The 108,412-nt window shown below is 38.4% G+C and overlaps 2 protein-coding genes and 1 long non-coding RNA gene across 3 annotated transcripts in view; 1 reads left to right on the forward strand and 2 right to left on the reverse strand.

Moving 5' to 3' along the window:
• The window catches only part of UBXN2A (UBX domain protein 2A), an 18,672-nt gene extending 2,359 nt beyond the window's left edge, over positions 1-16,313 (reverse strand). The window contains exons 1-6 of the mRNA XM_030037812.2: positions 16,190-16,313; positions 12,787-12,840; positions 11,191-11,326; positions 9,263-9,372; positions 7,495-7,635; positions 2,337-2,501 (exon numbers count right to left, since the gene is read on the reverse strand). Of these exons, the coding sequence (XP_029893672.1) occupies positions 2,337-2,501; positions 7,495-7,635; positions 9,263-9,372; positions 11,191-11,326; positions 12,787-12,827 (593 nt within the window). The 5' untranslated portion in view covers positions 12,828-12,840; positions 16,190-16,313. The remainder of the gene's footprint in view (positions 1-2,336; positions 2,502-7,494; positions 7,636-9,262; positions 9,373-11,190; positions 11,327-12,786; positions 12,841-16,189) is intronic.
• A 5,868-nt stretch (positions 16,314-22,181) lies between these two features.
• On the reverse strand, positions 22,182-24,493 carry LOC115351241. Its single transcript, XR_003926744.1, has 2 exons — positions 23,838-24,493; positions 22,182-23,654 (listed from the first exon to the last, which is right to left on the reverse strand). It is a non-coding gene; the product is annotated as an uncharacterized LOC115351241 (long non-coding RNA).
• A 167-nt stretch (positions 24,494-24,660) lies between these two features.
• On the forward strand, positions 24,661-105,605 carry ATAD2B (ATPase family AAA domain containing 2B). The gene is given in 29 exon segments (XM_030037514.2): positions 24,661-25,144; positions 39,992-40,146; positions 41,596-41,642; positions 42,689-42,717; positions 42,719-42,843; positions 45,081-45,183; positions 45,719-45,827; positions 47,137-47,253; positions 48,532-48,607; positions 50,439-50,537; positions 51,717-51,828; positions 52,579-52,694; positions 53,478-53,652; positions 54,467-54,555; positions 55,571-55,730; positions 56,688-56,778; positions 62,439-62,750; positions 66,526-66,658; positions 68,539-68,725; positions 69,401-69,586; positions 70,238-70,373; positions 70,684-70,880; positions 73,424-73,583; positions 77,289-77,411; positions 82,104-82,241; positions 95,581-96,276; positions 97,926-98,053; positions 99,215-99,343; positions 100,758-105,605. Coding segments are annotated over 29 exon segments (4,326 nt in total). The 5' UTR covers positions 24,661-24,988; the 3' UTR covers positions 100,800-105,605.
• Positions 105,606-108,412: the final 2,807 nt, after the last annotated feature.

Genomic DNA, 108,412 nt, shown 5'->3' on the forward strand with positions numbered 1-108,412 from the left:
GATTCAAGCTGCCTGTTAAGGTGTGAAGAACCTTGCAATAAGTGAGCAAAACAGAGGTTTTGCTGTGGAAGAATCAGGATTGACCAATTTAATTAGAAAATTAAGATGACGGGATACATCCATACCAGTAAAATAAGCATAATGTCAATGTCCATTCTCTGATCCTGACGCCAACTGCCTCTGGCTACTGGCAAATTATTAAACTCATCCCTCCTCTCCCATAGGGCAGGGTAGCCCAGGTTTACTGCCTCCTGAGAATGGTCCCGTGACCTGAGCCAACATCTGAACCAAGCCTAGATATTGTTTGAGAAAGTGCTAGTTGGCTTGGGGGAAAGCCATCCTAACAGTTTAGCAGCACAGATGACCAAATTTTCATGCCTTACCTATACTTACTAGGACAGATATAGACAGCATCTAATTCCTGTGCATGCAGGCCTCAATGAAGAGGCAATGTTTGGTCTTATAAGCCTAGAGACTGAAAAACCTCAAGCAGGAGTAAACTTTAGGCTGGACATTTACAGTTGTATACATGCATTATATCAAAGTTCATTGGGTCCCAGGAGCGACTCAGGCAATTAGCCACCAGCTACCTGCTTTAAGATGAACAAGTTCCTTTCCAGACTCCATAGCCGACGCGCTCCAGGGTCACACTAACTTAGCAACTGCTCAAGAAGGGACACAACTCGATTCAAGACATAGCCACGTGTGCTATTCCTACAGCACTGCTCTGCTAGTTGCTTCACTCTCATGTCTCCTCGGTTCCCCATACTGCAGCTCCAATGCTGTAACTTCAATCTTTCATCAGTAATCAAATCACATCTAAAGTAGTAGTTACTATGGCACACACACATTCTATCTGCAAAGGGTAAAAGTAATCAGTTTACCCAGACACTGCAATATACGCACTACAGGTTATTTACCTATAGTTTAATTAGCAAATAGTTGACTGTTTTCTGCTTCTCTACTGAAAGGAGTGCTATATATGCAATCATAATGCTTAAGGATATGTGTTCTAAAAGGATTTCCCCCTAGTTCTTATTAGATCATACACAAATACAAACATGCTGGTCTTGTGGCAAGAGAATATGTTATGACAGAATATTTATTGCAAACTATTTCAAAAAGAGCACCACACCAGTAAGGCTGTTGTTCTGCTTATCCTGGACTTCTTTTTTTCCTCCAAAAGCACTCAGCAGCTGTTCAGACTATTTCCCATGAAGACAAAAAGCTTCTAAATATACTTAAATATGTGAAACCTGGAATAATTAAAATATTAAGCCGTCCAGTGAAGTATTTATAATTAAAATAGCAATTGACCCTTCAGCAGTACATTGCAACAGTGTTCCAGTTCATACCTCAGGCCACTACCATAAGAAATTAGTACAAGTTAGAGAAAAAGTTACAGCCCTTAACCTTCAACTGCTGAGCTTTTCTTCTGACCAGCCACAAAAACATACGCAGTTTACCTTGACAGCAGCCTGGGTTTTATTAAACCCATGATCACTTTAAATTGCTTCACAGAGAAGCACAGGCAATATATCCTTTCCATATGATGTGACTGTGTAGTACTGAAGTAATTTCTCATATTACGAATTTGAGAAAGGTCTCTAAAGACAGTAGTTCTACAATTTAGTGTTCAACAGTTAATCCTACTTTTTCAAAGCTCCTGCATACATATGCTGCGCTGACACCTTCTGATGTTATCCCCATTTACAATATCCCCATTTATATATTTCCCATCCCAGTTCTTTGGGAACCGGAAATTTTACTAATTTAAGAATTAAACACATTGGATGCATTCTATTCTGTCCATGTTGACATGCAGGTGATGAACCTCCCTGCCTAGTGCATGGACTCTGGCCCTCCCTAGAGGTTTCTCTGGCTCAAGTCTAAGTCACATCCTCCAGCTCCCAGCTGTGATGCTGTCTATGCCCAATGACGAGCAGGCTTTTTACTAAGCAATTTGCTCCAGATGTAGTCACTTTGTGAGAGATCTGTCATCTTAAAAGCTGTTTCCTCCAGTAATGGGCAATACATACACCTTGACTTTCGCTGACCTACAAAGAACTCCTACAGTTTCCTCAGCTTTTCATTTATGCTCAGTTATGTGCTGACTATTAACATCAGCTCACATTCCTCTTATGCTCCTCTCTTGTCAGCTAAAAGATTTCTCAGAATTTGAAAGGAGGTTTTCTAGATACAGCTGAACAGCAGTCCAATGTTAAGTGAACTAAGCAGGTAGATTATTCACAGAAATTAGAGACTTACCAAGCGTACAGGCATAGGACAAATAGTTCAGATGCAAATACATATGACAGTGCTAAAATAAATCTTACCTGTGAGAAACATTGAATTTCTGAATTATCCTTTCCCCATCAGCTAACCAGATCTGGATGTTAGTGATAGGCTCCAAATCATTTAAGGGTACTAAAGGCAGGTGTCTTTTGTCATTAGGTCCTTGATGATCATCTCTTACTTTAGAGATTATCCTTGGAGTAGCACTGAAAAGAAAACGCATATGAGGTTATGCCTTCTGTGTACACATGTAAGCTTGACCCTCCCTCCAGATCTCTGCTTCTGGAGCTTTCTGCCCTACATCAGGGTACATTGATGACTTCTTTTTTTAACAAGTATAGGAATACTGACAGAAATGTCAGGTTTGTTGGTTTTTTTTAACTGGATGCCAATACTTTCTCCTGAAGACTTCAACATGCTAAAGAATTTCAGTTTGCTTATGTTAAACATTTTTACAAGATGGAAGGGCACTTAAATATCAAAGGATTAAATATGAATACACAAGGGATGAAAAAGTCTGAAGATTCTTTGTGCATTTTTTTGTACTCTAATCACACAAGTGAAACTTTAAGGGGTTTGAGTATTGAATTTGCATACTCAATGTTAATTTTCACCATAATGTGATTACAGTAATTCAATTTAACTGAATGTTGTTAGCCTTGATTTAGACCTCAGCATCATCTATTTCAGCTTAGAAGCATTACTCATCTATCAGAGAAATTGACTTAATGTGAAAATCCAGGCTGATGCACATAGCACTTGGATTTCGTTTTTTTCCTAAGACACTTTTGACAGCTGACCCTACCATAAGGTCAAAGATCCATAAAATGACTTGACAGAATACAGGGACCTCAGTCCAAGTGCGTGGTCTTAAAAAAAAAAAAAAAAAAATTACTGGCAAAAATTTTTATTCTGAAGAAATGTCTAGAGCTTAGTGCTTCTTTCAGGACTAAGTTGTTCAGCATGTACTGTTTAAGTCATCATAAGGTCTGATCCAATGGGCACATCCTCTGCTCATGTGAGTATAACCAGATGTTTGCTTGCAAAACAATAGCAGTGATTTAAGGAGTTACCATTTCTTCTCTGAGCTCAGCTGTGGTCACTGACTACATGAACACTTCATGGTGGTTTGCGGAAAAGCTTTCTCTTTGCACAGAAAATTGACAAGTTACTGTTTCTTGAGAGAGAAGTCAGTAACCAATGGCCATAGAATAACAATCTTAACAATACTACATCTGCTTCACAGACAAACCCCATCCTTATGTTCTTGTACCTGTCTTAGTTTAATCATAAAACAGAAAAGTCACAGCCAATTTATTATTAAAACAAAGATGGCTAATGACTTAATATATTCAGGCTAATAAAATTAGAGACTTGGGCTCAAGTGCTTCTCAGTCTGAGGTATTTCAAAAAATCTTATCACTCACTGCCTAGTTAAGCACCCTAACTTCTAGGCTATCAGCCAGTAGAGGCACTTTTCATTTCTTCCATTGAAACTCTGCAAAAAGAATGAGATCAAGGAATCTCACTCCCAAGTGAGTGATAAGAGATATTCACTGCAACTGGACACAGATGAGAGGCACAGAACTGACTGTTTTGCATTACACAGAAATCAGCTGGGGCACAAGAACTTGGCACCAACAAATTCCAAGAGGCACATCTGTAAAACATTCTGGTACTCCAAGTACAGGTGACTTACTATCACCCACCTGCCTCTACTGATTTACTTATCTCACACCCAGCTTCTGCTCATGCTTGACCTCAATACAAAATAAACCCTAATTGCCCTTCAGATCTGGGAAAAAAGCTTGAGCACCAGCAAGATAATGTTAAACAGTCTTGGAGCAGAGCAAAAAAAAACCCAAGTTGAAGTCATATTTCAGTCCAGCAATGATCAGCTTTTGCTGTCTACTTGATCAGTGGCATTCAATTCCAGGTTCAGACACTGAAGTATAAGCATTCATGTGTGAGCTAGCTGTCTCCAGTACAGTGGAGGCTGGAGAGGTAATCAACCATGCAGCTGCCAGGCATCTGGTTTAGCCTGGGCTGAACTACATTTTAGCCCATCAGTCACAGTTGTAGTTCAGACAACTGTCTCAAATGGATACAGATTTTTTGGTGTCATTCTCAAACCAACTTCCCTCATGGTCACATCTCAGAATTTGTGGTAGGCACTGGAGACAATTCTTTCAATAGCAAGTATGTGTGAAAACCAAAGCCAACACATTAAGCAAAGCTGCAAGAGAAAGTTAGAAGATCTATATTCACCAAAGTTTAAAGCATTTCTATACTTAATAACTTTGCTCCTGTAGAACTGACAGATAAAGCCATCTAGTGGTGGAAGCTTTCACTAAAGCCAGAAACCAAGAATCTAAGTCTCTTATTAGCCTGAGATCAAATCATTATCACCCCTTTTAAAGGCTTATTCCTTTTATAAGATTATCAAAAGAAGATGTAAACTAAAGATCGAAGAGACGTAAGAGCCTCGTGTCAATTTTCTGAAAAGAAAAAGCCCAAGAGTTAGGTATCATGACTTACCCTGACTAATGGTTAAGAAGCTTGACACACAATGTTTTACCCTAATGAGGTTATAGAGCAAGCCCACTTTGCTACAAGGGATTTCAGTCAATAGTTTAATTAACATGCTTCTAAGGCAGTCTTTAAAATGCATTGATAAGCTTAATAGAAAAGTGCAGCTGCAAATCTTATTATAATCCCAAACTATTAAATGCAGCTGAACGATGGTAGATAAAACAGAATATATCCATTAGTTATATAGAGTCATAGGGTATTTTGGAAGTCTCATTTGTTTCTCCTGTACAACAAAAAGGGAGAGAGGATCAAGCTCATCTGAGTTATATCAACAAACATATCACTTCTAGTTCCTCCATTTTTCCTCCAACAAAAGTTTTAACGAGCCAGTCAACAGAACGATTCATAATGGTTCATCTACCACATAATCCATCCATCTAGGAACACTGGCAGAAAATCTATAGAGTGTTAAAAAAACCCGTTTGTTTGATAAGCAGAAGTTTAGCTACCTCATAAGCTGAAGTAAACCATTCAGTCATTTGCCCCTCTCTTCTCTGATGAAGCACACAAATGCAACTGTGGAAACAGAGTTCCATAGCTTAAAACTTGTTACAGGTCTCAGACAGCACTACTATTTCCCCACAAAGCTCTTCTGCTGAAAGAGTAGCATATGCATACAATGGACATTTATTAACATCAGGAAGTAAGCACTAGTTTATGGAGTAAGAGCACTTATGGCTCACATTTCCAACATCAGCAAAAATATTTACTTCTCTTTAAAGAAAAGGCTCTGATAGCACAGCACTGAATAGACTAGCAAGAGTAGAAAAACAACAACAACAAAAAAGCATTTTATCCAGTCCATAAAGAAAAAAATGCTGAGCAAGTTGTAGGATGTCTCAGCATACAAGACCAGTCAACCGAAATTCACAGAATAGCATGTTTCCAGAACCTAACTTGCCTATTGGGAAGCAAGATCATTACTTGCTGTAGGCATGACAGAGCACAACAAGGAACTGAACAACCTACTGTTTAGCACTGGTTAGTAACAGAAACTCAGCATGCTGAAGATCTTTTTGCTTTGGCTATATACGGGTCTACTTGTAGATAAAATAAGGTTAAGTTCTTGACCCTCATTTGCTCAGGATTTCAGTGCTACCAAAAGCAAATCTTGCAGCATCTCATCCATCTCTCAAGGGAAGATTTTCCCTATTGACCACATCTACTCAAGCATGTAGCAACTGAATGGACTGTGCTACAGAAACAGATGAAACTGGTAAAACAGATACTTGCTTCTCTGAGGCAGGCTGGAACCACCCATCCTTTACCATTATCTGTCTCTTACTCTGCACATTATCTTCTTCCCCTGCCTCATCCTTTCCTACCCAGGTCACACTTTCCCTCAGCACAAGCACTGGGCCTTAGCAGGCAAGCCCTTTCCACGTAATTGAAACAAGCTGTTCACCTAAGGTTTCAATATGGTCTACTAACCCCCAGCCACAGGTCACTAAGCAGTCCCACCTGTGAAGGCTTCCTGTAGGCTCCCAGTCACCGAATGTGAACTATTCCCTAGGCTGAAGTCTGCTTTTATAGGTATGCAAGTCTTACACAACAGGGATATGTGAAGCAGATAATTTGGCTGGAGTAAGCAAAAGTCACAGGGATCAAATATCTGAACTCCTGACTTGCCCCTCTACTATAGCCTTCAGCCTATACAGTACTGTTTCGTTATAAATCAAGTCCAGTTTTGGCATTGGCATTAGTGGCTGACATTCTACAACCACAAGAGAGTCATGGAGTAAAGGAAAGAATATCACTGTAACACGCTAAAATGTCTTACTGCAATAAATGCATGGTTAAATACTGAGGAAATTTAAGAGAACGGGAAATAATCTCTTACTTCTTCAGTTCCCTTTATGGGATTGTCATACTTCCCTCTTCTCAAAGTATTGCACATACAGCTTTAAGAGAGTTACTCTTCTCTTAAATCACAGAGCAGAAGAGTCACAGCCTTTCAGCTGGAAACAGTTCTGCTGATATTGAGACCTTGAACAAAGAAAGCCAACAGCATCCTGGCTATATTAACAGGAACACAGCCAGTAGATTGTGGGAGCTGATTATCCCCCATGCAGCACTCATTAGACATGCCTAAACACTGCATTCAGATTTTGTACCCAAAATAAAAGAAAGATGTCAATAAACTGGAGCAAGTTCCACAGAGGGCCACCAAGATGGCCGCAAGCTGGAGTATTCACCCTGTGAGGAGAGGCTGGAGGAGAGGGACTTGTTCAGCCTGTGGAAGAGATGGTGTTGTGGGGAACACCTAACAGCAGCCTGCCAGGGTCTACAGGAGGAGGGAGCCAGGCTCTTCATGGTGCACATAAATTCAAGCAAGAGACATTCAGACTGGATATAAGGAAAAATTTCTTTCCCATGAGGACAGTCCAGCACTGAAGCAGACTGTGCAACGTCCACTCTTGCAGGATTTCAAGGCCCAACTGGATAAAAGCCAGAGCAACCTCATCTGTCCCCACAGCTGACCCTGCTTTGAGCAGGAGCTTGGATTAGAAAACTCCAGAGGTCACTTCCAACCTGAATTCTAAGATCCTTTATCACAGGTATAGTTCCCTTCAGCTACTCAATCATAGATCACATCAGAGTACTCACCTTCCTAATCTGTAACCATGTCCAGAAAAGGGATGAAACATCGGCTTTTTCGATGACAAATACACCTTATCTTTTTTATCTTCCACTTTCACATCTACCTCCTCCTTATCAAAAAGTTTTCTTAGCTCAAAAGGCAGTTCCCTTAAAAAAAAAAACCAAACCAAAAAAAAACCATGTCAGAAAAAGAACTACTATACTGTTTTCAGTATACAAAATGGATTAATGATTAATACTTGTTCTATATGTTTTTCCTTTGAAGGATGATGCTTAATAAAAACCAACCCAACCAAAAACTTCGTAAGTATTTACTATAAGTTACATTAAGTGCATGACATATGACATACAAACAACTTCAAGTTCCTGAACAGAAAATTAACTAGCAAGTGAACAGTAAAAAAAGACATCATCATGCAAGTTGTTGAATGATGTTCAAATTTACTCAGCTGTTACCACTCCAAAGCACATGATGTGTAGGAAGTTCAGTATTGCCATACATTGCCACAAAAGGTTCAATTACTTTATCCCCATAGTAAAACAAGAAGAAAAAAAAGACAATTGGCTTTTAAAGAGAAAGAACTGAGTTAAGACACAATGTGTTTAATTACAAATAAACACGAATTTCAGCTTTTAAAAATGAGATCATCACTAACAGCTACACTCTTTAGTGCAGTAACATCACCTTGGTAATGCTTTATTTGCTTTGCTTTTAAGCAGAACACAACAATGCCTTTGTCTATGAGCTCTGATGCAGATACTACATTTTCAGGTGGTGGGGCTCAGCTGGCACAGGGGCTGTATTAAGTGCTTCTCTACCATCAACAATTATGCAGGAACCATCCTGTAATTAGCATCTTCACAAGCAAAGGGTGAAAGAAAGATGGCAAACTTATGATGCATGCACACAAAGAAAAGCAAAGTGCTTTAAACAGTGCAGTTAATTGCTATTACAACTAACACAGGTGACAGCCATAGAGGAGAAATATAGTGTAAAATTAGTATTTTTCATGGGCTAGCAAAGTATGGAAAAGACCAAAAAATACAATACCTTAGTAATTTCACATACTTGAAAAGGGAGTTATTAAATTACATTCTCCATAAAATTATATTCTCTCCTCCATTTGTATGGCATGAGGAAACAGACTACAAATTAAAGGCTGAAAATTACATTGGTTTGCATGGTCAGCCTGCAACACTGCAAACACTAGCAGAAATCAGGATAGCAGGCTAATTTTTAACGGGGATAAAAATGAGATTGCTATATACACACAAATGACTGAAATAGCAAGTTTGTACTAGGAAAAATGTCTGAAAATTAATACTGATCAGAGTTTCTTGATGCTACACAGAGCAACTGTGCCCATTTAAGGCTTTTCATCAATAAAAACAAAACAAAGACCATAAAACCAGAAATGCTCAACCACTTGTGCATTGAGTTTGTTAGTCAAAGTACCATTTGATCAGTAGCTCTTACTGGGCACTCTGATTTATTCTTTATTTCATTCTGCACCTGCTGTGCCCCCTACCAACACCTGCTTTTATCTATTTCATCAGCAACTGTACAACTACTGCAATTGAAAGCTATGTTAAACCTGTTGATGTTAAAACAGCCATTAGCGCTGCAGGAACTGAGACAGGCAGTGGCCTACACTCCTACAGGGATACTGCAGTGCAGCAAAGCCAAGCAGCTATGTAAAAAATTTAGAGCATAAGCTGAGTGCTATCCAAAGCACATTAACTCAGGCTGATTAAGAACACAAAACTCACTTACCCTTTTTTAATGGAGTCCAAGAACTGCTGGTTTGCAACATCAGCGTAGCTCCTAAGTTCACCATCATTTACTGTAAACCCATTTTTCCAAAGTTTAATGATTACATCAACCTATAAAATAAGAACAATTCCCATTATAATACTGATGTAAAACCAGCTTGGTATACGCACAGTACCCTATTATTCTAAATCATCCACTGCATGGACTAAGAATACTGAGAGAAGGCTCACTGTACTCTGTTTCGGCCCTGTGCCAACAGGCAGAGCAACTGCAAGGGGTAAGTGACACTTCTAAGTATCTTGTGTCAATCAGGGTTAGAAATAAACCTTCCCCCAATCATTTTGCTTTCCTAGGTCAAGAACATTCCAATTCAGCAGGAAGAAAAAAAAAAAAAAAAAAAAAGAGCTGGAAGATCCCAGCCAGCTGCAACTCTTCGAGAGCTAATTTGAGAGCACACATGCCTGGGGTTGGAACACCAACTACCAGAATAGCCCAGCTGGGGATTTATTAGGGTAAAGCCTTGTTCTGATCTTTCAAGAGGATTTTCTGAAAGTAAGGCATTGACATAATGCATGCAGAAGCCTTTCACTCAGGAAATGCAGCAAGTATAGGAAAATTTACTTTCAGTCATGCATTTATGTTACCCTGGAATTCCTGGGTATAATCAAAACCTTGGTGTAGGGGAATGAAAAAATAAATTCTCAGTAATTCATTAATTTGCCAGAGAACATCCACTTCTTCAACTTGTAGCCTTCACACTGTTCACTGAAGTCTCTCCAACTTTAACATAGATATATTTGGGATTGCATTTTCCTGTTTATGCATCATGCCATTTAAGGAAGCATTTGATCATCAAGGTCTGATCCCTGAAATAACACTGTCTTGACAGATACCTGGCCACATGTGAGGTCTATGAAGCATGTACAAATGCAGAATCCACCTCAGCTGGAAGTTAGTTTGAACTAGGCTTGATAGTACTTGACAATCTTTTTTTTTTTTTTTTTTTCTCCTCCTTTTTTGCAGTTTGACTTGTTAGAAGATGATTGCTACATAAATACACAGCATGTGCAAACTGCTGAATAAAATTCCTTCTCTTTTGGTTGGGTAATCTATCAAAAAGGTATATTGCACTCAGCAAGATTAGATACCTTTAAAAAGTATTGTCTCTCACGGCACCAATGCATATGGAAGGAGTTCTGATCATGGGAAGGTTCCTCTACAGTGAGCCAGTATGCAAATTTAACATGGACTAATTATTTCACACCAACTTCCCATTTAGAAATTGACACAAGTACTGCCATGGAACACTATTTCAGAACCACAGTTTAAGGTATTGCTCCCAACACTCCTTTTCTCCCAGGCTCAGTTGGGGGTCCATGAATGTAATTTCCAGCAATGCCCACTCCAAATTTCTCCTTGACATCCTTGTTCTACATGGCCTTTTCTCCAGCCCCTTACCAGTCTTTGGGGAGTAACAGAAAAATACAGAAAGGGCAGAATCATTGAGATACAAACCCATACTAAACGTCCCACTACTACCACAACTATACAAATGAGAGCAAATGAAAAAAAAATTGGGCTATACCTTTGCATAAAAAGGCTGCAACTCTTTAAACAACTTCTTATGTTATAGTAGTTGTCATTCCTTGCACCTCATGATCAACTCACTCTCCTTACTAATAAAGCAGAAGCGCATTAGCCAATGCCAGCATAAGTCCTAGAACACTAAACCCACTATAAAATAGCAAGAGCCAGAAGCATAGGCCTTGTTGACTGAGATGGGAGACTGTTCCTACTGCTGTCTGAATTCTGTGTGCATTTATTTACAGATGTACTGGATAAGACTGGTGGACTTCTCACATTTGTTTTCCAGAGTACTCCTGGAGTGCTATTATGTTAAACATGAGTATTTTTTCTTCACCGCCTACCTGGTTCTTGACTGTAGTCGGGGGCATACATATAGCACCAACCTTCTGAGCTTCTTCAAAAAGGTTATCTACAAAGTAGTCACAGCTTTGTTCTGTACCATTCAAAACCTGATCATCGGTTCCCGATGTACACATCCTGCAGAACAAAGACATAAGTAAAAACGATGCCTTGGAAAACACATTAGAAGACAAGTAGTTACCCTAGAAGTTCAGTACCAAGAGGTGTAAAAGGCATGCTCCCCTGCACCCAGCTTACTTGGTTGTTAGAAAACATCAGGTCAAGTTTGCATTGTGCCTTTTCTAGAAAATTCTTGCGAATCTCTAGCTGCTACTATTTGCACTTCAGAAGCACAAGTTAAAGAATGACAATAGAAAAGGTGAATTCATCTCTGCAGAAGCTTCTAAACTTGGTATCAGAGCAAGGAATGCAAGTTAGACAATTCATACTTCTAATTCAGACCATCAAACATTCAACTGCACACCAATGAAAGGCCTCCTTTAAAGATTTCCATGATATAGGCGTGGGTGACTTCCTTTGCCATAAGTTTTAAAAACCACATACAAGAAATTTGCCCTAGGATTTACTCCCCCACCCCCACTTGAACCTCCCCATTCCTAGCACCATCACAGAACCACCACTACTATCTTTGAAAGTACTTTAGAGAAACTCAAGAACAAGTGACTCAACACCACTTGAGCACACTGAAAAAATACAATAAAAGACTTCAATACTGTGGACACTGCCAGACTATTAAAAAAGATGCATCAACCACATCTTTTTATAGAACACTGTATACATGACAGCTGTTTCTGTTAGATTTTCACCAATCAAAATGCAGGAATATGCAACCTGAATGAATGATTATCTTTCAGTTTAGGTTCTTTGCATAGTAAGAGGATTATGCAGCTTTTGGTAAACATTGCAGGAGTTATTCATATTGGAGATTCAGAAAAGTCTATTTTAAGCAATTCAGAAAAAAAAAAAAATCGCAGCTCTTGAAAAATATCCAGTTTTACATAAAACTCTGCATTGATTTCAGGAGCAGCAATGCTTACTTGAATGGTAATTAGATACATTTGCATAAAAGGGAATTGTTTGCAATGCATCTATGCAACACTAAGAATCCCTACAGATTAACATCTTTAAACAAAAGAAAAACTCCACAACATTAAAGAAGAAATTTCAAAAGTATGCTGTCCCCATTTTCATTTTCCAATAGAAGAAAAGAAATTTGAAGTATTAATCTAGGTATTCACTATGCTTTACCTTGGAAACATAACTGGAAAACCAAACACTTTCATATCAAATGTAGAGGTGTACAGTGAGTTAGCCATTTGTAAGGCTGCCTTTTGATTTTAAATAAAAATATTTACACAGCTTCTGGCATCTAGGAAACATTCCAGGTATGTGAAAAATCTTTTTACAAAACAGTATTTTTTTTTTTTTTTTAAACTTCAGTATACATGGAGCAGGTGGATACAGAAAAAAAATTAAAATGTTAAAATTTAACATAAAGTTTGGAAAGTCATGACAGGACACACAAACAGCAATAGGAAAGGAAGAGGAAAAAGGGGGAGGGGGGAACTGGCACCTACCATTCTTTTTTTACAGTTTTGATATTGTCCATGTCTTTCATTCTGGTGCTTCGCCTAATTATGAAAAGAAGATGGTTTAAAAACAAAACAAAACAACCCAATCAGACAAAATGCCCAGCACACTTTACCTCCTTTGTAGCTGAAACACTCTTTATAGTTCTTGTGTTGATAGTACATTTAACCAGAAACCTCAACCTCCTCCCCCACCAAGTCTCCAGATGGTTCTTTGTTTTCCTGCAGTTTCTAATTTAATGACACATGAACCATGCATCGGTTTCAGACATTCAAAAGGAAGATTACTTTTTCATAAATATACAAAATAAATTCCACAATAATCATGCGAATTGAAAATACATGCCATACGTATGCTAAGCAAGGAAAAAATATCCCATTTCTTTTCCGAGTGACATGATTTAAACTCCCCTGATTTTTCACAACACTATGAGACAGTTGCAGAAAAACTGCACTGCCACTGCAGGCATTCTAATGACCTTCACCTTAATAGTGTGCATTATCAAAAGGTGCAAGATTTGTCAGGTTCCTCTTCCTACTATACCTGAACATATTGGTGCAGCATCCCAGAAACTGTGAATTATCATTTCTGTCTACCCTTTAGCTGGAAAGAAAATCCTGGATTTGCAAGTACTAAATATACTACAGGATTAGTCTGGCGAGTCGAAAGAAATGAAGAATGCCATACTGATCTCATTATACTCACTTGTGAGCTCCCTGAAAAAAGTTACAGAAAGTCACAAAAAGCCAAAGACTTCCAAAAACATCTTTTAAAAAAACAAAAACACCACTCTAAAAATTAGACAAGCCCCCAGGAGAACAGAAATTTTAAGTTGCAACTGTGTTTAAAGAGTTATTGCTGAAGACCGCTGGGTACAGGTTACACAGATGATGTTCTGCTCCTGGCAGGCTTGGGACTAAGTCATGATTATTGTGCATAGCTTTTAGAGGGTGTCAAACTAAGCAGTGACAGCCATCATACTGCTGAAAAAGTAGTATGCACAGCAAGACTAAAATAAATTTTAAGATGGTCTTGACATCTAATTTAACAAGATGGAGGGTTACGGGGAAACAACATTCACTGCAGCACTAGCAAACCCCCCCCCCCCATTCAGTTATTCAGTACTAACTCATGTTCCTCAGGAGGCTGATATTGGTATTCTTTCATATTGAAAGTTAAATCCTTCTGAGACACATTCTGTAGAAATGTATGCAGGCCTTCAGAAAAAACCCATAACGACCAAAAAGCTTCAGCCAATATGTCCATAACAGGTTTTAAAGTTTAGGCAGCCTTCAATTTAACCGATGCTGTTATGCACTACATCAAAACATTACGCTTAGCACACCTTCGACGTGTCACACAAGATGCGGTACAGTATATATTTTTTTTTTCCCCACAAATGTTCTGCCAGAGCATTATATATATAAGGCAAGCCTGTGCTGGTACATTATGACCTTATAAGCGTATCTGATCACTGTACTTGGAAAAAAATGAACTTCCAGTATCAGGTAAGCATAGCGAATTTGAGTGTGCTTAAAAAAAATACAATTTTTCTAACTTCTCCCAAATTGTTTTAACACACTTTAGCACAAAGTAATTTTTTGTGTTTTGTGTTAGTGTGCTTATCTTCTATTCTTTCACTATTCAAAAGACTACTCCCCAAAGCAACAACAGCCACCTCCAGCCATCTGCTTTTGTTGATTCTCTGTGACTTGTCATCAGAGCTGTTAAAAAAGAGACAGATGCAATGAAGCAGCTCTTCAAATTAATTCTTTTGCTACATTAGGCTGGCCTCAAATGTGCATGAATAGTATTCAAAACTGGTCAGCCGTGAAAGTCGCTGTTCCTTCTGAAGTACAACAGCAATTCCACTTAGAAGAAATGTTTGTGTTAATGTATCAAGGTAAAGAAATCAGCCTATACAGCGTATTGATGTTTGTTATGACCAAAAAGCCATTAGGAGATAGCTATCAGACTGCACTGCGAGCACTTCAGCTCAGCAAGCCAACCCAACCAGCACAACCAACCTCTCCTGCCAACTTCTGGCAGACATCCCTAGACGTCACTTAAAACATTAAGAGTTTTGGTAGATATTTTCTGTGTCTGTGATAAAACGTGTCACAGAACTGCACTTCCACCTCCGGAAATTTAAACTGCAACCACAGGAAGAAGCTGAAGCTGCCAGCAGCCCACCACAGCTACATCTGATAACTGCGGTAGGATACTCCAGGTCTTTCCCGGCACAGACCTCCTGCCCCAGGGGCTCTCCACCGGCCCCGAGGCTCCATCCCTGCGACCGGCTCCACGGGGGACGGGCCACTGACCCCGCGGTGGCCCTTCACAGCCAGTGCTCTGAAACGAGCAGCTCTCACCTACGCAGCCGTAGACGTATTAGTTTCGGCAGGTATTTCTGTGCTCAATATCGTGGAGCCCACACATGCAGTTATTTTAATGCAAGGAAAACAAAACAGAAACTACCTTTGATGCTTTCCCTGCTCCGAAGAGCAGAAATATTCAAGCAAGCACACACAGCCCCCTCCCCCCATGAAAGCCTGTCTTACTAACTTTGGCAGAAAGCAAACTTCTCGAGTTGAAAACTGTTTACAGCAGAGCACAGTCTATCACTCCACCACGCAGAAATTATGACTGAAAACTACTCTGTACCGTGCGACAAAGAAACAAGCAGCTACAGAGACACGGCAATTGCAAACTAGAAGCGAGATGAGCGTCAAACCTAATGGCCTGAACGTGACTGATATGCTCAGGTAAAAACCACAGCATAAACGTTTCCTCTCCAGCTGGCTAGAAGGGCTGTGCATTTTGGAAAGAAACCTGACCCCCCCCCCCGCCTCCGCGGGCTGCCAGCACCTGAACTTATCCGCACTCCCCACACACAGGCTGGGCTCTGCCCGCGGAGCGCAGCGGCACACGAAGCAGACGCTCCGCGCCTCCTGCCAAAACCGTTGCCCAAAATACGCCCTGCCTGAGCGGCAGCCCACGCCAGCAGCCCGACGCGGCGGGCAGCCTGTGAGATAATTTTAGAAACGATCAGACAATAAGGCGGTAGCAGCGCGGAGGAGTAACGCCTCAGACTGCCCCAGAAAGGGGCCGGGCCGGGCCGGGCCGCGTAACGACCTCCCCGCGCCGAGGGACGCCTCGCGCTGACGCCCCGCTCCACGCGGGACGGGACCCAGGGCCGCCGGCGCGGCGGAGCGGAGCGGGGCGAAGCGGCCCGGGCGGAGGTGGCGGGAAGGCTCGGCCCGCCCTCCCCCTCATAGTCGGCCCCAGGGACGACCGCGGAGCAAAGTTCAAGCCCCCGGTCGGAGCTGAGGGAGTGCCGGCTCGGCGGAACGCGCTCCCCCGGCCCGGCCTCTCCCCACAGCAACTCACCCGGCCGCCGCCGCCGCGGCACCGGCCTCCCCGCCGCGCCAACTCGTCAGTGTCCCGCGCCCCACCGCGCACGCGCAGCCGACTACGGCCGGGGCACCCGCTGCCCCCGCCCGGACCGGGCGAGGCGGGGCGGGGCGGGGCGGGGCGGCAGAGCTCCGCCCCCCCGCCACCGAGGGGCGGGGCTTCGGCCGCCATGTCGGGGGAGGGGGCGCAGCTGCGCTTCCCAGCGAGCCGGGCTGCGCTCCGGCGTGTGCGGGGCGGAACGGAGCTGTCCCCAGGGGCTGCCGCCGCCCTGCCCTCCCGGGGAGCGGCAAGGGGCTTCCCGCCCGAACGAGCCGGGCCCCCCCCTCGCACCGGTGCGGCTCGTCCTCTGAGGGTAGCGGGGGGGGGACGACACGATGTCCGGGTGGGACTGGCGGGGCCTGGTGTTGGGGGGCTGCTGCCGGCCTCTGAGGGGCGGACAAACCTCTGTCTGCCAGGCCAGCGCCTTTTACTGCACAGGCGGGTTTCTCCTCCTGACTGAAGAACAAAAGATGCAGTTTATATGTCTGTAGGCGCACGGGCAGAGGACAAAAAGCGGCATTCAGCGAGCGTCCACAATAGCGGAGAATGGGCCCAGTGTCTTGGCCAGACGGCTGCGCCCGCACCTCCGCCCCGGCCCCGGCCCGTGGAGCTGCCCCCGGCCCTTTGTCTGTCCAGCCCCGCGTAGACGGCAGGAACAGCCGCACACTGAACCCTTTGGAGATGAGGAATGCCTCATTATGCTGGAAGGGCTAATTAAGGGCGAGTGTTGACATATTTGAAAAGGAGCTCTGCCGAGGCCTCGCACTGAGGACAAAAGAGCGGCGTGGTGGTTGGAAAGCAGAGCCCCCGAGTTCCCGAGGGTACGTTAGAGGGGAGAAAAGGGGACGGGATCCTCGGGGAGGCAAGAAGCGTTTAGCAGAGTGTCCCTGCTCTGTGCGAGCTGTGACTTTGTGCTGTGTTGGGCCCTTGCAGAAGACGTGCTCTGCGGGACGGCGGAGCTTGGAGCTATCCAAAGCAAACATCCCAGCGGAGCAGCCAGCGCCTGGAAACACACGCAGAGCAGAGCGAAAGCAGCAATTCCCTGAGATTCACAGCTTGCACCTGCATGCTTTTTAATAAGGGTTCCCCCCCCCCCCCAATAATTAGCGATGCACTGTAAAACATTTAGAATTAACCTAAATTGAACAGCCACAACTAGGTAATTCATGTTAATTAATGGGAAATCCACTGCAAATTTACAAGTGCGATCAAAGATAATTCTAAAAGCAAAGGTAATCCTTCATTGAATGTCATCTTCATGTGGGACCTGTTTCTGCAATCCCTTAATTGTAACCATTAAAATCACATTCTTCAAAAACATTGAAATAAGATGCTTAGTCTCAGAGTCAGTCAAGGTGAGTAAAAGAAGTAAAATCCGACCCCTGACAGTTATAAATTCTTCCTCTTTGTAATGTACATCACAATGCACTAAACCTTCTGAAGGCAGTTTGGATTAATCGTTAAGTTTTAACTGGATGAGATCTAATTACAGCTCCTGCCTATGACTCTTCAGGGAAAATAGTGAAGAAGTTTGGCTTTTGTTTTGGTGTAAAATACAGGGAGTCTTACCTTTCAAAATACGGGTTTCTGAAATTCCGTTCTCCCTGGTTTTGGATAATGTTTTAAATAACTTGGAAATTTTTTGATAGAAGGCACTTGTTTGTTACCAGTGTTACTTACTGATTCTATTAAATGAGGTTTTACGTATTTACAACTTAAATCAAGGATATCATACCACTGTTGAAAAGTTCAAGGAATTTACAAAGCTCTAGGTAAAACTTCAGAAGGTTGTTTTGCAGTGCTGGACTGTTTTATATTTTCTTTCAATATTTTAAGTACATTGGCTCCATTTCATTAAACACAGAAGTTCAGTAATATGCTTAACCCTTGCTTGGGGGCCCTTTCTGCAAAAAATTTATAGATCCAAAGGTAAGCATAGAAGGAGGCAAGATTGGACTCACCTGGTGTAATGATGCAGGCTTCCCAACTGCAATCACGTATTGATTTAGAAGATTAGGTCTCTTACTGGTAATCAGAGTACAGCTGGAGACATGCTGACCTACTACAATAGGAATCGGTGTCCTAGTGAATTTAGTGGTTTCTTAAAAGCTCTTCTAAGTACAGCTGTTCTCCCTCTGGACTGAAACTATTGACAAAGCATAGGAGCAAGAAAAATCTTAAGGCAGATACTACTGTGTCTTCAACTCCAGTATAAGGTAAAAAAATCAGTTTTTCTTAAAAACTGGAAATTTTCAAGTGAGAGTGTCGTTACAATCAAGACATCACTAAAATCCTTTTAGACTCTGTACATTTCATACAGCTTATTCTCTGGCAAGAAATAGTACACGAGATGAACAGAGGAAAATGGTCCTTTTCTTACTGTGTGGTGAATAGAAGCCAACAGCCCAGACTGAGTTCGCTGAAAAAACTCTAACAGGGTATTCATGAGATGAATACAACCATCTCATGCCCCCTTTGTCAGGAGAGATCAGATGCACTGGTGTGGAAGATAGTAACAACCCCTGAACTTGTTTTATAATGTAGGAGTGAATCTCAGTGTTGACAAAGTAAAGCAGTGTTCTAGCTGTCACCACCCATCCTGTCAAAGTCACAGAAGAACCAGTGCACATAGTGTATCTAAAAACAAGCAGAAAATTAATTTTGAAGGGATATTTTTAAACCATATATTTAACAAGGTTAACCCGTGCCAGAGGAAACTATCAGCTACCTATAATTGAACATCAGCACATCAGCTATATGGATTGACCCAAACATGAGATAGCAGTTGTTGCCTGAAGCCTTTTGCAAGTATATGCATACAGAGCTGGAACAGAATGGGAGGAAAATGGGACTGTAAAATAAATAGAACAGAATCTGGTTATTCTACACTTGCCGGTTCCGTTGACGAAGATGGCATGCTCCTCTGCACAGCATCCTTTTCTCTTGTGCTTCTTGCAGGAATGTTAAACCTTGTAGGCTGCCACACAGGGAGAAATAGCTTAAGGAACCAATGTTTCTGGAAAGTTAGCTGTGCAATGGAAAAGAGAGTCATTGTTTTATGGGAGATGTTGGGTGAGTCAGCATTCACGAAGAGGGTGTTACCCCCATGCAATGAATGGAGTATCCACACATGCTGCTGGACTCTTGGACTGTAAATCCACAAGAAAAGTGAATATAGCTTCAATTTTAAAAGTAGCATGGAATGCATAAAGCCATGCAAATTCAAGACAGCCTGAGCAACTGTTTGTACCAGATAACACACATTTGGAAATAACATATGATGTGAATTCTCACTGACACTCAAGTGAAATTACAATGATGATATGGTAGTGTAGTTTATGAGATCGTTCTTGGATCTGTAACAAGAAAACATACTTCTAAGATTGTGTGTGAGGACTAGGGAGATTTATGAGCAAATAATGTTTCTGATGGACTTTCCATGTGACCTTAATCAAGCCATTCTGCATTCGTATGCTCCTAAAGCTTATCTACAAATGTGTTAATAAATGCCTGTTTTTATTGTAAGCATTTTAGGACAGAGTCTGTTTTTTACTACAAAGCTATACATCACCCAGCATAGTAACGGGCTGGCGGTACTACTTTCATGTGATTAATGATCATAAACACCAAAGTGAGATGATTTGCCACTTTTGTCCAAGATGGAAGCAATTTACAGCCTGAATGATAGTGAAAAACAGACCCTGCGGATTCCTGGCTTGCAATATCATCAGCCTGTGAGTTTCACACAATTAGTAGTAGTAGAAAAAATATCTACTGTAACCTCAGCTCAACAGGAAAAATGTTATGGAAGCTAATGGCTAGATGTGATGGGAAGATAATTTTGAAATATTACAAGGTAAGTCTTACCACTCCCATTTAAAGTCACCTAAGAAATCTATTCTCTGATCCCACTTCAAGTTGCACCGATGTTATCTGTTGCAGTGTGGAAAACAATCTTCAGGTAGCTGTGCTGATAACGGGATTGAACATTAACTATTTAATTCTAAAACATAATTATTATATATTTTAAAATGATAATGGTAGTCTTCAAATAATAAGCCATCTTTAATAACATTGCAAAATTCTTGCATTGTGGAGTGACTGTATCACCTTATGTGTTCAACGAAGTACCAATCCTGACTCCTGGACACTGCTTGTTTGATGTTTCCAAACTTATATCCCATGGGCGTATCTTCATAATGGACAACTCTCAAAGGAGAAACCACACGATCTTAAGTTCCTAACATCCCCTCAGGAAAGGATGTAGGGCAGGTTTACAAAAGCAAGATCTCTTGTGAATCTTTTTTTTTCGAGATTCAACCAAAACCAAGATGAGCTGACAGCACGACAGAGAGGAGCACACAAGAGCTTATAAATAGAGTCCTGAAAAGATGATTTGATTTCCATTCTTTGGAATGTTACAGCTATTCAGAGATACTGCAAAGTAGTATCTGGTAAATTGCCCATGATTGAAGCAAATGGTAACTCACTGAATAGAGCCCTCTGGTCCTTACTGGGCTGAAACTGTCTACAAAAGTTCTGAATAAGGGATGAAGGACTTTTTCTTTTGTTGTAACGTGTTCCTGGTTTCCTTGTAAAATAGGCACAGGTGACAACAAAATCTTCCATCTCCAAATATTTCTTGTGCCATTAAATAGTACTCATGGAGCAAACAAGGCTTTCAATTCTGGGTCATTTTTTAATGCCTTTTTGCATCGCCAAGTCCCAATAAGATTTCATTCCCCAAGTCTGGTTTAATGGAAGGGGATTCTTTTGCTCAAGTACTTTTTCATGTTTTTCCAATTTCCCGGTGGTGTACCTGCCACAGCAGATGTTGTGGCTTCTTCTGAATACATGTTTCAGGTATCTTCATCTTCTTTTCCAAACAACTGGAGATAAAAGGGCGTCAAACGCTGTTGTAAGCTTCAGCATTTGTTATAAATTGGTTCCATTTGAAATACAGTCCTTCCCAATGGCTTTTATTTTGAGAAGCATGCAGACATCTGTCTGTAAGACCAAACTACAAATCATGAAATTGAATCTTACTGGGAATGAGCTCTACAAAATTTTTACGTAATACTTGTGGAGTGTGGCTCCAATCCTTCTCCCTTTCCTTTCTTCACTGTCTTTTGTCTTTTGCTACTCGAGTTCTTACATTGTTTTTTTCACAAAGCTTTTCTTGCATACAGAGTGCTGAAGGGGTCAAAATAGGTTTTTAATTCTGTTCTGTCTTCATATGACACTCAAAACAACAGATATAAAAAATTGGATTAGTGAAATTACCCTAAATCCATTTCTACAGTAATTCTTTCATTGTTAAACTGCATTTGTATCTCTCAGTATGTGTGATATACAGTATTAATCCTATGTTAACATGTTCTCTGTATTACAAACAAAAATTCCGAAGCAAACCAACAAGCAAACTTTGTAATTTATGGCTTATTAATTTATATTGTCAGTACTAAAAATGGTGATGGAGCTCGCATAGAAGCTATAAAGCCTTAAGCTGCTTGAGTCAAAATAACTAGCCACACCTTGTAAGAGGAACAAGACAACTAAGAAACCTGAAAATAAAACCATCTGTGAAAAACAATCTAGGGGGTAAACATCCAAAAAGAAGCATGTCTTTACATGTTCCCAACTATGCTAACATAATGAGAATAAAGCACTAAAAATGTTCAAAGCAGTGAGCAGGGATTTTTAACTACATCAATCCCTCTACAAGAGTAGTCCCTCTGGCGTCATAAAGAGTACTCACTTGAGTATGGCTCACAGGAATGAGATCAGAACACTAAAAAAAAGACAAAAAACAGAAGAAAAAAGGACACGACTATGGTAAAAATATTTAGTAAATATAAAATAAATAGCTTTTAAGTGGTGGGTTTTCTGTTGCTTCAAGCAGATCTGGACAGGCACCCAGGAAAATCAATTTGCTTGCATAACGACCAAGTTTATTTTACTTTTTAAAAGTCATCAGTGTTCATGAGAGGAGGAGTGCTGGTTTGAATCAGGCATGTTGCAAACAGATGTTATGCAAGCTTCCCCAAACAGTCCTGCCAATGCATTGCAATCCTGAGTTATGACATTCACTATAACTGCTGCAGTCTGGGCCCTTTTTTGGGCCACAGATCGATCTGTTGGTTTTCCCAAAATGGGGATGATATTTTTATGATGCATACAAAAGCTTGAAGAAGATCAACATACTATTTTTCATTTTCAGACCAACAGAATTTGGACACCGTATCTGAGTTACATGGCCTATCAGTAGTACAGGACAGAAATGGAAAAGTACATTATTTGTCATCATATAATTGTGATACTAACTCTTAACAAACATATCTCCTGGCTCATTCCCACAATGTGTTTGGTAAGGGACAGTCTCTTGCAGTTTCCTTCTGTTCCTACTTTCGAAGGATAAAAGGAAGTGATTTCCAAATACCATTTTCAAAAAACGTCGTAGGTTTTTAATTAAAATACTCCTTTAGCCTACAAGTGTATGAAATGGCTACATCCTTTCACAACCTTTAAACAAATAAGTGAAGAAACAAAGGATATGAAACATTACGAAACTACATCTCATGGAGAAGAACAACTATACTTCTGAAAGACCCTGCAGATTCTTGAACAGGAGATGAAGTACTGTTGCTAATACAGATTAAAAGCTCCAAATAGAGAATGTCAGATGAGAAAAAGACCATAGTTCCTACTTTGAAACACACCGTATTTTCGAGTATCTCATAAAAACAAAAATCTGTCGCTGTTCACAGTAAGAAAATTTTTGCTTGGAAATCTAAATAGCCCATTTTCTTATTATATATTCTAATGTCATTGTTGTGTATTTTATATTTTCAAGTACATGCTCTACCATACTTTTTCAGGCTTTAATCTTGAAAAGAAAGATGTGGGAGGACGCAGGTAAAGGGGAATAATAGTTTTTACATTTATTGTTCTTTACTAAAACATTCCTGCGCTTTCCATCTTTAAACAATAAAAATACTTTGATAAAGCTTGCTTGAGCCTAACAGCCTGAGCCACGTGATCGGTAATTTTATTATACTATTCTTTTCTGTTAAAGAAGCAGAAAGCACTGAAATAACTTGCCCAGCGGTGCCAAACAAGTCAGTGTGAAAATTAAAAGGTTGAGACTTTGTCACCTACAGCTCCTTGCTTGTAGTACTTGGCTACATTTCTTTTACAAAGTTTTTGGTTTCGGGGCTTATGTGCAGGCACTGTAGTAAGTTCAATAAAGGGCAACAAGTTGCGATGAGAGAGAAGTGATTCTTGCCGCACATCAGCGAGAACGGATGGGATTATAGTTTGTGAATAGTCTGAAACGCATTTAGGCGTCCAATGTACTGCAATACATACTATTCTTCTTCCCTCTAAAATGCGGTTATTGGATCTGTGATAAGAGGAGGGAGGGAGAGAAAAATAAGCTTTCCAGCGGCTGAGCAATGAACATAGAACGCAAGTTGAGGCTACCGGGCAAAATACAGATGTTATCCGTGACCTGTACGGCAGGCGAAGCAAGGGTGCATTCCTGATGGCCCGGCTATCAAGAGCATTCCTCAATAGCGAGACTCACCAGGCTGAGAAATAGTTTTCCATGGAAAATGGTGGAGATCCTATCCCTGGAGGATCTGTTCGCCTAAGCTGTCATGTCAGGGACCGCAGAGAGCCCGCCCGGGCCGGCAGAGCCGGCAGGCTCCAGTCCCCCGGGTCCCGGGTCCGAGCACCCTTTTCGGCTGTAAGCGGTGCCGCCTTTCACCCCCCCCGCGACCCGGGGCAGCCGCTTCGTCGCTGCCCTTGAACTCCTCACCGAAGCGCACCCTCGTCCCCCGGCTCAAGCCCCCCGAAGGGAGGCGGCGGCGGCGGCGGCGGCTCCACCGCCCCGGCGGGTTACGCCGGGCCAGGCCCGTCCCGTCCAGCGGCTCGCCAGCTCCTGACAGGCTTCGGGCCGGCCACGGCCCGGGCCCTGCGCCTCAGCGGCCGCTGGGGCCCCGCCGCGGGGCCGGGGCCGGTGCCGGTGCCGCCGCCGCCCGGGCTCCGCCGCTCCCCTCAGCCTGACAGGACAGCGCGCCCCCCGCCCCGGCTCCCCTGGAAACCGCCCCGCCTGCTGCGAAGCCGGCAGTCGCCGTCCCTCCGCTCGCGCCGGGCGCCCCCGGCCGTCTTCCTCCCGCGGGCACGGCGGGGGACCGCAGCCGGGCGCCCCGCCCGCCTCCCCGTCCCGCTCCCCTCCCGGGCCCCTCGACCCCTCCCTCCTCTCCCCCCCCCACAACCCCGGCCCCCCGCGCCAGCCCGCCCATAGAGCGCGCTGGCGCCGTGCTAGAACGTACGCGGCGGGGGCCGCCTCGGCCTGCGCGCGGCGGCGGCGGCGCCGCAGCGCCCCCCGGCGGCAACCGACCGCCTCGCCGCGCACCGAGGAGAGAAAGGGAGAAGGGACAGTAATGGCGGCCAGTTAGTGCGAGACTGAGCCGAGGAGGCGGCGGCAGCGACGGGAGGAGCCGGCGCGGCTCCGTCTGTGGCTCTGCCCGGCGGACCGGCTTCCCCAGAGGACTTTTTTTTTTCCTTCCTCCCCCTTCCCCCCTTCCCCCTCTCCCTCCCCTTCCCCTCCCTACCCGAGCCCCCGCCTGTCCGCCCTCCCTCCTCCCTCCGCGCCGGCGGCGGCGGCAGCGGCGGCGGCAGCGGCGGCGGCAGCGGCGGCGGCGGCCCCCCGTGTCCCCCCTCCCCGGGGCCATGGTGAACACTAGGAAGAGCTCCTTGCGCCCCCTGGGCAAAGCGGCGGCCGCTGCGGCCGGAGCCGGCAGCCATTTCATCTCGTCCCGGACCCGCTCTTCCAAAAGGGGCACCAAGGCAGATGCGGCCGGGCTGGAAGAGACGGCGGCAGCGCGGGTGAGGACCGGGGGGTTCGCGGGGGACGGGGAGGGAGGCGGGGGGGGTGTGTGTGGGGGTGTGTGCGTGGGGGGGGGGCAGCGGTGAGGGCCTCGGCCGGGGAGTCGCTGGGGACAGCGCCGCTGCTGCCGGGGGGGGGGGGGCGCGGGTACGGGTGCTGTGGAGGGGGGGGGGGTTGGTGCCGAGACGGCTGTCGGCTTGAGGGAAGGAGGAGGGACGGCGGAGCCGGCGGGGAGCCCGGGGCGAGGAGGGGGACCGCGGGGCCGGCGGGGAGCCCGGGGAGACGCGGGGGGGAGGTGGTGGCGTGGGGGGGGGGGGCGGCTGCGGAGAGCCGCCCGCCGCGTCCCAACTGGGTTCCCCTACTCGGCGGGGCGAGGGCGGTCTCCGCCGGGGCGGCGGGAGGCGCGGACCGCTGACAGGGGCTGGGGGGGTGGGCGGCGGGGGCGTCTGAGGGGCGGCCGGGGGGACACGGGAGACGAAGTTGCTGCCCTGCTGCTGCCGCTGCCGGTGTCTGCGCCGGGCTGGGGCAGGCAGGGCCGGCGGCGGCAGGCGGGGGTCCGGCGGCGGCGAGGGGCTCCCCCTGCGGCCGCGCCCGGCGCTGCGCCGGCTGCCAGACAAAAGTTGGGAGCTGCGCCCGCGGCAACTTCGCAATCCTCGTTCCCCGGGTCTTTTTTGTGTTTTGTTTTGGGTTGGTTTTTTGTTTTTTTTTTTATTCCCCCGTTTTCCCCGAATGCCCTCAGTTCGGCTGGAGCGGGTGTTCGCGGCGGCTTCGACGGGAGAAAGCGTGGTGTTTGAGAAAGGTCCCCCGTTTTTGTGACACCCCCCTCAGCGGGGAGGGTGTAATTCTGCCGTCAGGTTTTAGTTGAATGCTTTCCCGACGTGACTTACTGTAGTAGCTTTGGTTGTACGGTCTAATGACAAGTGAATTCTACAGCCTGATTCGGAAAATTAACATTTGGTCAATTCTAATTGGAAGGAAGAATTCGGGAGTCCCTTTTTTCCCTGTTGTCTCTGAACAGATTTGTTGACGACGACTGCATTTTTTTAATTATAGGCAGGGCTTTTTTTTTCCTTGATTGAACTTCATGTCTAGCTTTGAAGATTTAAACTAGTGGTTATAGTTGCCTGATCTGCATACATATTTTAAAAGCGGTGTAAATATGGAAGTGAAATTGAGGGTCAAAGCATTTTGACAGTCATGCACCAACTGACCATGTCCCAGCCTCTGCTAAGGAGGAAGTTAATCAGACAATTAGAAAAACAGCAGTAGCAGCCAGAGCCAGATCAGAAGGATGACACCTGGAATTGTCCGAAAACCTTTTGCCCCCCCATCCTTCTAGTTTTAAAATACTGACACCCCCCCCAAAAAAAAAACCCCACTGACTAGATGTTCTATACCTTCTGTGCTTCTCTTTCAGTTCTTTCATGCTTCACAGTTCTTCCCTTCCCCCCATCTTAACTTTTCCTCGTTGTCCCCTATTGCTTCCTTGTTTAATTTCATTAGACTCATGGGGATGCAGCATCATAGCTGTAAAAAGCCGTTCTGCCTGTTCGAGTATGCAGTTTGTATTTATTCATATTGTGGGTCCTGTGGTTTGTTGAGGCAAAGTTTGGTGTAACCCTTACTGGCTTACTTTGCAGGGAGTTTACTGCTGCTAAAAAAACCAGGCTGGGCTTCTTTCCAAATATTTTTCATCCATGAATAGTATTTTTACACTACAAATCATTAAAATGTTTAAATTGTGTTATTGTCATGGTGTAAGGAAAGGAGATTGTGCAAAATATTGTCATAAAATCGGTAAATACATCCCAGGATTTTGCCTACGCTTCTAAAAAAGCATTTCTTCTAAAGTTAAGTGTATATTTTGGCGTATGGGAATGGACTTGTTTCACGTCACAACAAATGTCATGTGTTTGAGGTAGATTTTTTTTTTTTTTAAGATGTGATTGCCAAAGATGAGCAGAAGTTATCCAGGAAGAGTTGTTTATTGTGGGTTTTTTTTTTTTTTTCTTTCTGCCAGTGAATTTTGTGATATATATGTATATATCCCACCGTATTTTAAAGTTGTCTTTGTACAACTGTTTTTATTCTTCAGATGTAAGTATTCGTTAGGGATACAGCGTCTTTATGAGCTCCTGAATCTTCTTGAAGTAGTGCCAGAGGAGGATTTCAGTGATTAGAACCTGAATAAGTATAGGAGTAGGAAGACAAAGCCTTTGCTTTTGGAAGTGACTGTTGGGAGACAGATAGTGAGGTTGTGTTTTCTGCAAAGCGTACTGGGATCGTTTTCATGCAGTTGTATGTTGTTGTTTTTTTTTTTTTTTTTTTTTGAAGTTGACTGGAACAGCGTGTCCTTTTGAAATCTTTCAGGTGTCACATCAGGAAACCAGCCTTACTACCAGCAGTTAATCAGGTTAACGGGCAGTTAGAGTTTGGAGCTTGGGCAGAGATGGTATACTTCTTATTTGCACTATGTGACTTAATTTTCTTCCACAGAAGTTCTGATATGTACTCCCAGAGAAATGCTCTTCAGTGGCAAGGCTTGTAATTACCTTTCAGAATGTATTTTAAAAGATCATCTATTTGTTCCTTATTAGCAACAAAAACTGAGTTAGTAATCTAATGGCATCCTGTAAGATGTTGATTAGACCAGATGAGGGGTTAGGAGTTGCCTTTCACCTTTTATATCTATTTCCTTTTTCCCTCTTCTTTTTTCCTCTCAGCTTTTTCTGGTATACATACGGGTTTTTTTGCATACATTTACAAGTATAGGCTTGAATTCTTCCTCTCCCAAGAACTTGGGTTAAGTTTCGAGTCTTCGGGTTCAATAGTATGTTGAGTTACATATTAATAGTGTCCGTTTTTGTTTGATCTGAATCTGGAAGCAACACGTATTCTGTGGAAATGGGCTGTAATAGTCTTAAATGCCTTTATCATATTCTCTATATTCCCTCTCTAGTACTTGCTCATCTTAGAGAAAGCAATGATGTCAGTCCTTTAAAAGGTTTTGAATTATTGACTTGCGACCATGCATTCAGTGACTGAGATGAATACATGTGTGTCCACTGACCAGAAGCCAGATTAAAATGAACAAAATCCCTCACTAAATGGATCAAAGAGCCAAGAAGTTTATTCTCTGAAATGATGTCATAGCAGAGAGGGTATGGAGAGGAAAAACTGGGCTATGTTTTCATCCTGTTTCCAGGATTGATTTACACACTATTTAATAGAAATTAAAGCTAAACCTACATAAATTTATGTTCTATTTTTATATAAATTACATGTATTTTTTTCTTTCTGGCATTAAAACTTGGGAAGTGTTATGGCTTTATATTACATAAAGCATTCTGACAGGAAAAGTGCATCAAAATCTTCCAAAGTTTCCAGAAACATAGAATTGTAACACAAGGCTTATAAATCCAGTGGACTTCATTCACACTATGAAAGAATTGAGTGTACTGTGACCATAACTGGTTAAATTTGTGCTCTAGATTTACTAATGTCTGATGTTTTCAGATATTGAGTTGTGATTGTTGGTAACACTTATCTGGCAATTGAAATGATTTTTCTCAGTCATCTCAAAACACATCAAAAACGTCGATCAAGAAAACTAATGAATTTATTGTGAAGTAAACACTCTTAAATCATGTCAGTGTATTACTTAGACATTTTAGAAATGTATACAAGATTAGCTTAATTTAATTAGCCAAGAAAGCATTAGCAGTGCCTTAAGAGCTACTTGAGGGCACTGTGATAATTGTAACACGCGATCCTAGCTAAAAGTAGTACTGCCAACATCGTTCAACTTACTCAGTGGCAACCTAGAGCTCTCCATTGTACTTAATTGCTAATAGGAGCAAACACGGACTTGAGGATTGACATCGAGTGCTGTAGTGTGGGAAGGTATAAAGCTAAGCAGCGTTTTTGCGCTCTGTAATACCAATATATCTCAGTGTCTCTTACTGTAATTTCTCAGTCTGTAACAATAAATATTTTTTTTCTGATTTCTGGGTGACAATGCAGCTATTACAGCATAAGCTTGTTGCTACGTTTTACTCCTTGAAAAGTCTTTAACGGTCAGCTATTGAAAACAGAGCAAATGAACTTTAAAAAAATTTGTTATTTCTCTTAAAACACTAGCTTTAAACATACCCTTTAGAGCTTTCTAAAAATTAAAATTTCCTTATGAAAGAGCCTGATTCAGATTAGCATATTTTCTTTGTCTTCTTTACGAAGTGTTTTGCAGTGTTCTGGATGTTCTGCAGTTTAGAATAAAGCTATAAAAAAAGTTAGTTTCCTCCTTATGCTGGAAAAATTACACTTGCTGGCCACCCGCCTGTAAAGCTCTTCAGGGGAAAAAAAGCTGCTTTCAAATATCTATGTTTTTAAAGAACTGCATTGTCTTATTGTTCGAGTTTACAGTAACATCAATAAAGGTGCTGAGGCTAATGCTTTTACAGTTCTTTGAAATACATCCTGAAGTACAGAGCCTTGTGAAGTTATTCCGAACAATTTCATTTAAAGGAAGATTCCCAAGAAAGCTCATCTTTTCAGTGTGTAATAAAATGTTGAGTTCTTTCTGGTTTAGTGGTCTGCTGCTCTTTTGGGACTTAGCAGGAGGAAATCAGTGATCTAAACCGAATCGTGCAGTTTGTTCCTTGGTAGCTGGTATTAATACATCTGTGAACAGTGGGAAATTGAGCAATTGTTGGAAGCCATCTACGTCCAAATTTCTGTCAAAATACCATACAGTCAGTGTTTGTAATCCTTCCATGTTTCCAAAGGGGTGTCCTGAGTTTGAATTCTTCCTGTGTATCTCGCCAAATCAGCCTGGGCCACCGTCAGAAGTCAGGACACCTCCAAAGTGTACACGGTTTGGTTTGGGAGGCAGTAGTGCATCCTGTTGGAAGCTGGCTATCTTTGCAGTCACACTGTGACAGGGCCTTAAAAGGAAGCAATCTAAGGACTAATCCAGTGAGTGAATAAGACCTCCAAAGAATACTCAGGAAATGGTGTTGATGTTTGGTGCGCTGCATGGCTTCCTCTGAATATTGGGCTTGTCCCAAAGTAATATTAATAAAAGCTGCTTCTGCAACTACTGTCTCTCAGTTTAAACTTAAAGCAGAAGGCTTAACCCATTGCCGTGAGAGATCCCATGACAATTTTGCAAGAGTGGCATACAGCTTGGGGTTATGCAAGATAATTAGCTCAGGTAATTACATTCTGATCACCTCCATCCCCCTGCAGTTTCAGTTGGATGTGGTGTAGTTTTGCACATCCTGCCCTAAATTGTTGAGTATTTGCTATACTGTGGAAGAGTTTTCAGTCCAATCTAATGATGCTTTAAATGATTTCTGTGTAAAATTTTATAAAACCCTTCTCAAACCAAAGCATCCAGCAAGTAGGCACCAGTGAGCTGAAACTTTCACTGCTCTTATTTTGTAGCTGTGACTATTTTAAAGGTTGCTGATTGTTTATTAGATGTTTTAGTTCTAATGTATTGCTTTGTGTGGGGGTAATACCACTCATGAACCTGCTTATTGCGAAGGGAGCTGACATTTTTCCAGCCTTTTTCATCCTGTCTTTTTTTTTGTACTCTTCATGCTTTGTGGCTTTTTCTAAACAGTTTTTCCATCTCTGAGCTTACTCTTGAAATATTGTCTTTATTACCTTTGATGGGATTTTCATGGTTTATTTTAACCATTAATTTTGCTTTAAATTGTTCAAGTGTTAGTTTGCATTTATACTTGCTTGGACTCTTTTCCTGAATAAATTTAATTTCTTCTTGCTTGGTAGCCATTAAAACAGGCCACTTTTCAACCAGTTGTAAGATTAATGTCTTCTCTTCTGTAACCTTTTTCATTTTGCACTGCCGAGTATGTGTATGCTATAATAGCTTCAACTCCAGTTGAATTAGGTATAAAGGAGGTAGCTTTAGTACTCCTACCAGAAATATAGAATTTAAGAGCTTGCCCAAGTTCCATAGTTTTTGTAACCTGTTCTGAATTTTGTGGTTTTATCTTTATGCTTCTAGTAGTGTATGTTAATAACCTAACTAATGTAAAGCTTTGGTGGAAAGTTTGTGTCCAGCTGCACTAGGAGCAGATGCTTCAGTTTGGGTGTTTTCATAATTTCGGAAATGGGCTTTTTGCTCTTCTCCAACCTCCAGTCAATTGCTTCATTTTAAATGGATAAGTAGTTGAGCTGAGCTATTTAAATAACCTGAAATGAAGAAGCTGTTCTTTCTGTACATGTGGAAGAGATTACTTGCATTGAAATTTGTTGCCATGTTTCAGCAATCCCTCATTCCAAATACTTTAATAACTACCTTCTATTATATATCTAATTTATCTTTCAGACCTTGAATGTTGTTTTTATTATGATTTAAACATCAACACATTAATCTTAAGATTTTGTATTACAATTTTACACAATTTTTATTTTTTTCTTTTGAAATAGTGTCTTCAAGTGCATTGTAGCTAGAGATACAGAAGTGTTTTTAATCCCACGTTTTTTTCCACACAGAAGTCCACCTTCCTGTAGCTTCACCTGCTACAGGCACATCCTTGCTTAGTTTACTGAGTCAAGTACCTGGTCATGTCCAAACCTTGGGGAACCCTCTGGTCCAAGGGTTCTCTCTGTTCTCTTACTTGCTATCCTCGTTCAGATAATTCTGCTTCTTTATTTAGGTTTTTAGTAGTACTAAAAGGAGGCCATGTCCTCCAGACTTTCTTTGGGGTGGGGTTGTTCAGCAGAAACAAGATGGATTTTTGAGGACGAAGGGTAGGAAAAAAGGTTTTGTTTGAATGTTTTCATTTTTTCTACTTCTGAATTAAAATCATTCTTGAATGTTTACATAAATATAATTTTTGCTTTAAAAGTCTTCATTAACAGAATCTAGAAACTCATGGAAATGGTTAATATGGTTCTGACTAAAAATGTCTTGCTTTTAGTATTCCTTCAGTGTTAAATTAGGAAGATCAGTGGTTTTAAAAACTTCCAACATGTGGATCTTCTAGAAAAATTTCTGAGTGAGGTGTGGACCCCCATACAGCAGATAGAGACCTCTTCTCAGTAGACTTGCTCTTCTGAAGGTGTGTGATTTTGCATGTGCTGCGAGCTGTTAACTCTGCAGTTGTGAAAACGAATAGACTTCCCAATATTAATGCTTGCCTGGCCATTTGATCAGCTGGATCAGGATCAGGTTACTGGTCCAGCTGAAACTAACCCTCTTCCCCAACTCCTCCTGCTTTCCCTTGCCTCCCCTCATCCCTCTGATCTGATTGTCAGCTGAAAATTCACAATGTCACCCTAATTTTAGTACAGGCACAAAGGAGGGAAGAGGAACACTCATGGTGGAAATGCTCAGAGCAGGGCAATGATGATGGGTGGAGGACAAACCCCAGCTTGCTACTTACAGGCTCTGTCATGGTTTGACAGAGGCTGCTTCGTAGGTCACTCTCCCTTTCTTTCATGAACCTACAAGTAGCCCATGGATTGCAAGAGTTTTTTGGATGTCAGCTCAAAAGCCATTGAAAGGCACTCAACCTGGATATGAAGAGGTGTCTTTTTCTATTCTAGATAGGGGGAATGGTTGCAATTGTGAAAATACACAATAAAAAGTGTTGTAGGTAGCTGTTTCTATTTTTCACTCATAAACTTTTTAATTTTTCTGAAAAGCTTTCACATTTATTAAATAACCTGTATTCTAGAATTGAAGAGTTCCAGGAAATAAAATGGAAATCTATTGAAAAAATGAAGCAGATCTTCCCATGCAAAAAAATATGTTTTTTTACCTAAATGAGTTGGGAAGAATTTATTCTTCTGAAAAAGTCTAGATGTTGGTGTTCTTTATATTCTTAATGGCTATTACTGATGTAAGCATAGTTTATTGAAAAAAAAACCCCAGAGGGTTCTTTTAAGCCAACTCTGTCCCTTTTTGAGCTATCAGTAAGGTTAACACACGAGGTCCTTAATGAAACTTGAAGTCCTTAGTAAGGTAGTTAATGTGCTTTAATCGAAATACAGTTTTTCCCAGCTTCTTGTCATTTGAAGGCACAGGCAATATACTTACACTGGATTTTCAGGACACAAAGGTAGATGTTTAGCATGCAGCAGTACGCAGTGTACTGACATTAATACAGTCTGCTGTATTATGCTGCGACCTGGAGTTGAGTCATGTTACCTTCTTTCCCCAGACAAGTGTATCAGGTCTTACCTCTTCCCACCAAGCAGGTAGTCAGTCCTCCCATAGAAGAGAGGCTAAGGGCATTTGCCAGGAAAATGTGGGTTGGGGTGGGGAGGGGAGAGGAGTTTGTGAGGATGTGTTGGTGCTGGAGAGAGTGCAATGTGTCATTCTGAAATCAGGACATAGTGCAGAGGCGTAAGGCAAGGTGTGGTCCCTAGTTTGAGCACACTGATGAGAGCATTTCAGGTACTGAAAATTTGTACTAAGCATAAGGACAGTTTTGGTCTTTTTTTTTTTTTTTTTTTTTTGGTGAAGATGCTATAGAGCAAAGTGGTGAACTTAAGAAAATCGAAATACGATTTGAAGGGATTTACTAGATTCTGGTCAGATGACATTATTGCGGTCATGGTAGAAAATTTGTTTGATCTAGTTACTAGAATATGAGCAAAACTAAAAATATCTCAAAGAGATTGTGAAGCCTTTTGATTTTTTTAATTGCTTAGTATGCCTAGGCCCAAAACGCATTAGGAAGGATACCTGGCTTTTACCTAACTTTCATCAATAGATTTTAAAGTAGATCTTTAATGTGATAAATTTGTAGAAGTTAATTTTTTAATCCATATTTTTTACTTTTGCAGAAACTGATACACAGGGGAGCAAGTGGCTTATCCAGAATCACTGGACAGACAGATAGAGAGTTTTTTTGGTATATTTTATTGGTATGTTTGAAATGACATTATAGTTTAAACGCAGAAAAAGCAAGTTATTTGTTAACTGAATAGTTATCTGAGGGTAAAGATAAGTGATCAGCTTAACTAATTGGTACACTGGGGACACACATTTTTTTCATGAATACAAGTTCTATTTTGGAAAGACAACTTCTATCTTTTTATACCATTGGGATAAAAATGTTTATTAAATGCATTAAATATCCCTGAGTATGTATTTTATTTCTTTTAATGGACAACCCATTTCCACGAGAACTTTGCATGAACTGGTAGATCAGGGTAGATCAGATTTTTTTCACATGCACTTTTAAAATATTAAACCAGATTATTAATATTCTGGGACATCTGAGAAGATGTGTTGTTATTCACAAGATACATTTTAAATTATGTTAGAAATAACTGGAGGACCTGGATTCAGTTTCTCCAAAGTTAGTAAAAATAAGATTGAGAGATGTCTGAAGTCATTGTTGTCTTTTCAGAGAGTCAGATGGAGAGGAAAAAGTTACTTTTAAATATCAGAAGCTGAGAATTAACTAAAGTTAGAAGTAGAGTTTTTTGAAAACCTGTAGCTGAAACAGATTCTTGAAAATGTTTAGTTTATTATTATTAAGTCAAAAGTAAATTTCAGGGTGTTTTGTGCTTGTTCTGTGGGGCAAAAAGAAAAACTAATTAAAGTAGTTTGTGTTTTTAACAAAATGCGGAGGAACAGGATCAATCAGTTGAAGATTGAATGTCATTGTGTCTTGATTTCATGTCTTGGACATGGGAAGAGGTCGTAGAAAAGAGAAAAACATAGGTGCTGAAAGGTTTAAAACACTAGGTTGAAAACTCTCCTGTCTGACTTGTAAAGTTGTGTGAGCAATCATGCTAACTTTCTGGGTGTGGCAAAGAGTTAGTCAGAAGAAGGGTGTGACCCAGAAAATATATGGCAAGGAGAGTGAGTTTGACCATGGTGGAAAACTCAAATATTCAGCTCTGCATAGCTGTGTTTTAGTACAGCTGAACCTGTGGCAAACCAGATGGAGTCGTTTTCAGAAATTGCAAGGTGTGGTTGTGGTTTGAATATTATGTCATCCCTTACTCAAAAACTCGATGAACTTGCATTCGGGTACTTGGAGATGGTGACAGAGGTGGTTCGCACCCTGTATTACCAAGACTGCTGGATTATGGTTATTTTGGGATGTTCAGGCCAGCAGTGTAGTGAGGAATTCTTTGGATATTCTCTGGGCCAGGAGAGTCAACTTACTTGAAAAACCAGAAGAAACAAAAAAACCCCACCCTCTCCCCTCCAATGTGCTAGGAGCAGTCTTTGTATTTTAACTTGAAAATTAATCAGCTATCGTACTTTAGCTAGCTGGTCCCTGTGATATACCTGAAGGCAAGCCCTCATCGGTGAGGACTCCCTTCGGATGTGTGTCCTTCAGTCATGCTGAAAGACTATATCGGTATAGTCAACTTTCTTCCTAAGAAGATAGATTGAGAAGGAAGAAATCAGTTTTATTCATTGATTTCTAGTTTGTTTTCTTTCAAAACTTAAGGGCTTGTCTCTAAATGTTACAGATAAAGCTCTGTTAGTATCAAATTATTATTTCAAAATTTAGGGATGGATACGGAAGAGACTACAGGTAATACTGTATATCCCTGTTTTTCTAGCTTGTTCATGAATGTGTGTATTATAATAAAGATTTTTTTCCATCTTTCTCCTTTTCATACAAAGTAGAGAAAAGGTAGAGATAAGTATGCAGCTATATTTATTTTATTGCTTTATTTACTTAGATTTTGTTTCTAGATTTGTTACTGCCATCATTCAACTGCTTTCAGTGAAGGTGTGTTACCAGAGTTTGCCCCACTACCTCCGCAAGACTCTCGCTGTTGAATCTTAGCTCAACAGCTAATTTGCAGTATTCATTCAGCTGTCACATTCCATTTTACTCTTGAATCCAAAGGTAATGAAGACTATGTTTTGCCAGTCTAGACCACGGATGGTATGCTGTTAACTCCAGTTATTTCCTTACTCATTAGTGAGTATGCTTTCCCTAAGAAGCTGTGCTGGGTTCTGGTTGTTCTGGATCACAGCTGGAGTTTGGTGGGTCTCTCATTTATGTTAGATCAATGCAGTTGCGCTAAATTTTGCTTACTTCTTTGTACTTCCTGACACTACGTAAACTTATTTTTTGATTCTTCTGTGCTTGCTTTTTCTTTGTGGCTTTGATATGCTTTCAGGCAATTTCTGACATGATTAAGATTTTATTAATTCGTATTCTCTGCATTCTCTCGGCATGTGAGTGCATTTGCTTTGGTGCCAGTGTTTCATTAGGAGCTTTGAGTTCAGTGCATTGGTTCCTAGTTCTGCAATTGCATTATTAATTTGTTAATTTTCAAGTTTGATGCTTGTATCATACATTTCTCTTTCTAGTCCCATAACATTTTCATGATGTGTACTGTTAAGTAATAAATTTCTGGGTTGAAACTGAAGTACTATTTTTAATCATTAAAGGTATAAATGGTTTGAGACCCAGTTACTTCAGGGAGCAAGTTGAGTGCAGTGGAATCATTAGACCTCTTTTGCTATAAATGGGAGGAAGCAGTGGATAGACTGCTCTCTGTAAAGGCTTTTCAAATTGAAATTAATTTCTTTTCTTGTTCTAGCATATCCCAGTTTGGCTAATCTCTTGAGTGTAATGAAAGCTCCATCTCCATATTTTACTGTAGGTAGGTGAAAGTTCTGGATGGCAGTCTAGGTGTGATTGGATTCCCTAGAGCTTGAATTTTTAAGATTATCTGTTAACTGGAAAATGGAGCTTGGATTCTTATTAGTATATTTAAAATTTCAGTGATTTCTCATTGTAGTAGCTCTGTCACTACTTCACGGTAAAACATTTTGTATGTTAGTGCATCTTCTGCAGCAGGTGTCCTAACTTAAGTTAGTCATTTGGGCTTGACTATCTTAAAATTTAGACTTGCTTTGTACTTGCTAAGTTACTGTGTAGGGTTAATATGCAGACAAATGAGGCTCAACCGAAAATAATATCCTGAACAAAGAATAACCAGAAGTCATTGCCCCTGTTAAGTAAACCCCTTCATTGCTAGTCTAATTCCTTAGGCAACTGCACTGATGGGATCACATTGACGGTTAGCCTGTTTTTCCGGTTTTTGAAGCTATTGGCCAGTATCTGTTCATCTGACAGTATTATTGATCTCAAAGACAATCAGCTTTTATAAACTTTGTGAATTTTGGTAACTCAGTAGCAGAAGGAGGCCTGAAGTAGCAGATTTTTTCTCCAGGTTAATCGCTAATATTTTGCTTTACTTGCCAGCTGAACACTTGGCATGCACATAGCTCAGAAGTAACTCTTATTGTTGTATTGCCTTTGACCAATAAAGAGACAGGACAAATGGGGAATACTATCTAATTTTGAGACTTGGTACCAGAGGGAGGGAACTGGAGGAAATGCAGAGGAAGATGGTCATAGGAGACCTGTGAGGAGTTAGGATTTTTTGCATGGGAAGGGGTAAAGGTGGAGTATAGAAACCTATGCATTACTAATTTCACTGCTCACAAAATAGCTTTAATGTTAGCCCTCGTAAAGCTTCATTATATGTTTGTTCCTCTCTCTTAGTTTCATTTTCTCTGTCTCGCCTAGCCGGTTTAAAACTGGTTCTGTGGCTTACCTTGAAACTCTGCTTCTATCCTGCACAGGGTAGCTCTTGTAGTTTCAGAAAGTAGTTACTAAAATTGACTTAGCAATGATGTATTTCGCTAAGTCCACAAATAAACCTGTGGCTGATTGAAGCAAAAAGTACGTACACAAATGCTTTACGATATTCAGAAGTGAATATGTACACTATTAAAATTTTGTGAAAAGTTGGTATTTTGTAGTTGCAGAGTGTTATGGAAAACAGCTGGGTGGCTGCACATGTATTTTACAGTGCTATGCAAGGTGCAGGTGTTTCGTGTTTAGGAATGGTGGTAGTTACCACCATCGGGTAGTTAGATCCCGAATGGTGCTTCATCTAATTTAAAGTTTTAATTATGATCTCCTAGTATAGATATTATTTTGCATTACTTTGATGTACTTCCTGAAGAAGTGAAATAATGAGGAAGAAAAAAGTGAGGGTTTTGTTTTTTTATTAGGGTTAAATGAGTCCTAAGATCGAATCTTAATATAGACCTCTTTCCCTGAGTTTACCTTGACAGGCTAAAAATTATCAAAGTTAAAACTACTTTTAAAATGAGATGTGAACATGGGCTGGTAGCATTTAATACTAGTAGTTAGTATTTTTTAGTATTATAAAAGTATTTACAAGTATTTATAGTCTAAATAAAATTACATATAACATATTCAGTAAATACTATATCATAATGAATACCATATTTATTAGTTTATTAGTAGTATGATAAGGATTTAATATTAGTTAATATTTGTTAAAAATATTTATTGGGGGACAAAATGTTAAGGCGTGATGCAGACAGCCTATTTCACTCGCAGCTTTCTGTTCCTGCAGACAGTGGTCCTGTCCTCACCTCACTTTTTTTTCTTGCATTATCTTTTGTACTTGTCTGACCCCTCAGTTAAATGATTCCGCTCACTAACCAGGTAGGAAGCTAATCTAACGGAAGGAAAGTGAACTTTTGAAGCTTTAGTGAGCTGATTTGGTTTATGGGTGGGTCAGAGAAACATCAGAAGAAGGTCAAAGGAGGTTGGAGAGGTGCTGTGTAGCCAGGCAAGGGAGTGCACGGGCCAGGCCCCAGGTTTAGTGGTGTTGAGCTGTCTTGTTGAACTGCACCAGTACGTTTGGATTTCTTTAGGCTTTGCCATTTTCTAAATTCTGTGCTGTGATAGTCTGTCTTACTCGCTTAAGAAGACAACTTCTATTTTTTTATTTTCTTGAGTATGTGAGACGTCAGGATGTTGAATTATCTGGAGTACAAATCAGATCGTTGTTGTTAATAAGCCTGATGAACAAATGGGACTTCCGTGATCATCTCCTTGCATATAAGTAAAATTATGTTTTGTTCTTTGTGTAAGTGCTTACTGACAATTCCTGGACCTTAATATTTGGAAATTGTTTACTCTTTGTTGCAAGACAGGATATTTAGTTTTTTAATCAAGACTGTTTCCATGAGCTAAAATCTGTGGTTTATAGAATCTAGATTTTTTTTTTGGTAGTTCATCTTAACAGAAGCAGATCCTCCAAAGTTTGCTATCTGTCCACTTCTTACGTACAGCTCTGAAGTAATCCCTTGCTACTACTTTGAGTTTCTGTCCACGTTACCTCTCATAAGCGCAACAGAAAAAAAAACCTCCGGTAGCGTTTAGGTGCTTCTTGAAGGTGTTAAGACTAATGTTGTTAGTGTGTATAATGCTGTTAATGAACACATTAGACAAAAAGTGCTGTAAAAGTCCACTTTCAGTTACTCCTAGCTGTGTGTTTGGCAGTCTAAAGGAGAGAACAATGTATTGCAAAACTCTTACAAGAAGGAGAAGCATAATGTGACTATTAAAGCATTTTAAAGACAAAGACAATGTCAGTAGAATAAATTCATGCTGTGTTTCTAAGTATCTTATTTTTCTCAGTCCTTTTTTCTCTTTGTTGCACTATCAGTTCTTTTGCAAGTAGTGTATGAGTAGCAGTGTCATGTGTGATATACAAAATGCAGTGGGTTAGAGAAATAGAACGCTTGTTAAGAAATAGAACTCTTGTTAAGAAATAAATTAAAATATTATAGAAAAGTTTAATATTTAAAAATAAATATTTGTGTAGTTTTCAGTAATGTTTTCAGAATAAACATTTTTAATATTTCACACAAGCTGGTTACTAAGAGTTTGAGAGAGACTTCCTTTTACTAAGCTTCAGTTTCCTCTTTTTCTGTAAGGATATGTACAAATGAGCAAATTAAGTATGGTTGATGCTTTTTTTCTTTTCAGAAAGATGAAGGTAGTGATGCTAGTTTGAGTGATAGCCACGTATCTCCTCCCGCCAAACGTACCTCAAAACATGCTGATCCTGTGTGCAAAGACAAATCAAAATCACGCAGTACTGGGCAGCGAGAGGAATGGAGCATCTCAACTGGACAGTCCAGGTAACTTGGTGCCAAGAGAAAAATGAAGTCTTCCTAATTTTTCCGGTAATGTTAACCCACTTATGCTATTTCTGCAGTGAGCTGCAGCTCATGCTTAATAGGGTACTTTTGAAGCGTGTTATTTTCATACAATTTTCTTCTAGTTTAAGACTCCAGGAACGTGGGTTACATCAATCCTCTTATCTCTGTGTTTCCTTTCTATGCAAATTTGTGCAAAAATGGAAAGTAGTTTTATTTGAGATGCAGTCCGAATTCTGGATTCTTTATCCATCTAAATTTAGTGAATTAGGAAATCAGTATTATCATCTTTAGGGAATGGATAATGGTCAAGTTTCTTTCCATTGTTGTTTTCAGCCTCTCTTTCCTCTTTGGTTATAAGGACTCAAGTAAATTACTGTATTTTATCAAACACAGCCTCAATCCTGCCACATTTTTATTTGTTTCATTTTATAACTCTGATTAATGATATTCTACAAAGCATTCTTGTGTTCATAAGGTTCTTCACATGATTACAAGTGATTATGAGACAGTGTAGACAGTATGTTCCTGGGCCATGAACTTCCAGTTTATACTGATTCTTTTGCAGATACATATTTCATATTTATGTACAAATCAAAATAGTTCTTGCAATGCTTTGTATGTAAGAGTGACTGTAATTCACTACTGGACTGTTGTCTGCCAGGATGAAGTATATTTAAAAACTATAGAAATCTTAAAATAGATCTCTTTGTTTGTTTTTCCCTTTAAAACCAGAATAAATTAAATATAGCATGTTATGTGCCATGGTAATCTGGGAATGTATCGAAACTCGTGTACCTTCTCTTTTGTTTATAAGTGTAGACTTGTACTGTACCTATTAGAAATGCTAAGAAATAAAAAAGTATTTAATGTGGCTGGGAGAATTTAGATCACTGTGTCAAATGAAATTTGGCCAGGATACTGAAACTCATGTTGTTACTGACATAGCATCCACTGCGACATGTCTTTTCATCTGAGGTTTTTTTTTTGTTGTTTTCTGCCCAAATCCAAAGTGCTGGGCCTAATAGTGATCTTGAGTTGCAAAGACTTTTCCTAGAAGTTTTGTTGCTTCTACTAGTTTATCCAAAGTGTTTTGAGTGATAATTGCCTTTGAAGAACTATATCAAGTTTCTCTTCTGAAACTTAATGGGAGAGTTAATAGTAGGACATGGCATGAGGGAACATTGGAGGGATTAATAAAAGCAATGTTTAGATAATTGGGGGGATTCATATAATTGGTATTTGGCAGTTTTGTCCTCATTCCAGTGTTGGGCATGAAGCAGACTGTTCGGAGGCTACGTGTTACAAAGGTTTTGAAGTTATAGTGTATCGTGTAACGCTCTCTGTTTAAAGTTCTATTTTCACTGTGTAACTTTTGCTTGTCTAAGAAGTGTTAACATTATTTGTGTGTCTAATATAATTGTTTCCTAGGTTAACTTCTCAGCCTGGTTCTACACTACCAAATGGACGTAGCTTATGTAAGTGTATTACAGTGGACTTTTTTGTATCTACTTTTACATTTAACAATTTTATGTCAATGATTTTCAGTTGCATATATTTATGATAACTTTACTGATTACTATGACCGTTTTGACCAGAAAAGTTACCGTTTTGGCTCAGTTTTCTTCTGTCAACATCTTGGATGCTCTCTGTGTACATGGGGAACATTCTTAGATGAAATTCCATTTCTCTTCTCAATTCAGACCTCTTGGCCATGATCTTGATGTTTTCCTTAATTCCCAAATTTACTGTTAGGAACTAATTTTGGCCTTCCTTTCCCAGCTGGTCTCTTTAATTTACTTACTCTCCTTGCTCATTTAAAATTTGGCCTTCTGTGGTTCTTAACATTACTTAAGTCTACTATTGCTTTAGAGAGACCTGCCTTGTCTGCAGCTCCTGCTACCTTGAATGATTTTCCTATATGCTTGTACCTTACAAACTTGCCACCTCATTGCATATCTCAGCTAAAACCACTTTGTGTTTCGTGCCCCTTTTTCATCAATTCTGTCTCGTTTAGTTCTGTGTTGACTCTATGTAAGTGTTAATCCATTAAGCATATTTGGTATTTTTATTATTTACTGTGGTGCCTAAGGAACAATCAGGAGTGGGATCTCTTTTTGTTTGGCACTGTACAGAGTAGCTGATACAGATTTGCTTGTGAAATCAGTATGTTGTATCTGACTTTTTGATACTGTATTTGAAAGACTAAGAATTGAAACTGTGGGCCAAGTGTGCATTTTAGTATTGATGTTAACTTAAAAATATTGAATGGATATTTGAATGCCAAATTTTCATCATAAAATAAGATTATCATATAAGGAAACAAGCTCGAGCCTGAAGAAATAGCTTGTAAAGCAACTTTGATAGGAATTAAAAAAAAATATTTCTTTAGTGAATACAAGGGTGCTCATACTGTGCTCCGTAACTTTTGGTTTATTGTCCTTGCTAAGTATTCTCTTATTAATTCTTGTTTATGAAAATGTTGTTTCCTGCATTCTGAAGTAGTAATACAAATTTCTCGTAGCTCTCAAAAGCCATCCCCTTCGGGGGGAAAAAAAAGGGAGATGGGGACCATGCTTGCATAAACGGAGATATAGAAGTCAGAAAAAGTTGTCGGTCCAGGAAAAACAGATTTGAAACTTTGAATCAGAGTTTATTGTTTGATCAGCTAGTAAACAGGTATGTGGGGATACTTCAGTTGTATTCACAAAGCATCCTAATGACTTTTAAAAAAGTTAGAAAATCCTGTCTTCCAGTGCCATCTATGTGTTTTACTGTGGGAATGTATTAGCATTGAGGCAAGCTAGATTGTGGTTTGAGTTACGGGCTGGGTCCTGTGCTGTAACTGCCTATATTATCCATGCTTTAAATGCAAAGCAACTTACCAGACTTTCATTGAGGAGTAAGCTACTCTGTGTTTACACCTGGATAAAACTGTGTAAGTTGGTGGTTATTGCAGAGTGGCTGACATGCTGTAAATCCACACCCTAGTTTGTTAGTAACCTGTTTATGTAGTGATACCCTAAAGATGATGTAAATTAAGTAGCAACAATACTTGGAAGCTTTCTAGATTTTGCTTGTATGATTTTGATCATAAAATATCAAAAGTTTGTAGCTTGCCTTTTTTTTTTTGTTTTTTTTTTTTGTTTGTTTTTTTACCATTTGTTAGTAATTCACATAGGGTGGGTGTCACTTTTTGACATTTACTGTGCAGACAAAGTAGGTCAGAGAGGGAGGCACGGTCTGGTCTGAGCATAGGAATGGGAGCCAGAAATACTTTTCTTGAAATACTATTTCTGTGTGGCCCTGGACAGGTCACTTAATGTGTCTCAATTTTCCCACCCTGTAAAATGGCTTTCAATAGTCACATCTGTGAGAGACTGCTTGCTCTAGTGCTTGGAATATGATTTAAACATAAACATTTAATTGCCAAGTATGATCTTTATTGTTAAATGTATTCTGTTGAATCTTTTATTAATTTAATTTTCTTTTTCAATTTACTCAGTATCAATTTACTTGGTATCAGTTTACAAATTTATATTGAGTTACATTTATTTTTCTAGTTGCAGTTGAATTTCCCTCTACTCATCAACAATAGGAAAAAGTCTACCATGAAGATTGTAATTTGATAAGATCATGGTACTGAAGTCTATATATGAACTTACACTGATAACAGTGTGTCCCATAATCATTGGAGGTTTTTAAGAACAGGTTAGACAAATGTCTGTCAGGAATGATTTAGGTATTGTGTAGTTTGTTCTTGCCTGGTAGAGCAGATGGACTTTTCCAGGTCACCTCCAACACTATTTTCTTTGATAGCAAACTATAACATGATTTTACTTGAAGCAGTTAGGTCACACATCACAGATATTTTGGAAGAATTGTTTAAAATTGAGAGGGGTGCTCATAATGAAATATTGACTTTACTGACTTCTGTCACCAGAACTTCCGTCTTCTTTCTAGGCAGGATTTCACCCTTTAGATTTACTTTTAAACAGCTTGAAAGAAAGGAAGTGAAAGTTTCTGCCTTCTTACAGTTATTCTAGAATTACAGTAGAATTCCAGTGGAAATCTACCATAATCGACATAGAGACCAGTAACTTGGTGTTCAGGACAGGTGGCCAAATAATTGACTTGGCCTGGCTAATACTCTGTTGTTTTCGTTCTTAGCAATGAAGCATCTTGGCCAAGGTTATTATTTATACACTACCATTGTTTTGACAGCTGTTTACAAATACTTCAGATAATGAAAGTGTAGACTAATTAAATAGTAGATGAGAAATGGTAGAGTAGTTAGGTCAAATAATGAATGATGAAATTCTAGGTGTTACTGATATAACATTTAAAAAAAATTAAAAATCCTTTATGTATTAGTGTCTTTCTGAGGCTGGGGTAAGAAGCTGTAAAGCTTATGGGGTGGAGGCATTAATTGCTTTCCCAATATTATAATTATGTAGGTAAAAAGCTTTACTTTCTTATTCTGCAAACTTAATCTTATCTGACACCTAAACTAACATGTAAGCAGTTGCAAATTTGTATGCTACAACTTACCCCGAGGAAAAAATTTTTTTAAAAATGTTTTTTAAAATGCTACAGCCTAATTTGAACCCCAGATTTTAATAGCATCAGCATTTTTTCTTTTGCATACGCCTTAGTTTATATTCTGTAGGTTCATCTTTAAGTTTTCTTTATTATGGTTGGTTTTGTAGTTAATTGATAGATTCAAGCAGCTGTCCTAAAATTTTCAGATTTTAATACATTTGTATATTTAGTTGATTTGTAAACCTTGGAACAGCCATAACAGACCGTAGAATTAGATATGCCAAGTTGTTGGATGCTATGTAAAAAGATCTGCATGCCTACTATTTTAAGACTGATTTTTTTTTTTTTTGTGTTAACTGTTGCATATATTTTAGTACTGCTGAAGCTGTCCTACAGGAAATGGATAATATTAACATCAGGAGAAATAGACGGTCTGGGGAAGTAGAACGGCTACGGATGTGGACAGATACAGAATTTGTAAGTGCAGATCTTGGATAAAAAGTAATACCAAGGGGAGTGTGTTTCTTTTTGCAATCTTCATATATTTGTCTGTAGCTCTGTCAAAAGGTTTCAGATCATCTTCAGTAGATTACATTAAAAAACTTGATAAACTGAAATTCAGAACAAAATTCACGGATATATACTCAATCATGTTTTCTTTATTGTTGAATTGACTGCCATGCTGTCATGATGTACTGTGGTGGTTCTCCTTTGTTTCGAAGCACACTCTGGTAGTCTGAAAACAGGACCAGGGACCGTCATCTGCTTTGTTCCCTAAACCAGCTTGATACTGACGTTAACTAGGGATCAGATAGACTAGGTACTATCCGAGAGACTTATTTTACCACCTATTAAATTAGACTGCTTTTGTAGTCTACCTGTGGAGGGGTCTGTAGGTAAAAGTCTTGGGGGCTAGAGATTGTGTGGAGTATTACTTACTGAACTGTGGGCTAACACTGTGAGTGACATGGGATGATAGTACTGATGGGACCGTGTGTGAATTTCGTTCCAGGAAAACATGGATATGTATTCTCGAGTGAAAAGAAGAAGGAAATCACTGAGGAGAAACAGCTATGGGATTCAGAACCACCATGAAGTGTCCACAGAAGGGGAAGAAGAAGGTATGGGTTGTGAAGAATTGTAAGGGTTTGTCTGAAACACAAAACAAAGCTCTCCTCAACATAAGATAGCAATATATTGCACTACAGAAAGTAATTTGGTTTTGGATCTGGATTTGGAGTTATTAAATAGACCAATTAACAAGACTATTGCAAATAAGTACACACTGAAGGACAACTCTTTAGAAAGAGGAGAAGTAGTTTTCGGGATCTCTATGTAGTTTTCTTTAAAGAAAAGCAATTTTATCTGAAAGTAGCAGAATAAAGTCTGGTTTCTAAATGTTTATGTACTATGGTCCCTTACTCCTGTTTTCTGTAACACTAAGTAATTGAAGCTTTCCTTATATTCCCTGTAACAATCCTCTGGTGGAAGCCAGGATGTGATGCATATAGTCTACAACTATGCATGTTCTAACTGACTTGCTATTTCTCATATGCTGGGTGGCAGTTACCAGAAAGAATGTGTAATAGTCAGTTCTGCATCCTTCCTTTAGGGAAGGTATTAATTAAAGTCTCTGTTTTCTGTCCATCCACTGAATTTTAGAAGGCTTCTAGACACACAACTGCATTTAAAATTCTACCTTCCTTTAAAAATTTGGATGAAACTGGCCAGTGGGTTCAAAAGTATTGATAAAGAAGGGATTATGGCTAACTTTGATGGCATGATCAACAGCATGCTTGGCTTCCTTAAGAAATCAGACTCAAACTTCAGGGATACATACAGGGTTCAGCGTAGTGTGTCTTGATTTTGAGCTGAAACTACTTTAAGAGGTATGGTCTGTCCCAATTAATAAGAATGCAGTCTTTTTTCTGAGATCCATGGAAGGGAATTCTGATCCTGTTAATAGATGGACCTAGGCGGTACCTTTATACAGTGTGTTCATTTGCTTTGTGTTAAAATGATGTTGTGGATAGTAAAGTTGTACTTATTTTTGTGCTGTGTCAGATATTCAATTTTCTGAGGCTCCTGTGGGAAAAGAGAAGAAAGGCATTATTCTTAATTTGCAGGATAATTATTGAAGGAAAAAGATAGTGGATAGAAGTGATACTTGAAGTACTTTACAACTAAAACTACTTTAACTACATTTATTTTTCTTTCTGTTGCTTTTCCAGAACCTTCTCTGGGAAACTAGAAGGAAGTTTGACCTCTGTAGATTTATCTTGGTCTTAAAACTTCCAGTGATTTGCCAGTTAGTGTTAATTAATAAAAGGGGAATAATTCTCAGTGACCATTAAAATGTTAATTTTTAAGATTAAGATAGCTCTGGCATCAAGTAACAGTGTTCTGAAAGTATTTTGCCCCACCCAACAGAGTCTCAGGAAGAAGATGGAGATATAGAAGTAGAAGAAGCCGAGGGAGAAGAAAATGATCGGCCATATAATCTCAGACAGAGAAAAACTGTTGAAAGATACCAGGCCCCTCCAATAGGTGAGGAACTGGACAGTGCTCATGCAGTTGTGCTCTACTGAGAAGGGAAAAGTTGGATGACTACTCATCCCTGACAGAGTTTCTGTGCAGCACTTCGTGACTTCCATCTTGCCTCTTTTTTGGTTCACCACATGAGTAGGACTCCTAAGACATAATCTATCAATTTGTTAATGGTGGTGGCATTGCTAGCGTGTGCTGCCTCGTTGAACTTTGCGAGTACTGCCATGTGCTGGGCTCAGGGTTGGAGGTGAACGGGGTTTAGGTCAAGAAGTAGTTGACAGAAGTTGAATTCAGAAAGCAGTCTAATAAATTAGGTAATTACATAGAAAAAATAGTTACTGCTATGCCTGCTTCTCTTCTTGAGTGGTAAGCCTAATTCATAACTGTAGATAAATTGCATAGCAGCAGTTACCATGTTTTGCCTAGTTGAGAAATTTAGAATAGAATAGTTCAGTTGGAAGGGGCGTACAACGATCATCTAGTCCAACTGCCTGACCACTTCAGGGCTGACCAAAAGTTAAAGCATGTTATTAAGGGCATTGTCCAAATGCCTTTTAATACTGACAGGCTTGGGACATCGACACCTCTCTAGGAATCCTGTTCCAGTGTTTGACCACGCTCCTGGTAAAGAAATGTTTCCTAATGTCAAGTCTGAATTTGCCCTGCAGCTTCGAACCATTCCCACATGTCCTGTCACTGGATCGCAGGGAGAAGAACTCAGCACCTCCCTCTCCATGTTCCCTCATCAGGAAGCTGTAGAGAGCAATGAGGTTGTCCCTCAGTCTCCTTTTTTCTGAACTAGACAAGCCTGTGTCCTTAGCTGTTCCTCACAGGACATACCGTCAGGGATCCATGCAGGGTTTGGTGTAGTGTCTCTTGATTTTAAACCTTTTAATACTTGTCTTCAAAATAATGTATTCTGTGCATATTTGGTTTAGATTACAGTGGTGTATGCAGTGTGCTATATCGTAAGGCAACTTGGAAGTTAAGGGTGTGATAGAGAACTGCTGTTGTTTATGTGTTAAGAGAAATTTCCAGACATCTCATTATCAGCTGTGAAGAGGTTTCTGTATGGAGTTTCACGTGCTGCAAGTAAACTGAAAATGCTAGTGCCCTGCATGAATTACATTCTGTGCCATGATAGCCATAGCTGTGGTGATGGAGAAACCAGTGATAACAGTGTTGGTAAAGCAATAATCTAGCACTTTGCACTGCATTTAGATTAGTTTATTATTCTTTTGTAATTGATGTTACAAACGTGGAACTTCTCTTACTCAGTGCCAGCTCATCAAAAAAAGAGAGAAAATACACTCTTTGATATTCACAGATCTCCTGCAAGAAGAAGCCATATCAGGTAAATGTCAGTCTTTTGGTACATACTTGTTTGCTTTCCCTCAGTACATTTCTGTTAGCTTTTGATTTTCAAAACATTCTTGAGTGAGTTGTACAGTTCATTCATGCATGTGCGTGGGTCTTGAATTGTGTTTTAGGTTCAGATCCTGATCAGCATACAAAAATGAATTTCCTAGCACTTCATAATACCAGTAAAAGCTTTATGATAAACAGAATGGAAACAGGTGTGCTGCAAGTACTGGAAAGAGAGTTGTGCATTGCACACTAGCATTTTCTGTAAGGGCATAGATTTAGTGTTTAAATCCAAAGCAGCAGTTTAACAAATATCTCCTTCCTATTCTACAAAAATAAACAAATCAGGGCAATGTTTTTTGTTTTCTTGCAGTTCAAATTTCATCCAAATAATATTAACAATTTAGTAAAATATTTACCAAACATAATTTTTGAATCTTACATTTTGTGTCAAAGAAGTCTGGAATACACCAAGTTGTCTTGCAAACTGTCGATGGGCTTTATTTAACAAAATAGATGAGATCAGAGCTTAATAAATTTAAAAAAAAAAATAAACTTACTCAGAATTTCAAAAAGATAAATCTGTCCGTGAACAGAATCCAAATAAACGAATGCTACTCTCAGCTGAAACTCTTGTCTTATTGCTCAATTTAATGGCATAGTGAAAATATGAACAGTAAATAACATAATAGCAGAATCTTATGATTCTACAAGTTTCTGTGTAATATAAATAAAAACATTTAATTTTGAAGAGCTTTTTTTTTTTTTTGCTTAAAGTGTGTATGATGTTTTGTTGGATAATCTCAGCACTTGTACTTAGATATAGAGAGTGTGAAAGCTATTATCCCTTCAGTTTTAGCACGCTCATTACTCCATTCTCATTTTATCCCTTCTTGTCAGGATACTGTCATAAAAATTCTTCCTAATTGCACGATACTCTCTTTGATATGTTTTTAAATGTATCTAATTTTTGGTCATTGAACAGTAAAACTGATTGACCATGTTATCCTTCATCAAAAACCAGCTAGTCAGTGCATTATCGTGTTCATACAAATGATGCAGCTTACTATATTCACTAAAAACACATGAATTTTAACTAGTAGCCAGCTTTTGAATGCAAAAAAGTGCTGATGTTTTTCAAACTGATATCAAACCGAACACCTTTTTGTACAGAAGATGCAATGTACATTCTCCAATATTTCTGAAATACTCAGTTTTCTGAAATACTGTCATACTAAAATAAGAAATGGTTCATGCAGACTTTGAATAGTAATTTTACTTAGATTCAGATCGGAAGTTTAACTACAGCTACAGGTATTTTGTGAAACTTCTGCTCTTCAGAATTAATGACCTCATAAAAAGAGACCATATGGTTTAGGAAGCATGGAATTTTTTCAAAGAATATTTAAAGGGAAGCATCAAACCTAGTAAGGGGATTTTGATACTTCTGTTATATTAGATGTCGCTAAAGTGGTTGGAAGCTTTTGTAAGTACAGTTGCTGCCTGATGAACTTCAGAAGCTTATTGATTGGATACTTAATCACATTTGCTGAGATAACGTGGACTGACTGGACCACATGTCTTAAGGGGATCTACTGTTTTAGTAATGTTCATGTTGAAATCAGATATTCCTGTGACAGTAAAAGATGTTGTTCCCCTCCCAGATTATTTTGATACTTAAGAAGACTAAAATCTGAATGCATCTTAAACCTGAACAGTACTGTACTTCCCATTTCAATTTTGTTTTTATAAAAGAATCAAACCATGCCATTCTGCTGCAAAAATGACTGAGTTTTATGTTTATTTTGCCTCTTCAATAGGAGAAAGAAGCATGCTATTCACAGCAGTGATACAACCTCTTCAGATGAAGAACGTTTTGAAAGAAGAAAATCTAAAAGCATGGCCAGAGCAAGAAATAGGTATCAAAACATTCTTGCTCTTTAGGAGGGTTTGATTTTTATTATTCATCAGAAAACAAGTAGAACTATGCTATGATGTTCTATCAGTTCTGCAGACTTTTTTGATTCTGCGTGTAATTACCTGCAGACACAGTTTAGGAGGGTTGCTGGTTATATATTAACATAGATTTTAAAGTCTTATGAGTAGATAATTAACAATAGTGATAAAAAATGGAAAGATAAGAGTATCTGATTCAGTTGGGTTATAAGACAAACAACTTCTGTCGGTTAAAATAGATTTTTATTCTTGGTGTTACTTGGTCCCAGTTTGTTTAGTTGTACTCCCAATACTAGTTCTTACTCTTCTCTCTTCCTGTTTTGTAACAATATGTGCATTCTACACCCTAACACGTGGTTTTTTGACCCTATGTTTATTCACCAGTTATCTAAAAGTGGAAGATCTATAAGGTATATCAGTAATTTTACTTACCGACACAGATAAATTAGTTGGAAAACTGAACAGAAAAAAAAAATGTTTCCTTATCTTTTTTCCATCTCTTCCTGTCTGCCACACCATTCCCTTTTCCATCCTGAGGAATTCCAGCTACGTACAACTTCCAAAAGTGTAGTTCCGAGTGTAACTTTATCTTACTGGTACCTTTCTTACTCCCTTTATCTATGTATTTGACCTGATGTAATATCTGTGTAGGAGCTTAAAGCTTCTTTATATACACTAAGAAGCTGGAACAGGTGGATATGATTCATGGCTGATCTGCAAGAAATATTTCTATTTCCTTTGGACTCTAATGAGCTATATTTTTTAAAATGTGTTTTCCTTGTACTGTTAGTCCTTTTCTTACCGTACTGAACTTATGCAGTTCATCACTGCCAGTGGAGAGTGTCCTGTTCTTATGGTCAGTGTTGTTTCTTCTGTGTTTAATCAAAATACTCTGTCCAGTCTAGTTCTCCAGATTGAAATATCTGTATGGAATCATAAAACTATATTTATATTTAAGGAGCTTCTGGATATACAAGAATAATTACACACAATTAAAAAAGTTAGTTTTGATTACCTTATCAATCCAGGAAGGTTGTCTCTTTAGGAAGTAGAAGGCATTTAATCTCTTGGTTCTTCCCATTCCAGCAAAATGATCAAAACAGAACAATATTTATTTGGTGGTTCTTTTTGTTGTTGAACAGGTGCCTGCCTTTAAACTTTAGAGCAGAAGACTTAGCTAGTGGAATCCTGCGAGAACGTGTGAAAGTTGGGGCAAGTTTGGCTGATGTTGACCCTATGATTGTTGATAAATCGGTAGGTTTTCTTAGAATTTTTTATTTTCCTTCTCCCAATTATGCATAAGCAGAATTCATCACAGCCTCTCATTAGAGTTGAAGTAAATTCATAATAAGGCCCCTGATCTTTTTTGATTTTTTCCAAAGCGGTTGTCTGTTTATTTCTTTGGGCTACAAAGCACATGCTTTTGACCTGTAGATAATCAACAGGCTGCATACATATCATAAAGAAGCCAAAATATCAATTGCCCAACTATATTTCTTTGTTTACAGGCAGTTTTTGATTAGTTGTAATAGAAACTGGGATATGCTGAGCAGTGCAGAAAACAGAGTACTGACCAACTGGGTTGGTCAGCTCAGTGCTAGCCACATGGGTCCCGTGCCTATTTGGAAACTGTGATACACATTAGCTTGTGGTGTGTGTTGTGCAGAAGCTGCTGAATTATTACTAGAGCTGAACCATTGTCCAGAAGTACTTTGACTATATTCATGTTATGCTGTGCCTGAGCTTAAAAATGCTCTCAGGCTGGATCTCTGTAGATGTCCAGGCATTCCTGGCACAGTTAACTTCCGAGCCTGATAAACCTCATGTGGGTAACCAAGAGTTGACTTTGTCAACTTTTTTTACACTTTCAAAATTCAGAGAACTCCTGTTGATCAATGCAATGTTGTTTGTAATTTGTTTTCAAACATGTTACTCTATAAGTAAAGGTACTTTTGTGGAAAGCTGTTACAATATATGCTTTGTATGCTTTGTTTTTTTTCTAAGGTGCGTTTCGATAGTATAGGGGGATTGAGCCATCATATCCTTGCACTTAAGGAAATGGTAGTGTTTCCTCTTCTCTATCCAGAAATATTTGAAAAATTCAAAATTCAGCCACCAAGGTAGGTGTATTTACTCTTATTGTTGTATTTTATTTTAAGCTCTGAAGAATGCTTCACTTGAAAACACACAGAAGATTGATTCTTACCATGAAGTGCTTACAGTATAAATAGACTTACATGTTTGCTACCCCACTTGTCTATCAGAATGTAATAAGCAAGATGACGAATTGCAAAAATCTAGTTTATTTTTCATGTGGTAGGAAGGTGAATTTCGTGATTTGGTCACAAAGAATTCTCAAGTGTTCTATTTAGTAGTACCTTGCCTTTTTTTCCATTATGCTACCAAATATTTTACTAAATCAAGCTAAATGCTGATGTTTCTTTTATAGAAGTAATCTCAATAATGTTATATTATGGTTTTAATAGTTATTAAAGTTAGGCATCTTGGTGTGTGGCCTAAATGGGTACACGTAATCTAAGTAAATTAAAAATTTTGGGATATTTTTGTTGTTTAAAGGAAGTACATCTCTTCAAAGAAGTAACAAACACTGATTCAAGTATTACCTAAGATTTAATATTTGAGGAGGTATTGAACTAGTGTAAAACAATCCTTTGGAAGCTTAATATGCCTTTGATTAATGTTCTCTACAAAGCAAAGATTTACTGATATGAAAGCATAAAACAAACTTAGATTTTATGAAGTCATGTTGAATACACTAAATAATAATATTAGAACTTAAGTTTTTCTTCTCCAGGCTCCCTGTCTTCATTATAAAATTTGACTTGGAGTTTTTCAGGAGACATAAAATAAGTTTGTGACTGTGTTGATCCATTTATCTTCAGGGGCTGTTTATTCTATGGTCCTCCTGGAACAGGTAAAACCTTGGTAGCTAGAGCTCTAGCTAATGAATGCAGTCAAGGAGACAAAAAGGTGGCTTTCTTTATGAGGAAAGGAGCAGACTGTCTCAGTAAGTGGGTTGGTGAATCTGAACGTCAGCTTCGACTCCTTTTTGATCAGGTTAGAAGAAAATAAGTATTTTTCATATAATTTCTCTGTATGTTGTTTTGTTGTGTTTTAGGCAGCCAAAGTTATTTGCAATTGAAACTAAATAACTGTAAATTTTCATAGATTGGGCAGGATTTGTCCAAATTATATATTTAGATGAAAAAATAGAGGAATGCTGACAACAGTTTTTCTTACTTTGAAAACTGAGAGGAAGAAGTCACTTGATTTGTCCATCAATGAAGCAGACAAAGTAGTTTGGTAAAAATTGAAAAAAAAACCCCATAAATCAGTGAGTTTGAGTTTGACTGGCATGTTCAAGATAACTGCTACATAGAGGAGGATGCAAGACTGCATTGGTTGTGTGTATATTTTAGTGTCCTTATTTGGTTTGGAAGATGATGGACAGAAGAGGGAGTCGCATAAACCAGTGAAATGCAGTTGCTCAAACAAAAGCTGTTTTCAGACACAGATGTCTAAACAAACAGGTTATGAGCAGATAAGATACTGTTTTCTGTAACTGAGTATAAGGTGTCTCAGTTTGTCTTTAATCTCTCCAACACACAGTAAAACTGATACACTGGTGCCATCTTGCTTATTCAAAGGAGAATGCAGGTTTTTTTGCTTTGTCTGAAACAGTACTGTAGTTAAAAATTCAGTTTTATTTTCAGACTGAACACTTTTTAACAAAGGTGTCTCAATATGTGTTAGTTCAGCATGTTAATGCTTTGTAATAAAAACAAGCTGTTTTCAGTGTTGATGGATAAATCATGAATTAACAGCGAATTCAATTTTTTTTTTTTTTTTTTTTTTTTTTTTTGCATACCAGGCATACTTGATGAGACCCTCTATAATCTTTTTTGATGAAATAGATGGCTTGGCTCCAGTTCGTTCTAGTAGACAAGATCAGATTCACAGGTAATATTTCTCATATTCTGCCATTATCTTGGTATATGCTACGTTATCTGGGTAAACTGTTAAGTGTAATTTTACTCAGTTTCCAAGAAAGGTTTTTACTTTTGCTTAAGCTCACTTACACTAGAAAGGACAGATTGAGTTTTTTTGGTGTTGAAAGTCATCTTTTCAGTTCTTCAGACGGACTGTAATTTGCTGGGAATTGAATTGTACTGGAGATAACCCTTCAGCCACACTATTAACTTTGATTTCCACAGCCTTTCTTTTGGTTGTGGTCTTGTACTGTAAACAGATTGTCTGTTAGCAGCCCAATAGAATAACCAGTTGAAAAAAATTTTATTTTAAACTGATGAATTGTAATGTTCTGTGAATGAAATGGACACCCCTATCATTTTGATTCTGGATGGTGTGTGTGCTAACTTCTCTTGAGTTGCTATCGTGTCATTTTTTTAAAAAAATTTTACAACAGTTTATTGCTGGCTGAAATTTTTCCTGGCTGCCTTCAATCTCAGTTTTGCTATGCTTTTTATGGCAATGCACTTGTATCTTTCATTCTGTAGGTGGTGGCATTTGTGTGTATATCTCCCTCCACTCAACTGGGAGGGACAGGAGGGAAATTCTGGGGCCAGCAGACTAGGAGGTTATGGGAACATGTGGATTTGTCTCGATGCACCTTTCTTCTGCCTGGTGCTACAGTTGCTCTAAACAGGACGATGCATACACTGTTAATGGAAGAGGATTTTTCAGAGCTGCAATAACTGGCTTCCCGAGCTCACGTTCCCCAAAACTTTTAAAGGAGAAAGTTTGAATTTGATGTAATCCATTCTACAGTAATAATACAAAGTATAATACAGATTCTATCAAAAGGTTCCTTCTTGCTTTGAGACTTGAAACAGTTATGCAACTGGTTTTTTTAACTTTAACTTTTTTTTCTTTGAAGTTATGAATGTTGCAGTTGCAAAAGTAAAAATTCTTGCAGTGTTCCCTATACGTCCTTTTTTTGAAAACTCTCTTTTAGCTCTATAGTGTCTACTCTTCTTGCCCTCATGGATGGACTGGATAATAGAGGTGAAATAGTTGTAATTGGTGCTACAAACAGGCTGGATTCTATAGATCCTGCACTCAGGAGACCTGGTCGCTTTGACAGGGAATTTCTTTTCAACTTGCCTGATCAAAAGGTAAAATCTACAAAGGAGATTTATTAATAAACAGTTCTAGTATATTAAATATTTGAATGCCTGACAACCAAGCTTATGAAATAAAAATATGCATTCTTACTTATAAGAATGTTTAATTTTAGGAAGACATTTTTAGTAAAAACACACTGAATACATAAAGTTTTATTGAACTTAAAAATCGCCATAATACAGTTAAAACTAAACAGAGAGGTAAATTGTTTGCATTAAACTGAATTGCTGTTCTAAAACCTGTGGTTTTGTATGGATTTGTATAATGAGCCCTAACTATTGGGGTTTTGGAAGTTATGGTAGGAGAAAATAGCTTTATTAGCCTGTAGACTGCTAAGCACATAAAAATTGTACATGCGAAGCCAGACGTTATTATATTGGCAACAGGAACACTTCAGTTCCTTGTTCTAGACTTCTATAAACTCAGCCATAATATTTCATGAATTTATACTTAAAATTAAATTTATTTTGCATATTGATAGGTTTATTTGGATTCTATAGAATTTTAAAATGAAATAGTTTTGGAATTCATGTGTATGTACTGTGCTGCTCAGCAATAAATTAATTGGTGAGGCATTTGACAATAGAAGCTGTTAATCATAGGTGCAGCAATTAAAAATTAAATTATAAAATTATGATAATTCCTTTTAGAGCATGAGTTTTGATCAGTTCATGTATAATAATGTTGATTAAACAGCAATTAAAATGTGTAACTGGTATACTGAAAACATTACTGCTTATATATGAAATTAAAACAGAAGGGAAAACCTTTGCTCTTAAGAGACTTTTGAGTGCCAAGTTCTATTTTATGCATCTCAGTGATGTGTCAAAAACACATAAAATAACTTTATATTCACATGAATAAATAATATTTATGTCTAAAGTATTATGACGTGGATTTGGTGTGCTAATTTTGATCTTTTTTTTTTCTCTTTTTTTTAAAATCAGGCACGAAAGCACATTTTACAAATTCATACCAGGGATTGGAACCCCAAATTGTCAGATCCTTTCTTAGGAGAACTGGCTGAAAAATGTGTTGGTGAGTGTTTTGATGTTAGTACTTTTACTATAGATGCTTTCGCTTCCGTGTAAAACTTTGAAGGTATGTTAAATGTATCAGGATATTTTATTATTTTTACCTTTCTAAACCTCTGTACTTTCAACAACACTCTTTTTTTGTAATAACAAAATATGCTTCTGTCTTACTAAAACGCAAAATGAGTAGCTAGTAGTTGTTTGAAAATACAATCATGTTTCCTTTCTGTAACATCAGTGTCCTTATATAGGATGCATACCCTCAAAGAGAAGCAAAATGAAGTGGGAACTGGAATCTTTAGGTAGACTTCCCATTAAATTAGTATATTACAGAAGAGATAGGGAGACTTGGGGGTTTTTTCTGTCTACTTACGGAGGGGAAAAAAAAATCAGTACTTGCGTGGGGTTTGGGGTTTATGTGGGGTTTTTTTTTTGTTTGTTTTTGTTTTTTTTAACTGACTGGCATGCTCTCCTCTGACAGAAATCCAACAAACTAACCAGCCTTTCTAAGGATGAATTTTTTTCTAGATTGCTAGCACAGAACAACCTCAAAGCGTAGATATAGGCAGGGGGGGAAAAAAGGCACCACACCTTGAGTACATTAAATATACCTTTGGAGCGCCCAAAGACCTGCTGTACTGAATGGAGGATGGTTGTTCAAGATAAACCTGCTGCTTAAAAGCTAATCAGAAATAAACCCAAATATTTTTATAGTGAATTTAACAGAGGAAATGACCCTAAAACACACACCACAGTTTCTTCTCAACAATTTGTCATGCAAAGATACATCCTCTGTCAGTCATCTGCTTGGACAAGCACTGAAGTTCTCAGAAAAAGGACAGTCTCAAATATCTGTGCATTGGAATCCATCATCAGAGAAATAAGAACTTTAAATTGAACATCAGTCCATTCAGTCAGCTACAGTACATCCGAATTATCCTCTTCATCCACAGGGACACCTATCATCGAAGCAGCATCCCTCCGCTTTTGATGCACAAAGACCTCAACATCTTCTGGTGAGGAGAAAACATAACTATCCAGCCAACTCCAGTTTAAGCTTTGTGGGGTATAAGACAGCATGTGCCAAACCCATTTCATGTAAATTCTGCTTGATTTGTGCAAAGACATGGTGCTGCTTAGTGGGAGAGAGGGGAATAAATAGATGGGATAAAACCCAGTTGTTTCTTTGAAAATTCACCATATTTTTGCGTTCAGAACACAATTATGTATTTTAAAATTTCGGACCATAGGGAAAGCCGTTTGTACGTTTGATTGGAAGACATCCTTTGTGCTCAATAAAGCCTGTCAGTTCTGTGGAAAAGTCAGCTAACAAAGAGAAATACCCTTTTCTGTTTTCTTTGGCTTTCCTACTGTCCAACTACTGTGCACTTGATTGTCTCCATTCTGTATCTTGGAATTTAAATGTTTCCATACATCCAAGATTAAAAGCTTTTGACTATTACAAAGACTTTTTAAAACAGCTGAAATAAGACTGGTTTATCATCTTCGTCTTCACATTGCCTCATCATTTCTATAAGTGAAATCTGCAGCAAATAATTATTTAAACAAACTTTCCAGATTCTTTGTGGCCATTGCAAATCGGATTCTTTGGCACACTTGTCACATTGATACACTATATACTGGTCTGCTGTTTCCTCTTGTGTGCAGGTTTGCTTTAAAAACAACCAACCAACCAACCCTCCCCACAAAAAAACCCCACCCCTTCTTCCCCAAGTAAAAGCTGCCTAGACTTGACAGGCTTTTGCACAGCATCATTTATACCTCTCTCCAGTTCAGGAAACTTGGCAACACTTAACTACAAGCATATGGATCCTAATGAAGAAAACTGCTGAAATACTACCAAAGTAAATGACTTTGGGGAAGCAGGTGTATGTGCGACTCAGAACTTTTTAAGATCCAGGGGTGTAATTATAAAGAAATTAGAAGGGAAAAGCCCCAGGACTTGCAAAAAATAGGTTATTTCCTGAGGGTTGATTTTTATCCCAGGTGTTACGGATTACATACCTTTTAGGAAATTTCTATGTATGTGAGAATTAAAGAACCCACTTCACTGAAGGGCCACATGACTACAATATATGTGAGCCAGTGAAGCAGCTTGGGGAGAGCATAGAATTGCTCGGAAGACCACACACTGTCTTATTAGTATCTTCAATAAATACAAGTAATTATTATGTTTTTTCTCCATACTGGAGATGGGCACCAGATATGCTGAGCTTTATAAATCCTTTCTTACCTCTTGTGCTTACTTCATTGTTCTGAATGATAACTTTGTGTAGGCAGAGAGACCGTTACCTCTTAACTCAATCTTGTAGGAAACAAAACATATTAGCAACCAACAAAGTGTGAATTCCTCCATCTGTCATCTTGCAGATGAATCTTTTTATAATGTAATAAGGTTTATTTAAATAAAGTTAAATAGAATTGTAAAGAAGCAAACCACGCTCAAGGTTCTTATTTAAAAGACTCTATTCTGTGCTTATTATTGCAGGAGCGTTTTGTGGCAAAAGGATATCTTGTTAGATTTTTCTTTCCTGTCCTAATGTAATGACGGAGGGGGAATTTTTGGCATTAGTGTTCATGCTTTTCACAATTTCTGGAAAAACCCATAGTAGTTATTTTTCATTTCTGTCATCATGCTGAGTTGTTCGCTAACTCTCTTTCCCTGCAGTCCATTTTAGGAGTTGTAGGGAGTTGCACGACATGAATTGGAAGAAGTAGTCAAGATTGTTCACCTAAACATTTCACCCAGTTCGGTAGCAGTTTGTTGTAGGTTTTTGGTGTGGATATTAGGCAGAAAAAGTTTTAAAGAGGACATAATTTTTGCACAGTAGAGGTGGAAGACTATGGCTGTAAAATTTCAGTGATCAAAATGCATTTGTTGGAAACCTACTTGGGAGTCCACTTGTTTGCTGCTCTTTGAAAGTTGTACTTCGAAAATGTTTAGCAGAGTGTGGTGGTGGTGATGGGTAGAACAAAACGGGCTACTTGACAAGAACACTTGTTTTGTGCTAAGTTAAGGTGTGCCAGTACATTCTGCCTGCCAAATTGAACATCCTCTGTGAGATGCTTCAAAAATAGAAGCGAATGCACTGAACCTTGGTTTTATATTATAGTGTCAGTTTGGGCAAAAGTGAATTCAGGTTATTTGCTGTTGGCATGATACATTTTATTTTGCTTTGACAATACTTTACTCATGTTTTTCTTCCTCTTAATCAGTGTGCATTTAGTTCTTAGAAATAAAAAGCTCTTTAATGTTTCACAAGATACAGGATTTTTGCAGTTTTCCTGTCACTGATATGGATGTACAGTATGCACAAGAGAGTCCCTCAAAAAGAGACACCAATTATTAGTCTTCAAATGTAATTGCTCCTGAGAATTGAAAAGTAGAAATGGAGACTAATTGTGTATCTGATCACCTGAGAATTCAATTTTAAAAATAGGCTACAGGCTATTATTTCCTAATTTTGCAATTCTTTGGAGATGTACAAGCGGTGATTAAAATGACTGTTAGAAAGTGATATTACAGCATTTATTAATAGAAAAATTGGAAAGCTCCTGAGCTGCTGAATCTTTTGTCATAAAGATACTAAACTAGTTTTTAAAGTGACAAGCATTCAGGGTGCTATATATCTTTAGCACATCTTTGATTTAAGCTTTGGTTTAGTGCCCCCCCCCATTTTTTTTTAATCTGGTATGCTTGTTAGATGAGAAGTGGACCAATTTAAATGGGAATGTGATACCTGGCATTGAAAGAACAAAGCAGAATTTAGAGGAAGAACCTTGGTTTTGATTTCTCTGATGCACCTGTAGCTACTGTCTAATAGGTTCACATGGTTGATGAAGCATGCCTGCATGGTTTTGATTTCATGACAGGGGTTAGTTAAAAAATTCCCCACAGCCTTAGTGCTGTAAATAATTAGTTCCCTATTGCTTAACATAGTGGATGTATTTGAACATATTTAAAATATCACATGTATTTATTTCAAGGTAACTTGTGAATGTGAATTGCTACTTACTTTTTAGATAACAGTCACAGTGTGTGCTCATCAATTTTACACAATTATAGCTACTAACCTTTTTATAAAATTGGAAAGCTTAGTTTAAAAGTTGCAAGAGTCTGATATTTATGGTGATCTTCCATCTGTTGTTTTTTTTCCTTTTTAAAAATGATTTTCAAGTATATATGAAAAAACTCAGGTGGAATTTGAAGTCTCAGCCAAATTAAGTTGTCTTCATAGCTGAAAAATTGGTATCTTTTATTGTTATCCCCCAATTTATGTATCTGAAAGATGGGGATGGAAAATTGTCTATCCTTCATATTAATTGCTTCCTTTTTTATTTTTCAACGCTTTGTACGGAATCACCTTTGTTCCTTGTTGCTGTATGGATCTTGTAAAAATATATATGCCAGTAGCACTGAAAGAATATCGGAGGATAAAGAGAGAAACAAGGCAGGATTCAGTTTTTGGGACTTGGTGCTACCAAAAGACCAATACAAAAATAGAGTAGAAGAAGTGCAAATGCTGTAAGACCTGGCGGGGAGGAGGAGGTCTGATTAAAAAAAAAAAATGTTGTTTGAGAATAATTTAACTAAAGAATTGATTAATTAGCTTCTATAAACACTTTGTTGCAAACCCATAAACTTTTATGTGGCAATACCTCAGTGCAACATGTTTTCCTATAGTGACTATAATTCTCTAAAAGAGTTTTCCCACTGGAATAACGTTTTACGTTTTTGAAAGGTGGAGTGATGGTGCTACAAAATACAGTGGCATATGAATGTCTCTTGCTGAGAAATATGGAAAAATTTGAATCTAATATCTAGCTCTGGAGAAAAACCCCCAAACCATTAGTACTGCAAAAGACACAGAGGTATTAAGTCTCTCAGTATTTCATAATTACCAGATCTGTTTTTTTCAGTAGTGATGATTAAGCAATTATAGGTAGCCACCTGTAGATATTTACAAAGCTAGGCTAAATTAAAATTCTAGTGCTTTTTAATAGTTTTTCTACTCTTTTGGTTATATTAGTAAAATTATGAAACTCTAAAAAGTCTGAAACATTTTTCTTGATAGTAGAAGTTCACATTTTTCCAAGAGTCCACAGTATGCTTTTTTAACAAGAGATTTCATCTCTTCCATATTTTACTCATGAAACATTTTTCTTTGTACTGCTCATTTTCTCAGTCTGTAAAAGTTTAAAGTTGGTGATGTTCATCCAGTATAACAAAATTACTTGGCTATTAAAAGATATTTTCATACAGAGATATTAAAGTAAAAAAGGAGGAGAGGGGCTAGCCTGTTAAAATTGCACACATACTTTAGATAGTATTAAGGAAGAAGAAAGAGTAATGACCTATAACCCTGGGCAGAAAATACACTATGTATCACACTATATAGTGAAAAAGTAGGTCATTTTAACCTCAATGTGGAATTCATTTCTTACTATATTTCAATATACCTGTACATAATTTCTTAGTACACAACACTGTCACTGGATTATGACCTGATACCTTTTGGCAGCTGCTTTGTGGACCTTGACAATTAAGTATTACTGATTGGTTTTAGCTTTAGGCACATTTGAAATATATGTAGCCCAGCAATGCTATTTCATGGAAGGTATTTTTGTTTTTGTGTGCACTAGGGTACTGTGGAGCTGACATAAAAGCACTTTGCACTGAGGCTGCCTTGATTGCCCTGAGACGACGCTATCCCCAGATTTATGTGAGCAGTCAGAAACTACAGCTTGATGTTTCTTCAGTAGTTCTCAGCGCACAGGATTTTTATCATGCAATGCAGAATATTGTGCCTGCTTCCCAACGTGCCGTGACGTCTTCAGGACATGCGTTATCTCCTGTGATCAGACCACTGTTGGAGCGTACCTTCACCAACCTTCTTGAGGTTTTACACAAAGTATTTCCTCATGCTGAATTTAGCCAGGGTGACAAAAGTGAAGGTATGTGGTTTGGGTTTTTTTTCAAATGCTGTTTCAATTTGGAAGTATTTCAACTGGCTTTCTTGTATGGCTAGCCTTAAACCTGACATGTATTTGGTTCAGTGTTTTTAGTACGTAAATACAGTTTGCTTGGATGTTGCATAATTATTTTTGCTGATTCCACGTTGCTGTGGAATTTAATGAACTGACCTATATAGGCCAAGATCCCTTAGCTATGAGTGCCACCTGAAAAAAGGAGAATGTCCAAGTAATTTACAATTTAAAAATCAGAAATAACAGGCCATAATCAGATGGCAGAACAAAAGCAAACAGTGAGATAATGTTGCTCAGTGTGTTAGGACCTGAAATTGTTGCTCTTGTCCTGAGTGTCAGTTAGCTGTCCCCAATCCTTTGCTTGCTGATAGTGCAGAAGTAGGCTGCAAAGAAGTGCTGTGGGAAGCTTGCAGCTTGGCAGGTGAGACTGTGGTTAGCCAAGATACCTGAGCCTGTGTAATGGTCATCTGGTGGTTAAGGAGAAAGTCCTGAGACTTCCCTCCGCTTGAACTGACCTGATACACTCCTGATCCTCTGAGTTGATTCTGCTGGCTTAGCAAGTAGAGAACTATTTGCTGTTTCGTCAAGTTAGCTTTTTGCCAAATGAGTGAGTAAAATCAACTCACTAAGGGGTCAGATGTATGCCAGAACCCTGCTGCAATGGGAGCAATGTGAGTGCATTGAGGAAGCAGGGAATAAGAAGGAATGCGACTGACTGTTTTGACTGGCAGTGAGTCAATAGGTTCTGGGTTTTTTTTACCCAGCTCTTCTCTGAGACATACTTTAATAGTTACCCTTGTCATTTCTTGGAAGTTAAATGTTGAACAAGATACCTTGGTTTTGATACCTACTTATTCTGACATACTATTTTCTACTGTTCTTATCTGGGATCACCCTCACCCCTCCAACTGTGTAAACAGTACTTGTGGTTGTGTGTGATTAGCTTGAAAATAGCCTAGTCATGAAGCAAATCTGTGACAGCCATGACTTTCTTTTCATTCCTATTCCAGAGCACACTTTCAGACTGCAGCCCAGGGAGCTTAAGCTGATCCTTGTGCTGGCGGCTGCAGTTCCTCCAGCCCAGCTGTGCATTTTTGCTCTATCCCTTCCACTTACTTCAGTACGTCAGGCCCTTTGTTAGACCATGTTAGCCAGCAAACTCGTCCAAAAATGATGTATTTTTTCGGGTTAGTTTTCTGCTGACTGTGGGATAGCTGGAGGTTTTAACAAGTGTTGGAGTTGGCACGAGTTGGGGCCTGGGAGCATGTGGTGGTGGGTAGGGGGAAGTGAGCTGGCTTGCAGCTGCAGTTAGATCGTATTAGGCTCTTGTAACCCAAGTTGTTTAAGATGCTTAAGTCTGTATACTGTTAACCTGTTGGTAATGCCCAATTTAGAGATTGTCGTTATTGTTGAAGAATTGAATTAGGCGTCCCTGTCTTTGTTGTAAAGTTCTAGTTCAGAATATTTTCTTCAGTTACATTCTTTACATTCCTATTTATTACTGCTCATTACTGCTAAGTGAGTTTGGAAGCATTCATTGATTTAAATAGTAGCTTTACTAGATAATCCTGCTGCTATGGCTACTTTTAAATGTTTGTAGATAATCGATTTTGAAGATACATGAACTAAGGTTTCTTTTAATGTTTCCTCTGTACCTTAGTTTTTCTTCTTACCCCCTTAAACCCAAGAAAATACTGAATAATAAGTATAATCTGTGTTAAAACCAGCAAAATCCACTTTTGTGTACAAGGATTTTAAATGTAAATGTAGATTACACACTAGGGCTTCAGTTTTTCTTGAACTGAGAGCCAGGTATAATAGCAAATGCTTATTGGTGTGCTTGCAATCTGCAAATCTAGTTTTCTACACGTCTTTGCAGTTCACTAATATTCCTGTTTCTTGTAATTCAGTGAGTCAGACGCTCAAGTAAAGGATGTCACAGAGGCCTGATGCCTGGGATGAAAAGATAGGCTGCCTTTTTAATAATTACATATTTTAGGAAGTGAAAGCTCTGTCCAGTGCATGAACATAGGACTTACCCTATGGTCTACATTTGGTATAGCAAAAATTCTGCCTGTTTAGGGACTGCAGTGAGTCAAGGGTTAGGAGGCCTATGTCCAGTTGATTTGAAGGCCTCTGTCCTTGCCTGGAGCTAAATGTCCAGCAGCTTCTGAACTGCTTTTTCTTGTTATGGACTAGCTTTTGGCCACTGATAGGGGTCTGCAAACCTTTTTTATCTTTGCCCCCTGAGGAATGATTGTCAGGTGTGTGACTGCATCATGCCTTGCCAAGGGATGTGGCATGTCCTTGTCCCGTACCAGCAGAATGTTATTCCTGCCCAGCCTACTCTGAATCCAGTTTCTTCAATCCCACAGCCAACTAAGGGAACCTTTGTTGTCTGTTGAGAAATTTTCCTGGCACTGTATGTCTAGATGCATAGCCCTTAGATGGCGTCTCCATCCAACACTTAACGCTGCTTTGAAGTTGATTCCTTTGTCCCGTGGCGGTGGTTTGATCAGTGTAGCAGGACCTGGCTTCATGTAAATCAGGCAAATAATGCAGTGGGTCATATATTTGAGAATAACACTTAGATACCTCTGTATTTCACACTTTCATTTCACAGCAGTCCATTTTTCTAAGCGGCTGTGGCCACCTTGAGCTACTGTTAGGAAGTCCAGTGGTTGCCCTGAACGGCAGTGTGCTGCAGTGACTCTGGGCTGCTCTCAGGAATGCTGCCCATCCATTGCAGAGCATTTTGTTCCTCAGGAGACCTGGCCTCTGCACTGCTCTTACTGTACAGCTGAGTGACTGTGACCATTTTCATCCCATCGTTGCAGACTGATTTCTCTATGGGAATGAGAATGAGTGGCTTGCTTAGGGTGACATCAACATTTCCTCGGGCAAGTAAAGATGTTGCAGCAGTTTTTTCCCATTATCAAATCGCAGCAGTCTACTCTTAATCCTGTTGCAGCTCTGGTAGCTAATTTAGCTGTACCTGATTTTTGACTGTCAACTGATTGTTTTGTTTTAGTGCCATATTTGTATTTTTTGCAGTTGTTTATCCCTGCAGTCTGGCTTTTGAATGTAATCAGTCTTCTAGCTTTTTGTTTCTGAAGGTCTATGTAGAGAGTACTTCAGCTCATTGTGCTACTATATTAGCAAAGGAATTAAAATAGGTTAAGGTATAGCATATAAGCATGGAATGAATTGAGCTGATTTTGATAAAAAGTAATTTGACATTCTTTGGCAGATTATCAGAGGGTGGAAAACAATTCTTCATAAACATACATTGTCTAGGTAGTCGTGCTGAGAATAACTTTGGAAGAAGTGTACCTCTAAAAATTTGGGCACTTAGAACAAATAAATAAGTACAAAATTCTATATAGTTTGAGGAATTAGAGATTTTATAACTTTATTCTTGAAAAACCTCTAGCTGTGAAATAAAAGCAAAGGAAGCATTTCATAACAAGTTAAACATTCGTTGTATTTGTGAAGTTCTGCTTGATGATTTAAAAAAACAAATTGTAATTATGATTAGAGTTCTACAATATTTAATTTGTTTTGGTTTTTGAAGTAATAAGTACTTATTATTCTGTGTTCTAATATTTAGACAGTTTTAACTCATTTTTTCTACATTTGAAAATGTTATAAATTACATGAAGAAAATTGTAATGTCTTTTCTTGTTTGTTGTGTGTGCACTTAGAAGTGATAAGGTTCTAATTAATATATTTCTTGGAACAGATGTACCAAGTCTAATATTAGATGATAGTGAAGATGAGAATGCTTCATCAATTTTTGAGACGAGCTGTCACTCAGGATCACCAAAGAAACAGTCATCAGCTGCTATACATAAACCCTACCTTCATTTTACAATGTGAGTGTTTTTCTAAATGCATATAACCAGATAGATGAAACCATGAAATTCTTACATCAGGAGAGGTAACAAAGATGATCTTTTGCTTTGTGATGGCAATGGTGTTCTGTAATAGAAACATGTAAGTGCATGGACAAGAGTATTTTAGGTATGTGAATGGTTTTAGGAGAGGCCACATCCTAGACAGTAATCAGAAATATTTTGCAACAGACAGGTATAGCTTAGAAGTAAGGATATTAACAGCAATTCTTAATTGTAGCAAGCTATTTTGATTTGAAAGATTAAGAACTGGGAAGAGAGGTATGTAGGAATATTTTGGAGGGATTGTTTGCTTTTTCTTGGTCTAAAGTATTGTTGAGCTTCAGTGTATGCAGCTGTTTGGATGCTTTATATAATTAATGCATTCAGCATTTCTAACATCCTTTTTTCATTGTTTTTCATGGAAAGTTTTGGGAAAATGGGAATTTAGAAAGTGTGCGTGAAATTTGGATGAGTGTTTTGTATTAAGAATAGTTTTAGACTACTTTATATGATGAGTTCTGCAGGGAGTTTACTAAATAAAGAAAATGAGGTTAGGAAGATTGTTCAATAGTAGTACTGTTTAGTAGAGCCATCTTGTGGAAAGCTGCTAAAATTTTTGTGCTAAAGAGTAATGCCAGAACAGCCTTTATGGGAATCTAGGCTTAAAAATAAGGAATTAAGTTCAAATAGTTTGAGATACATAGTCAGGTATTTTAATGCCAAATTTAACCTTTTCTTGTGAGGTTGGGAGAGGGGAACCCAAACCCAAAATGATGATATATATTTGTGTAGATGTGTGTCTAAATAAAATAATCTGGAAGAATATGTTTATTTTTGTAAAGTACGTAAGTCTGCCTTAATCTATCTTTCTGAGCATCTTTGATTGCTATCTGTGTGTGTAACCCTTCCACCACCAGAACTGAAAAGCCAAAGGTCAACAATGTTCATAGCTGTTATAAAATATTTAACCTGAAATAAAACCAGCCAGTCTTGTTTCACTGCCTGAGCTGATTGATGTGCAGAGAAAAATGCCTTAGTGAGAGAAAATGCAAACTAATCAAAAAAACTTTCTTGTTTCATAATCAGTTTTCTATAAATGGACTTCTAAAGCAAAAACCTAATGCTGTTCTCTTTGTCTCACTTGTCCCCACAACAGGGCAAAACCCCCAAAACAAACAAACAGAAACCCCCTAAAATCCTTGTATGAACTCCTTAGGATTTCTTCTCAACATCAAAACTAAAAAATATGTTTACCTTTGCAGTTTTTCCTTTAAAATCTTCTGTCTGGAAATCTACTGAATAGAAGTGTATGGATATGCTAGAATAGAAGATGAACAGTGATTTTATTCAGTCCTACTTCAGGTCCTATTTCTTAAATAAACAAAGTATTGGAATGTTAGGTGGTTCTTGGAAATCTTGGGTAGCACTTACGGGATGAATGGATTGATCTGGGATTCCTGAGGCTACTGAAGAGATGCTTTAGTAGTTAGGACTGAACTAGACATTATTAAATAGATATCTTCACTGGAAGTCCATTAAGTCTTTTTATATGATCAAGGAATTGGTTTTAAATAAACTGGTTATAATAAAAATTTTCATGAATTTAATATGTGCATAGCTTTGCAGAGATGAGTTTGAATTAAATTGTTGTGAAATCAAAGAACAGATAAAACTGGAGTTATTGAGACTTGGAGTAGTGTTGAGATATAGTAGAGTTAGTTGAATCTTTTTAGGTAATAGTAGGAAACGATTACCCATTACTGAAAGTCTTTTGGATTCTAAAATATCTTATTATATATATCCATCCATTGATAACATTGGCACGTTAATTGTATTTTGTAACTGTTACTTTGTTGCAGGTCAGCTTATCACCAGCCAACCTCTTACCGACCAAGATTACTGCTATCTGGAGAGAGAGGTTCGGGTCAGACTTCGCACCTTGCTCCAGCACTATTGCACAGTCTTGAAAAATTCTCTGTACACAGGCTAGATCTGCCAGCACTTTATTCAGTCAGTGCCAAAACGCCTGAAGAATCATGTGCACAGGTGACATTTCAGATTCTCTTGTAATGAGTAAATTATGTAATTCTGGAACAGATTAGTTGCATCAATATAAAAGCAGCTAACTGGAATGTAACTTAAAAGCCAGGTTTTCATAGGTTCCTTCTATTTTCATGTTTAAAAGAAAGGGGTCTCTAGAGGGTGATTGAGATCTCTGCTGACTAGTGAGAGTAATTACATTTTTAACTTGCCCCCTCAGTCACATACCTAATGTCAAGTAAGCTTAATCTGGGTATTCGGTTCCTGATTTTCATTTTATTAGCTTGTGTATGAACTGGTGTGCTGTAGTTCTAGGTTCGTTTACTTAGTTTTAAATGTTTTAGGTTTCAAAACAGTTTGTGGTGGATTTTGCTTGGATTGCAAACCAATTTAATTTTCATCTTGATTATTCAGTCTTAGCAAGTTTTTAAAACATATATGGTAAGTAGTTGTTTTGTAGCCTTCCTAGCACATTGGTGTAAAATAATTGAATGATACGGCTAAGAGGCACAAACACTTGTTTAGAAAGCATTTATCATTAGACGATTTTATTTTACTGGAACATCTGTATATAAAATACCAAAAACAGGAGTCATTTCCTAGTCCACAGTAATTGTATTACTCACAAGTGATAAGAACAATTAGTTTCTCCATTTAAATACCACTGTTTCTTTTAATTAGATCTTTCGTGAAGCTCGAAGAACAGTACCAAGTATTGTTTACATGCCTCATATTGGTGATTGGTGGGAAGCTGTCAGTGAAACTGTGAGAGCTACTTTTCTAACTTTGCTGCAAGATATACCATCCTTCTCCCCTATATTTCTACTGTCTACCTCTGAGTCCATGTATAGTGAATTGCCTGAAGAGGTAAGTTTATTGTGGAAGGAGGCATTGTTAGGGAGGTATGTGCTGTTCAGAACGTTGTGATCATGTAAAACCATTGTTTTGCAGTGGTTTTCTAACTTAATTTAAATTATGTGAAACTGAAAATGTAATATTAATTAAATGTTTTTAATTTTCTTTAATGAGGGATGTACATCCATATTACCGATTTTCATAATTTCCATGCTACTTTGCTGAGAAGACAAAATTGTTCGTTTTGTCAATTTTTCATTTTGACAAATTACTCCAGTATAATTAAATACAGATTTAGTCTAAAGGCCTAATCTTTAGCTTTACATCTTCTGAGGCTCAGGATGGGGGAGGGGAATTCCTATTTTTTTCCTCAACATTTTCTTTGATTTTTTTTTTTTTCTTTCCCTTCTGCCCTTTCTCTTCTCACTACAGAGGTGGCCATTGTTAGGATCATGGGATACTGAAAGTTTAGTTACTACAGAAACTTCAGTGAGAATTACAAGTATTTGTTTTCCCAAGGTTATGCATGCAGCTTTGGGTAGAGTTTACTATCTTCTCTTCTGTGGCTAATTTTGAGTAGTTTGTGACTAGTGTTTTAGTATGGTCATTAATAATGTATTTTTGAGTGGGGGCTCAATTTTCATATGGCTTTTTTTTTTTTAGGTGAAATGTATTTTCAGAATCCAGTATGAAGAGGTTTTTTATATTCAAAGACCAAGTGAAGAAGACAGATTGCGATTTTTCAAAGGGTTAATTCTTGATGAGGCAGCAATGCCCCCACCAAGAAGGAAACAGGCTGGTAAACTAAGTTACAGTAAAACCAATAATAGTGTCATCTGAATGTTTTATTTTGTGATATTTTCCTTTTTCAAAAGGTGTGGGTAAATGACACTTAGTGTAATTAACATTTGACAGTGTTAATCAGTGCCCAGAATAAATTTCATGCGTTACAGTTATCAGTTTTGGAAAATGGAGAGCTGTGGGGTTAAGGATGCAGTGATAGGTCGATGAGGCAGATTAAATATGTAATGAAATTTGGAGTGGCATAATCCCAAGAGCCACTGTGTTGTTAGTATTTCCATTGTCTGACTTCTTGTTTTTTTCCCTAGCTCTTCGTGCTCTGGAAGTTCTTCCTCTTGCACTGCCATGTCCTGCCCGTGAGCTGTCAGAAGCAGAAAAACAGCGAATGGAGGACCAGGAAGAGAACACATTGAGAGAACTGCGGTTGTTTCTCAGGGATGTTACCAAGAGGCTGGCCACAGACAAACGCTTTAACATCTTCAGCAAACCGGTGGATATTGAAGAGGTCTTGTTTCAGTAATGTGCAAACAATGAAGTTGAAACTATTAGAAAAAGAATATAAATTAAAAAAAAGGAAATTGATACGTTAATAAGAAAAATAGATGTTTGATCCATGATCTTTACAATCTAAAATGCTGATTTTTAGCTGGTGAGATAGTCACAGCTTCATCATCTGTGATGCAAGGAGTTGGAGCATGTTCTTTGGCTATACCAGTGACCTATTAAAAAACCTTGTGCATTCCTGTCAATTTTATAACTGAAATCAGCATTTCAAAATGCCATCACTCCTATCCCTACACGTGCTCCTGAAATATTTGAAACCATAAATATAATTCTGTAATAAAGGCTTTTACAACATTGTAATCATAGGCATGATAATACTGGGAAAGTGATCTGTGTTCTGTAATGAATTCAGCATTAATAGTATTGTTGAATAATTTCAGCAGTAATGCTTGTGGATGCCATTAATCACAGATGGTAGCACATTATAAGGCATTAACTGGTCGATTATGGAGTATGCACACCTAACTGATGAGACAGTTTGATCTGCAAATCTATTTTCAGGTGCTGCTATATGAATAGGATTGCGTTCGGTCTGACTTTGAGATCAGATGCTGGCCCACTGCAAGCTTTGCAAGCTTGCTAAATTAAAAAAAATAAATGCTTAATTGCTTCTGAAGAGAAGCATCTCTTTTGGAAGACGTTAAGAGATGAATATGGGACATGAAAAGTACAGCACTCTAAAAAGCAGATTTGCAGTGTAAATTCTATGTAGGATGGAACAGGTGTCTTTTATGGGCCCATGCAGTCTTCTCTTAATTTGAGCTTTCCATAGTGTTCAGTAGCTGACTGTTTCTGAAAGACTGACAAGAACTCTTTAATGTGGCAACTTACAGTGTGAGCATGGTCTGAGCAGTAACTTTGATTTTTATTATGAAACTGCTTGGGAGGTCCATTATTGGTGGAAACACTTCATATATGTAGTAAAGGCAGTTTCTTTCCCCAAAGAACTTGCGGTCTAAACTTGCATAAGGTCACATAAAGAACGAACAAATTACTATCCTTGTTTTGTAGATGGAGAGAATTGAAATGTGAATTTGTTACTTAAACACTTGCCAAAAACCCTGCTAATATATCACAGCACTAGAAATTAAATGGAATCCTTTTCGTCCTACCTGGTGCATTTAAGCACAGGACTATCCTTTCCTTTTCTACAACAGCCTGTCTGCTTGACTGACTTAGAAAATGCGTTAAGTTTGTTCCACTCCTACTTGGCATTGCAGAGAATGCTGCCCTGTGATAAGTCAAGGATTTTCCTGACTAATTCAGCAGCAATGTTTACAGTTTCCAGTGAAGATTCTTTCTGATGATGTGCTGACAAGAAAAGGAAGCCTGTGGCTTGGCTTTCCAGTCACTGAACCAATTATCATCATGTTTCCATAGAGGGAGACAAGAAGAGAATTTTTGCAATTTTAATTTTTCATCATAAATTTCAGTGTATATATTTAAGGAATTGGGTGATAGACTGCTGTCCACTGAAGTAACGCATTAATGTTGGTTTACGTTGTAATGTATTTTTGTATGAATGTCTACAGATACTTTATTAAAAAAAAATTCTTATGGAGCCATTATGGCTTGATCTGAATTATGTATTTAACTCTTCAGTATTTTGTCAGCCACCATCATGCATGATCTCAAAACGCAATACTGTTTCTGAGGCTGCCAGTATTTTAAATTGATTGTGATCTTAATCACATTGAAACATTCAAGTATAGGGTTTTTTTCCTTGAAGTAACAAATTCATAGATTCTTTGGTGAACTTTGTTACAGTGGCTGTGCTGATGCATTTCACTATCAAGCTTGAGACCCTTATGGTATCATTAATTATGTTAAATACTTTTTAGTGTACCCTAGTAGTTACTAAATCTCCAGTTATAAGCTAAGCTCATATTAAGCTGCGAACTATGACACAAGGCTTTCTCTTTAGACTGCCCTTCTGTACAGTCAGGCTAATGTCTTCAATTGATAAAACCAGACTTTTTTGTTGAATGAGTGATTGAAGGAACTACTCAATAGAATATATATAAAAGCTGGTAATTTGACTGTTCAGTTTAATGAGAACTTTACCTACAAGGTGAACAGAATATAGCTTCCCTAGTTTTTCCCAGGGTTTTGAGTTAGGCTGATTGTTTTTGCCTTTCTAACCCAAGACAGTGTTATAGCACTATATAAAAAAACCCCAATAGTTCAGTCTAAATAAAATTAAAAATACATTTATGTTAAAATGCTTTGCCTCAAAAATACCATTAAATTCATTTTGGAAGATAAATTGGTGAGCTACTGAAGAAAAAGTAGCTTTGGAAGTCCTATGTTTTATTTAGTCTGATAAAACTTCTGTTTTCAACATAAATTTGTTTAGAAATCAGAATGTTTAGTTAATATATTAGAGCTAAGCATGTGAAATGAATAACAGTATAAAGATGTGAAATTGGCAGTGTTTAAATGGAATGCATGTGTTCTTGTGTCATTTCTGTATGCTGTTTATAGGTTTCAGATTACCTTGAAGTTATCAAAGAGCCAATGGACCTATCAACAGTAATAACCAAAATTGATAAACACAACTACTTAACAGCCAAGGATTTCCTAACAGATATTGACCTGATCTGCAGCAATGCATTGGAGTACAATCCGGACAAAGATCCTGGAGGTAAGGACCTATTTCATTTTGGCCTACCTAAGCCTGAAAGCCTGGTATTTAACCATGTATTTGGTTACTATTCAGGCATTTAAATAAACTGCATGCTATCTGATAATTAGGATAAGCAAGTCCTAAGGGTCTGTGCTTGTAGTATTCTGAGGCATGTGGTACACCGGGGGACATTATAAGAGCAGGAGAACTACAGCATTCAGAGTTGTGTTCTAATAAATTAGGTTTCATAGTTCCTTTTCAAATTTGATAGCTCCTTTTCAGTGAATAGACTTTGTATATGCAACAAAACCCCAACGTAATTTGGAGAGCTCTATAGAGAATCCTGCATGCAATCTGGCAGTGGCCTACTTTATTTCCACATTGGCTTAGAACATTAAATTCGCAGACAGAAATTAAGAACTATGTATTTGGGGACAGAAATAAAACAGGATAAATCATCAGGCAAGGAAGTTAGTTGCAGCTGATTAGGAGAGATAAGAAGGCATTGTCTTGACAAAGTGTGATGGGATGCTTTCAATTAAAATGGAATTTGTAGATTGAAATGCATGTAAAAGCTGTACATGCTCAAAGTAAGGAAAGAACATCTTGTGTACTTGCTAGGGCTGCCTTAGAGTGTACATTGCCAAAAGAAGGCCTTTCAATTGGCAGCTTCAAGAATCATCGGTAAAAGAACCACAACAAAGCACCCTTTTCATGTAGTTGTATTTGATATATGTGATACTTGGAAATCTGGGTCCATCTACAGATATAGTCCAATGTGTTAAAAAGTCTTTCATTAAATCTTGAGAAATCATTTTACCAGGTTAAAGCCTGATTTTCTGTATTTTTGTTGCTTCTCAAATTTTTGATTTTCTGAGGCATTTGCAAATGGTCTCATGTGTGGACTAGGTACAATATAGTCTGGTCAAATAGTTATGCTTATTTTTCACATTTGCCTTTTGAAACCAGTGCTGGTTGATATCTTTGGAAAATAAACTTTTATTTCTTTGATTTATGATGCACTTTGTTTTACAACTAAAAAAAATACATTGATAAAATACAGCAAAATGTTTTCCATCATCTTGATAATGCACTTTTGAGGACTTCTAATGTGTAATTGATGTGAACTAATCAAAGCCAATGGACATTTGGGATTCTGAGTGTCTCTGAAGAGCGCCTGTTTAGAAGATGAGGACTATGAGACATACCTCCTGCATGCGACTGATGTATGTTTGTGACTTTGTGATGGGCTTTGGGAAAAATTGGCATTAATATACATCCTTTGTTCTCATTTTTAGGCCATGTGGACCTGTGGGCTGGGTTGTTTAATTCTAGGAAATGTAGTCTGAAGAGGTTTTTTTGAAGTTTTAGAGCAGGTGTTATGGGACTACAGACTTCTAAGGTCAAATCTGCTCAGGGTCATAAACGAGATGAGTCGCAGGTTCAGTGTGGCAGAAACATAAAATAGCAAAGACAGCTTGGGGAACATTTAGTGACAGAAGTTTTCATTGAGCTTGTCCAAAGAGAAAGAGTCTTAAGAAATATATTTAGGGAACCAAAATAGGGATATTTTTTGGTTTTCCTTACCATCAGGACTGAGCTGGGAGAAATGGATCTGGCTATTTCTAGGCTAAGTTTTGGATTGGAGTTTCTCATCATTGAGTAGGTAATGAAAGATAGTTCCGTCCTCTGCGTTGTCAGTGATGTATTGCTCTTCTGGCACGCAAGATTTCTTGAGCTGTTGTATGAATACACTGCTGAAACAGCACATCATGTCTATGTATGTAAGCATTACATGCGTTCAGATGCATTAACTGAATATTAACCTGTAAATGCTCACATTCTCTAAAGCTGGGCATATGTGCTTGCCTCTGCTTCGTGCTTGAATTTGCAGAAGAATCATACTGTACCTGTCTATCCTGTTGTTCAGTTGGAAAGGCAATAGGAGTACCAGACTAGCTGGTTTTATATGCAGTACAGATATTCAAAACTGGCTTCCTTGGTTTTTTTGGGGGGCGTTGTATTCCCCCCCCCCCCCCCCCCAGTACTTTGCTATAAAATTTCAGCTAGGTTATATAGTAAGATTTGGGTGGGGGTTGGTTTTTTTTTTTTTTTTCTTCCCCTCCATTGTTTGACCAGGAAATGTTCTTAAAGGTGTGGAAACGTAACCATTGTGTGTTAGACACAATAGTATTCGCCTCTTTGAAGCACTGTCTGTGGGAAAGCCTTGCCCATCACAGGATATGAGGAAAATAGTAGTTCAATCAAATACTCTTGATTTGATTTTTCGTTGGGTTTTTTCTTTTTTTTTTTTCCTCTTTCTTTCTTTTGCGAGGGTATCTTAAGCTTTATTATCTGACCAACTTTTTAAGGTCTAATATCGCAAAATTACATCTGCAAAGAATGCAGTTTATTTTTTGTGATCATAAAACATAATGCTTCACAAATATATGTGGGTAAATATTTCTAGTTTACAGTTGATTTAAGTGGCACTAGATTTCCCCAGGAAACATATGTAGGGCTCATTTGAGCTGGATACTGGATATTCTTTTTCACTCAGCAGTTTTTCCAGCTGTAAAATTTGCTGTTTCTAGAATTATAAACCTTATTTAATAAATGTTCACTGATACTCTTAATTGTTGTCTTTAGTGATTATTAAAACAAATTAAATCTGCTAATTGCATAACATGTTGTAGACATTAATGTTGATGTTTGCTGTTGAAGTACCTCCATCAGCTGGAAAAAGTAATTCAGTATGGATGAATTGACAAATTAAATATGTTTGTACTAAAAGCAAACAATGAGTATTGTAGGTTTCATTGAAAAGCAACATTCTAGATGTTAATTTTCTCCACATACAAGCTTATTTATTAAGTTAAAATTACTTTTCAAATTTCAACAGCATTGGAATAATTTCTTTTGTGTGTTTCAAAGGTATGGGAACTGGTCTTCTCTGAAAAAATGTTTTTTCATGAGTCACATTTAGGCTTCCAGTGTGGGCAATATTTTTTTTGTCCTGTTCCCCAAATAGAAGTGAAAATGTAACGAACTCGAGGCTTGTTTCTTGCCAGTTTTTCTCAATGGATTAAAATGAGAAATAGCTATTCAATATAAGCAATAAAGTAATCTGTTTTAGCACAATTTTGAATTTTCTAGCAGTTGTTAAATAAAAATTAAGCAATAAATTAAGGTTAAAAAAAACAGGGGAGGAATATAAGCATGCCAGGTCTACCTTACAGATTTAGGAGACGTCCAGTATGATTTTGCAGGCAGTATAATTGTATGAATGTTCCTAGACCTCAGTGGGTAAATTAATTCCTGGACAAATCTCTTGTTACTTTTGGGACTCTCTGCACTGTACTCCATTATACTGTGTAGATCTGCCTGTAGGAACTGGTACACTTGCTGATTCTAGCAAGTTTCTAAGGATTGCAAGTTGATTTAGGTGTGTTCATCAGTCACTGTTTGCATTTGTTTATAAGTGCCACTATTGATTAAAGTAACAATTTGTACTTCTGAAAAATACTATATCTCTTAAATAGCTGGGTTGTGATTTTTGAGCATGCTATGTTATTGATCCATCTACATTTTCATACATTTGTAATATTTCCCAGTTACTTCTGTCTATATCAGTGTTGTAATATGCAATACAGAACAAGATAAAATGGTAAAGAATTTACATAATTGTGAGGAAATTAACAAGCGTGCTGTCCTGTTTTCTAGATAAAATAATTAGACACAGAGCTTGTACTTTGAAGGACACTGCTCATGCTATCATTGCTGCTGAACTGGATCCAGAATTTAATAAGATGTGTGAAGAAATCAAGGAAGCGAGAAGAAAAAGAGGTATGTTTAACTTCATTTATTGTAACACAACATATATGGGATAGAAAACAGAATTTAAAAATGGCTATATAAAAATTTAAGATGAAATATAGAATAAGTGTCAGCCTCAGGCAGTGCATGTTAAAGGATGACTGAGTGTGAAACTTGTCTACTTTTTCCAACTATGTGAGCTGGTCCAATAAGTCACCATCTTTACAAAAGAAGGATGCATTGCCTATTGGTACAAAAAGTATTGTAGAACATGGTGGACAGGTAAATGTTGGGATTGTGGTACTAGCTGAAGATGTGGTGAAACCAGAGCTGCATTCTAAAAATGCCATGTAATGCAGAGTAATAACAAGTATGATTAGAGAGAACGGCATTTAAAACAGTGGATTTTCAGTTCACCCTGGCCTGTGCACAAATGTACTTTTGGTGATCTGTTGATTAAGAAACAACTATTACACCCACATTGAGGGGAGCATGAGGTTGACTTTCTAACAGTCCAGAATCAGGCAGTATAGCCCCCTACATTGGAGGACATCACTGACTTAGATTTGTTGAAATTAGTGCAGGTATTTTCAGCATGTAGTCCATAGACCTCCAAGTGTGTGGACAGCTGCTAAAGTGACCAGAAAAGGTAATCGGAAGCCCAGACATATTCCCAGTATGGGAACAGGGCTCTGTTTGCATGAAAAAATCTGTAGCTCCATGGAAAATTTTTCAAGTTCTGAAAATTGAAAGAGGTTGAAAATCACTGAACTATAACATCAGAACAAAATTTCATGCTGATTTAGGGATTACTGATTTCAGTAATTCCAGCTTTGCCTTGGCAAGCTGTTTCCTGCTTTGCCTCCTGCTTTGGTAAAAAACTGCATTATCTGATTTCTAGGTTGAATTTGGCTGGTCTTAACTTACAGCTGCTGGTTCATGGAATACTTCTATCAGTAGATTGAAGACCCTTTATTAATAAATTTCTTTGAACTATGCAAGTATCTGTAGTCTTTCTCTTCTTCAGGTTTAAACTGATAACAGTTCCTTTTATTTTCCTATTCAGTCATGCTTTTTTTTTTAATTCTGTACAAGCTTCCAATGTGTGTCTTGAATTGTGGATAAGAGAACAAATTGTAATTCACCGTGGTTGTAAAATAGAACTAATATAATGCCTTTATTTCTCCTTTGTACTTTTCTATTAGAAGTATAAGAATATTCCCAATTCTGGCCTTAGTGTCACACTGTGAGCTGTGCTCAGTTAATTATCCATTATGACTCCCCCATGATTGTTAAAGGTTATTGCTTCCGAGGTTAAAGTAACTGTTTGTAAGAGCTCTTTGTTACAGAGAGTGACTATATAGCTTGTAAGTCTCTCCTTGCAAGTCTTCCAAGAGCTAACTGGAATGCTGCCCTTCTTTTTGTGGCAGTGACCAAGTAATATATATTTCTGAAGGCAAAACCTGCAGACCCTGTTGAAAGAGGTGGATTTTCAGAAGTCATAGTTAAGGCTGATGGTGTCATGCAATGAACTTGTTAAATCAGAAAAAGAAGATACTGTTGTCAGATGCTGGTTAGTGGGCCTTCAGATACAGATAGGTGACTAGCAGTACAGTTGTTGAGTGACAACAGCTCACATACAACAATGGGCAGGTTTTCAAAGTGCATTCTACGCATCGGCATGGAAACTGTTACAGTGTGGCAGATACCTGCAAGTCACATTTCAAAGATGCTCATGCTTTTGGACCACATTGTGGTGGTTTCAAGAACAAAGGAGCTCTGCAGTTGGTCCATCTGCAGAGTGTGGAAGGCTAAGATCACTTACTGGATTAGCAAGGACAGAATATTTGGAATGCATGGAAGAAGCTGTATTAGATTAACTGGTTATGAACGAAGAAAAAGATACCAAGCGCTTGAGGTCTGAGGAAGCCTCATGCTGTAAGGCAAGCACAAAGATTGTCCTGTCCCTGGATCAGGAGTTGTGTCCAAGGCTGTGGTGTAGAACATGAAGAAGATGGTACTTCAGGCATGTAGTCTTGGCACTGATCATTGTAATGGATGGAAGGGATTTGAAGGCTGATCAACCTTGCCATTACTCCCATTTTGCTCTACAGAGGATACTCAACAAGACAGCAGATCAGCAAAATCACAGTGCATCTGCTGGTCTAGACTTTGACATGTACCGTGTTTTGGAACATTTTGGGCAAGGGACGACGAAGGCATATACTTGCACTTTCTTCTTTTGATTGGATGTCCACAAGGTTAAGTGATTTCTGGTTTCTTCTTTGGATTGATTACTAGATGGTCAGGTATGGAAATGATCCCCAGATCCTCCTTCTTCCCCTCTGCTTCATAAGGGTATATTTTGAAATAATGGAAGGTTTCAGTTAGGAAATACTTGAGGAAAATTGTGTAAGCAGTGCAAAGTATGCCTTTTGCTCTCCAAAAGCTTTGTGCAACTGGTCACTGAAATGCAAGGGTGGTTGCTTATACCATGCTGTTTGCCAGAGCGGAGCTACCCAATGAAATCATGCTGAATCAGGCAGCCAGCCTTGTTGCCTGACAAAGTGGTGGGGAATTGAACCCTTAAGTACTTCTTTTTAATATCAGTAAGAGATGTCCAAGCAAGGCCTTAAATGAATGTTGAGACTGAAGTCACAGTGAGTGTGCTTCACTATATGATGCAGGCTTTTTTTTCAGCTCAGAGTACCCTGTACTTCTCTTTTCATGTTCCTTTAAAAGTGCCAGACTGGCATGTGTACAGTCTGATGAGGAAAAAGAAAAAAAAAAAACCTCTGCATTTATTTCTGGACTCATCTTGATAAAGGATCCTAACTTCAAGCCTTACCAGAGTTAAAATTCTTAGCTTGCCAACAGGACTATTGTGAAAGAAGGGCAATAATGCAAACAGTGGACTGTGTAGAAAAAAAGTCCAGGTATATCATGAGAATCTACTAGTGTTTTTTGGGCTGAATATAAAACTTGTATTAATACCACCTCAGAAGAGGTCAAGGTAGTGTTGCAGTCACAGATGGAGTCAGAGTGGGTGGCTGTCACCATCAGAAAGGAAATTTGTCTCCTGACAAACAGAACATGCCCCGTACTTGGTTACATCTTGGCCAACATTTTCTTGGCTACATTTGGAAAGACTTCAGCATTCAACATGAGATTTGGATGGAATTGAGCAAGCTGGTCTGCATGAGGCTTCTAATAGATTCTCTGGAAATGTTATCAAGTATTTCTGTCTGGAATCACAGAGGAGTTTGGAAGGCAAGTGACACATACTGTAGGCTTTTTAATCTTTACCCAGTTAAAAAGCCATTGATTTTCTGAATTGTGCCATGTATTAGCGCTTAATTTATTTTCCAGGATACTGAAGATGAAGGTTAGGGCTAAAAAGCTCCATATCCATTTTCTTCACAATTCTCTTGGCAAGTTATTTAGCAATTTACGTAGTTTTAAAATGGAAGGTATTTCTACATCACTTTCCTTTTTCCACAACTTTTCTGTTTTTTTGACAGATCTGCCATTTTTATTTAGTACTGAGATTGGTGACCAATCTCAGAAGTACTGCAGTGTAACAGAATAATAAACTGTATAATAAAATTGTTATCTAGAAGTTAAACTAGAATTTCTTGTTCTTGTAGTACCGAAATGAGGTGCTGTTGTTGAAAGACTGTAAATCTAAGGATAACAAGTTCTAAATTGGTAAATGAAAAAAATGTATAGTAGATTATTGGAATTTGCAGCAGCTTGTTGAAAACAGCAGATAACGTTAGAAGTGGTGGAAGTTTTGAGTAATGAAATGCTTGATATGATATCAAGCATATCATATGCTTGATATGCAGTTGAAAATACTTGTAATGGTACCTAGAAGCTTATGCTGTAACTATTGTAACTTACGCTGTAACTGTTAACTGTTAGGTGAGAGTTCCTTTGTGAATCTTTTAATTTCTGCATTCATCAGTTGTGGAGCTTCTTGTCAGCTCATGATCACTTTGTTCTGGTTACTATTGGAGACATGGTATGACATTTTGAAGACTGTTGTAGTAGATGGATAGGAAATTCTAGTTCACAAATACGAAACTTCAGAGATTCGTTTGTCTTTAAAATGTGCTTAACCAATATGAAAGTTTGCAATTTTAGAATTTAATTAAAAACTGTTTGAAATAGTAGAAGCTATGAGATGAACTTACATTACAGAAAGCAAACCAGACTTTTTGTTAGAAGCACAATTGCAGTTTTCTTAATCTAAGAGCTCATATTGACTCTGAAATGGATCCGTTTTACATAACATAGATCATGGTGACAATACAAGGTTTTTATTCAGATACTCTTTTTGATATGGCATAGAATGCCATTATGGATTGCCACTTATTTTAAATCATCTGCTTAAAATTAGGAAAAATTGAAACTGTCAATAAGAATTCGCTTCATAGAGGAAATATGGATAGAAGAGTGCAATCTTTGGGGACCAAAGTGTGAGAGACACTCATATTTTTCTAAGCTGTCAGAGCTGACAGTTCTAAGACCATGCAACCAGTAGGTTATTTTGTCAGTAGAAAACAAATATTCTTGATTCTAATCTTTGTTTTGAATGTCCAGCTAAATATTAATTGATGTGTTCTTATTGCAGCCATGGTATTCCAAATTTCTTTTAAAATTCAATAGTTTTATGCAGCTTGGTTTATTTAAATAGGTATGGTTATCTTCTGTATGCAGGCTTATCAGTAACAGCAGAACAAATAAATCCTCATGGTTCTACTGTACGGAAAACAGAAGCTAGAGTTGAAGAGGCTTTCCGGAACAAACAAAAACCCACAATGACGGTGTGGCCCAACTCTGCAAATAAATGTGCATGTAAGTACCTTGGGTGATAATTGTGCAAAATTAGGGATACTAGAGAATGGCAAACATTTCAAATGTGTGTCTGCTACTGTTCACTGATTATTTCCAGAAGTAATTTTAGGCATGAAACTCATGGAACTTTAGGAAATACTCTCTTTCTGACTACATGAAATCTCTGCCCAGAAAGTGTAAAGAAGCAGGATTCCTGTTTTTGTGATAAGGAATAACTGTTTCTAATGTAATATGAGTATTACATTTTTCTTTGTAAAAGACTGTTTTCAGTACAAGACAACTCTGATCCAATGAGAAGAAACTTTTATCTGTTTGATGAGTGTTAAGATTTGTTTACTCTGTGTGTATTCACAGGTACGTACCTACACACTGCTTCATACTCTTATATGCACTATAGTTACTCACTTCCTATCTTCAATACATACAGTATCATGCTAAAAGTTAGAAAAGAGATTACAAATTTAACTGTATTTTCCTTTACGGCACCTGGATTTCAATAGTCAGTACCCATTATTGGAGGATGTTAAGATACTCTCCCTGCAGCCTACTGGATTAGTCCAATTAAGTGATCAAAATCTTTAGAATTTTGAGGAGTGACTGGTGTCCGTAATCAGAGGCACTGCTAATTATTTTCAAGAGGTAAGTTGATTAGAACAGGTAAATACACTACAGATATTTTTGTTATAAACAAAATAAAGACTACAAGAGAAAGTGAGTATGAGGAATATACTGATAGTTGTGCCTGGCTTTCCTGCTCAAGATGTGGAATCCATTATTAATATATTATTAATAGCATTATCAGTTATTGCTTAACAGGGAAACTGATAGATTGAAGCTGACAAATTTTCATTGGTCTTTGTGCTCTCCTTCACGGTGCTTTTCCTTGATGAGAAAGTTTTCTAGGCATGATGGTAACTGCCCAGAGATTAACATTGTTTATATATGAATGTTAGTGTTGATGTTGAATAGTTTAATTAATTACAGGTGTATGGTTTTATTTCCTGAAGCTGTAATTTCTTCCGTTAAAGGAATTAAAGTCAATAGTAGAGAGTTGTGGTTTGAATAAATTGTGATATAATAAATTGATGATGTGAATCCAACTGTTCTTTATTCATTTGGCAGCTCATGCAAAAAGGGAGAGAGGAGGGAAGGGATTCTCAATTTTTTTTTTTTGTTTCCTGTGAAATCCAAGATAGAGATTCTCACTCTGGCTGATCTACAGAGCACTTTCCTGGCTCTGTGTGCTGTGCAGCACACGGTACGGTTTCTAGACCTCCAAGCCAGCAATTTCTTGGGAAGAGAGATAGGAGCTATTACTGGCGACTTGTGTAAAAAGAAGCTCTGGTACCTCTGCTCTCTTTTCCACCCAATGTTGTGGATGCAGTGGCAGTTGTTTGAAGACTAGAACCATCAACTAAGGAAACTGCCAGTAAACAAGAAAGAAGTTAGTGTTAAGGCACCGTTCCTGCTAGTGTTTTGGTGATTTAGGTTGGGCAGCAAGACAATTTGAGACTTAGTGGTGTTTGGGACTATGATCAAATGAAAATCTGCCTTTTAAGGTTGAGTCTGGGCAAGATAACTAGTCCAGGAGGGATGTGATGCATCTAGTAATCAAGAGAGAGAACCAGGAATTGATGAGCAATCAGAGATCTGCAGAAGGGATTCAAGTAGTACATGGGCACACTTAAAGATTGATGTGGTACATTCAGTAGAGACTACAAACTAGGAAGAGAAACAGTCTTAAAAGGGTGTTTGAGGGAATGAGCTAGAGTAAGGTGAGAGCAGAACTGAGCAGATTGTAGGGAGCTTGAATAGCAGCCAATTATATGGTGGATTGCAATTGTTTAAATGGAAGAAGCAAGTTTAGAGAAGGGATTTCTGAACAGACGTAATTTTAGAGGTAGAGTGGAAATTTTTGTATGGTCAAGAACTAAGATTTTTTTTTAAAGACTGAAATGTATTACACAGGCAGAGTAACAAGGACAATGATTCATGTATTTTAATTACACAGGATAAAACCTGTACCTTCCAATTAATAATTCTGAAAATCTTCCATTTTTTTCTGCTATTTGAACTTGAATTCTCTAATGAAAAAAATTACCAATCATAACATTACTTTCCTTATTGAATTAATTTTTTGAGGAGCTTTGTTTACAGTATTTTAGAAGATAGCTGCAAAAAGGTCAATTCAGATGAAACACTTGAGAACCCTAAAGGATGTCAAGCATCTTCTCTAAAACCAGAGTTGAGTACAGACAGTACATCAGCCTCACCCAGTTTAAAGCCCTGTTTACTGTTTAGGGCTAGTACAGTAGAGAACAAGAGTTAGTTTATCGAGTGTTGGTTTGTTTTCCGAGGTTATGTATTTTGTATGAAGCTTTATTTAATTTTTTTAGTTACCTATTATTTTGTGATTTATTTAATTTTTCTAACATACTTTAGATTTATTTTTTTAATTTGCTTAGACCACATGGGCTGTCAGAATTGTGGCACAGAATAGTTGCTCTATTTGTAGGCACGGTGATAGACATTCCTGAGTTAGATTTAATCTGCAACTTCCATTTCCCTTGTTGAAGGTACACCTGTGATGGATTGTGTATCACAGTATAGATGAGTTTTAAAAGTACTACATTACTAGAAGTTGCTGAAAATCCATTTGGGAGAGTTCTGCCACAGATAATTTAAAATATTTCCATATCGACTGTGTATTTTGAGAAAAGTGCAAGTGTTCTGGTGGGAACTTAGAATGGGACATAGGTCAGAAGCCTGATATAAGTAGTTGTATGATCATAGAATCACAAAATTTCTGTGGTTGGAAGGAACCTCTGGAGATCATCTAGTCTAACTCCCCTGCTCAGAGCTGGTTGCTCAAGGCTGTGTCCAGTAGTGTTTTGAATATCTCTAAGAATGGAGGCTCCGCGACATGCCTGGGAAACCTCTTCTAGGGCTTGGCCATGCTCACAATAATTACTTTTTCTTAATTTTGAATTGAATGTCTTGTATTTCAGTCTGTGCCCATTACCTGTTGTCACTGGGCACTGATGAGAAGGGTCTCGTTTCACCTTTATACGTACATGTGTGGAAAAGGAAAGTACCAGCAATGCATAGTTTGGTGTGTCTGGTAACTTAATCATTGCTAAATGGTTTGGATACATGTTAACGCATAAAACATTAGCATCTCTTTAATCATTGGGATGCTGTATAGTAAAACTTTGTCCTACTGCTCTATTTTGCCAGTAGATGGAGTATGTTGCATATTATTTTACTGTCTTGCAGTCACTTCTTTTAGTGTTACATATAAATAAACTTATGGGGAAGATTTGATTTTACATTCTTATCTTTTTTTGCAATATTTAATGATAATATATTGTAGTGGTAGACTGCAGATTTTATGTTTTCTTCATGTCCTTTATGCTGTGTGATAAATACGATAGCTGTGAAAATGGCATTTGGAGCAAATAAAAAAATTAAAATATTTTGTGTTATGTGAAGTATTAAAAATATAAGTTTTTTATAAAAGTCATTTTTTGAAATATGAAATAAACACACTGCTAACTCTTCCCAATAATTGGAGTGATTAGTGGTCTCTCTATAGAAAGAACTGTAGAGGGTTCAAGCAAAGATAAAAAACTGCTGCAGAAAAATCTAGTTCCTAAATAAATAAAATTTTGTGCGCCTTTTTGTGTTTTTTTTGTTTGTGGTGGGGTTTTTTGGGTTTTTTTTTTTGTCTGGTTTTTATCTGTTCAGTTTTTGATCTCTGCTACAGTGGTGTCAGTGATCGCTGTACTTCAAACATTCATATGACTGCAGTAATGCCTTATCAAAGGACATGGCAGACCAGATGCCATATAGTTTTTATTAGTTTAACTATTTTCTGCCTTTTGGACTAGTTCTGAATTTGGATTCAGAATTTGGATACTGCCATATTAACAGTCATCCAGATGCTAACATTAAAATCCGAGTAGCTGCTGATGTTTTGTCACAAATCCTATACTTGCTACTGTTTTCTTTTCTCCTTCTGCTCTCCAGAAAAGGGATTTGACTTGGATTAATTCTCACTTGAGATAGAGGCAAGTACTGTAACTTGACAAAAACCATTAAAAATGATTTTCTGGAATTTGAGTACATCTTTACTCAGAGCTGAGACAACTGTCTCTTTTTGTTTCTTTATCATTTTGTTCTGGGTAGTGTAGGAGTTGGCATTCTGGATGACAGTAGTTTGATCTCCTATATCTGATGCTGGCTTCAACCAGATGCTTTAAAAGGAAGTTGCAAGCATTTGACAAATAAAAATTATTTTTTTCATGCCTGATTTTGAAGGAGAAACCAACTTAGTTGATTCTAAGTTGGTTAACAGTTCTTTTAAAACCCATAGGCTTTGTAATTCTTCTAATTTAAAATGCCATTTAGTGAATTTGTGGGAGTTCTAATAAATCCTGACTGCCTGTTCTTTTTTGGGATCCCATCAAACTTTTGGACTCAGTGATACCTGATGGCAAAGAAATTTTCTTTCATCACTATTAAATACCTGCCTGTATTATGAATTAATTGAATGTCTTCTTTCTCTGACAGAGGGCAAAGAAGGTCATACAATTTACCTGATCAGTGACTTTTTTTATATTCTCTTGTTATTCATCTCCTTTCTAACTCAGTAATGCAAGATTGCTCATCCTCTCTTAAGAAGGAGGTTTTCCTGAAAGCATTATCACCCCCTTTCTTACAAACATGGTAAAAAGAGAGACTTTTTAGAAAAAGACTTTTTAATGAGTTCTTCTAAAATCAATTTTTTTTCATCTAAGTGGTTTGCACAAGTGATGTAATAAAACACAGTTTTCAGACCTTTGAGATATATCTTACTCCTTCCCTTTGAAAACTGTGGCAATGTTTGATTTAAATTGTTTAAAGACTTGGTGTAAAGTTTCTGTCTGCAGAAGTTGTTGATTTTCTTGTGATTATTAGCCATTTCTTAACTTCAGTTTTCTTCGTGTTGTGGTTTTTTTTTCTTTTTTTTTTTTTAATTTTGCCTCCTTGACACAGAAACCAACCAGCAGGCATGAACTTCCAGATATGTGATATAAATGAGTGCTGTAATCTCTATTCAATGTAATTTTAATAAGAGCTGGAGCTGCTTCTCTGCTTGTGAAGTTGCAGGAGAACCTTTCATTTGTTCATGGCTGTCTTGCAGCAGGGAAGGTGTCATTCAGTAGTCCTGAAGAGCCAACTGAGTATACAAAAAATGTATATAGCTGTAATAGTTGCTATTGTACAAAGCTACTCAGCAGAGGGAAAATGAGCAGATCTATAGAGGTGGGAAAGTCTAAAAATTATATCCACAGGTGATACTAGTATGATTGTCTCTTCTCTTTTGACTTCATTTTTCTCTTTAATTTTCCTGTGTGACTGTCTTGTCATGTACTTTACTAACATAATTACTCTGGTTTCTTGTAAATTATATGAACGAGAGCATCGAGTGCACCCTCAGTAAGTTCACAGCGGACACCAAGTTGGGCGGGAGTGTTGATCTGCTGGAGGGTAGGGAGGTTCTGCAGAGGGATCTGGACAGGCTGGATCGATGGGCCAAAGCCAACTGTATCAGGTTCAACAAGGCCAAGTGCTGGGTCCTGCACCTGGGTCACAACAACCCCATGTAACGCCACAGGCTTGGGGAAGAGTGGCTGGAAAGCTGCCCGGCAGAAAAGGACCTGGGGGTGCTGGTGGGCAGCCGGTGGAATATGAGCCAGCAGTGTGTTCAGGTGGCCAAGAAGGCCAACAGCATCCTGGCCTGTATCAGAAATAGTGTGGCCAGCAGGAGCAGGGAGGCGATCGTCCCCCTGTACTCGGCACTGGTGAGGCCGCACCTCGACTACTGCGTTCAGTTTTGGGCCCCTCACTACAAGAAAGACATGGAGGTGGTGGAGCATGTCAAGAGAAGGGCAACGAAGCTGGTGAAGGGTCTGGAGAACAAGTCCTGTCAGGAGCAGCTGAGGGAACTGGGGTTGTTCAGCCTGGAGAAGAGGAGGCTGAGGGGAGACCTGATCGCTCTCTACAACTACCCGAAAGGAGGTTGTAGCCAGGTGGGGGTCGGTCCCTTCTCCCAAGTAACAAGCAATAGGACAAGAGGAAATGGCCTCAAGTTGCACCAGAGGAGGTTTAGATTGGATGTTAGGAAACCTTTCTTCACTGAAAGGTTTGTCAAGCATTGGAGGAGGCTGCCCAGGGAAGTGGTGGAGTCACCATCCCTGGAGGTGTTTAAAAACCATGTAGATGTGGCGCTTATGGACATGGTTTAGTGGTGGACTTGGCAGTGCTAGGTTAACGGTCAGACTCAATGATCTTAAAGTCTTTTCCAACCTAAACGATTGTATGATTCTGTATTTTTAGCTTGGTTTCCCAAGAAAATAATACCTGTGCTCTCTGTCCATCTCTGCTCCCCTAATAACTTCTGAATCATTTAGCTGGGTTCAGACAGATTGACAGGAGTTGAGAGCTGAAAGATTAGGTTTCTGCAGGTTTTGTGAAAGTTGGTAGCTGGATAAATCTATGCACCTACTGAAGGAGAAGGCTATAGATTGAAAATGGTAGTTACCTGTTCTTCCTGGCCTTGTTAGCTGATCAGTTAAAACATTCTATTGGCCAGACATGGCATGCAAACCTCAGATGTAGTGTATCCTTTTCAGCTGGGGTGGGGAGGAACAGAAGATATTGGGAGTGTTTTGTGAGAAATATTGGGAGTGTTTTGTGAGAAATATTGGGAGGAGCTTGAGTTGAGAGCATTGTAGGGGATGGTAGGGGAAAGCAGTTGACTAGGGGGAGAAAATGCTGGGGATGCTGCAGCCAAGATTTTTTTTGGAAACATGCTTCAACTCCTTCTTATGGAACTGGACCCCTTGTTGAGTAGAAGTGTCCAGGTTCTTCAAGTATTTGTTTACATAACATAAGCTGTTATATATGCTGGTGAAGATCATAAATATGTTAAGTTGTTGCATACAGGGTTTTTTTAATGCATTTTTCAGGTCTGTGCCTTGTGTGCCTTCCATGTAGGTGAAGAAAATGACATGTCTTGTAGGTGTTAGTTTCCACAGTCACTTCAAGCTGCAGGTTACCACTAAAGGTGCCGTCTTGCCTTTTCACTGGTTGCATATTCCCACCATGTCCCCTGTGCCAGCACCATCATTCATGAGTTGGAAAGCTCAACTGAAGATGTTGAAAACTAACCCAGAAAAAAACCCAACATTTCAGATGGATTTAGTTCCCTTATCTGTTTTACTGCAGGAACGGTAGTGCCGGCACAAATGAGGTAGTGGAAATGCTATAGCTGGCTTTGGAGGGAGAAATGGCTTTGTCTGTTAGTGGAAGCTGGCACCTCATTTTGCTTTTTAAGCCATTGTGGAACTGTGCTCTGTTCTTTCTTGCTGCTTATCTCTGACTGCAGTTTGGGACTTTGTGACTAAAAACTCCAGAGACTTTCAAGTAGACTATTCAGTGCCCCTTGGTAAGGAATGTGGAGCTACTGGAAGCAGCTAAATTACTGTGGCAGATTGGTAGATATTCTGGATGCTGCATAAGAGAGCATAAATTGCTGGTAATAAGTGCTTTCTCAAGGCTTTGAGTTACTTTACACACAAGACATCAGAAAGAAGTTTAGGGTTTTGATCATTGAAGAAAAACTTAAAACACGTGCATTGCTTCAAGTGGTTCTTGATGATACTGCAGACACAAAATCTAGATCCATGGTGATCTTGCTTGGCATGAGAATCTCCTTTGGATTTTAATCCCCAGGAATTCTTCATGAAATAAAGGTAACAAGAGAGAATCTAGTGTTTGATGGATGTGAGTTTTATCATTTAATGACAGAGGATTCACATTCTCTGATAGACTTACAAGCAGTGCAGAGGCATATAAGGGTCTTTTCTACAGCATAAAGTGAACTTGTTAGCCTCCACTAATACTGTACTACACTCAATATACTGTAGTAGTCAAACTACAGAAATTTCAAGAGAAACATATCTGCTTTGACTGCTACGTCTTCTCATTAGAGTTCATCCACATTAAGGCAAGCAGACTTGCTTGTTAATAATTGACAGTCTTTGAATCTTCTAATTATATCTGCTTCCTTTTCCAACTGTTAACTTTATTTCTATATAGTCTGCAGTTCTGTCACTGTACTGCTAGATTGGGGGACAGCAACAGCGTATGCCTCAACTCTGAAGCTTCTGTACCATTCACCCATGTTTTTGTGATATGTTTTCCTGAGACTACTAAACAGAAAGGTCACAGTTACCTCTAGATCTTGCAGAAATACCTCAGGAATGTGGGAAGGATTTGGATTTGTTTGTTCATATTGTTTTGGGGTTTTTTTGACTATCACTGTTCCTCACTATCCAAGAACTGTGCTCTGCTCTGGACAGGGTTGATGTGCACCCCTAGAAAAGGGTGCTTATTTCACCAGAAGATGTTGTCATTACTTGGTGTATCTGACTTGAGAATCTCCAAGCAGAACCTGTCAGTGGGCAAGAATTCAGAATTTCTGAAAGTCTGCCACAGGTTTTGTTTTACTTAACTTATGCCTGGAGGACTAGTCCTTCTGAAGTAAGTACGGAATTTCTTTTTCACTCGTGGGAGGCCACCTCTGGGGGAAATGCTGTCTGCCTAAGTTTAGGGATCTTTCAGCCGACTCTTCAAGTGTCTCAACATAGGAGTGGAAGAATTGAGAAACCTCACTTACTGTTTAATGAAATGTAGAGTAAATTTGTATTACATTGTATTACGTTGCAGTTTAAAAACGCTGTCTGCATAGACTGTGCAGCTTAGGGAAAAAAAAAGGGGGGGAACTTTTGTTTTTGATACCAACTTCATGTGAGCCCAAGCAAAATGTTAGTGTGACTTGTGGTCAAACAGATATTTATTGTCATTAAAAATTCTGAATAACGATTTAAAAAAAAGCAAACCAGAAAGAAACTAGAACTGAAGTGAGGATCCCCTTGGCAAACCTATAGAGGTTATGTGAAGATTATAGAGAGAAGAGTTCAGCAATTCAGAAGTCAAGTGAATGTATTCATGTGTGAATAATTGGTATTATAATAGTTTGAGTTACAGAAACTCAGTTCTATAAAGCAGGATTCCTCTGACAATAGTATTTCTACCGCCTCTGGCACAAATACTGCCAAAAGACTGGGTATCAATGGGTAGATTTCAGATGAGTAGTTTTAAAAGGAAAATTGAAAAGGTGTTAAGGTGTTAACTTGCAATTGCATATACTCTGTTAATTTTTTTAACAAAGTTAACTCGAAGTTTTTCTTCTGTAAATAGCTATCCCATTCCGTTACTTACTGAAAACTTGAATATGTCATGAATCATACCAACTATATATAAAATAAAAAGTGTGGGATTCTGCTCTTGATAATTTGCAGTTTTATAAATTATCAGCATTAAGGTAGGGAAGAGGGGACTCCAGGTGAAGCTTATTTTTTAGCAGCAATCCATTAAACCGTTAGTTCCTGCCCATTAGCCCTTTAGTTTTGCATCAGTTTTACCCTGTGGTAGCTCCTTCTTCCTTTTTGAATCATATTCCACTGTTTTGCAGGATTCAGAGATCAATTTTACGTTTTCCTGCCTCATATGACAGCTTCTCAGGTCTGTGTTAACCTCACAGTAGTGCCTTTTTCTTTCCAGGAAATATAAGGGGAATCAATCTAGGTGATGAAATCTGGTGTTGACGTCTGCATTTGGTCACATGGTTCCCTGCTCCATTAAACATTCCTCCTACTTGTACAACTCCCTTAGCTTTACTGGGGGAAGTGGGCAGGATAGAAAGACAGACCGGTGGTGGGTTTTGTTTTTAAATGCTGTATTCCTTGCTCAGCTTTTCACTCTTCCTAGAGGCTTAGCTGTCTGTGTAAAAGAAAAATCTGTGTAATGGTGCTATGGGTGCTAAGGATCTGGAATGAAAATTTCTTCTCATATTCCAAAAGATGTTTCTTTGCACAGAGCAACGCAGCCCGGATGAGAACAAAAAGGTGTTTTGAAGGGGCAGTTTAAATGTGAGGACTAGAAGTCTACTTTTGATATGACCAAGAAGGTGAACACTGGTGAATGGGCTCAAAGATAAATTAGGTAGGGGACTAAGAGTCTCACTGAGGTCCCAATGATGTGAGCAGTTTTGTGTTAAATAAATTAAAATGAGAGATTTAGGTGGGTTTGTGAAAGCCTGAGCAGAAAAGGCTTCAGTAGTCGGAATGGAAGGGGTTGAAAGCAGGAAGGCTTTTATTTGAATGACAGGGGAAAAAGGTTGATTCTTAGAAGTATGTGGACAAAAAGAATTGGGATTTTAGAAATGTTGGTCACCTGTTGGTTACAGGTCTGGGAGGCTCAGGTGACAATGGTACTGCTGTGAAATAAGAACTGGTAGGAGTCTGGGAGGGAAAAACTTTTATCGTTAACTGAGTTCTCTTGACTAAATGTGGGTGAAAACCCAAAGCAGCTAGATTATTGCTTTTGTCAGTAAAAATACTGTTAAATGTTAGGAGGGCATGTTCTGCAGTAGCTGGCAATCAAATGCTGTTCTTCTTTCCTAAATCTTAGGCGTTGGTTGAAGGCATCGATTTTTTTAATGTTGTGACATAGCACCAGTTTTATAATAATAGCAATGTTTCAACCAAAGCTCTGTTTTGTGTGCATCCTTTGATGAGGTAGCTGAAAAATTTCCTGCATTTACTGGTTTTGATGCAGTGTAAACCTCACAATTCCTGGGAGGACATCTTCTGTGGCACTTTTTGTGGTTGCTTTGTCCTAATTAAAAACAGCGATAAAAAACAACATGCACAACATATGTTTGAATAGTACTGCATGAGAGAGTGAGTGAGCTGGACTTGCTGACTGTCATTGAGGAAGACTTGGAATTTAATGAAATGTATAATACAAGGGTTAATACCGTTTTACTTAAATGTGATTTCTCCCACACTTAGGAATTTTAGGAATGTACTTGTGTGTTTAGGCAAATTATGGGTTCTCATCCCAGATGGAGCTCACAGGGTAGACAAAACAGATGCACTAGTGAAATGGGCATATTTAAAGTACAATTCTTTGATATAATAAATGTCAAATATATTTGACATTTTATCTGACTCTTAGAGCAAAGTCAGCCTAAAAAGCCAAAATCAGTGTATCTTTAAAAATTTCAACTTTCTTATTAATTTATACACTTTAGGACATGTTAAATTTCCTTTAAAAGACTTTTACTCCCTTTCTGTGCTTTATTTACCCATCTTTGGAGTTGACCTGAGGCTAAACCCATTGCCTAATAAGGGAATTTTTTTGTCTGTAAGTTTACATCTTCCTGTTTAGTTTCAGGTTTGCTGCTTCTGTTATTAATGAAAATCTCTTGCACAATCTAGGGAAAGATTATGTGAGCTTCTGAAAAGTTACGTGAATAGGTTGTAGTTTGTCATCAATAGAACAGTGACACTGACTGTAGAAGCTGCTATCAAATCTACAAAATAGCTGGAGAAAGGGGATTTTTTTTTTCCTCAAATCTTACAGTTCTGCATAAGGATTATTTGTAACAATAAATACACACTCCAAGTGAGACTGTGTTTTTATTGTAATATGATTGTATCTTTAGATAGCTTTAAAGCTAAAAGGTTAAGATTTATTCCTAATGTAGTGGTTAAACCACCTGCTTACATACGCCACTCATGGGGAGGAAATTCTGAAGTACAGCTGTGCTTCTCTGAGCTTCTGTGAATTAATTCTCAACACTTGTACTTGCACAGTGCTTGTATCTTCAAAGCAAGATCTTTGTAACTCAGTGTGAGGTTGGCAGACACAGATCTAGGACTTAATATCCCATAAATCAAAGCAACCTACAAATACCAAGAACATTATGGAGGTGCTCACATAGGAGTTCATTTTGAAATGGAAGAAAATTTGTTAATCTCTGGTAACTATTGGCTGTGATTTTCAATTACAATCACTTGGCCACAATTTCAGCAATTTTGCAAAAATATGAGCAGTCTGCATCATTACTTGAATTTGAATGTAGAAGTTTCAGCTTTTCCCGGTCCCTTCCTTAGTCTTCTGAGCTGTGTCTTGTTAGTGCTCCTGAAAAGGACGTTAACAATAGTATTAGGTTTGAATGGTTTTCCTTCTGTATTTGCTGATCATATTGCAAATGTGCCTCCAAACCTTTTAGATTGGTGCCTTATTTGTATCTCGCTGCAAATAGGTTAGTAAAAAAACCCCCATCCTTTATGAAAAGAAGTTTATTATGTGGTTTTTCAAAGGCACAGAAGGTGCAAGTAAGAAAAAGGAAAAATGAAAAAGGATGCAGAAGTAATGAAAAAAGGATCACATGTCCATGTTGCTTCAAGTTGAGTTGCATAATATGGAGGGAAGGCATTGGTGATGAGGCTAGTTTAAGGACCTATGCTTCCCCTTCTGCTTACAGACTCATTGCATAAATGCAGATGTTTGTGAGGTCTTGCTGTAGACAGGGTTGCTAAATGGTCCATGTCTAAAACAAAGATCCTCATTTTTTAAATCCACATTTTGTCAATGCAGTGAACTTGAGTACAGAGGTGGGAATGAATGGAAGGTTGAGGAGATGTAGCTGATTTAAACAGTGAAGATGCCTTTGAATTGACAGTGGACATAAATTGAAATAAGAGGTGCTGACTGAGGGCAAAAAGCCTTTTCACTGTTATGACAATTACGTATTGGTATGGAATGCCCATGAAGGTCATTTAGTCTGCATCCATGGAGGTTTTCAATACATGGCTGGATAAAGCCCTGAGTAAGCTGGTCTGCCCTCACAGCTGACCCTGTTTTGAGTAGTAGGTTGGACTAGAGACTTCCTGATATCCCTTCCAACCTGAATTATTCTATGAATCCATGGATTGCACTTCCATTTGCTTCATTGTATAATGATTTCAAATCGCTGAGGTTCTAAAAAGGGAAAAGGAGAATAACTGTCTTTAGAGTCTGCATTACCCAAATGAGAATGACTGACTGAGTTCTACATCATTGCTTAGCTGTTTTCTTTTAGTGTTTTACCTACAAATGGGTATACATAAAATACATTAAGTAGGAAAGGCTAGCAAGTCATCCTTGTTTCCATAGATTAGAGTAGGAATTGTGAACGCAACTGAGTGTTCACTCCTTATACTTCTAAAGGTCCTTAGTATCTGTAATTTGCTCACACTGAAATCAACAGACAGCTTGCTTTTTCCTTGAAATGTGAACACATTGATTGCCTCACACGCTACAGCATATTCTAATATCCTAGTCTGTTTACTGAGGGGTACTGGTGCATCTAAAGTTTCTTTTTTTCATTACAATTCAGTTCGAATAAGGAGAAAATCAAGACGACGCTCACAGTGGGGCAAAGGCATTATTAAGAAGAGGAAAGTCAATAATTTAAAGAAAGATGAAGATGATGCAAAGTTTGCTGATGATGAAAATCATGGAGAGGACAGTAAATTGCTGGAAAATGGAGAGCTAGAGATCAGCACTGACTGCATTGAGGAGAATGGGGAGGAAACAGGAGATCTCTCTATGACAAATGATGAATCCTCTTGTGATATTATGGATATAGATGCAGAGCAGAGGCTTAACAATGGGACATCAGGAAAGGAAAACAATTTTGCATCCACAGAAGAAGAGAGCTCAAATGAATCTCTGTTAATAACTGACAGTGTTACCCTGAGTACTGAAAAGGAATTAAGGAAGGACTCTACATCAAAAGGGGACTGTGTGAATGGAGAGACATCTGTACACAGCTCAGAGGGTATACCTGTTTCAGCATGTCACAATGGTAAAATGGAATCAGTTGATGCTGTTTCACCCTGTGACAACAGTGATGGTTCTAGTAACAAGCAAAAATCTTCATCTGAAGATCAGCCAAAGGATAGAACAGAAGCTTCCAGTGAAAGTCAAGGAGATGATCTAGTGAAAGCTGAGTTACCACATTGCAGCAATAATGAAAAAACACTACAGAGCACAGACATTGAAACTAAAGATGCTGAAGCAGATAAAGAAGGTATAGCTTGTTTTCAATGTTTCTGTCCTTATCTTAGTGTCCAAGTTAATTTGTGTGTATATTTTTAATTGTAATCTTATGTTACAATGACTATTATATGATAATATTTTATGAACTGCTGTCTGTTTATTTGAAACTTTTAGTATGCTTACAACATATAATTCCACAAAGATAAATTAGAAGTCCACCCTTGACTTGCTGTAATGTTATCTTAGGCAAGTAAGTATATCTCTGTACTTAGACTATTCTGTTTATTTTTGTAGGCTTTATGGGAAATACTGTAAATACTGAGAAAACTTTTCAACAATAATTAAGGATTTAAAAAAATATTATCAATGCAGATAAATATATGATACATGTTTTGGTCTCTATGTTATATCTGATCTTTATTTTGATCTATATGATATGTTTTGACTTGTTCTGTTAGAGATTTATGATAAAAGTATCATTGACATTTGATAAAAGACCATAGAAATACAGAATGTATTCCTTTAAAAACATTTGCTCATAGCAAAAAGTTAAAGCAGTTTAACTCATAGCAAAAGCCAGATAAACCCTTGTTTATCTATTGGAGAAGGTATCTGGCCTTGGAGTTACAGTCAACACAGTAACAGTGCAGCAAAAAGATAAGAGAAGGAGAAGGGAAATCCTGGTGGTGCATGAAAGAAGGGGCCACGTCCTTTGAAGACAAGAGACAGTTTCCTCAGGGAAGAGAAATAAAAGCCTTACGCGTGATTGCCTTTGTAATTAGCTTTTCAGAATTGTCTAAAAGAATGAAATCTTTACTTCAAAAGTTAGCATTGAGATTTACAAAGTAAATAAGCTTTAATGAGAGATCTGAATTATGAGAATATCACTATATACATGTTGTCTGTGTTTGTACATACATATTTTCTCTAAGGGTAAGGAGAATTGTAGAAGAAAGGTCCTAAGAATATCAGAAGAGGAGTATGATGTACATTAAGAGCCTTTACATTTCTAAATTTGTAGTTGAATTTTGTATACATTAAGGATGGTTATAATAACAGGTGGTCCTCCGAAAAAAAGGCATTATAAATAGTTGAGGAAGAGAAAAAAGCAGTGAATGAGTGTAGGGAAAGAATCAAGAGATATAAAAATATTCTGTTCTCCACAACAGGATTGGACAACAGCTTTAATATAGAGGTGGAAGAAAACAGAAATGTGTCACAAAAGCATGAAGTTTCAGGAGTAGAGCAGATGTTAGAATTACCATGGTGATGAAGACATGGGATGCTTTGGAGAGAAAAATGAGGATTTGATTCACTTAAGCAGAAAAGATTTTGAGCGTTAGCTTAATACCTGAACTTCCCTTAGAAGCTGCATAATTTGATGTTGCTAAATAGAAATGATAGAATGTGAAAACTTTCAGTGACATTCAGTTTTCTGTTGGGACTTTGGAGTTCAGTTTTAAAGATGACTAGTTTCACATGTGTTTTCTGAACTGTGGTTTTGTGCACCTATAAACATTCAGAATTCTGCAAAGCTGATGAATAATGTGCACTGCTACAATCATGCTTGCTTGGTTCAAAAAAACCCAACAAACCAAACAGGCAAAATCAAACCAAAGTGAAGAAACAAGCTGTTCATCTTGAGACTGACAGTGCTGACAATTGTTTTTCAAATTACAGGTATATTCAAAAGCAAGAAAACACGAAAAGTCGCTATGGAACAGTCAAAGCCCGCAAGTTTGGAGCAGGTCCCGGAGGAACCATCGGATCCCTTACCCTCTGTAGTTGTTGACCATGACAGACTAAAGGTAATGGAACTGAAAAATAAATTGAACTGTTAACAGACTCCATGAAAAATGCTTCCTTTCTCTGTTCTCAAGCAATATTTTCTTTATTTTTGACTGCAAACAGGTATTACGGCAGTGGTTACTTTTGAAGATATTTTGTTGATCAGTGTTTTTTGCATGAAGAGTTAATAAAACTACTGAATCCTTACTGTCCCATCATTACTACCTTTACAAATCCAGTAATGGCACAGCAGTCCACTATTTTAATTGCAGTTTTTGCAGGTACTCATATGTGTTAATTGGACATGCCAGTTACTGAGGAACTGCTGGGTGCCTAGTAATTAGGAGTTAACGTCATCTTTTCCCTTCCCGTGTACGTGTACTTGGTGGAAAGAACTGTTAGTGGATTGGAAAGCAAATTGGAATTTGTGCTGATGTTTTGACGTTATAGACTGAACCCCTGCTGTTAATTTTCTTTCAGTTTTGTTTCTTTTTAAGCAAAGTTACAACAAAATTTGCTGTCTTCTGTTGTAGAAACTAGCTTGACCTACTATGAAGTTTAGATCCTATTTGCTGTGGAGTACAGATGATAATCTCCTTGGAAACAATAGAAGTGTTATGAGAAGAAAAAAATTCTTGAATTTTACTCTCTGCTACTGTGTAAAATACACACTTTCACCTTTTGTTTATGAGCAGTTTTACATGTGTTGTTCCCCACCCCCCTTCTTTTATTGTACCATTTTTCAACATTTGTGGAATTCCAAATGTGTTTCTATTTGGTACTTCTTACAATTTCATGCCAATGCAAGTTCTTAAAAATGTCTGCTTTAGCTATCAAGGCCGTTATTTGTGGTTTGCTTTGTCATAATTATTGACCAAGATGAAATACGATGAAGTATTATTCAAACAGAACAAACATTGCCCCAGCTATACTGAGTATAAAATCTAAGATAAGAAAAAGAAGTGTGGGTATAAGCAGAGAAATGAAAAGAGACATTGAGTCCTTTTTAGATCTACATGGAAGCAGTGGCCTTACTGATATCCAGGTGTGGTCCATTTTATTTATATGTATCTGTATAAAACAGGGCTTCATAAGGAGATTGCATTTCTGATTTGTCCTTAAAAAAATAAGAAAAGTGATTATAAAAATGCTCTTAACTTCACCTTTTGTTGTTCCAACAGAAACTGCTTGATTTGGTGGTTAAGAAAAGTGACAACCTGACTGTTGACCAACTTGAGAGATTGTATTCGCTCCTCAGTCAATGCATCTACAGACATCGTAGAGACTATGACAAATCACAACTTATAGAGGTGATGTTGTACAGTTTCTTTTATTCTTTATCTGAATTTCGTGAAACTGTTTTTTCAAGAATTAAGTTAATCTATCAAATTATTATTGTACTAGCAGGCAGAAGCTTTAAAGAGACTTTGAGGAAGGTACGTGTAAACAGAAAAGAGTTTAGTGTAGTAATGACTTAAAAACCAGAGGTGGTTTCTAATAATACTTTGCTCAGAAAAGGATTAAGAATTTAACCTAAAACAATGGAGGAAAAAGAGGAGAGAGACAGCAGTATGGAGAAGCACATGCTAGCAGAGTAAAAATGTAGAAGCGCATGCTAGCAGAATAAAAATGGAGTAGAAGCAGTTTCCACATTTGTGGTATGAATAACAGTGGACGTAAAGTGGCTGCTTTAGAGGCACACTGAGCCAGTGTTGCTGCGGTTGCCCTTACTTGCATTTGCGTAACTAGGCCAAAAAAAAATTACGTACCTCTGCTCCATGCAGTTTGCTGATTGTGACTTTCATACAAGACCTTACAAGTTTGCAAACTTCATCTAGATCAGTAAGTACACCCTTGGGAAAGCCAAATACAGCGTGATGTAAGCCAGTTGTCTGCTTTGCTGTCATCCTTGGCCTCTAAAGTGTTTGCTGTCAAAGGCCTCCTGTCTGCATCAACAGTAAGTTGGTCATTTCACCACTGGCATAAGCTGATCGTAACTCGGGACAGGCATTCCCTCCAGCATCATTGTTCTAGCTGTAGAGGGGTTTGGATCAGCTTGCTGACCCAACTGATAACCAACCCTGCTGAAAAAAAGGACAACAGTTGCTAGTTTCCAGTTGGATCAATGAACACTAAATATTTTTCTCCAGGAATATTTTACAACAAAACCTGGAAAGGCCTTAGAATGGGATATTGTAGAGTTCCTGCAAAATACTTTTCAAACCATTTTCACGCTATTCCTCTGCTGTCTTCAGCTAAAAATATGTTGAAAGTCTGTGCCAAATGTTAGGTAGATGAAAAAGACACTTATCGAGCAGGAGTATGTAGAGACTGATCTTTGCTTTGATTCTCCAAACTGTGCAGATACGTGTTTACAGCTGGGTCACCAATAACAGAAGTGTGCCGTAAGACTTGAATTCATGCGGTGTGCCATTGCAATGCTTTCTTAATACCTATTGTGTACATTAATTATATAAGTGACCCTAATACACTTTGATTTTTCTCATGGACTGTCATAGTAGAGTGCTTTTCTGCATTAATACTTCTTTAATTAGTTTTCTCTTTTACTATATTTTGCTAGCAGATAGCAGTTAATAAACAGAAATGTCTATTTTCCTGTTAATTATTTGTTCAGATTTAAAAAAAAGTGCCCAGTAAATAAGATTATGTAATGTAAATTTATTTCTGTCTCTATGTATAATTGATGCTCTGTGTCTCTTGCAGGAGATGGAAAGAACAGTTCATGTGTTTGAAACATTCCTGTGAACTCGTCAAGATGGGTGGGTTTATCCTCTCAAACTGCTCATGGGAGAGCAGTCCTCTGAGCCATTCAGTTTCCATTTGCACCAAGTATGTGCAGAGCCTTGGTCTTAAGTGCTCTCTCTTTTTCTTTCTGTTGAATTTGGTGCTATTGTCTCAGGTACCTGAAACCAACCAGCCTACAAGAACCAAACGGAACTTCATATAGTTGTATCTGATATAAATAAAGAATACAATGCCACAGCTTGGAGATTTTTGGTGCTACAGAAACTGTTCTCATTTCTGCTCTTGTTCACTCTACATGCATTATCTTTGGGGAAACTTCAGGCAAAGTGGAGACCAACACATACAAGAGGACTGGAAAGAGCAGATCTAAGTTGAATATTTTTAAACAGGCAATGTTTTTTTAATTTTTTTTTTCCAAGTTTTCTCTTCTCTGGGGTAACGGACAAAAAGATCTGTTCTGAAGAAGGCAATGATGCATTGTGGTAGGAATCTTGAGTAACTGGATGTACAGTAATTTGAAGATGAGGCTCTCTAGAACTGCCTTTAATGTGCCTTTTAGTCAATTGAGAAAGATAAGGCTAATCAATTGGTTTGGATTATAGCAAATGGCAATGTTAGAAAGCTGTCTTCAGAATGAAGATCTCCAAAAGGATGATTTGTATTCTCTTCATTGGATGGCAACCAGTATTATGGTTCTAAAATGCCTGTCTTACTCTACAGAACTAAACTAAGACACACTGAAAAAGCCACATACTTTACCAAAATGGTGAAATTCCTTTTTCATTGGTATATATTTCTTTTAGAAACAAGTTACACAGTGAAACTCTTCTGTGTTGCTAAAAAGTAAGCATTTTCCCACCATCTCCTTGTTTTCCATTTTGAGTTCTTTAAGAAAACCAAGTTTAATACTGGCAGGTTTCTTCCTGAAGTTCCGTGTTTGTAATTTAGCTTGGACTGTGCAGTGCAGGAAAGAGACACTATAGTCTGTCAAAGTCCTGGAGCCCAAGCTCACTTGAAAATAAAACTTAAACTAGGCTTCACAGGTCGGTCTGTGCAAAGCATTGCTAATGTTGGGGGGGGGGGGGGGGGGGGGGGGGGGGGGTTGGAGGATAGCCTTTTGAATCGATCTGTTCGGACCCGAGTTCTCTGGGTCTGAATTGTGTAGTTCAAAACCTTTCCTTTCTGGCAACTGGAGAGAACAGTCTAGGCAGTTTCAAGAAAAACATGTTTCATCACAAGCTCAGTATTAAAACATTACCTGGGCTGATTTATTTCAAACCTACATGGAAAGTGTTTTAGAGAAGTTGGCTGGTGTTACCATCATTAACCATTCATTGTGACTGTCCCTGCGTAGCTGCGGAAGTGTCTTTCCAGAAATATGCAACACAGTGTGATTAGTTTTTAATTAGAGAAAACAGACTACTGCAGAGATACTGAGCTACCTCAGCTTTTTGTATTTTAGTTACCAACAGTGTTTATGGAGAACTGTAATCACTCTGCTCCCATTTACAAACTGAAGCTAAGGTACTTGTCTCCACCTCTATGGCTAATAGTAGTATAGTGCTGCAGAGAAACAAAACATGGGCCTTGGGCTACTGCAGTAATCTAGAGTGCTTTGTATATTATGGTTAAACATAATTCTATCTTGGATCTTTTTCTCCCCTGAATGCCACTGTTTTTCTTCATAGCTAATGGCAGAAAAAGGTTTTAAGCATTCATGTACATCTAGTTACACCTTCTAAATGCAACCCATGCAGAAACACTGTATTTTTTAGGTGGGAAAGTGCGATTAAAAACAACAAAAACAAGCAGAAAACACATTTTAAATGAGATTCTTTGATCTCAGATTTGATTATGGGATTTTTTTTCCATGTTTCATTTAGTATTTATTAGCATCATACCTGTTTGAGATATTTTTGTGTCTGGTACATTAACAGCATTTTGTATTTTGATGGAAATTGTTACAAACTTTAAGATTTGATTAAATAAAATGTAGCAGATTTTTTGTAGCAAGTTTCTGATAAAAGGGTTTTTTGCAAGTCTCAGGTTCTTGCTGCAGAATTTTTTAAAAATATTTATTCCAGTTTCACTTACTCAAAGAAGTTTTTGTTCAAGTAACAGCAGCACTTGTGGAAGATAAAACTGCATACATTTTTAGATGATAATAAATTTATATGAATTAAAACAGTTGAGAATTTTAGTCACCAGTGAGTGTGAAAAGCAAGTTTAAGCTAATGCCTAGCATTAAAAATGGTTCTAAAAGGTCAGGTTTCTAAAGGAAAATTTTTACTGTCAGTTGTTGATTGGGAAAAATTGTAAGAGGCAACTTTACTAATTAAGGAGCTGCCATGTTGTTTTAGAGAAAAGTAGCTGATATCAGATGTTCTAGTGGACAGCTTACCTAAAATGATATACTCGCCTTCCTAGCCCAAATAACCACACTTCAGTTTTTGTTTTCCTTTACAGACGTCTGGTGGTTATAGAGTTAAAACAGCTGTTAATCTATCCATGTGGTCTAAACTTGTTTACTCTTTGTATGTTTTTAATTATTTTTTTTTGCCACATAGCACTGGCAAGAGTTTGTACAAATTGACCTCTCTTCCTTGTTTCTTGTTGTGAAAATTGCAAATAAACTCCTGTGTGAGTCCTTGTGCTGGGGTCAATGAAATGTGGCTGGCCAGAAGAAAGCAGTTTTCTCTCTGGGGCTGGTGGGGCTGTCTTGGAGGTAATAGAGTTGCTCTTGGGTGAAGTTGATGGCTATGGAGTTAATTGTATTTGCAAGCTTGAATCTCACCTGTGATTAATTTTTTTGTTTTGTTTTGTTTTGTGTCCTCTGTATTGTTACTTGATTTCTTCATATGCCAATGTATTTATAGATTACTGTTTTTTGTAATATCTTGTCTTTTTTTTTTTTTTTTAATTAAGTTGGTGGCTCAGCTCTGGTTTTACCAATCAGTCTCCTGAATGGCAGGTCCTGCAGCTGATAGTCATTTATTTTGTTTTTATTTTATTTTGTAATCACAACATAAGCTTGAATTTGGGCTTGTACTTGCATCTTTTGTATCTTGTACATTGGGTTATTTAGACATTGGGGAGTCCTCTTTGGTTTCATTAACGTGTGTCTACTTTGTGGATTAAGTAGACTTCCTTCATCAACTATGGTATATTTTGGATTCTATAGTTTTATTCAGAACTGTGTTTAAATTGATGTTTTGCATTTTGACTTCATTTTACGTTAGTTTGAAGTAAGTTATTTAATTTTTTTGAACTTCTGGAAATTTTGAACATTTTACTGTAATTTGTAATATAACTGCTGTGAAATACTTGAATAAAGATGACAAGAAAACACAGCTTTAGCTCCTTCAAAAATGTATTTGAAAGAAATGCTGCCTCCTAGCTGATTTCAGTCTTTTTCTTAGCAGACCTCCTTGATTTCACAGTTCAGATGTTTTACTCTGGGGTCTTGCTGTTTAGTTATTTTGAGTGGTTTAATTTGTAACTTTTGCTTTCAGTGTTTGTCCATTAAAGAAAAAAACTTCTATTATTGATTTTGACTGAAGAAGTGAAATTAGCGTTGCACACTGGCGAGTGAATAACTTAATTGTTATGAAGTTATGTTCTGTGCTTAGAAAATGTTTTATGTTCAGTTGCTGGGTACCATCCAGGACTGCTTATAGTAGTACATCAGCATCCAAGTAATACCAGCGTTTCTCATTAGAGGTTTTTTAAGGAAATGCTCTCCTTCCTTCCTATTTTATCAAAGTTGTTCTTACTTTCTGTGGGCTTTGTTTGTTTGTTTGTTTTTAAAGATGAACTGCTAATGTATATAGGAACTCCTTTAGTTCCACCCCCCTCACCCCCCCAATAATTGATGCATAGGAGAGCAAGCTGCTAGAGGTTATGCAAGTGAGGAGTCAACCCACATCTTACTCGTTGGCAATTCATCCAGAGCTAACAAACTGCACGTGATGTATATAATGTGGAACAGAGTATGAGAAGCTGTTCTGTGGGTCTGTTACGGCCTCTCCTGAGGTGTAGGACATATAACACACCTTCTCGTTTTCCTCTTTTCCTTTCTGTTTACCTTAAACTGTAGGGCTCCTGGGCAAAAGGCTAGTTGAGGAAGAGGGTACTAGTAACTCATTTCATGTCTGACTCCAATTCACTTTTATATGCAGCTTTGAAAGCACACTTAGATACGGAATAGATCTTATTATATAAATTATTATATAAATGTAATAATGAAGTTGATCAGTGACAGCCTAGGCTCTTTTTATATCAGCATGGTCAGATGTGGTGTTTTGATCTGAATGGCCTTGCAGATACCAGCACCACACTTGACACCATCCAAGGGGTTTGCAGTGTGTGAATGAAGAATGTAGGGTATGAGGTCTTGTGTATCTGTTTCCATCTTTCAGGGGTGGTGATGGCCATGTTAGCAGAGCGAATAGATTCAAGCCTGATTGCTGACTGGCTGTAAAAATAATCAGTCAAAAGGGACAAAACTGTGCCTTATTTGGGCATTGACAAAAGGATTCTTGCAAAAATACTTTGTGAACTTTGAGTGGTGCTTCAAAAGCATGATTTAGTGAGGAATAGTTGGGTGGCATCATGTGCTGTTAATAAAGCCTTAGTAAAAGCTTGTGCAACACTCGTATTTGTCAAGTGTTCACTGCTTAACGCTGCTTCCTTCTGCTGTTGGTTTCTGCCTTGAATGTAGTTTTGAAATGCAATTTCCCCTATTTCCTGAAATTTGCTGCACATCCTCTGTTTCCTCCTTTGAGCTCCTCAGATAATTTATTTAAATAAATTAAAAAAAAGATCCTTTTGTTCTGTATCTTGGGTAGGATTTGGATTTGGACTGTAATATATGGGGTTTTAAGCTAGCACTGCATGTGAATAAATTCTGCAAGCTAAATCAGTAAACTTATGAACTGATTAATGAAGCCAAACACTTGGGTTTTTTCTCCTCTTTTTATGCATCACTTGTGGTCATGTAACTATTATGTAAAAATGAGGGATTATAAACTTTAACACTAATTAATTCAGCCTCATTCCATTTCTAGGTGAGTAATTTTTTTTACAGTGTGATCATTTGCATAGGGAGTATATTTCAGTTGAACCCACTGCCAGTAAATGGCTGTGACTACTACTAAATTCCATTTATTTTAGGAGTGCATTTGAGTTATGCTATATTGAGCCTTACTTTAATAGTATGGAAAATCCTTTTCCTTTAAAAATATGATAAGCTGCTAAGATTTAAAATGGATTCACCACTTTCAGTCGAATGTTAGTGTAAACCTGGCCATCCACATTAAGGTTTGCTGATATGTGGACGCTGATGTGGAATAAAGCTGCTTTCAAGTTTCAGGTGCAAAGGTAATCTGGAGTTAAGCTGTGTTGGAAGGCGCTCTATTCAGTTACAAGAGTGGGGCAGGTTGAGAGCAGAGGAGGAGGTTGGTCAGGCTCTGCGTTTGGGGCGTCAGTGCTGCAGCGCTTAGGATGTGTTGGCACGCTGCAGGAGTTGAACTGGTTCTGCTGTGGTGGACTCCTCTCTGTGTTTTGTTTTGTTTACTTCTGTCTCTTGGCAAATGGGAATTTGTCAGAGTGCATATGAGAAATGGTACACGTCGATGAGATGGGATGGCTGCTGGGAATGCTCGCACCATTTGTCATCCTGTTTTTTTGTGGAGATGCATTACATCGTGATGAAAACTCCTTTGCATCAATGTAAAATTTGAATTGTGCTGTAACCTGGAGATGTTTGACTGTGTATGGAAGCAGGAGTCTGTGGAATGTCACCTGTCGGCTTTGGGACTCTAGATTGGCAGGAAGGACGGACTTGGGGAAGTTCCAAAAGGGCTGCCTTTGAAGTATTTACTCAGCAAAGGAAGTAAAGCAGAACCCAAAATATAGACGATTAATTCATACTAGAAAATATTTTAAATTTGGACTAAATTAATTTGCTAAGAAATTGAGTCTTTCTGCTGTAGAAGGAAAAGAAAATAATGTTGTTTTAGTTAAGGAACTATTTCTCATCTCCGAAGCCCCAGCTCTAGTTCTGTTGTAAAGGTCTTGTGTTCTCTTGCTGACTTCGTTACACCTTGTAGAATCCCTTCTGTATGTGGAGGCTACCTGGAAGAACAGTGATACCTGATTTTGGTGATAGGGAAGGACAAATTGCCAGTCTATTTTAGGTTTCTAATGAATATAATCCTGAAATGAGTTTTGAAGTGATGCCCACTGCATTCTCTGTGACATTACAAAAGGTTTAGTGAGAGCAAGGAAATATAATGTGAATAGTCACGTGTTGTGACTATTAACATCAGTTTAGTAATAATTTACTGGTTTGTGTAGACATTTCAAGTATTGGAACTATAAGCATGTAAGTACTTTTTCATGAAAGCACTGGAGATCTAACTGGTTTAAAATTAATGTCTAGCCTTTATATTTGGGTTAGAGTGCTTTGGAGTCTTGCTCTAAAATTTAAAGCATGTCCCGAAGGCAGAAAGCTTTTTTTAAAACAAAAAGCTTCCTTTTCACAAGATTCAGAGGACAGCAATGAAAGCACAAGCCAAGCATAAATTTTACAGTGTTAATCTTTTCAATACATGAGAATAAATTTTGGAAGTGGAAATGAGCTGACACCTAATGATGATTTAAATGTTTAGCAATTGGTCACAAAAATTCAGGTTTATTCACGGAGAATAATGTCAGCAGAAAACACTGTTTGTTGAATCTGATGCTGTGGCACGTATAATTTAATCTCATGCATGCGCAGGGTCTGCTAACTTCTGTATGGTTTAACAGTCTTTCCAAGAATGGCATCTAGTCTTGATCTGCAGAGTTTGTACACCTACCCTGCTCTTTGAGCTTTTCGTCAAGCGGTTAAGCTCATGGGTAGAAACGCGTGCCTGATTCCTCATTTGTTTTGGTCTGGCTTCTGCTTCCAGGCAGTGCTTCTTCTCTTCTCTTTATGTTCTAGACTCTTCATACATATTTTCCCCCCCACGAAGATACTAATGCACTGTGATCAAGTAGCCTCTCAGTCTTTTTGCTGGGCAGAATGAGCTCTTTATGGCTTTTGCTGCATTTTCTCCAGCCTTTAAGTCAATTTTGTGGCTCTTTTCTGCAGTAGGTCAATTTTTCAACATCTAAAACATCTGGTCACAGAGGAAATTGATGTCATATTCCAGCGTTGGTCCCACCAGTGCCTTACATACAGCTAAAAATCACTGATTCGTACTCACTGTTCCCCTTTTTACACATCCAAAGATCAATTTAGTCCTTTTATACCATCAGATTGGGCTGGGAGCTCTTGTTGCTCGACTCTTCTCAGAGTTGCACCTTTTCATGGTGCTGTTCTCCATCCTCAGTGTCAGCCCTTCTCATTCCCACCTCTCTGAGGTCCTGCTTAGTTTTATGAAAAGAAGTTTTGTTTTAGTGGTCCCAGCCATCCAGAGAAGCCAGCCCAGTACATATGACTTGTTCAGTCCTCATTACCTTCTGCTCTGCTAATCTCTGTTTCCACAGGTCTGTGACTAGTGATTTATGTCAATGTTCTCCTTCAAGAACTTTGGAAGAAGAGGGTTCCCCTATTAGAAGTACTCTGA

This window comes from Aquila chrysaetos, chromosome 15, assembly GCF_900496995.4.
Source record: "Aquila chrysaetos chrysaetos chromosome 15, bAquChr1.4, whole genome shotgun sequence".
NCBI lineage: Eukaryota > Metazoa > Chordata > Aves > Accipitriformes > Accipitridae > Aquila > Aquila chrysaetos.